The sequence below is a fragment of the Rhinoderma darwinii genome, chromosome 1, assembly GCF_050947455.1.
Source record: "Rhinoderma darwinii isolate aRhiDar2 chromosome 1, aRhiDar2.hap1, whole genome shotgun sequence".
NCBI classification, from domain to species: domain Eukaryota; kingdom Metazoa; phylum Chordata; class Amphibia; order Anura; family Rhinodermatidae; genus Rhinoderma; species Rhinoderma darwinii.
Window position 1 is genome coordinate 118,911,664 of NC_134687.1, and position 144,179 is coordinate 119,055,842.

General features: G+C 42.1%; 1 protein-coding gene across 1 annotated transcript; it reads right to left on the minus strand.

Moving 5' to 3' along the window:
* Window positions 1-6,474: 6,474 nt before the first annotated feature.
* On the minus strand, window positions 6,475-65,259 carry GUCY1A1 (guanylate cyclase 1 soluble subunit alpha 1). The gene is made up of 8 exons (XM_075849678.1): window positions 64,790-65,259; window positions 55,048-55,115; window positions 52,076-52,179; window positions 42,674-43,380; window positions 17,811-18,302; window positions 15,203-15,346; window positions 8,380-8,534; window positions 6,475-6,886 (listed from the first exon to the last, which is right to left on the minus strand). The coding sequence occupies exons 1-8, from the start codon at window positions 65,048-65,050 to the stop codon at window positions 6,703-6,705; spliced, it is 2,115 nt and encodes a 704-aa protein (XP_075705793.1). The 5' UTR covers window positions 65,051-65,259; the 3' UTR covers window positions 6,475-6,702.
* Window positions 65,260-144,179: the final 78,920 nt, after the last annotated feature.

Sequence of the window (144,179 nt, forward strand, 5' to 3'; positions counted from 1 at the left end):
GGAGAAACATGGTGTAAAAGAAGAAGGAAAAAAAAATCAAGTCTCACAAAGTTCTGTTCTGACTTTTGAGGGAAAGATCATAATAAAAAAAAAAAAATAAAGTGCAAAAAAAATGAATAATAATAAATATACGTAAAATACCCACCTCAGAAAACGTTCCCCCCTGCCAATCATTGTAGTAATGCTAGCTCTGACCCAATTACCCTAAAATAGACTGTAATATATCAACGGTAGACAATGAAGATCACAAATAAAAGTCTATTTTAGGGTAAAACTATATCATTACTAGAAAAAAATAGCTAAAAATTAAAAAAAGCATATTTTTTACTAGAATTTTCAAACTTTATTCCTAGAAATTCTAAAATAGCAAACAGGATGTGTATAAACATGACTATCAAATAAACCTGCATTGTCTAAGAAAAAAAACACAAAAATCATGTTGCTAGCCCAACAAATAAAAAAGTTATAGCCATTTAACGAACGTGTGCTAAAAATGCCTAAACAGTGACTGGTCCTGAATGCACAAAATAGCCCGCCCCTGAACCGAAAAAAAAAAATGGACACTGACTTTTCAAAACACCTAATGCTAATCTAATAGTATACCTGATATAGATCAACTTTGTAATTTAATTACTGTAAAATTTTAGTTGCTTTTATCCATACAAATTCTGTGGGAATTTACTGCCACTAGGTGTCCCCTTCCTGTAATCTGCTGTCCATCTCCTGTTGTTAAGCAAATTCTATTTCTAGTTACAAAGCAGAACAGGCAGACTATATAAAGTTGGGGTGTTTCTCTTCACTGCCTGCCTTTAGAAGTCTATGGAGAGGGGGGCAGGTGGAGGATGCAAAGAGAGTAAGAGACACAGACACACTGCTTATACAAGTCTATGGACGTGGAGCAGGAGCAGAGTGAAAAAGACAATGGAGCTTCCTGGTAAGTGTTACTGTCTCACCCTAGTGCTAGATTCTCAGCTTCACTGCTCATTACTGCTGTATAATCTCATCCATGTTGCTGCTGCTTCTATATATGTAGTAGATAGAAGAGGAGAATCCTGTTCTCCTATTTCTATGTGCTGTGTATAGAAGACATGAAAACCGTTTTGCAGCGCTAGCTCAGAGACAAATGAAAACTAGAGATAGACCCTGCAGAGAGGAAAACTGCTAAATAATGCAGAATACAAGTCATATAGTGGCCAGAAATAATATTATTCCTCATGTACACACATATGACAGCTTATTCTGAAAAGGTCCCCTGAAAAGTTAGTGGCGATTTAAAGCGTACCAAACTTTTCAACAAACTTTGCATAAATCAATAGTACAACCAAATATAATAAACATTGTATTATATTGTAATGGATTTGCCTGACACAGCTTCTTTGTTGACGCCTGTGGTTAATCAGCCTGCATCTGTGCCTAGATCTGTTAGAGTGACTCGATCTGCTACCACTCAGGCTGGGAGGCTGAGGAGTGGGAGAACCTATCACAGCCTGGCCAGAGGGAGCTAGCTCCCGCCCTCTGTCTATTTATACCTTCATTTCTTGCTTGTCTTTGCCTGTGATTCTTCTGTTTCATGGCTCTGCTGCTCCTGCTTGTACTATTGTCCTCTGCTTCAAATTGAGCCTGGCTTTACTGACTACTCCCCTGCTCTGCGTTTGTTACCTCGTACACTCCTGGTTTGACTCGGTTCGTTCACTACTCCTGTTGCTCACGGTGTTGCCATGGGCAACTGCGCCATTTCCATTAGCTTCTGTGTACCCTTGTCTGTTGGTCTGTCGTGCACTTATTGAGCGTAGGGACCGTCGCCCAGTTGTACGCCGTCGCCTAGGACGGGCCATGTAAGTAGGCAGGGACTGAGTGGCGGGTAGATTAGGGCTCACCTGTCTGTCTCCCTACCCCGTCATTACATATATATATATTTTTATTTTTTTATTTTTCTCCACTTATGAGGCTCCCCATGATAAATGTTCACTCACTATGAATTTACTGCTTTTTACGAAGAACTAGAGAAAGCCTGCAGAGAGGAAAACTGCTGAAAAATACAAAATAGTCATATAATGGCCAGATACAGTTTATTCTGAAAAGTCACATAAAAGTTTTGGTACACTTTAACGGAAACCTGTCAGCAGGCCCATGCTGCCCTAACTAAGGGAAGAGTGAAATAACGACAGGTGCCCTTGATTTACAGCGTTACAGACAAAACATAGTTTTAAAAAATACAAGCCACCTTGATTGACAGTTCTTTCCTTATTTATGTATAGGGAGGGACCTGTCAAGCTGAACCAGGAGTCTGTCACCATTTCATAGTGCCCATGGTTGGGGCAACTTAAACCTGCTGACAGGTTTTCTTTAGGTAATATTTGTACAATAAGAGCGGAAAATAAGTTTTCACATGTACTTATATACATCTTATAAAAATAATAATAGAATTTGTTATTATTCTTTTAGGGTGATAATTGCATGACAACTGACTATTACTTTAAACAAATCAGGCAATGCTAATAAAACAAAACAAAATTTAGAAACAAATGAGTAGCATAAAAAAATCATGAATTGATAGGACATTTACAGTTTACAATATGAATTTCAAAATAGTTTCATAAACCTAGCAAAGCACATATTGCTTGATGTTCACATCCAGTAAGCCTATGCTTGTCTGGTAACAAGTACATTCCAGGGAACAAAAGTGAAAACACATTCTGGCGGTGACATTGTAGATGACATGTTCTTGGTGACATATGTGTTCTACAGCATTTTCTTTACTGCAGAGTTACATCATCGAATAAGAAATAGCAACATAATTACATAATCACTTGCTGTTTCTCAAAGACTTCCCAATTAAACACCTCTAAAAAAACTGTAGACACAATATCAACACAGTAACATAAATAAATATTAGTTTTGGAAGCTGCTTATTTTATTAGTATTTGGAAACATCAGCAGGAAGACTTTGTTAAATTTCTATATGCATAATCTTAGACACTAGTTATAGATAATATTAAACTAAACTGAACATTTATGAATTATGTTTCTTAAAAAAAATTTTTTTTATAAGAGACACATAAAATATACTTTCGTTATAGCTTGCGGGTAAATATTTATTTAGCCATACATGGACATAAAAGTCAAATATTATAAATATATATTAAGATCACAAAAAAATATTATACTAACAAATGAAGAACGTCTGGAATAGGTTTATTTTCAACATAGGCCCAAAAACTATCACCTTATCATTTGAACAACAGTGTATAATAAACTGGTTCAGTGTCTGCACAAAATATGTTCTAGTTTGCATTCTAAAAAGTGTTAACTTTACACCAATCACTATATAGTTATCTGATGTAGTAGAAATTAAATACCTCCCTTCATTATAGGAGTTCAGCTAAGCTTTATGGGGTGTTTCTGACAACAAGCTTGTTGACAGTTTCCAATCACCAACTGCAACATTTTCTAATGCGGCTCTGGACTATAAAAAAGGATGTAACTCAGGATAAGTAGGAAATAAATAATATAACACATTTACAAATGAATTCTATCTATGTAGAAACTGTAAAATGGTGTCCATGAAAATGATGTGTCAAGTTACTGCCACTAGGTGTCTCTCTTCGTGTAATCTGCTCTCCTCCCCTGTTGTCAAACGAAATCCGACAATAGTTACAGAGCAGAGGAGACAGACTGCAGGAAGTGGGGTGGTGTCTCATCACAGTCTGCCCATAGAAGTCTATGGAGCGGAGAGCAGGAGGACGGAGAAGAGTGAGAAACACAGATACACTGCCCATAGAAGTCTATGGAGAGAGGAGGGGGAAGCAGGAAGAGGGAGCAGGAGAAAAGAAAGTGACACAGACAAGCTGCCCATACGGGTCTAAGATAAGGTAGAGAGGAGCAGAGTGAGAAAGACACACACAGACATGCAGCCGCTTGAGGTAAGATTTACATGTCACCCTAGTGCTGGATTCTCAGCTAGATTGCTCATTCGCACTGTATAATGTCCTACATGCTTTATATATATATATATATATATATATATATATACATATGATAGATAATGGAGAGTATTTCTCTCTTCCCTATATGTGCAGTGTATAGAAGACATGACAGCTGTTAGGCTCCATCCACTATCTCAGAGAAAAGTGAGATTATAGATATTGTCTGCAGAGGGGTAAGCTGTTAAAAATGGCATATACACATCATACGATGGCCAGAAATAGTATTTATTCCTGATAGACAGCTGATTCTGAAAGGTCACTAGAGAAGTCAGGTACGCTTTACATGTTGAAGATAGTGGTAGAATCTAATAACACAGAAGGGTGCATTTCATGGGTCTAAAATGTACAGATGAGAGAAATAGGAGACACTTAGTGGCTGGCAGGGATGAATTTATTAAACACAATATCTAATATGCCTAGGCATAATGGTCCCAATTTCCTAACCACTAGTCATGGTATATAGTAATTAAAACATAACTTTTAATACTGCAGTTTAAATAAGGAACGTACAACAAAAAGAAAGTTAAAATGTATACAGAGACGGCCAGCACATCATAACGAATGGGATGTGTATGTATAGCGTATTGCTATAGTGCAGTGTGACTGACTCAGTCAGCAGCTGCAGACTGCCGTTTAACCATTAGGTCACACTGAGGTCGGATAGACTGCAAAGCCGCCAGTGAACATTATAATAGCGATGCCCCCCCCCCCCCAACATGTTTCACTGCAAAAGCAGCGTCTTCAGGGGATTGATCAGGGCTAGCGGTTAAACGGCAGTCTGCAGCTGCTGACCGAGTCAGTCACACTGCACTATAGCAATACGCTATACATACACATCCCATTCGTTATGATGTGCTGGCCGTCTCTGTATAAATGTTAACTTTCTTTTTGTTGTACGTTCCTTATTTAAACTGCATTATTAAAAGTTATGTTTTAATTACTATATATCATGACTAGTGGTTGGGAAATTGGGACCATTATGCCTAGGCATATTAGATATTGTGTTTAATAAAATGTACAGATAAAACAATGTAGTAAAAATCAATAACAAACCAAGCTTGCAGTAATAAAAAAAATAGGTTCACCAATACAAAAATCATAGTGTGATTTCTAAAACATAGGAAAATGTGGAAAAACAATGTATAAAACCTTGTAGGTATGCAGGGTTGCACTCGATTTTAAAATGAAATGAGAACTATAGTGGATGACAAAGATAAATGGGCAGTTTCAGCACTAGAAAACAAATTAGTGAGCCCAGAGTATAATTATTTGTTATAAGTACTTGTGTGTATTTTGCAATATAAAATATGTGTACTATATAAAATATACTATCTTAACTATAGACTAGATTGCCTGTGGACTCTACATATCCCATATAAAAATAAGAAATATGTTTTATTTATTTTTTATTCTTTAGACATGTTATACTCGTAAAAGAGTTGAGGTCAGCTTTTTTTCATATAGTGCATTATAAATACTATATATGTATTCTGCCTGTAGGATTGCTCTTACTTTTTGTATAAATTTATGTTCATGTTTTGATTTTCACAAAGGAAAACAAACATTTCATTGATATGATAACCATGAATATTCTTTATCATATAATCTTTTGCCTTTTCCGGATCAACACAGCAAGAAAATACAATATTAATAGTTTTTTTTTTTAGACCTACTAGCTTTCTAACACCATGAATTTAGAGGGAACCTGTCACCAGCATTTCACTTATTATACCAGCAATACCTGGCGGTACTGGGTGAAAAATCATTTCTATAGAACATGTAATTGTCTTCTTAGTCGGCTCTGTACCTTTCGTATTCAGCTTTTTAGTGTTCCCACACTGTATGCGAATGAGCATAAAAGAGTCATATCTTAGTTTGAAAAGAGTCAAATCTTCATTCCTCAAGTCTTTCCGAGTTTACCCCACCTCCTTACTTTTGATTGACAGCTCCTCGCCTTCCCCCAGCACACAAAATCCCGCGCTTGTGCATTGATGTCCTCTTCTGGTGTGTGCGCACAAAGGGACACTGGATTATTACGACAAAAAGCGCAAAATGTTTGAGACCGTTATTTACAGTCGGAGGAGTTTAGGTGAGGGGATAACGGCTATGAACGTTTGAGAGCAGCGGCCAGTGAGGGATAAATAAAGTTCAATAGGTGAAATGCTGGTGACAGGTTCCCTTTAAAGTAATAGAGAACTAATATCCCATCCCTTGGTTGAACTTGATGGACATGTGTCTTTTTTCAACCGTACTAACTATGTAACTATGTAATATAGTACATGGTTTGAAAAGCAGAAGGGTGTGGAGGCTTTATTTTCAATATTTAAATATTTATATTTGAACATGTAATTTGTTAAACTTTTTTGAAAATAAATTTTTTTGAAAATTAGAACATTAAATTTTACCTAAATAAAATAAAACCTTTTTTTTTAAAAAATTCAGAAAAATTCAGAAAACTTGTATTTTTGACATAATGCAAATATGCCACAACTACAATGACCAAAGCCTACCTGACATAGAAACCACATTGAACATTAATAAATAATTCTCATTTTAAAAATAATATCTAGCTTAGAAGAGGCAGTTACAGAAAGTATTGTGATTTGCAAGCATATTGTAAAAGAGATGTAACTTTTAAAAATGTAATTATAAAGGAAGACAATATGATGTAAAGAAATACTAAACAATTTGAAAAACAGAAATAGATAACATATGTCTATTTTGTTTTGCTGAAATGTGAATCCTCTACAGGTTTTTTTTGGCACCAAGTCTTGGTCAACATGTCTTGATCCGAAGCTTCTAGAAAATAGCATATTCCCGGAATTTCAGCTGGAAAGTTTGGTGGAAGATCTTCCCTCGATCGAGGTATAAACTTGAAACCTTTGAAATCTTTAAGCAAGCTGGAAGAATATTTCATAATAAGAATCACAAAACAAAATGTAAATTTTACAGTGTTCACATATAAATATTGTACAATTCACTAGTAACTAGGGCACATTGTAAGTATTTGCAAGACATGGTGCTTTCTACGCTACTGCATCGAAGTTCTAAATGTCCAACCTAATGATATTAGTAACCCCCAAGAATTTCTGATTAAACAGTATCATTCTGAGTATAAAGAAAGGACATAGTAAAGCAGAATGTAATGTAGAAGGAGCCCCACAAAGGTGAGAAAGAAGTACCTGATCTCTACATCTTACTACAGGCCTCTTCTGTGTGTAATTGTGTCCTTAAGACTTTCGAAAAACTACACAAGTGGCTTAACAGACAGGTCTATGTTTTTGTTTTTTTTTTGCTGCTCTTATGGCAGGGGCTTGGCGGAGGACTGCTCTTTCACTTAAAAGTAGTGCATTTCCAGATTCTGTTGTGATTCTATTGATATATTGTCCAGTTTATGTGTGAGCCCCAACTGGACGGACCCAATCCCAACTTATGATTATCTAAAACAATCCACAAACTTATCATGGACAGTTCAGTTATCAAAAAAGAAAAAGATTGACACCGCTCTTTCCTTTATGTATCTTTTTTTTAATAAAGCTTCAAGCCTGTGATTTTTTCCTTCCTTTTCAACCCTTCCATCCCACATCACTGCCTTGATTGTTGTTTTCTTTACTTCTGTATTATATGGTATGCAACAATGTTAGTGTAACATGATTTGTGTTGTACATTGTAGCAACATCTGTGCTGTACTGCATGTTATACGGTCACACTATGAATCATGAGTGCTTCATTTATGGTCTATTGCTTTTGCTTTATTATAGTACACTGTATGTTTTGTTTTTAAGTAATTATTTTTAAATGAGTATTTTAACCCCAAAATTACTGCGAGAAGCAAAGTGACCACTGCTCTGAGAAAATCTGAGGTTCTGTAAATGGTTCTCACTTCTTTAAAACATAGAACAATTATCCAAATAAAGGAATTGCGATCAATTATTTCACTGGTAAATACGGACTTTAACACAACTAATGAAAATGAATGGTGTTTGTATTGATGTGACATAGTATATAGTAATTATATTTTGGGATAATAGTCATATGGCCGACACATTTTTTTTAATCCTACCAAATATGCAATAAAACTACTTTAACTCAGCAACCGGTTATCTAGAAAATTTGGTTCCTCTACAGAACTGCCGTATAATTTGAAGCAGAAGACTGAGCATAAGAACCAATGGGGAATGAATCTGATTAAAAAAACAAAGTTATAGAAGCAAATTTCGTGTTATCATTTTATTTTGGTCTTTCTTCCTAAAGGTGCTCTAATAATACAAGTGAGTTTTATATTTTTCTTTTAACTTCTAACCAGCCAAAATATCTGATAATATAGCTACTATCAGGTCCTTTGAAATTTACTGTATATTGTGAAATATATATATTAAAAAAAAATGCATACCTATATGTTGTAGGGCTGATATTTATCTTCCTTGGTATACTGCAAGATTCAAACTTATTGGCAAGTGTAACATTATTTCCAAAAAGGCAGTAGCGTGGCATTTTCACACCTACAACACCAGCAAAAACCGAACCAGAGTGTAGACCTATACGCATCTATAAAGGAAGAAGAAATACTATAAAACAACATATCCATCACAGCTGTGCAATATTTTGTATAAGCAAGCAGTAAAATTCATTCACAAAGTTCCACATGTACCAATCAAGAAATTTTCTTACTTAGTTTTTTTGTGTGTCCGTTAGTGTATATTTTGCAACAAATGTATCTAATGTTGCATGACATTTTTTTCATTTTAAATTGGAGGAGGTGTGGCGATTTTGGTTTAACAGTGTGGCTTACATTTTAAGCTAGGCTGCTAGCGGGGTTCAGATGCGACTTTTTTGTGACTTTTTGAAAATGTTGAAGCTGTTAGGGTATGTTCACACGGCGGGGGTCCGTAACGGCTGAAATTACGGGGATGTTTCAGCCTGAAAACATCCCCGTAATTTCAGCCGTACCGGCATGTGCAGGCGCTTGAACGCCGCGTCAATTACGGCCGTAATTAGCGCTGCTATTTATTGGAGTCAATGAATAGCGGCTCCAATTACGGCCAAAGAAGTGACAGGTCACTTCTTCTACGCGGGCATCTATTTACGCGCCGTCATTTGACAGCGGCGCGTAAATATACGCCTCGTGTGAACAGACAAACGTCTGCCCATTGCTTTCAATGGGCAGATGTTTGTCAGCGCTATTGAGGCGCTATTTTCAGACGTAATTCGGGGCAAAAACGCCCGAATTACGTCCGTAAATAGGCCGTGTGAACATACCCTTAAAGGGAACCTGTCATCAGCATTTCACCTATTAAACCAGCAATACCAGGTGGTAGTGGGTGAAAAATAATTTCTATATAACCTATAATTGTCTTCTTAGTCGGCTCTGTAGCTTTAGTATTCAGTTTTTTAGTGTCCCCACACCGTATGCTAATGAGCAGAAAAGAGTCATATCTTCATTCCTCAAGTCTTTCCGAGTTTACCCCGCCACCTTACTTTTGATTGACAGCTCCTCGCATTCCCCAGCACACAAAATCCGACTTTTTAAAAATGTTGCAGTTCATAAACCTGTCTAAAAAGGAGGCCTGCCCATAACCACTTTTTTTTGCAAAATGTTTAGTTTTTTTCTAGGAAATGGTTAATACACAAGGCGCAACTAAACCACACAACTTTTCACCTTAAAAATGCATAAAAATATGGTGAATGGTCGTTAATACATGTGGGTGATTGTTTTCTAAGAAATGTTGTTTTCTAGAAATTGCATTAAAGGGAATGTGTCGCTAGAATTTTTTTTTTAGTTAAACAGTATATAAATGATTACACATTGTTCCAATTTTTTTAAAAGTCAGGAAATATTATAAATTAGATTCTAATTTATAACATTTCCATGTGCTGGTCACTAGAGGGAGCAATTCCCAAATTGCATCATTGGCATGTGGTAAAGCAACCTCATTGCTTTATGCTGCAAAATTGGAGAAGACACACTCGCTCTAGTGTCCTCACACAATCCCCCCTCCTTTCTCCTGGCTAGTGCCAGGAGAAAGGAGGGGGTTGAATGTTCAAACCTCCTACACTGTGTTCCGCCATTTTTTGAGCGAATGCACAGTGTAGGAGGATTAGATACAGTGGTAATCACACAGTATAACACGAACATACACACACATCACATACACAAACATAACTTACCTGCTCCTGCCGCCGCCGCTGTCGCTGCCTCCGCTCCTAGTCCTTGCTTCTGAACATATGGACAGAAACCACGACTGGAAGTAGTCGTCTTACTCTCCGTCCGCTGCTTCTGGTTCACATGAAAATGGTGCCGGATGTCGCTCTGCCAAAGACCTTCCATTTGGTCTGTGTGGGAGCGGCGCATGCGCCGTTCCTACACAGACGGCGTACGCTATAGTGAATGGAACGGCTCCCGTTCGCATTCTCTATGGGGATGTATGTGCCGTATTCCATCTCTGTACGTATCGTTAATCGACACATACAGAGATGAAAAAAAAAATGTCAGCCCCCATAGAGAAGTAAAAGAAAGAAAAAAGAAAAAAGTTCAACACAAAAACACAAATAAATAAAATTTATTTTAATGACATACTAAAAGCAATAACATATAAAAAACATTTTTTTCTTGACACCTTCCCTTTAAGGGCTTATAGATTTAGAATATGGTACTTATAGAAACCTATGGGCCAAACAGTGTTTTTATGTGCCACTGATCTTACACTGAACCATGCAGAGGTTTTTTTCTTAGGCAATAGAAAAGAATTTAGGGTATGGTCACACGGCCTATTTACGGATGTAATTCGGGCGTTTTTGCCCCGAATTACGTCCGAAAATAGCGCCTCAATAGTGCTGACAAACATCTGCCCATTGAAAGCAATGGGCAGAAGTTTGTCTGTTCACACGCGGCGTAATTTACGCGCCGCTGTCAAATGACGGCGCGTAAATAGACGCCCGCGTCAAAGAAGTGACCTGTCACTTCTTTGGCCGTAATTGGAGCCGTTATTCATTGACTCCAATGAATAGCAGCGCCAATTACGTCCGTAATTGATGCGGCGTTCAAGCGCCTGCACATGCCGGTACGGCTGAAATTACGGGGATGTTTTCAGGCTGAAACATCCCCGTAATTTCAGACGTTACGGACGCCCTCGTGTGAACATACCCTTACACAGCATGCAGTTTTACAGTGTACAATGCATTCAGACAGTCTTCAGATCCTTTCACTTTTTTCACATTTTGTTATGTTGAGGCCTTGTGCTAAAATAAAAATCAAAATCTAGTTTTTCCCCATCATACTGCACTCAACACCCCATAATGACAATGTGAAAACAGAATTTTAGACATTTTTGCAAATTTATTAAAAATGAAAAACTCAAATCCAATTTCACATGGACATAAGTATTTGGACCCTTTGCTATGACACTTGAAATTTAGCTCTGGGGGCCTCCCATTTCTATAGATCATCTTTGAAATGTTCCTACACCTTGATTGGAGTCCACCTGTGATAAATTCATTTGATTGGACATGATTTAGAAAGACACACCCCTGTCTATATAAGGTCTCACAGCTGACAATGCATATCAGAGCAAAAACCAAGCCATGCGGAAGAAATAACTGCCTGTAGAGCTCAGAGACAGGATTGTGTGCAGGCACAGATCTGGAGAAGGGTATAAAAAAATTCTACTGCACTGAAAATTCCCAAGAGCACAGTGGCCTCCATAATTCTTAAATGGAAGTAGTTTGGAAAAGTCAGGACTCTTCCTAGAGCTGGTCGCCCCACTAAACTAATTAATCGGGGGAGAAGGGCCTTGGTAAGAGAGTGACCAACAGCTCAATGGTCACTATGGCTGAGTTCCAAAGATCCTGTATGCCGATGTGAGAAACTTCCATTAGGTCAACCATCACTGAAAGACTCCACCAATCTGGCCTTTATTACAGAGTGACCAAAAAGAAGACTCTCCTAAGTAAAACATACATGAAAGTCCAGCTGTAGTTTTAAAAAAAACAGAACTCTTAGACTGTGAGAAACAAGATTCTGTGGTCTGATGAAACCAAGATTGATCTGTTTGGTCTCAATTCTACACGTCACGTCTGGAGGAAACAGGCACTGCTCATCACCTGTCCAATACCACCTCTACAGTGAAGCATGGTGGTGGCAACATCATGCTGTGGAGGTGTTTTCAGCAGATGGGACAGGGAAACTGGTCAGGGTTGAGGGAAAGATGAATTGAACATTGTAAAGTGATATTCTTAATGAAAACCTGATTCAGAGTGCTCTGGACATCAGACTGGGCTAAAGGTTCACTTTCCAAAAAGACAGTGGCCCTCAGCACACAGTCAAGACAACACATGAGTGGCTTAAGGACAACTCTGTCAATGTCCTTGAGTGGCCCAGCCAGAGCCCTGACTTGAACCCAATCGAACATCTCTGGAGAGACCTGAAAATGTCTGTCCATCGACGGTCCCCATCCAACCTGACAGACCTTGAGAAGATCTGCAGAGAAGAATGGCAGAAAATCCCCAAATCCAGGTGTGCAAACCTTGTGGCATCCTACCCAAGAAGACTAGAGGCTGTTATCACTGCCAAAGGTGCTTAACCACTTCCTGACCCAGAGCTTTAACCCCCTTCCTGACCAGGCCCACTTTTAGCCATGTGCCAATTTAAAAGCAAATTGTTGTTTTATTATTTTTCCAAATTACATGTATTTGGTCTTGTTTTTTTCCAGAACATATTGGGCTTCCATATTGTGGAAAAAATAATAGATATATTTTACTTTTTTTTAAAATATGGAAGGAAAAATGGAAAATAAAGTTGAAAAAAATGTGAATGTGTGATTTTAGGTGTTTTTTTTTTTACATCTGGTGCATGCCACTGTTACACACCAGAATACATATTTGGCAACTTCTACCGACTTCAACGTTACCAAATATGTGTGCATTTCTTACACGCTGGGCGAAAGGTGGTGCTTACAATGGTGCGCAAACTGTCTTTTAGAGAAAAAATTTCCAAAGCTGGTTCGCTGACACTATACGACCATTACAGATGTTGAGGCGATTCCAGTCCACAAAAACTGATGGCCTAATCTCAGGATAGGCAACCAATATCTGATCGGTCAAGGATTGACACCTGGCACCCCCGTTGATCGGCTGTTTTGAGGGGGCTACAGTGCTTATACGAGCGCTGCTTCCACTTAATTTCCTTTACTGCTCACGCTGTCAATCGCGGACACACTTGTAGCGGCGATTCACAGTATTACAGCCTTTTCCCATTCAAGTGTATACTGTAATACTGTGAACCGCTGCTACAAGTGTGTCCGGGATTCACAGTGTGAGCAGTAAAGGAAATAAAGCGGAAGCGACGATGGTACGAGCATCGCGGCCCCTTCAAAACAGCTGATCGGCGGGGCTGCGTGGAGTCGGGCCACCACCAATCAGATATTGCAAAAAAGAAATTGAGACAGCACTACCAAATTTTCAAAGTGAAGATCCTTTTATTCCACGGTGCAACGTTTCAGCTCAATACGAGCCTTTCTCAAGCATTGAGCTTGAGAAAGGCTCGTATTGAGCTGAAACGTTGCACCGTGGAATAAAAGGATCTTCACTTTGAAAATTTGGTAGTGCTGTCTCAATTTCTTTTTTGCCTTGACTGAGGGGTCACTTTTGGACTGTGACCCAGGAAACGTGCACCCTTTTGAAAAATCTGTCCTGTGCTGCTGATCTATATCTATTTGTTACCAATCAGATATTGATGGCTAAGGCTCTAATCACCGGACAGGGTCCGAGTGTAAGCCGATAAAAACGCCAGTTTTTCCCAGCCGTTTTGCATCCGTTTCGGGCCGTATTTCCGTTTTCAACGGCCGATTTTGACCTGTTTTGCATCCGTTTTTTTCCCTGTCCGTTTTAAAATCGGATGAATTTCATTTGTAAATTTATTGCCACACACTTCCCTCTGTAGATAATGCCACGCACTGCCCTCTATAGATACTGCCACAGCCCCGCTCTAGGTAGTGCCACACAGCCCCCCTTGTAGGTAGTGCCACACAGCCCCCCCTGTAGGTAGTGCCACACAGCCCCCCCTGTAGGTAATGCCACACAGCTCCCCCTGTAGGTAATGCCATACAGCCCACTGTAGGTAATGCCACACTGCCCCCCTGTAAGCAATGCCACACTGCCCCCTGGAGGTAATGCCACACAGCCCCCCTGTAGGCAATGCCACACAGCCCCCCTGTGGGTAGTGCTACACAGCCCCCTTGTACATAGTCACACCCCATAGATGGCAGCCCCCCTACCTTCTTGTAGGGGATGGCTGCAGCAGAAGTCCCTCACTTCACTGTCCATATATGGACAGTGAAGTGAGGGACTTCTGGAGCGTAATCCCCAGCCACAGCTCTGGGGATTCCGCTTCAGAAGTCCTTAACGTCACTGTGTCCATATATGGACAGTGAAGTCAGGGAGTTCTCCTTTAGCGGAATCCCCAATCCCCGGCCACAGTGTTGCCGAAGCTGTGGCCGGGGATTGGGGATTCCGCTCCTACTTGGAGCAACACAATACCCTCCTCCTTACATGCACTTCGCACTGTGAGGAGGAGAGAGAGCGAGCGATGGAAAACACGGCCGTCACTCGGAACTCATTCAAGTAATGGCCGTGTATTACCCGACCCCATAGATTTCTATGGGGGCCGGGAGAACTGCTGAAAATAGGGCATGTTCCATTTTTTGACGGGCAATAAAAAAATCGGTCGTGTGAATAGCCCCATTCGGGGTCTATTGTTCCCACCGCGGCCATGTGACGGACGTTTTTTGAACACCCATCACACGGCCGGGAAACCCTGTCGTGTGAATAGGGCCTTATCCTGAGGATAGGCCATACATTTTTTTAAAACGCTGCGTAAAAAAAAAGCCCGCGAAAAAGAAGTGCATGTCACTTCTTGAGATGTGTTTGGAGCCGTTTGTCATTGACTCTATAGAACAGCAGCTCCAAAAACGGCCGTAAAAAACGCGAGTTTGCTTAAAAAACGACTGAAAATCAGGAACTGTTTTCCCTTGAAAACAGCTCTGTATTTTCAGATGTTTTTTGCTATGTGTGTGCACATACCCTCAGGGGAGTGGGAGGATATGAGGAAATAACTCAATATAAGAAAGGTAAAAAAGAGTGGGCAAACTACCACAGCAGGTAAATAGGGAATCTTTGAATGTCAAAGAGGTATGGACCCTAATGACTTTATGGTAACTGACCTTTATGGGTTCACCATGAGGAGACATGACTCTATCTGAGAGCTCCATCATTTTTAAAGCCATCAGAGCAACCTGAAAGGCATGTGTCACACTTTCCTTATGTAATCCTCCAGCGACACAATATGCATCACCAATAGTTTCCACCTATAAAAAAAAATTATTCAATGTCAATATTTGTTTTAATGCATTAAATTCATTATTTTGCAAAATTATAACTCACTAAGGTGTACCTGCAGTTCTGGAAAACCAAGTATTATGGAACATCATGTCAAATATTTAATTATGATACATTTCTTGTGAATGCTATAGAAGGTATGTTTGTCTGTAAGCAATTCCCTAAAATATTTGTGCAGGTTAAAGAAAGGCTCTGATCAAACTGTGATGGCTTCCATTTTTACAGGATCCATGACTGTATGGCCTCTTGACCTATTAAGATCTAGTCTGTACGACCACCAAAAAGTATGGGAAACTTGACTGAAAATAGCTAAAGCAAGTGTATACAAAGCTAAATTTGCACATAATCTTTAGGCAAATAAAATCAAAATTAGTTTCAATAGGCTCCACTTCTAAAAGAAAAATAAGGCCCAAAACCTGCTAAATAACCTGACAATCTGGCTATCATACTTTAGATGTGCATCATTTTATGTGAAATCCTAGGTTTCGTGTTTCTTATTTCTATTGCATACATTTTTTTGGATGCTAACCTCTAGGAAATTACGACCAAAAAATTGACAAGGGGTTTAAGTTCTCTCTTGGAACCTTATCTAATCCATGGCAGTTTCAGTAGTGGCTGGTTAACATATTCAGGAAACAATAGCAAGGCTTATTTGATGATTGACACAGACCTCCAAAAATGATATAAAACACAGAGCTCCAATGCTTCTTCTGTGCTGAACTTCCTCAGGAGAAATACTACTGTATATTGTACAGGATTAGAAAAACAAGGCTGCTTTCTTCAAGAAACAGTACTCCATCTGTCCATGGTTCGTACCTGGTATTGCAGCCAGGCTTCATTGACATAAAGCGGGCTGTGCTGCAATATCACACCTGTGGACAGGTATGGTGCTGGTGTAGATTGCTGTTTGTGGTGTACGGACAGCCGAAGATACAACAAATTTATTAAGAGACGTGCGCCTCTTAATAAATTTTTTCCATCTTACTCCTGTGGGCTTTAAGCTAAGACTGGCATATGAAATGCCAGTCTTAGTAAATCTGCAATTTTGAGAAGACTGAAGAAGCAAACAAAGGAGAGTCTTCTAGTGAAATACTAAAATATGATCACCAAAAGTCAAAATAACAATAACTATACCCAACAACCCCTTTAAAATCTGATCCCATTCAAAGCTCCTCAAAAGCTGTAATTCATACAAAAAGGCAAGGCATAACTTTTAGGCTGTTTTTACACGACAGTATAAAGCTTCAGTATTCTGCTTCAGTATTTTAATGCCAAAACCAGTATTGGGTCCATAACCCGGAAAAGGTATAAATATGACCATAAGGCACTGTTCAGACGACATGTATTTGACGTGTATTTCGACACATTTTACGAGCAGACACGCATCAAAAAACGCTGTTTCCCATTCAAATTGATGGGAAAGTGCGGCGGTAGTACATACAGATGTAGCCATCTTTGTCTTGACTGATAACTTTCTACAGCATGGTATCACACAACAAAAGCAATTGAAAAAGTCAAGATAAAGGATCTTGCCACTGTGTATTTAATGCGTTAAAGGTCAAGATAAAGACCGCTACATCTGTACAACCCTTTTTTTTATCGAGCGTATTTACAAAACCCGTCGCGTAAAAAAGAAAAGTGTCAGGTCAATACTTTGGCGCATAGAGCACACTGAAAACACACCAAAAGTTCCCATAGTCGATGGGAGTACTAATTACGCGCACACAATGCGTCAAAAAACATGCAGACAACACAAAAAATGCTTGTCATTTAAAAATTGCTTCACAAGAAACGTTAGCGTACTTGACACGCTTACATGTTGTTTGAACATGCTCTTATACTTTTGCTCTGTGTAGGTTCCACTCTTAGATTTGGCCAAGAAATACTGAAGCAAAATATTTACCAAAATACTGTCATAAGAAAAAGGCCTTATGCCTAGAAGGCTAAGCAAGGGTAAAAAGAACCCTTACATAACAGTATCCAAGAGTGGAATGGAAAACTCTTTCTTTAAAAATAACCACACTGGTGATCAATTGATCACTACGGTCTGGCAATGAGCAAATATTATCTGGCCACATATTTCAACTGCAGGAGTAATAAAGTATTACATGGTACCGATTCAAATGAATGGACAACTATGTAATACAATACCAGGTGGGGTCTGCCAGAGTGGGAGCGGTTCTTATTTGGTGAACATCAGTTCTTGTTAATAGAGTTTCTTAGATTATTTTTGTATACCCAGTTATACAGAAGACAACATAATTGTATTACTTATTTGATAAATAAAGATAACTGGACATAAGACCACAAAAATAAAATAAGTTCCAATAATTAAAACTAAAATTAGCCTACTATAATTCAAACTGGCTGTGGCTTCATAAAATTATTCTGCTACAGTAAAAAAAAAAAAAAAAAAAAAAAGGAAAAATTTACCTTATAGACGTCTAGTTCTCCACATTGAAAATCAAAAAGTGTGTAAAGTTCATTCAACATGGTGATAACTTGCATGGGTGAACAATGAGAACATATTGCTGTAAAACCCACAATATCAGAGAAAAGCATGGTCACATTGTTAAACTTCTTGGCGTTCACAGTCTGTCCTTGCCATAGATGCTGAGCCACCTCACCAGGGAAGATTGAGAACAAAAGGTCAACAGTTTTCTTTTTCTCCTCTTCTAAAGCTTGGTGGGCACATTCCAGGGTAGCCTTCAGCTTTCCTAACCTCTTTTTAAGTCCATCTTGTGCTCTGGCCTGTTCTCCTATTAGTACTACATCTCTCAGAGCGTTGTGGATTGGAATATCTGACAGGTAAAGTCCTTGTCCCGTGAAGTCTTCTAATCTATCAACACAAGGGGATCCCAGGAAGAGAATAGCACTTGATTCAAAAACATAAATCATCTGGCCTTTAAGATTCATTGCCTGTGACTGCAGGAGAGAAAAACAATCAATGTTTAACACGGCTTTCACAGTTTTTTCCACTAAGTATAGGTTACCATATACAACATTTTAGCTTTCATCTACATACATGTAATTCAGATATAATATTAAGTAATTTTTGCTAATTTATCTAGTACAGTGCCCGAGTTGCAACATGTCCTAAAGCCCATTTTTATCCAAAGTGCTTAAAAAAATATGCATATTTCTAAACTCGCATCTCCCAGTAACAATGGATGGTCCGGTGACTGTAAAGAGCATAATTAACTCTTTTGTATTCTAGGAGGCTGAAGTCTTCATAAAATGCAGAGGACATTCTTCTGAGAAACAAAATGTAGGGGTGAAATAACACGTGGCATACTTACTTTGTATTTCCACAGCGTAAACATACGCTGTGGAAAACTTTACAATGTAAGCCCATGGAAAAAAAAATCCACAACGCAAGAACTACAGAAATCTGTATGCGTTGAAGAATATTTTTTCCATAGGCATACATTGTAGATTTCCGCAGCTTATTTTTATGCTGTGGAAATACAGTCTGGGCCAAAAGTTTTGGGACTGATACAAATTTTGGTTTACACAATGTATGCGCCTTAAATTTTTATTGTGTCAATTTGCATTAACTCTAGATTATTATGAAGGGTGATCAGATGAAATGCAAAGTCATTCCTTGCCATCAAAATTAACTTAATCACAAAACCCCATTTCCACTGCATTTCAGCCCTGCCACAAAATGACCTGCTATCATCAGTTCAGATATCGTCTCATTAGCTCAGAAAAAAAGTGTTAATGAGGACAAGGCAGCTGATATCACTCTGTGATGCTGATTGAATTATAAGAGCACACTGGTTGCTTTAAAAGAGGGATGGTGCTTAAAATCCTTGTCTTCTTCTATTATCCATGGTTACCTCCAAGAAAAAATGTACAGTCATCATTGCTTTGCATCAAAAGGGCTTTACAGGCAAGGACATTGCTGCTTGTAAGATTGCCCCTAAATCAACCATTTATAGGATCATCAAGAACTTCAAGGAAAGAGGTTAAATTTCTGTGAAGAAGGCCTCGGGGCGCCCAAGAAAGTCTGGCAAGTGCCAGGACCGTCTTCTAAGCAGATACAGCTACAGGATCGGTTCAACACCAGTGCAGAACTTGCTCAGGAATGGCAGCAGGCAGGTGTCAGTGCATCGGCACGCACAGTGAGGCAAAGGTGTTTGGTGGCTGGCCTTGTGTCAAGAAGGGCAGGAAAGAAGCCACTTCTCTCCAACAAAAACATAAAGGACAGACTGACTTTCTGCAGGAAGTACAGGGATTGGACTGCAGTGGACTGGGGTAAAGTTATTTTCTCTGATGAAGCCCCCTTCAGACTGTTTGGGACATCTAGAAGAATGATTGTCCGGAGAAGAAAAGGTGAGCCCTACCATGAGTGCTGTGCCATGCCAAAAGTAAAGTATCCTGAGACCATTCATCCAAGGGAGTGGGCTCACTCATAATTTTGTCTAAGAACACTTCCATGAATAAAGAATAGTATCTAAACATACTCCAAGAGCAACTTCTCCCAACGATCCAGGAGCAATTTGGTGATCAACAATGCTTTTTCCAGCATGATGGAGCACCATGTCACAAGGCAAAAGTGATAACTAAGTGGCTTAGTGAACAAAAAATTTGGGTCCATGGCAAGGAAACTCCCCAGATTTCAATCCCATTAAGAACCTGTGGTCAATCCTCCAAAAGCAGGTGGACAAACAAAAACACAGAAATTGCGATAAACTTCAAGCACTGATTAGGCAAGAGTGGGTTGCCATCAGTCAGGATTTAGCCCAAAAGCTGATATCCAGCATGCCAGGGCGAATTGCAGTAGTCTTGAAAAATAGGGTCAAAACTGTAAATATTCTTTGCATAAACTTGATGTATTTGTCAATAAAAGTTTAAAAACGTATGAAATGCTTATAATTGTACTTCAGTATACCATAGAAATATCTGACTAAAATATCTAAAAGCACTGAAGCAGAAAACTTTGTGAAAACCCAAATCTGTGTCAGTCTCAAAACTTTTGGCCAGGACTGTACAAAGTATGCCACGTGAGACTTTACCTAAAAGGCCATTTTCACCAGCCGGTTCAGCGAGCGCCAATCAATGAGACATCGATCGGCGCTCGTTTGTTCCTGTCATTCGGAGATATGGATGGGGACGAGCGGTTGTTACTCTGATCGTTCGTCCCCATACATTATTATCATGTTGGCAGCGCGACTCCCTGTTTAAACATTTTTTACTTTTTTAAAACGATATGATCAGCAGATGATTGAGCATTAGCTTGTTCATCTGATGAAAGCTGCCCTCTTTACACAGGGCAATTATCGGCAACGAGCGTTCTATCTGCCCGATAATCGCCCAGTGTAAAACCCTGTTTACTCTCCCATCAAACATTGTAGCAGATTATATTGTATTATAGGGTATAAAATAAGCTAGGGGCAACTTTGTCAACAATTTCAACTAATTCCACTAGAATTCTGTAAACAGTAAATCCTGATCGACCAGAGTCTAAGTCAAAGTTTCACTTGATGCAGCATATATAGAGTTTTCCTACATTGGACACTTCTCTATCAGCACTGCATTCCTGAACGGACTAACGAAAGGAGAAAGTTTGGGGCAGACAACCCCTTCAAATGTTGTGTGGCTGTCAGAATAAAAGTTGAGAATCTAATAACTATTTAACTATAAATAATGTCAGTCCTAAATCATGACAGTCCGTAAAGAATATTTAAAGATTTGTAGCTAAGGAAAACGGAGGGTTTTTTTCAACACAGGTTTTGGTGTAGTTTTCGATGTCGTTTTTTAAGCTGAGCACAGGGATGTGTTATGGAAATGCAAGTTTGAGCGATTTTCCAAAGGCTGCTGGATTCTTCCAGGAGAGAACATGCATGTAAAACCACAACCTCAAATCCGTAACCACTCTGATCTAAAGAGTCTAAGGCTACTCTAAGGTTTTCGCCAGAGCCAACCGCAAGGTGGGATAATCTTTGCTTCTTAGAACCCAGGTTGTCTTAGCAGTGTACTGTGTTGGATTAAAGGTGGAATTTCAGGCAAACCTGAGCTGGAAACCAGACAGCCAGAGGTTTAACTGAAAGTCCAAAACTAGAGAAAGGGATAATTAGGGAAAGCAAAGGTCAGAACCAGCCGGGAGCAGATAATCAGAATCGGTAAGCAAAGGGTAAATGAGAGAAAAGCCGAGGTCAGTATTCACGAGGTCCAGAAGTCAGAAGTGCAGGAAATGTTAGGAGCATGATCAGAACAACAGAAGATAGGAGAATCACAAGTAAGGGAGAGGTGGAAGAAGGTGGGATTAAATACTAATCCACACCTGAAAGGCAAAAAGGACAGACAAAAGAGATAGGCTCAAGGTAAAACAGACATGCCCAGAAGCCGGAACCATAGTAATCTTAAGGGAACAGACGTTTCCTAACAGGATGGATGCAAAAAAGAAGTAAAGATTTTTCCTTTATATTTTTCCTTCCTTTTGAAATCAACCCTGGTCTTGGTTAAAAAACGGCACCACAATCTGCATGTGTGATTCCAGCTAAAGTAAGATAACAATGGGATTTAACCCCTTGGCGACATGTCACGTACGATTACGTTGCTGTCGCCAAGGTCTTAAGGCAAAGCAGTAATAGTACGCGATGATGATGGTGCGGGTTCAGATGCTGAGCCCGCAACATCGCCAGCGGTTGTCGGCTGTATATTGCAGCTGACAACCTGCTCCATGGCCAGGACCGGAGCTAGTCTCCTATCCTCCCGATTAACACCTAAAATTCAGCGCTCAAAAGCTTTTGAGCGCTGTATCTATGGGGTTTTACCAGCGGATCGGAACCCAGCGATGTAATCGAGAGGTTCCGATGACTGATCCGGCAGACTGGAGGCCTAACAATGGCCTCCTGTCTGCCAAGTACAGAAGCCTGTTAGGTCCCGCTCGGAGGCGGGGTATGGAAGGCTTCCATCCCCTGAAACAAGATGGCACTCCCTGCCATTAACCCCTTAGATGCCACGATAAAAAGAAATCACGGTATTTTAGTGTTTAGCCGATCGTCATCGCTGCGATGCGCAGCTTTGCCGATCTTTGCTATGGCACCCGGAGGCCTAACAATGGCCTCCTGGTCTGCCAGATATGATAGCCAATTAGGCAGATAAGCTTGATGTCAGTGAATAACTGACAGCTCTAATGCATTGCACTACGTGGGTAGTGCAATGTATTAGAGTAAAGATCAGAAGTGCAGGCCTTCAATTCCCCTAGTGGGACAAACAAAAAGTTTATAAAAATGTTCAGTAAAAGTGTAAAAATAAAAGTTTCAAGTTAAAAAAAAAAACAACACTGGCTTTTTTCCTATAAGTGTTTTATTATAGGAAAAAAATTAAAACGTTAAAAAAAGGACGCATATTTGGTATCAACGATTAGGGTCATTACGGACTCGGTGATACCAAATATGTGTACTTCTTTTTAATGCTTTCATTTTTTTTCCTATAATTGTAACTGTAAAACTATAATGTTATTTTTCCCGCACGGTGAACACCGCAAATTTTTTTTTAATGAATAAACAATGCCAGAATCTCTATTTTTTGGTCACTACCCCACACAATACATAGAATAAAAAGTGATCAAAAAGTTGCATTTACCCCAAAACAGTACCAATAAAAACTACAACCCATCCCGCAAAAACAAGTGCTTACACAGCTTTTTTGATGAAAAAATAAAAAAGTTATAGCTCTCAGAATATGGTGACACAAAAAATTTATTATTTAAAAAAAAAAAAAGTGATTTTATTGTGCAAACGCTGTAAAACATAAAAAACAACTATATTCATAGGGTATCGCTGTAATCGTATCGACCCACAGAATAAAGTAAAATGTAACTTATAGCCCACTGTGAACACTGTAAGTTGCTAGTTTTTGGTCACATTGCTTGCCAAAAAATGGAATAAACAGTGATTAAAAAAACAAACAAATCGCATGTACCCCAAAATGGCACCATTGAAAACTACAGATTGTCCCACAACAAATAAGCCCCCACACAGCTCCGGTGGAGAAAAAATAAAAAATTCTGGCTCTCAGAATATAGTGATGCAAAATGTACAGTGTTCCAAAAGCAGATAAGATTGGGCACCATTTATCAGTGCGACACTGGCCACAGATCTATGAATTATTATTTATTTACCGTATTATTATACCCTCTTATTATGCCCTGATGTACTCCGCATAGCTTACATACGCCCCCACATTATAAACTGAAATACCAGCAATACCCCAAACAGAAAAACTACCAAGCAAAATCTGCGCTCCAAAAGCCAAATGGCGCTCCCTCCGTTCTGAGCCCTAGAGGGTGCCAAAACAGCAGTTTACGTCCACATATACTTGGGAGAACCCGCTTAACATTCTATGAGGTATTTGTCTTTAGTGGCACAAACTGGGCACAACATATTGTTCACTAAAATGGCATATCACTGGAAAATGTTAATTTTTACTTTGCACCATCCGCTATGCATTAATTTCTAATGAAAAAACACGTCGGGTCAAAATGCTAACTACACCCCTTAATATGCCCTACTTTAGTGGTTTCCAAGATAGGGGGCATTACTTGGGGATTTGTTTTACTATTTGACCTCGGAGCGCTGCAATTGTGGGCCAATGCTGTAAAAATCATCAAAATAGGCCTCAAATGCATATGGTGCTCTTCACTTCTGAGCCCTGTCATATGTCTAGGCAAATGATAAATGTCTTGAGGGGTGTAGTTTCGAAAATGGGATCACTTCTTGGGGGCTTCCACTGTACTCTGGTACCTCAGGGTTTTGCATGCCAAATAGCGCTCCTGAATTTCTGAGCCCTGCAGTGTATCCAAACAACAGTTTATGACCACATGTGTGGTATTGCCGCACTCGGGAGAAATTGCTTTACAAATGTTGCAGTGCTTTTTCTCCTTTATCCCTTGTGGAAATTAATGTGGAAATGAATGTGTAAGAAATATATGTGGAAATGAATGTGTAAAAAATTTTAATATTAATTTTCACAGCCTAATTCAACTATGTTCAGCAAAAAACTTGTGGGGTCTAAATGCTCACTATACCCCTCGATAAATTCCTTGAGGGATTTAGTTTCCAAAATGGGGTCACTTTTGGGGGGGGGGGGGGTTTCCACTGTTTTAGTCCCTCAGGGGCTTTGTAAATGGAACAGCACACCCAAAAACGATTCCATCAAAACTTGAGCTTCAAAACCCAAATGGTGCTCCTTCCATTCTGAGCCCTTCTGTGGGTCCAAAAAGCAGTTTATTACCACATATGGGATATTGCTGTAATCGGGAGAACTTGGTTTTCAAATGTTGGCTGCATCTTCTCCTTTATTCCTTGTAAAAATGTTAATATTTCCACATTTTATCCGAAAAAAAATAATTTCTAATTTCACAGCATAATTACACTAAATTCTGCAAAAAAACAGTGGGGTCAAAATGCTCACTATACCCCTCAATAAATTCCTTCATGGGTTTAGTTTCCCAAATGGGGTCAGTTTTGGGGGTTTCCACTTATTTGGTCCCGCAGGGGCTTTGCAAATGTGACATGGCGCCGCAAACCATTCCAGCAAAATTTGAGCTCCAAAAGCCAAATAATGCTCCTTCTCTTCTAAGCCATGTCGTTGGTACAAACAGCAATTTATGTCCATATATGGCATATTGCCGTGCTCAGTTGACATTGCTTTACAAATACTGGGGTGCTTTTTCTCCTTTAGCCCCTTTGAAAATGAAAAAAATCTAAGCTAAAACTACATTTTTGGGGAAAAAAAAATCATTTTCACAGACTATTTCCAATTAATTCGGCAAAAAATCTGTGGGGTCAGAATGTACACTATACCCCTAGATAAAATCCATAAGGGGTTTAGTTTCTAAAATGGAGTGACATCTGGGGGGTTTCCACTGTTTTTGTCCCTCGGGGGCTTTGCAAATAGGACATGGCACCGAAAACCATTATAGCAAAATTTGAGCTCCAAAAGTCAAATGGCGCTCCTTCCGTTCTGAGGGCTGCTGTGTGTGTTCAAACATAAGTTTATGACCACATATGGGGTATTTCCGTAATCGGGAGAAATTGCTTTACAAAATGTTGGGGTGCTTTTTCTCTTTTATTCCTTGTAAAAATGAAAAAAATGTATGTTTTTTTGGAAAAATGTAGATTTTTATTTTTATGGCTTAATTCAAAGAACTTTAGCAAAAAAACTGTGGGATCAAAATGCTTACTATACCTCTAGATTAATTCCTTGGGGGGGGGTGAATTTTCCAAAATGGTGCCTTTTTGAGGGGTTTCCCTGTGTTTTGGCACCACAAGACCTTTTCAAACCTGACATGGTGCCTAAAATATTTTCTAATAGAAAGGGGGCCTGAAAATTCACTAGGTGTTCCTTTGCTTCTGAGGCCTGTGTTTTAGTCTATTAGCACACTAGGGCCACATGTGGGATATTTCTAAAAACGGAAGAATCTGGGCAATAACTATTGAGTTGTGTTTCTCTGGTAAAACCTTCTGTGTTACAAGAAAAAATGTATTACAAATGAATTTCGACAAAAAAAGATTACATTAGTAAATTTCTCCTCCACTTTGCTTTAATTCCTGTGAAACGCCTAAAGGGTTAAGACACTTTCTTAATGTTGTTTTGAATACTTTGAGGGGTGCAGTTTTTTTTAAAATGGGTTGATTTATGGGGACTTTCCAATATATAAGGTCCTCAAAGCCACTTTAGAACTGAACTGGTCCCTGAAAAATAGCCTTTTGAAATTTTCTTGAAGATGTGAGAAATTGCTGCTAAAGTTCTAAGCCTTGTAATTTCCTAGAAAAATTAAAGAACGTTCAAAAAATTATGCAAACATAAGGTAGACATATGAGAAATTTGAACTCGTAACTATTTTGTGTGGTATTACTAGCTTTCTTACAAGCAGATACATTTAAATTTAGAAAAATGAAAATTTTTCCAAATTTTCCCTAAATTTTGGTGTTTTCCACAAATAAATATTGAATTTATCGATCAAATTTTTACACTAACATAAAGTACAATATGTCAGGAGAAAATCTCAGAATCGCTTGGATAAGTAAAAGTATTCCCAAGTTATTGCCACATAAACTGACACAGATTTGAAAAAATAGGCTGTGTCCACAAGGACAAAACTGTCTGTGTCTCCAAGGGGTTAACAGCATTTTTGAATCATTGATCATCATTGTGTGTGTGCTTACATAAAATCTCAGACTTGAAAGCATTTGTAGTAAGTTATTTACTTGTTTAATTATTTTTTAAAAGATATTTTTTTAACCCTTTAGTGACCAGCCAATTTTGGGTCTTATTAACCAAGCAATTTTTTTTCTGTTCTTTCATCATCGCATTCTGCAATGTTAAATACTTTTATGTCAAAATCCCCAGAATCCCCGGCAGAAGCTGTGGTCGGGGATTCGGCTCCAGGAGAAGTTCCTGACTTCACTGTCCATATATGGACAGTAATGTCGGGGACTTCTCCTGGAGCGGTCCCCTACTCCTGAAGCAGAATCCCCAGCGCTGTGGCCGGTGATTCCTCTCCAAAAGAAGTCCTTGAATTAATTGTCCATATATGGACAGTGACGTCAGGGACTTCTGAAGCGGAATCCCCGGCATTGTGGCTGGTGATTCTGATCCAGGAAAAGTCCCTGACTTCACTGTCCATATATGGACAGTGAAGTCAGGAAAATCTCCTGGAGCGGTCCCCTACAGGAAGGTGGGGGGTGCCATCTATGGGGGGTGGCTATGTACAAGGGTGCTGTGAAGCACTACCTACAGGGGAGCTGTGTGGCATTACCTACAGGGAGTCTGTGTGGCACTACCTACAGGGGGGTTGTGTGGCACCACCTACAAGGGAGTCTGTGTGGCACTACCTACAAGGACTTACATATGACTGCAGGTAACATCTACATTATCTGTACTCAGAGAGTTATCGTTGTGTGTTATCTGTGGTGTTACATAGGACTGCAGGTAACATCTACTACATTATACCTTTACCCTGGGTGAATAATCTATTATTCAGCAAACGCTTCCGCATTTTTCTTAGGTTTAAAATTTTGGTAATTAGGTTTTAAAATACACTTATATTTTTTTATAATACCTTTTACAAATACTTATCATTCCTTTTGCTAGCAAACCCGTGTAATGGGTTTTCTATACTAGTATATATATATATATATATATATATATATATATATATACACATACATACATATATATACACTATATTATGAAAAACCCCTGAGTTATGCACGTTTAGTCTTCAAATTAGACCCCTAATTAAAGGCTCGTAAAGGCTGCTACATGTATTCAGTCAGTTTTGAGTGATGTCTGGGAAATGGCCAAAAATGTAATCGTAAAGCTATAAATATAACAAATGCTTTGCATGCCTATTCATTACAAATGCGCAAAACTTGGGCTCTGTTTACATAAATGTTTTACTCTACGTTATTCTGTTGCGTTATTTTTACAGAAAATTAAATATTCCATCAGTGTGCTTCTGTTTTACCATTTTTTTTGAGCTAAGAATAGCACAGCCTGCTACACTATTCTACACCATAGAAAAAAATTAAAACCTGACATTGCATCATTTTAACGAATGTTCTGTATTATTATCCATTATACTTTATATTTTGTTAAAAAAAAATGCATTCAAAGAAGACGTCAACTGTCAAATACAGCCTAATACTAAAATGATGGTAATCAGTTAAAAAAATAAAATAAAAAATGCACATGAATATGTTATTTTACAGTAATGAAAATTTGGTGAGTAAAAAGTTATTAGGAATCCTCCACCAGCTTTTAGTTGCTGTTTGTTATCCTCAAGATCTGCCTCAGTGCTAACAGTATGACCATTGACACACACATACATGCCTCAATCCTGTCCTAAAATAAAAACAATACAAGGTCCACAAGTCCTGTAGACATTGCAGGACCAATTTGAGTTGATATATTTTTAACAAAGTCTAAGGGCACCTTCACACGTGGCGGAATTGCTGTTGAATTCCGCTGCAGACAGTCCGCAGTGGAATTCTGCAGCAGCTGTTTTTTACATTTGTTTCTATACATTTTTAGGAAAGTTAGTTCAGACATTGCAGAAAATAATTGTGCAAAAATAAAGCTGCGGTGCAGAATTTTCCCTCCGCAGCATGCTCATGAATTTTTAATTGTGCGTGCGTGCGTTCTTTACACGCCATTTTTTAAAACAGCGGCGTTAAAAAACGCCCCATCTGAGCGAAATAGCATTTTTCCCATTGAATTCAATGGGCACATGTTTGTAGGCGTTCAGCTACTGCTTTTTCGGGCGTATTTGGGGCCGTTTACGGCCCAAAATACGCCTTAAAACACAGAGTGTGAACATACCCTAAGAATTCACTAAATCCTCTCTCAGCCACTGGTCCAGAGGTCCGCAGATGGAGGATGGATGGCAAAATATTGGCACAAAATAATTAGATAGCATGAATAAAGCTTTTAGGATAAAGTTAGAACTTATTTAAGAGCCAGAATAGGTAAACGTAAAGCTTATTAATTCTTATTAATTCTAGGAACCAAAAGACTAGCATTCATTAACAGAGTAAGGCTAAGGCCATGTTTACATGTGGCAAATCTAGCAATGGAAAGTACAATGCAAGTAAATGTTGTTACAAACACTGATGACATCCATATAGAATATGTAAAAAAAATTAGGTCACATTATGCAAAATGTACAGTACTATGCAAAAGTTTTAGGCAGTTGTGGAAAAATGAGGCAAAGTAAGAATACTTTCAAAATAAGAAGTGTTAATAGTTTTTTTCTCCTTAATTAACAAAATACAAAATTAATGAAAAGAAGAGAAATCTAAATCAAAATAAAATATTCGGTGTAACCAACCTTTGCCTTCAAAACAGCATCAATTCCTCTAGATACACTTGCACAGAGTGATGGATTTTGTAGGATTATAGTCAGGTGTATGATCATCACCATGGCAAGACTGAGTATAGCAACAATACACAAGGTAGTAATACTGCATCAACAAGGTCCCTGCCATGCAAAGATTTCAAAGCAGACTGGGGTTTTAGATGTGCTGTTCAAGCTCTTTTAGAGAATCACAAATAAATGGGCAATGGTTGAGGACAGTAGACGTAGTGGTCGACCAATGAATCTTAGTGTAGTAGATCAAAGACACATCATCCTTACTTCCCTTCGAAATTGGAAGATGTGAAATAGTGCAATCACCTCATTACTGTCAGAAACCAGTGGGACCCAGGTACACCCAACTACTGTTTGAAAAAGTCTGGCCAGAAGTGGAATAATTGCGGCCAAAAGCCATAGTTTTGATGTGGAAATAAGGCCAAGCGACTCAACCATACATGAAAACATAGAAAATGGGCTGCAGAAAATTTGTAAATATTTGGCTGTAACAGAAGGCAATTTGTTCACTTAGGGGCAGGATTAATGTCCTCAAAGTTGAGAAATACTGGTAGATAATTCTACATGATGCAATACCATCAGGGAGGTGTCTGATTGGCTCTAAATTTATTCTGCGCAGGACAACGACCCCAAACATACATTAAAAACTATCTTCAACGTAAAGAAGAACAAGGAGCCCTGGAAGTGATGATATGGCCCCCACAGAGCCCTGCTCTCATTATCATCGAGTCTGTCTGGGATTACATGAAGAGACAGAAGAATTTGAGGAAGCCTACACCCATAGAAGATCTGTGGTTAGTTCTGCCAAGTTCCTTCAAAAACTGTGTCCAAGCGTATCTAGAAGAATTGATGCTGCTTTGAAGTCAAAGGGTGGTCACACCAAATATTACCATATGTTTCGGACTATAAGACACACCTGACCATAAGAAGCACCCAGGTTTTAGACAACAGAAAATAGGAAAAAAATTATTTGTTAAAAAATAATTTATTCTGTTTCACCACATTTTGAGAGCCAGCCATACATTTTTTTATATTTTTTTCATCGATTGAGCGGTATGAGGGCTTATTTTTTGCGGGACAAGCTGTAGTTTTATTGGCACCATTTTTTGGTACATACGATTTTGTTGATCACTTTTTTTTTTATTTCATTTTTTAAGCGCTAAGGTGACCAAAAAACTATTTTGATGTATTACATTTTTAAACTCACCGTGCATGTTAAATAATGGTATATTGTAATAGATAGGACTTTTATGGACGCAGCGATACCAAATAATTTTATTTTTTACATTGTGCTTGGAGAAAAATTTCAAAAAGGTTTTTTTTATTGAACTTTTAATTTATTTTTTTTACACTTCTGAAAGTTTATCCAACGTTTTTTTTTTTTTATTAGTTCCCCTAGGGGACTTGAACCAGCGACCAATTGGTTGCATGTGGAGTTGCTGAAACAGCGTAACTCGCTGAGCTACGGTTTCCCTAACTCCCATAGTAGTGAATGGCAGTTACGGAAGCAGCATAGCTACGCGAGTTACTCTGTTTCCGTAACTACTATTCAGTTCTATAGGAGTTACGGAAACAGCGTAGCTCCGCGAGTTACGCTGTTTCAGTAACTCCACATGTAATCAAGTGGCCGGGAGAGCATAGAAAGCTAGAACAGGGTTTAGAGGGCCCCGTTTTAAAGATAGGTGCGGGTCCTAGAGGTGTAACCCGCATCTATCTGACATTTATGACATATCCTGTGGATATTCAAAGAAAAGTAGTAGGACAACAGCACACGTCTCCAGATCTTCAAAGTGGTTTTATTGTCAAAACATCAATGGCAAACAGGCAACGTTTCGACCCATAGTGAGTGTAGGGTCTTTTTCAAGCCTCTTGTAATTTGTATTATGCCGGAATGGGTTTGCCTGGCTTGACAGCGTGCACCGCACCAGACTCGGGACTTGAGCTGCTTCAAAATTTTCTATTTTGGCTTAATATCCTGTGGATATGTCATAAATGGCCTTCATAGAAAACCCCTATAAATGCCGCAGTCGCTATTGACTAGTATATGATAGGTGAGGGTCCGACACGGGAACACACACCAATCAGCTGATCTGGCTGCCTGCGGGCACCGGATGGTTTGAACGGTATGCAGTAGGTAGAGCCGGAAGCAGATGGCTCCAACCACTGCATAGCGGCCCTTCAGCAGAACTGCGGCTCTGATCCTATTCACTTGAATAGGAAGAGAGCTGCAATACTGCAGCTGGGCCGCTATTCTTTGACCGGAGCCATCTGCATCCGGATATCATCCGATGCCTGGAAGCAGACGCAACAGTTGATCGGTGCGGGGTCCGGTTGACGGACCCGCACCAATCATATACTGATGACCTATCCGGTGGAGAAGTTATCAGTTGTTAGAACGTGGAAAACCCCTTTAATTGTGGGCTTAAGAAAATATGTGTCATTGAGAGCTACCTGACGAAGGGTGCAAAACGGGCGTCGAAGTGTTTTTCCTGAGACCACTGACAGCCATCATGCCAGCTACAGGTAATTGAGATTATCCCACGTCCCTTACCAATGTTTGTATAATATTGAAAGCAGTGTATCACTGTATAGACTGTGGATTGTGTTAGTGGAAATTGGGATAGAGGCACACCACATGCTTTCACTGTTTACCTGTTTCACATCATGCATGTAAAATACCTTTATGGTCATGCTGGTGACTCGCTGGTGGTCTTAGAGCTATCATTTTAAGTATGTTTTAATTATATATGTATATTTGTGTGGGTTCTGGGGGATATCCATATTTATGGAACAATAAAATATATATTTTTTTGGACAAATACAGGTCTATTTTTGTGTGTTTGAGACATATATAGGGTTACTATTGTTTGGATTATGTCTTACGCTTAAACGCATGCCCAAAAGGTATTATAGGTGTTAAAAGTCATTGAGATGTAAGACACCAGCTGCTATAATGTATGAACCATACTGTAACAGCAAATACAGGGGGCATAAAATCTTTGCAATGTGCAGACAAGGAATATATACACAGCCTATGCGACTTTTTATTTCTGACAAACTTACCTTTAACCATAAAAAGTAAAAGATAGTATGCTAGCAGAGTTAATAATGTGAGATACATTTTCATCAGGTGCTGTACTATATCCTATCTTAACATGTCAAACGAAATGCCATCAGCTTTTCAGCAGTGATTTCTGCCGGGAGACAAATAATCACTTGTCTGGAGAATAAACTGTTGCGTCAAAAACTGTAATGCAGTCTAAAAAGTTTATTTTCAAGTAAGAAATCTATTTACATATTCTGAATGCCAGCCATATAAAATGTAATTTTTATAAATCTGTTGAATAACTAATATCCCCAAAAAAATCTGCATACATTTTAATAAAACTCAATAAACAGGAAAACTCTTTTCTGCTTTAACAAAAAAATAAAAAAAAATATGTCACATTTCATTACAGTTTTTGTGTATCAAATCTAATGAGGTGCTGAATTATGGTTTTAATGATAAGTACTGCAATGAACCGTGAAACTCTGCAGAGCCGTATTACTTTTGCTTGGAATTAGGAAATAAATTTGCCACTTAATTTTCATACATGCAGTATAATGCCTTCGTTTCGCGCCTACGCTACACAAGTATTTTAGCTGAAAACAACTGGCTATAATAATTTTTAATTGAAAAGTTATAATTAATGAACAAAGGAAGAAGCATCCGGAGAGGCAGTACGGCTTATATATAAGTTATTCAGAAAAAAAGCTTGATAAATTGAGAGGGTCTAAACGTAGCATGGGCTGAATAATAACCTGGATTATTTGTTCATAATTGCTAGAGAGCTGAACATTTTTGATTTCTTATGCAGTATGAGTCCAAAAGGAATGGCAACTACTATAATCTAAATCACACAGTGCTGTTCTCTTCCGTATAAATACATACTGCTTCTTTTGCTATAAATATCAGTTATAAGGTGGTGAAAACACAGACCCCCATTTACGCAAAAGGGATGTGCGGCACATTTGACGTAAAATTTTGGCATTTTCTCTTCACTCGTCAAATTTGAAAAGTGATGGGAAAAGTTGGCGTGTTCTCCATGGAGATGTAAGCAAATTTATCACTGAATAATGTAAAGAGGCCTACATTTCTGATGCTGTGCCTGCTATGAGGCGAAGATTTGATTTTCTTCTATTTGACAGGTGAAAATACACCAAATTTATTTTAGAGACATACATCATATAACACCTTCCCTCCCCATAATAATAATGCACGACAAATGGTTGTTACCGTGAACCGAGGTATCATTACACGGTGATGGTGTGGGCACTATCTAACAGCCAATATTCTGCTGTAATGCCAGCATCACACACACAGTGTTGATGCAGTTTTTGCTCAGTTTTTGCATCCAAATGCAAAGAAAGGTATAAAGAAAAGACAAGTATCTACTTCCTTCGGTGTCCACTTCTGAGTTTGGCTAAAAAACGGAACCACAAACTGCCACAAACACTGGATCAATACTGTGTGTATGTGTGATCCTGGCCTAAAGGCTGACCATTTAACCCCTAAGCTGTAGCGGTCAATAGCTACCATGGCGTCTTAGTGTTAGACAGTGGTAGGGGGCACCCTCTGTCACCCCATCGGAGCCACCACAACAGGAGATGATTATAAGTTGTCATGGTAGTCTAATAATGGCCCTCAGTTCTGACATGTGTATGTGTTTATTGGGCAGTGTGTTATTGAAGTGATTAGGAGATCACAAAATCAAATCCCTTAGTTTGAGAATAAAAAAAATAAAAAAAGTTTACAAAAATAAAAAAAAACAGGTTTAAACTAAAAACAACAATAACATTTATTTTTCCTATTAAAAAAACACTTATAGTACAGAAATAGTAAAAGTAAAAAAAAAAGATATATACATATTTGGTATTTGTAACTGTACAATTGGTGTATAAATCCAACAGAACCATGGTGGAATTGCTGCTTTTTTCTCCCATTAATCCCCGTAATCAATAAAAGTCCATCAATGAGTTATATGTACCCCGAAATAGTACCATTAAAATATAAAAATTCCTGAAAAAAACAAGCCCCCATATAAAATATAAAACAAGCTATGTCTCTCGGAATGTGGCGCTGCAAAATAAAAAAAAATTCTATGAAAAAAGACTATTGTGCAAAAGTAGTAAAATATTTTTTTAAAAAAACCTTTACATATCTGGTATTGCAATGCAGTTTTTTTTCTTCTCATCTTCTTCCAAAGAAAAATAATAAAAGTTAATTGCGGATATATAGGTACCCTAAAATGTTACCATTAAAAAATATAACTTGTCCCGCAAAAAACAAGCTATCATACAACTATGTAGATGGAAAAAAATAAAAAAGTTGTGGCTCTTGGAATACGACAATGAAAAAAAAGATTTCGGTATGTAAAGCGCTTGTTTAGCAGCCAAAATACACTTGAAATACTCCTTCAAAACACTTGATTTTAAAGTGAAATAAGCAGAGCGGTCTATACGAGTCGTACTTTTACATCGCTAAATTTAAAAATGCAGCGTTTTACAAGTTTATTTTTCCCACTAACGATACAAAAAACTCTTCGGAAAAAAATGCCTCAAAATACGCTTGCAAAATTAAAAATCAGTTAGGCATCATTTACACGAGCGTAATATACGCGCGTGCGACGCGCGTGCTTTTCACGAGTGTCGTACGCATCTATATTAGGCTATGGGGCAGTGCAGACAGTGCGTGAGTTTTGCGCAGCGCGAGTGCGTTGCGTAAAACTCACGGCATCTCCTTTCTTTGTGCGCTGTTCGCGCATCACGCATCGATTGAAGTCAATGGGTGCGTGAAAACCACGCAGGTCGCACGGAAGCACTTCCGTGGGACGAGCGTGATTCGCGTAACAGCTGTCAAACTCTGAATGTAAACAGAAAAGCACCACGTGCTTTTCTGTTTACAAACATCCAAACGGAGTGTCATAATGATGGCGGCTGCGCGAAAATCACGCAGCCGCGCATCATACACTGATGACACGCAGCTGTTAAGTGCCTTTTGCGCACGCAAAACGCTGCGTTTTTTGCACGCGCAAAATGCACACGCTCGTGTAAATCAGGCCTTAGTAAAACGTCTGGATTTCTGAAGCAGTTTTTTCTTCAAATCAGCCTCACATTTTTCTGCCTGAACACATACTGTACCTTGTTAAAATAGCCTAAGAAAGGGGGAGCTTGAAGGACGGCTTTGATTGTCATACAGCAGTTATTTCAATGTTGCTGTATAAATCAGAAGCCATTTTTACAAAGACTTATCTGATCTATGGCCTACAAAAAATCTTAATGTGTTTGGCTAGCTTAAAGGGTTTTTCCTGTTTTATGTGAATCACTGTATAAATGTAAAATATACAACTTTCTAATATACTTTATGTTTTAATTCCTCACCATTTTCAAGACATTTGTCAATGAATGAGAAAACATGTTTGTTTGAACGGACAATAATATTAATTTTATAAATCGTGTTGTAAGTTTATACCCTCAAGTAACAAAATATCTATAAATAAAAGGAGACCACTATGGCTGAATAGGGTACTTCTAAATATAAGGCAAAAACAAAGGGCATTTAAAACATTAACCCTTTCAGGACCAGACTAATTTTTGTTTTTATGCTTTGTCTTTTCCTTCCCGCCTTCAAAAGATCATAACTCTTATTTTTTTAGTTGACACAGCCATATGAGGGCTTAATTTTTATGAGACAAGTTGTACTTTCTAATGGTACTATTTAATAGTATGTGTGATGTACTGGGAAGCTGGAAGTAAATTCAGAATGGGGTGAAATTGGAACAGCAGTTCCTCCATTTTCTTATGGGTTTTGTTCATACAGTGTTCACTGTACGGTGAAAATGACACGTTATCTTTATTCTGCGTGTCAGTACGATCACGGTGATACCAAATTTATATAGTTTTTGTTATGGTTTAGTACCTTTAAAAAAATTAAACCATTTGAAAGAAACAAAACATTTTTTGCATCGCCATATTGTGACCCCCGTAACTTTTTTATATTTCTGTCTACAGATCTGTGTAAGGTGTCTTTTTGTACGTGGAAAAACGATAATATTTTGGGGAATGTCGGGCATTTCGATCACTTTTTATTATTTTTTTTTTGGGGGGGGGTTGAAGTGGCAAAAAAACAGATTCGGACATTTTGACCTTTATTTTCCCGGCTACGACGTTCACCGTATTGGATAAATATTTTTATAGTTCAGGCATTTTCGGACGTGGGGATATCTAATGTGTTTAGGTTTATTATTGTTTATTTATTTTTATATGTGATCCAGGGAAATAGAGGTGATTTGAATTTTTATATATTTTTTACATTTTGTTTTTACTTTTATTTAGCACCCCTAGGGGGCTTGAATCAGCGATCACTAGATTGCAATATTGCAGTCTATGGCAAAATCACTCCATTGCTATTGAGACCTCAATAGCAATCTTCCTATAGCAGGAATGAGAGCGTTCAGAAGGCTCCCAGCTGCTAGAGGAATACACCGGCTCGCCCTCACATCTGACACCAGAATTTGAGGGGTTAAATGCTTGCAATCAGAATTATTTCTGATCGCAAGCATTGCCGCTGGGTCTCCGAAGCGTAACACAGCACAGACCCGGCAGCTATGGCGCGCACACTGTTTCTGCCATTACTTTTTTATTTTTCCGTTGATTGAGCGGTGTAAGGGATTATTTTTTGTGGGGTGAGGGGTACTATTTTGGGGTAAATGCAACTTTTTGATCACCTTGACCAAAAGACAGCATTTTGTGGGTTTTACATTTTTTGCTTTTTACAGCGTTCACCAAGTGGGTTAAATAACATTATATTGTAATATTTAGGCCTTTTACGGTTGCGGCGATACCAGTTATGTTAACTTTTATTTTTTCTAACAATTACTTTAGGGAAAAAAATTGGAAATTTTTGAACTTCCAACATTCTATTTTATTTTTTCACTACTGAAAACTTAATTGAATTATTAAAGTCTTTTTCTAAAGGCTTAAATGCCACAGTCAGTATTGACTGCAGAATTTAAGTGGTTAAACAGCCAGGAACAGCGCAACACCCATAGCGTATGGAGCGGGCTCAGTGCATGAGCCCGTTCTATACATCAACCCCCCCCTGCACTATGACCTACCTGGCACGTCATTTTATGGGAAGCAGTTAATGACCTACTGGATAGGATTAAAAGTAAAGTACCGTTTTTTATGATAATTTAAAAACATTGTAGGGGTTATCAGGGTTCCTACATTTTTTACTAATGGCTGCAGATGACATGAATTAATAAAAAAAGCAGTTCTCACCAATCTTTCCCCCAGCGATAATGCAAAAAATATAATACATGACCGCTACACCCTCTCATTGGCTTCAGCGGTAACTTGCTGCCTACATGTGAACAATCACCGGTAGTGCTGCCGGAGCATAAGCGCAAGACCGCCGGGGAAAAGGATAGGTGAGTACTGCTTGTCACGATCTGTGAGTATGTGGACCCACTAGGCCATACCACCGTAGTGGGGTAGCAGCTGGCCAAACAACAGTGTACCAAGTCAATATAAAGTCCGAGCACAAGGGTAACAGTATTAGTCCAAATGTGACCCTAGCGGCAGGTGATGCAAAACGTGGCAGATGATACCAGACGTGGTGTAAGTCAGCAGGCGTAGTAGACGGCACAACACGACTCCAACTCTAGAGATGGCACAGGAACACAGGGAACAGGATACGACTAAGGGACCATTTGCAAGACTAACAGAGGAATACAAACAAAGCTCAGGCAAGGAGTAAAAGGGCAGAACCTTTCTTATGTCCAGGGTGATCATGGGCTAATTAATGATGTCTTACATGTGCTCGCACTGGCCCTAGCGTGCAGCCTAGAGGACACAGCAGAGTGGAGTGGGAAGTGAGATCAGACAATGGCTGCGGCCGTCGAGGGGTGAGTAATCCCGACGGTGTGCGGCCATGGATGTTACAGTATCACTCCTCTTATGCCCATCTTCTTGGGACTAGAGCGAGAGAGGAACTTCTTAATGAGGGTAGGGGCATTGAGGTTCTCTTCTGGCTCCCAGGACCTCTCCTCTGGACCAAACCCCTTTCCAATCCACCAAATAAAAAGTCATTCTTCCTACTCTCTATAAGTCCAGGATCACCCTTACCCTTTACCTAGCACACATCGGAAGAACAGATGGGGGCCACTGCAGGACTAGGAGTTTTAGTGTAGCAGTTCAGGACCACAGTCTTCAGGAGGGATACATGAAAGGAGTTGTGGATTTTTAGGGTAGGAGGCAGCTGAAGCTTATAGGAGACAGGATTAATCTGTTGCAGGATCTCAAAAGGTCAGAGGAACCTGGGAGCAAATTTGTATGAAGGCACCTTCAGATAGATATTCCTTGAGGACAGCCAGACTTTGGTACCTGGAAGACACTGAGGCGGCTCCCTTCTTTTTGTATCTGCCTTTTGCTTCATGCAATCGACTGCCAGCCGAATAGAGGAACGGGTCTGTTGCCAGATTTGCAGAAAGTTCCGAAATGAAGAGTGAGCTGCGGGTACCTGAGATGTAGCCGACACAGGAAGAGGGATTTGTGGATGTTGGCCGTAGACAATGAAGAACAGTGTGGAAGCAGTGGACTCACTTGTGTGGTTGTTGTATGAAAACTCGGCCCATGGAAGAAACTGTACCCAGACATCCTGCTGCATGAAGATGAAGTGGCGAAGATAATTCTCCATGATTTGGTTAATCCTCTCGACGGCCATTGGACTGGGGATGGTAGGTTGAGGAAATGTCCAATTTCACATCTAGGAGTTTACAGAGGACTCTCCAAAATTTTGAGGTAAGGTTCTTTGGCGAAGAGTCAGCAGGGATGCAGCAGGTCTGAGACTAGCCCGGTTTCCTCAAATACAGTGCTGAAAGTCCGCAGGAAACACCGTAGGTCACGGGTTTCCGGTCCCTGTCGTTCCCAGATGGGGTTCGACCATGCCAGGGCCTTGTCAGTAAGGAAAGAGACTATAAATGAAATCCTTGCACCATCGGAAGGAAATGCCCCGACATGTAGACTGAAGTGCATCTGACACTGGTTCAGAAATCCCCTGCAGGTGCACGTGTCTCCGTTGTAACGGGGAAGGAGTGGCAGAGAGAATAGAGAATCTGTACTGCCAGGAGGTGTAGTAGGAAAAACAGCAGGAGCAATAGGAGCAGGTACCGGGAGGGCTGCAGCTTGCATATCCAGCCGATGCGCAATAATGTTCACTGCCTGGAGGAGTTGCTCCTGCCGTGACCGGAGGTCTAGCATATCCGTCCGCATGGCATGATAAGTCGTCGTGGTCTTGGTTTGACCAGCGGGGTCTATGGCCTGAGCTTACTGTCACGATCTCTGGGTATGTGGACCCACTAGGCCATACCGCCGTAGCGGGGTAGCAGCTGGCCAAACAACAGTGTACCAAGTCAATATAAAGTCCGAGCACAACGGTACCTGTAATAGTCCAGACAGTAGCAACGGCTTAGGCACAGATGGGACCACCAAACGTGGGGTAAGTCAGCAGGTACAGTAGACGGCACAACACAACTCCTACACTAGGGATGGCACAGGAACAAATACAGCACGGGATGCAGGATACAGGTAGCAGGGCACGGGAACACAGGGAACGGGATACGACTAAGGGACCATTTGCAAGACTAACAGAGGAATGCAAACAACACTCAGGCAAAGAGTAAAAGGGCAGAGCCCTTCTTATGTCCAGGGTGATCATGGCGAATTAATAATGTTTTACACTTGCGCACACTGGCCCTTTAAGGCCTGGCGCGAGCGTGCATGCTAGCCCAACGGGACACCGCAGAATGGGGCGGAAGTGAGTGCTGGTGTCTCCTGGGGTGGAGATGCGGGCCAGCGCTCACCAGACAATGGCTGCGGCCGTCGAGGGATGAGTAATCCCGACGGTCTGCGGCCATGGATGTTACACGGCTTGTTTTGTTAATTTAGGTCATTTTCAGTTATTAGTAAAACCATTTAGGAACCCAGATAACCCCTTTTAAAAGCAACTTGGTTGTAAAATATTAAAGAATGAACTTGATAAGCCGCCAGCCTGGGTAAGAACTCAAATACTTAATGTCAAGCAGCAGCTGCAAATTAGACTTTAGGGTGCATAAAAAGAGAGATAGAAACCCCTGATCCCAACATAATACTGCCCATCTATAAATACCTTGTAAGACCACATATCAAATATGGCATTCAGTTTTGGGCTCCACATTGTAAAAGGAATATAGGAGAGCTGAGCATTCAAAGGTGGACTAGATGGGAGGTCTTTCTTACAATGAGAGGCTAAAAAAATTTGGTTTGTTCAGTTTCGGAAAAAAGAGGCGACCTTATTGACATGTATATATACTAGTCCTTCTCAATGAATTAGAATATCATCAAAAAGTTAATTTAATTCAGTAATTCAATTCAAAAAGTGAAATTCATATTTTATAGATTCATTACACAGAGTGTGATCTATTTCCAGCATTTTTTTCTTTTAATGTTAATGATTATAGCTAACATTTAATGAAAACCCAAAATTGTGTGTCTCAGAAAATTAGAATATTATATATGCCAAATTTCAAAAATGTATTTTAATACCGAAATGTTGGCCTACTGAAAAGTATGTACAGTATATGCACTCAATTCGTGGTCGGGGCTCCTTTTGCATGAATTACTGATTCAATGCAGCGTGGCATGTATGTGTGAGGTCATTACATAGAACTGGCACATGATTTATTCTTTCAGAGAACTGTACAGAGGACCACAGGACATTCTTTACGTTTGTAGGAAAGGCGATTCAGACATTAATATAGGAAAGGGTTCTTTACAGTTAAAGTAGCTAGACTATGGAATATGTTCTATAACAGCATTAAAAAAAAGGCTAGATGCTTATTTTATGACAAATGGCATTAGAAGTTATAAACAGTTTAGTATGGAACGATGTAAAAGTGATCTGAGAAAGGTTGAACTTGATGAGCATGTGTCTTTTTTCAACCTAAGTAACTCTGTAACAATAAAAAAATAAAAATATTTCTCACTTGGGGCATAACAAATGTTTAGCAATTTGGTAAAATGTACCAAAACTTGCAGACCAATATAGACCACCTCCCTAAATGGATAGTAATGGGCCTTATTACGGTGCTCCCCAATGGCAATCTTCAAGTAACCCCAGTTATGTCATGTGTTGAATGGTGTTCACACATTACAGTTCTATAGTGTTTGTATAGTTTTTTTCCACAACTCCGCAGCACACAGTCTTAGGGATCACACGAGCAGGTTTTGTGTTTTGTTTTTTTACCGTGATTATTATAACATCACCACAAAAGTGGCACTGTTCTGGTAAAAACGCAGCCTGTTTGTGTGAATACAACCTTAGAATTTCCCACAGGGGGAACATTTGCTGCCAGCCCTTTCTAGATCTGTTTCATATATCTGAAAGGGGTTTGTAAAAATCCATCCATATGCTGCAAAAATAACCCCATTAAGATGGAATGGATTTTTAGTTGCAGAAATTTCTGCAACAAATCTGCCACATAGGCCATACACTATTTACAGTTGTTTTACAGAAGTCTTGAAGTAAAGCTTTCTACAATACATTGAACAACAAGCAAGATCTGCTTTTAATTTTCTGGTTCAATTTAGAGAAATTCTCAACTCTGATTGGTTACTATAAGGAACAAACACATTTAGACCATCCGAGTATTAAAGAAAAACCGGGGGGCCCACAGTCCCTAAGTAAGTTACAATACGCTTTTAAGCAACAGAGCCTGCAAAAAAAAAAAAAAATTCAATTTCTTAACCTAAACCAAGTTTGGTAAAGGGGCCTAAGAGCTTTAGTACCCAAACATTTAGATAGCTCTAAGTCCACCACTCCCTCAAGCTAAGATCCTACAGTTTACACCTGTAAGGACAGCGTATATTTTTTGCACATGCATGTCCATATAGTCTCCTTGTATGCAGCAGCATGCCCAGAAGCACGTGTATGGATATGTTGATGCAAACAAACTTATGCTGTCCATGCAGCCATGAAAGCCAAGATTACAGTTCAATGACTGAATGTTGAAGAGAACTATATTACAAAAGTACTAACTGAAAGCTATATCTATTTAGTATACAACCCCATTAAAGCCAATATGAACAGAGAGATCATGTAATGAAGGATTAAAGAAACTGTAAATTAGCTACTTTTTGATCACAGCAATGGTTAATAAATTCAGAGCACATTCACGAGCTAAACCTCATTATAATAATTAGGTTATAATATATTTGCTATACCCTTATCAAATAAAGTAAAAAAAAAAAAAAGGAAAATTGTTGGTCCAAAGCCAACAACTGTGATTAGTATAAACATGATATGGTAGGTTATTACTATGTGTCTCACCTTTGATGTATTCTGAATCGTGTTGTCCCATCTTTTAACTCTTATAGTGAACTGCATATTCAACATTGTCATTATCCCACTGAATGAACTGCTTATCTTTGGAGAGAGTATTTCAAAGTATTCCTCAAAGTTAGATTTTCCAGGAATTTCTTTTCTGTTTAGTAGTTTTTTAACTCCATTACCAACCTGTAAAATATTCATGTCTGTGTCAAACATAAAATGGAAAGGAAATGTTTTGCAAAAGATGGAGGCTGAAATAACAACATAGGACTGTGGTTTGCAAGGCGATAAAGAAGGTTGTGTATTTTTGACCAGCACAGAATACAATATATAAGGTTCCTTAATAAATTCATTCCCATCATTGACACGTTGTGGTACCAACTTCACTTCCACTTCCGTTTCATACAAAGTATATGCTGCTGCCTTAATTATTCCAGGTAGAATTAATGTAGTTATGTTGTTAGGAAAAAAATAGTATACATTTAGGAAATCTGAATCTTTTTCGAGGCACAAAATTGACCCTTCTTGGAGACCACCACCATCTTCATGTGGTCGGGACTGTCCACATTGCTTCAAGTGAGTGCTAAAACTGTTCAAAAAGTCTTTTAATGTCCCTCCAACAACTTCCAAAACATGTTCATCTTCTTCGTAACATATTTTGAAGAGCTCTTCACCTAAAGATGCTTTAATATCTTCTACAGGAATACCTAAAGTGAGAATATTTCATAATTAATAAGACTAAGCTTAATATGCAGTAGTAATTGCTAAAAAGAGGGGAAAGTTTTTAGTAATAATAAAAATAGACAAATTTAACATAAATGCACCTTGTTGAAAAGTTGGCCTGGCCACTGAAACCCTAGGTGATCGGATATTGAGTCACGTCTTATATTTTTCTGACAGTAGTATTACATGAAGATCATCCAAATCCCAATAATTTTGTCCTTATTAGTTTTCAGAATATACAATAGAAAAAGTGAATATAAAATTGTACATAATATACATACAAATATAGTACATTGAAATACACAACAAGAAAAGAAACCCCATACCACACTCCCACTCTTTACACAAACCCTCTCTTCACTCAATAGGGTATCCAGCCAACACCTATTTTTAATTTGTCTATGAACATATAGCTATAAAGATTTGCATAGGCTTATTAATGCTACCCTGCTGCTATCACATTCTATATTGTCATACCAGAAATTATAGCATACGATCTACCCACAGTAGTTACCAATTTTACCCTTCCCATCCCCCCAAAAAAAAAAGAAAAAGGGGGCCCACTCTGCTCCCTCACGGCCAGAGAACATGATCTCCCTCTCCTCCACCAACCCAATTCTGCTGCTCGACCTTTTAGCCATATTCTCCAGACTCATTTAAAAAATGGCTGATCTATACTAACAGAATACAAATAAAATTAAATCTGTTCAGGTTTTGGGACATTATTTTAAATATTATTTTATCTTTAATCTAATGTTTACTGCAGAAAAGCAGGATGTTATTGTTAACTTGATCTAAATATTATTAGCAACAGCAACTATAGAGTTGTTATTATGAAAATTGATAAGGTAAGTATTTGACAAAGTTGATTGATTTGTTTATTACCCATAGAGACCTAAATTACTGACCCCTCAGTGTATTAATTTTACTTGGAGTGTTCATTTAATGAACAATTGCCCCGTGATTGACTCTTTTTATGTTCTTCTTAAAAAAAATAACCCCTTCACACCTGCCATATGGCTATATATGTTCCAACTGCCGATGCCTCGTGCAGTGGTCACATATATAAATGTTGGCAGTCTAGAACGGAGTTTAATGAGTGCACTGCTGCTTCATTGTAAGCAGCGCTTCACTCTCATGTCTGGCAGAATTTTAAGACTCCCGGAATACACCCCCTTGTAGATAGCGCCACACACAACCCCCCTGTAGATTAGATGGCGACACCTAAGCTCCCTCTAGGAGCGGAATCCCCGACCAGAGCGCTCTGGCCTGGGATTTCCCTCCTAGAGGGAGCCCCCAATGTCTCTCCATCCCCCTGTAGATAGCACCATCCCCCCTGTAGATAGTGCCACCCCTGTGCATATAGCCTCACTCCTCCTGCAGATAGCGCCACCTCCTGTGTAGATAGCACCTCCCCCTGTAGATAGCACCCCCCTGTAGATAGCAACACCAGCCCTGTAGAAAGCGCCACCTAAGCTCCCTCTAGGAGCGAATCCCCAGGTCAGATCACTCTGGATGGCGATTCGGCTCCTAGACGAAGCCCCTGACGGACGTCTCTGTCCATATATGGACAGTAAGGTTAGGGGCTCCGACTAGGAGCGGAATCCCCGGCCAAAGCACCCTGACCGGGGATTCTGCTCCTAGAGGGAGCTTAGTTGGCACTATCTACAGGGATGGGGGGTCTGATACTATTTACAGGGGGGATGGTGCGATATGCAGAGGTTGTGGCACTATCTGCAGGGGGTGGCGCTAACTACAGGGGGTGGCGCTAACTACAGAGGGGATGGTGCTGCCTAGAGAGGGGGTGGCGATATCTGCAGGGGGATGGTGCTATCTACAGAGGGATGGTGCTATCTACAGGGGATGGTGCTATCTACAGGGGATGGCACTATCTACAGGGGGTATGGTGCTATGTACAGGGGGTGTGGTGCTATCTACGGGGGGGGGGGGGGCGGGTGCTATATACAGGGGTTGTGGCACTATCTACATGGGCACTTTGGCACTATATGGGCACAACTTACAGGGGGCACAGTGGCACTATCTACATGGGCACTGTGTGTGGCACTATGTGGGCACTATCTACAGTGGGAACTATGGCACTATTTACAATCAGAACTGTGGCACTATGTGAGCACTGTGGCACTATCTATAGTGGGAACTATGTGGGCACTGGCACTATCTACAGTGGGCAATGTGGCACTATCTACAGGGGTACTGCGGCACTATCAACATGGGCACTGTGGTGGTTTCAGGTGGCTGGGATAAAAAAAACCTTAACAAATAAAATTCATGCATTTTTTTAACTACCATGAAAATCGGATGGCAAATGGCAGTTAAAAACGGTCAGACGACCGGGATATGGATTCAAATTTTGAGACACACTAATGCAAAATTTTGAGACACACTAATGCAAAACAGTCATTAAAATCTGACAGTTGATCCTTTGTTAACTGCCCTTCTTTTCACATCATGTGGATAATGAGTGGGAACCGGCTTGCTTAGCCCCTTAGATGCCGTGTTGAAACGCGGCATCTAAGCCATTGGAAACAGGGTGTGGTCCCCTCTGACGTTCTATCACCCCCCGCGATCAAGGGGTGCATATGGTTGTTGTGGAAGCCTGGGTGCCTAATGAAGGCCACCGGGTCGGCCATCTCTGTACTCCTCTTAAGCGGGGGCAGGACTTAATAGGAGAATGTCAGAATCACAATATACTACAATATATTAGAATCTGAGTTTATCGTGCAAGAAATCCAACAATCGTTGGTTCAAGTCCCCAAAAGGGATATAAAAAAAAGGGAAGATACAGTTAACCTCTTCCCGCGCTGCGCCGCAATAGTAAGTCCTGCCGCGGGGTTAGTTCCCGCATCCCGACGTACTATTGCGGAGTAGTTCCCGGCGCACACTGTCCTAACGGACAGTGTCCGGGAACCGAGAGGTCAGCTGTCCCTGACAGCTGACACTCCAGCCTTGCCGGTCAGCGGACCATCGCCGCTTATTTCGGCAATTAACCCCATAAATGCGGCGACGGATTGCCGTCGCCGCATTTAAGGGGTTTGAAGCACATCGGCAGTCCCCACTAAGTGATCGTGGGGGCTACCGATGCTTGTCACGGCAATCGGAGGTCAGACAATGACCTCCGGGTTGCCATGTACGGAAGCCTCGGAGGAGCAGCCTCCACCGGTCCTCCGAGGCTTCTTGTCCTACGTGTGTAGTGTAATGTACTCCAGCAGCGATCAAAGCTGCAAGTCTAAGTGTCCCCTAGTGGGACAAGTGAAAAAAGTAAAAAAAAGAATAAAAATGTTTTCAAAAAAGTGTAAAAATAAAAGTTATAAGTTATATAAACAAGCACTGCATTTTTTTCCTATAATAAGTCTTTCATTATAGGAAAAAAATGAACACGTTAAAAAAAGTACACATATTTGGTATCCCCGCGTTCGTAACGACCCCAACTATGAAACTATAATGTTATTTTTCCCGCACGATGAACACCCCAAAAAAAATCAATAAAAAACGACACTAGAATCGCTATTTTTTGGTCACCACCCCTCCCAAAATAGAGAATAAAAAGTGATCAAAAAGTCGCATGTACCCGAAAATAATACCGATAAAAACTACAACCCGTCCCGCAAAAAACAAGCTCTTACACAGCTTTTTTGACTGAAAAATAAAAAAGTTACGGCTCTCAGAATATGGTGACACAGAAAATAAATTATTTTATAAAAAAGTGATTTTATTGCGCAAACGCTGCAAAACTTAAAAAAACGCTATATACATATGGTATCGCCGTAATCGTACCGACCCGCAGAATAAAATATAATGGTCATTTATAGTGCACGGTGAACGCCGCAAAAAATAAACTAAAAAACATTGTCAGAATTGCTTGTTTTTGGTCACCTGGCTTGCAAAAAAATTTAATAAAAAGTGATCAAAAAAATCGCATGTATCCCAAAATGGTAGCAATGAAAAGTACAAATTGTCTCGCAACAAATAAGCCCTCACCCAGCTCCAGTGGTGAAAAAATAAAGACGTTCTGGTTCCCAGGAATATGGCGATGCAAAATGTGCAGTGTTTTCTAAAAGCGGGTAACATCCGACACCATTTTCAGTGTGACACCGGCCACAAATCTATGAATTATTATTTATTTACCGCATTTTTATACCCTCTTATTATGCCCTGATGTTCTCCGGACAGATTACATATGTTCCCACATTATAAACTGAAATACCAGCAAAACCCCAAACAGAACAACTACCAAGCTAAATCTGCGCTCCAAAAGCAAAATGGCGTCCCTCCCTTCTAAGCCCTGCAGCGTGCCCAAACAGCTGTTTGCATCCACATATATGGCATCGCCATACCCGGGAGAACCCGCTTAAAGCTTTATGAGGTATTTGTCTTCAGGGGCACAAACTGGGCACGACATATGCACTAAAATGGCATATCAGTGAAAAAATTGCAATATTCACACCATCCGCTGTGCATTAACCCCTTTCAGCACTATGACTTAATAGCACGTCATGGTGCGGGGGTTGATGTATGGAGCGGGCTCACGTGCTGAGCCCGCTCCATACGCTGCGGGTGTCGGCTGTGTATTACAGCTGACACCCGGGACTAACGGACAGGAACAGCGATCGCGCTGTTACAGGAATCTGTAAAAATAACAATATACTGCAATACATTAGTATTGCAGCATATTGTACCCGCGGATCCAATGATCGCTGGTACAAGTCCCCTAAGGGGACTAATAAAATGTGTAGAAGAATTAAAGTTATTAGTAGTGAGAAAGAAAAAAAGTTTAGTTAAAAAAAAACACCTTTTCCCATTTTTCTTCAAAAGTAATGTAAAAAAATAAACAGAATTGTTATCGCTACGTCCGTAAAAGGCCGAACTATTACAATATACCATTATTTAACTCGCACGGTGAACACCGTAAAAAACTTAAATAGTTTAAACCACTAAAATCGCTGTCGTTTTCGTTTTTACCGCACGGCGAAAGCTTTAAAAACGAAAACCCCAAAAAATGGAATCAGATTTTCTTCCTATATTCCTATATTTTCCTATTTTTTTTCAGTTTCCCAGTACTTTTTATGGCACTTTAAGGGTATGTGCACACACACTAATTACGTCCGTAATTGACGGACGTATTTCGGCCGCAAGTCCCGGACCGAACACAGTGCAAGGAGCCGGGCTCCTAGCATCATACTTATGTACGATGCTAGAAGTCCCTGCCTCGCTGCAGGACAACTGTCCCGTACTGTAATCATGATTACACTACGGGACAGTTGTCCTGCAGCGAGGCAAGGACTCCTAGCATCGTACATAAGTATGATGCTAGGAGCCCGGCTCCTTGCACTGTGTTCGGTCCGGGACTTGCGGCCGAAATACGTCCGTCAATTACGGACGTAATTAGTGTGTGTGCACATACCCTAAATGGTACCAATAAAAATTACAATTCCTCCCGCAAGAAATAAGCCCTCACATCACTCTACTGACGAAAAAAGAAAAAAGTTATGGCTCTTGGAAGGCGGGCAGTGAAAAACGAAAATAAGAAAGAAAAAATGGATCAGTCCTGAAAGGGTTAATTCATTTCTAATGAAAAAAATGTATAACCCCATGTGGGGTATTTCCGTACCCGGGAGAAATAGCTTTACAAAAATTGGTTGTTTATTTCTCCTTTATCCCTTGTGAAAATGAGAAAATTCAACATTTTAGTGGAAAAAAATTGTGATATTAATTCTCTCCGCCTAATTCTAATAAATTCTGCAAAAGACCCGTGGAGTCTAAATGCTCACTATACCCCTAGAAAAATTCCTTGAGGGGTGTTTCCAAAATGGGGAAACTTGGGGGGCTTCCACTGTTTTGGTCCCTCCAGGGCGTTGCAAAGGCGGAATGGCACCGAAAAACAATCCAGCAAAATCCGTGCTCCAAAATCCAAATGGCGCTACTTCCCTTCTGAGCGCTGTCGTGGGTCCAATCAGCAGTTTATTACCACATATGGGGTATTGTCGTAATCAGGAGAAAATGCTTTACAAATGTCGTGGTTCTTTTTTCCTTTATTCCTTGTAAAAATTTAACATTTCTATGCTTTTTCAGAAAAAAAGTTGATTTTCATTTTCACTGCCTAATTCCACTAAATTCTGCAAAAAACCTCTGTGGTCAAAATGCTAACTATACCCCTAGATAAATTCCTTGAGAGGTGTAGTTTCCAAAATGGGGTCACTTTTGAGGGGTTTCCCCTGTTTTGGTCTCTCCAGGGCGTTGCAAACGCGACATGGCACCGAAAACCAACCCAGCAAAATCCGTGCTCCAAAATCCAAATGGCACTCCTTCCCTTCTGAGCTCTGCTGTGGGTCCAATCAGCAGTTTATTTCCACATATGGGATATTGCTGTAATCAGGAGACATTGCTTTACAAATGTTGGAGTGATTTTCTTCATTATTCCTCGTAAATATTACAAATTTCTATGTTTTTTCAGAAAAAAAGTAGATTTTCATTTTTACAGACTAATTCCAATATATTTAGCGAAAAACCTGTGTGGTCAAAATGCTAACTATACCCCTAGATAAATTCCTTGATAGGTGTAGTTTCCAAAATGGGGTCACTTTTGGAGCGTTTCCCCTGTTTTGGTCCCTCCAGGGGGTTGCAAACACGACATGGAACCGAAAACCAATCCAGCAAAATCCGTGCCCCAAAATCCAAATGGCGCTCCTTCCCTTCTGAGCCTTGCTGTGGGTCCAATCAGCAGTTTATTACCACATATGGGATATTGCCGTAATCGGGAGACATTGCTTTACATATGTTGGGGTGCATTTTCTATATTATCTCTTGTAAATATTAACAATTTCTATGTTTTTTCAGAAAAAAGTAGATTTTCATTTTTACAGACTAATTCTGATAAATTTAGCGAAAAACCTGTGCGGTCAAAATGCTAACTATACACCTAGATAAATTCCTTGAGGGGTGTAGTTTCCAAAATGGGGTAACTTTTGGGGTGTTTCCACTGTTTTGGCACCACAAGACCTCTTAAAACCTGACAAATATATTCTAAAAAAAAAGGAGGCCCAAAAGCTCCTTTGCTTCTGAGGCTGGTGCTTCAGTCCATTATCACACTAAGGCCACATGTGGGATATTTCTAAAATCTGCAAAATCTGGGCAATAAAATATTGAGTTGCATTTCTCTGGTAAAACCTTCTGTGTTACAAAAAAAAATGTATTAGAAATGAATTTCGGCAAAAAAAATGTAATTTGTACATTTCACCTCTACTTTGCTTTAATTCCTGTGAAACGCCTAAAGAGTTAAAACACTTTGTGAATGCTGATTCGAATACCTTGAGGGGTGCAGTTTTTAAAATGGGGTGACTTCTGGCGATTTTCTAATATATAAGGCCCTCAAAGCCACCTCAGAACTGAACTGGTCCCTGAAAAAATAGCCTTTTGAAATTTTCTTGAAAATAGGAGAAATTGCTGCTAAAGTTCTAAGCCTTGTAACATCCTAGAAAAATAAAAGGATGTTCAAAAAACGATGCAAACATAAAGTAGACATATGGGAAATGTTAACTAGTAACTATTTTGTGTGGTATTACTATCTGTTTTACAAGCAGATACGTTTACATTTAGAAAAATGCTAATTTTTGCAATTTTTTTCTAAATTGTGGTGTTTTTCAGAAATAAATACCAAAATTATCGACAAAATTTTTTCACTAACATAAAGTACAATATGTCACGAGAAAACTATCTCAGAATCGCTTGGATAGGTAAAAGCATTCCAACGTTATTACCACATAAATTAACACGTCAGATTTGAAAAAATTGGCTGGGTCCTGAAGGCCAAAACAGGCTGGGTCTTGAAGGGGTTAAATAAAGTTTTTTTTAAATATAATAAAAAAATATTAAAAAGTTTTCCCATTTTCTCCTAAAGCATTGGAAACAAAAATTAATTAACATGATTTTTATCGCTGCGTCCGTAAAAGTCAGATCTATTTCATTCTAACATTATTTAAACACGCACGGGGAATGCAGGAAAAAAATTAATTGAAAACACCAGAATAGCTGGTTTTTGGTCACCTCACCTCCCAAAAAAATAGAATAAGAAGTGGTCAAAAAGTCTGATGTACCAATATAAACTACAGCTTGCCCTGCAAAAAATAAGCCCTAATACCGCTTATTCGACTGAAAAATAAAAAAGTTATGGCTTTCAGAATATGGCGACAAAATATATTTTATTTTTAACAAATAGTTTTTTCCTTTTAAAAGTAGTAAAAGATAAAAGAAACTATATAAATTTGGTATCGCCACAAAAACGAAACCTCAAAACAATGGAGGAATCGCTGTTTTTTCCTATTTTACCTCATTGTATGAAACAAAAAATAGTGTCATGAAAAACAACTCGTCTCGCAGAAAACAAGCCCTCATACGGCTATAGACAGAAAAATAAAAAAGTTATGACTTTTGGAAGGTGGGGAGGAAAAAGCAAAAATTAAAATCCAAAAATGGTTGCTGAGGGAAGGGGTTAAAATTGGTAATAATAACAAGCCATTCCAACTAGTGCCATCTAGAAAATGAAGGTAGCCATCTAACTAGTTACTATGGACAATACTTTCATGTTTTTTGGTAAATATTCCACAATACGATCTACAATTATACAGTACATTGTGTAATGTTAAATTAATTGTACAATGTTACCTTCGGCTTTTGATTGGTCTATTACAATCTTCTTAAAATCATCTCTCTCACCAGTTTTTCCACAAACTGGCAAAACAGGCAGCTTGAAAGTAACGCAAGCAGATCTGCAGATAGAACAATGCGATAAATTACATTCAGTACAATGAACACACGACAAATATAAACATGGATGTGTCAAACTGTTCTATTGTATTATTTCACAAGTAACATTAATTGATATTTAGTTAGGAATTGTTCATTTGTATTCTGTGTTCCACTCTTGGCTGATAACGGTTTATGTAAAGAAATACAAGTCTGTAGCACAAACAGTAATGTTTCACATTTCTTTCAACAAAGTAGCAATCCTTAGAAGCTGTTGACACTGAGTTTTTTGGTGCTGATTTTGACGTGTCGGAATCAGCACCAAAAAACACCCGAAATTGCCTCCCATTGATTTCAATGGGAGGCGGAGGCATTTTTATCCGCTCGCAGGAAAAAAAGCGACATGCTCTTTTTTCTTGCGGTTCCGTCTCTGATCTCCCATTGAAATCAATGGGGGGCAGAGAAAGCGTTTTTCGCTAAGTTTTTTGTCCGCAGTGATCAATGGCCGCGACCGAAAAATGCAGCGAAAACTACGGCAAGAAAGCGCAGGCAGGTCAAAATCTGCCTCAAAATTCCAATTTTTTTTCTGCCTGCAAAATACTCCGTGTGAACAGGGCCTTAGTGTTTTGTTTTTTTTGTCATATCTCTGATGTATAAAATGTTTTACCCTTGTGCCATGTTAGTAAAGTTGGAGCGCTCCCCTCATAAAAACAGCAAACTCATAACTGCTCTATTAGATAAACGGCATAATCTTTTTTTTTTGCAGTTTATGTTAATAGTGCAGCGGACCAGTTCCCATAATATGCTGCCCTTAAAAACGGCAGAATAGTATGAGGATTGATTTGATTTAGGGTAGGAACACACTAGGCGTAAAAACTGCGGATTTTCCGCAACGGATTAATTTCGGAACATCTGCAGCGTATTACAGTAACAGCAGTGTAGTGAGATTTCAACACATTTCATCCCCACACAGCGGAAACATGCCTCAGAAAAACACGCACATAAATTGACCTGCAGTGCGGTTTCTTTAACCGCAGCATGTCAATTAATGCTGCGGATTCGCTGCTCTTCTGTTGCGGGTTTTTCCAATTCAATGGGCAGAATATTATGGGAACTGGTCCGCTGCACTATTAACATAAACCGCAAAAAATATATTATGCCGTTTGTCTAATAGAGCAGTTATGAGTTTTCCGGCAAGTGAAACCAAATCTCGCGAGATCACGGAGCTAAACGAGATTTGGTTTCACTTGCCGGAATCTCACAAAAAAAGAGTCAGAAGTGTCAGGATTCTGAGTACACATTACGTCCAGGCTGGATGGTCATGTGTATTCATTATCAGGACACTGTAGTAATGTTAGGGTTTGTGTATGAGGCTGCACATAGCGATATATCTATATCGCTAGTGCAGTGTAAATGAATGGAGAGGAGTGCATGATGCCGATTGGTCAGCGTCATGCACTCCTCTGTACAACGCCCACTTGGTCGAAAGTAAAAGTACGCCCACTTGGGCATTAAGAAAGCTCATTAGCATAAACCAAAATCGCTCCTAACGTTGTGAAAATAGATCGTTTTTTTAAATAAAAAGCATTACTGTCACCTACATTACAGCGCCGATGTCCTTATATAGGAGATAGGGCACTTATAATGTGGTGACAGAGCCTCTTTAAAGGAACTTAAATTTAAAGATCTTGGTTGCTGAAGTGGAAAATTAGATTTTATAAAAATGGTTAATTATTCTCTCTCGCCAATAAAGTGCAACATTGTATTATATCTGCCACCTCCATAAATGCTGTACATGCACTACTACAGAATATAGTATGATTATTTCAAGTAGGCTCCTGATAACATAGCATCAATAAAAGAAATAGCCCCAAAGCAGACGTTAAGCTCGGTTTACATATTGTTTTTGCCTTCCATCGGTGGTATACATCGAGAGTATACATATGCTTCTGACGGAAGTCTTTGACATACAGGGGTATAGGGTCTCATTGTGAGAAAATATATACCATTTAGTATGTTTATTTTTGACTGTATGCCTCTGAACAGGAAAGCGTAGAAGACTATGATTTCCCAGACAGTAAAAACAAAAAGGTATGCCAATGCATACTGGCAAATGTCAAAAGTACACTCTTTTGGCATCTGTTGGATAAATAGGGCGGAGATTAAATTACGCTATTTTTCTGGCGTAATTTACAATACTTTTCATCCATTTTTCACAAAAGTGCTGAGGGCGACGTAAAAAAAGCAAAAAGTTGCAATTTGAAACAAAAACTTGTAACTTTTGGGCTCTCACAACTTTTCTATGCCAGAAAACTAGCGTAAAGTTCCCCATTGACATCTGCAGGCAAAATTGCTGTGTAAGTCAGAACTGCTGAGCATTAGATACCACATTCAATAAAAGGGGAGACTTCAACAGCAAATGTATAAAACAACTCAAACATTAGACATACACTATAGACAGAGGTCAAGTGAAGGAAAGATTCTTTACTGCATACCACAAGATAACAACAAACTCTTTGAAACTATTCCAACACGTAGAGTCATGCATATAAAGCAATCTCTCGTACATTATTATTCATTTCAGTAGATCTACAATAATGCTTAGAGTACAGCGAGCGGCTGAAGCAGCTGCAAAACATTGCGAGCACTCAACATGCTGGCCGCTTTTTAATATGATTAGTTTGAGCTCAGATGGTTTTGAAAGACAGGTCATCGTTCGGAGAATTAAGAGGACTTACGCAGGACTATTTTTATCCTGGCTCTCTACAACAAAAACACTAGAGAACAGCAGGCGTACGGTGAAGGTCTGAACAATGACTGTGTTGCCTAAAATTCCTTTATTGCTAAAATTAAATAGAACACAACCATACAAATGTATCATTTTAGCTTACCTGTTGGGGCTATATTTTGCTTTGTATCTTGCAATTGTTCTTTGAAGAGCAAGATTCAACCTTTCAAACTGCAAAACAAGCCAAATAGCGCAAATAAGCTTCACAATAGAGATGGTAATGACAATCAACCAACAATAACTTATTGGAAAGGAGTATGTTGAAAGTGTTATCATTTTTGCACAAATTGTTGTAACAGTGATATAGCGATTTCCCTTTACTTATAACAATGTACTTCTTACTGTACAGTATACAGTACAAATAGTTTAAGTTACCAAGGTTCTTTACAGCCTTAGACAATAAAATATACAACGCATAAGCCGCACATAAGTATACTGGCAACTAATTTCAATATACAGTACTGGTTCTCTTATGGTGAGTGGGTCTATTATGCTTTGCATTAAATATGTTTCTATTTTAAAGAAGCCTGTTGCTTATCTTAAGGCGACCCTTCATTTAAAATTAAAAATGTAACTATACATTGCAACTGCATAGTCAACATACCTGGTGCCCTCCTCCTGAACGATCCTGTCGCCGTTCCAATGTCCCAGTTTCCCGTTGTTATTATTCCAAAATAGCCACCGCAGTCTCAGTCTTCCCTATGCAGAGTTTTCTTAGGAAGTCTGAAACAAGGGGGGGGGGGGGGCCCTTGCCCAGCGCCCTCCGATAAACCAGGGCCAATGACTGAAAGCTGGCCCATCATAGGGCAGTGGATGCGGAGGGCATGTCTCAGACTTCCTAAGAAAACTCTGCATAGGAAGGCCTGAGACAGAGGTGGCCACTTTGAAAAGATGACAACAGGAAACCAGAATGGCTGAAACTGCAGCTAAATAGTTCCGTAGGAGGGCACCAGGTATGTTGACAATAAATTTGCAATGTATAGTCTTTTTTTTTTCTTTTTACTTTTGACTAGCGGGTCGCTTTAAGGTGATCAAAAAGTCTATGTTTTCTGTATTCTGACTTTCTTCACTAGCACGAAGAACTAGAAAAGCTAACATTCTGTCACATTTCCTAGAACGGTTATTATTTGACCTTGTAACACTCATTAAAATGTATATCATGGGCAGGAATAAGTGGAACTGTAAGGAATTTCCACTGTCAACAATTTGTATGCCAAGATCAAAGCCGATGAGCATACAATTGCAGAGGCAAAAGAGGCCCCACTTTGATTGCATCACCAGGCATCCCTGTGACCCAATTAGTGTTTATACCTTATAAAGGCAGAAAGCCCAGGGTCAATTGGAGTACCCCAGAGCTGTCTGCCTATACTGTCTGCTTTTAGGAAATAGGTATCCCCTAACAACTGCATGTGTACTTACTAGTACACAGATTAATGTGCTGGTATATAAATACTGTATATGCTAGTATATTATAGTTAAAAAAATAAAGATCATAGGTTGAAATCATAGGATAAAAAAAGTGAATTTGTTTTTATCCTATCTTCAGTTAGAGAAGTTTAATACATACACATCCAAATACAACAACATGTGCAATGCATTTTTAACATTGTTTCTGATAATTGGTGTACAGCTCCAAAAAAAATAATAAAAAAAAATATTGCGAAAATACAAAAAAATGCCTCATACAGCAATGTCGACAAAAAGAAAATAAATGCCACAGTGGAAATCTGCAGCAGACTTTTTTTTCTTTGGTTTCTATAGCTTTTTAGTTAAAGAGGATCTCCCACTAGTTTAGTAATGCCCAATCGCTGTCACACTGATAATTCCAGTGAAAATTGTGTCCCAAAAAGTTTATTATTATTTTAAGTTATGAACTTTTTTCTAAATATGCAAATGAGCCTATTCTAGCCAAATGGGCGGTAACGCTACTCTTTCTCTGTGGGTGCTGTTTGTGTTGTCTGTATGACGCTGTCCAATCAGCGTCATACAGCTTCTCTCTTTCCCTGCACAGCGTGAACTCAGCTTTAGGCCGGATTCACATGAGCGTGTGCGATTTGCGTGCGCAAAAAACGCAGCGTTTAGCGTTGATTCTGGGAATACCCCTTTAAGACCAAAATAAGGTGTTACCCTATGCATGGCTTGCGGTAAAATATTTAAAAAACTGTTGCGTAATGCACATGGTGAGGCTCGTATGCAAGCATGCTTTGTGATTATTTCAAATTGCTGCAGCCACAGATCTGGATGCAGACGAGTGTGAACTGGTTTCAAGAGCTAAATACATAATCTAAAATGCTGGCTGAACCTTTTTAGTGACATCAGTGAAAGAGACAAATATTGTATTGCAAGAAAAATAGGGGATGGGATTTTTAATAAAAGTCGTAATAGTACCATACAGCCAGAGACAGATACTGTCTGACCAGTCGTTGTTTATTTTCAAATCTGCAGGATTCTCTATATGTATTTCTTCCAGGATTTGTGCAATGGATTTTCTTGGCAAATCCGCTAAAAATTCTGCAAGCAAATTCCACTTGTAAAATATTTACTGACTAGATCAGCGCCAGAAATATACCTCAAAAAGGATCTGTCACTAGGTTAGTAATGCCCAATCTCCAAGCTAAACTAATAGGCGCTGTCACACTGATAATGCTAGTGAAAATTGTATCCCAAAAAGTTTATTATTTAACAAGTTATGAGCTTTTTTCTAAATATGCAAATAAGGCTATACTAGGCAAGTGGGTGTCAACACCATCCATTCTCCTGAGGTGGAGCCACGTCACAGCCTCTGACACTGTCCTATCAGCATGAAGCTGCTCCACGCAGTGTGGGAGACTGAGGCTGGAGGGAAGGGGATCACTTCAAATAGCCATATCTCCGGCTGTGGACAACTTAGAAAGTGGTTCTGGAGGCATATGAAAGATGATATTCTAATCTTTCATATGGCACTGCAGTGCTATTGCAGTTCTAGCTGAAAACAACCGGAGATATCACCAGTTGAAAACACAGTCAGGGATGGAAGTTGTATACTATATGATCAGGCTGTGTTACTGGGCTGGGAAGAGAACTGTATAATGCTGATTGGACAGCGTTATACAGAAAATATTACACCGCCCAAAAGAAAAAGAAAAGAATTACCTCCCATTTAGCAAGTATAGCCAAATTAGCATATTTAGAAAAATGAACATAACTTTGCAAATAATAAATGTTTTGGAAAAAAAATTATACCGTAGTTATCAACATCATAGCGCCTATGTGACAGATGACAGATCCTCTTTAGGGAAATGGTCACCAAAAGGACGCAATTCTACAATAATTTTTACAGGTTGTTAAAAAGTGAACAACTCACTACTGCTGAAGGTGGAGAACTGTGCAATTAAAAGTGTATTTCTACCTAGATTAAACCTAAAACTCAACTTCTATTTTGCACAGTTGGACGTTTGCATATCATTCAAATGTAGTGTGGATTCTGTCCTTGAAAATTTATCTGAAGCCACTCAGCTGGCTAGGACCCAAGGAACAATATCTGCTCACACAGTAAGGCCTTATTCACACAAGCATATAAGATTCACGCGTGCGGATCTGGTCCGTGTGTGCTGCGTTATGCATCAGTGTGCCTTGCGATTGGCTTGCTTTATTCACGCACTCGCAAAGCGCATTTTATTTTTGAATCGAATTGATGCGCAAATTACGCACCGCACATGAATGTGCATCCATGTGCAGTGCTTGGTTTTCACGCACCCATAGACTTCAATGGGTGCGTAGATGCGTGAAAACGCACCAATATAGGACATGCAGTGAGTTTCACGCAGCGGACTCTCATGCATGTGTAAATAGCCCCATTGAAATCAATGGGTCCTTGTACTGCGCGTGATTTCCATGTGCAGTACCCGGACATGATTCACGCTCGTGTGAATGAGGCCTAATTGATCTTATTATTTTTTTTTAAAGGAACAATCCCATCATTACAACCACTTCTCAAATCAGATAACACACGGACCTATGTTAGTCAATGGGGCCGTTCAGACTGTTAGTGAATTTCAAGTAGCGTATGAGCATGGCGTAAAACTCACGACATGTCCTTTATTTACCCGTTTTTCACGCATCACGCACCCATTGAAGTCGATGGATGCGTGATGCGTGCTACAGTAGTAAAATCTATGAATGAAAACATAAAAACAGAGTGTCATAATGATGGCGGCTGTGCGAAAATCACGCAGCCACGCATCATATGCTGATGACACACGGAGCTTTTGAGGACCTGTTGCGCGTGCAAAACGCCACGTTTTTTGCGCGCGCAAAACGCACATGCTCGTGTGAATCCGGCCTTACGAAGATCGTTTATGTGTGGATGGTTGTAAAACAATAATAAACTGCCGCACCAGATGAGTTAGGCCACGTTCACACGTGGCAGAATTTTTCTGCTGCAAATGTTTGTGCAATATTTGACAGGTAATTCAGACGTTGCAGATATCACAGCGGACTTGCCACAGATTTCAGTTTTAGCATTGCAAAGGCTGAAATCCGCAGTGAAATTCCGCTGCTTCTCCGCAACATAATGTGCATGCTGCGGAGGGGAAATTCTGCACCGCAGCCTAATTTCTGCACAGTTATTTTTCGCAACGTCTGAACGAAGTTTCCTAAAAATGTATAGAAACAGATGTAAAATTGGCTGCTGCAGAATTCCAATGCGGACTGTCCGCAGCTGAATTTAACAGCAATTCCGCATGTCTGAATGTGGCCTTATAGGGCTTGCTGGAAAATTTGTATGGTACTTTACTGTTGTGTTGTATCATGTCATTTATAATAATTTCCTGATTATGATTTCCTATGTGAATAATATAATTCATCCATAGCAATCATAAAAAGTTTAAGAGTGGGCAAAGCATTTGTTTGAAAACGTATCTATAAAAATAAGAAATACTGGGCATTGGATGACATCTATTTAGGCATCCAGATTCCTCAAAGGTGTACCTATACCTTAGATAACGTCCATTAGTACCTGAATCTGCAACGTAGTATGATCATGTTTACTGTGATTTTTTTTTTTGGTAGTGGTCAAACTAAATGTTATGAACACGTCTATTGACTGTGAGGTCTCTGGTAAGGTCTAAAATCTCATGCCATGTGGCATGCTGTCTCTACTGTTCATGAGTCCAGGTTATGAATCATCTCACCAACACATTTGTGGTCTCATTACACAAAAAACAAGACTAAAGTGTTATTTTTTTGGGGAAATATTATGCAAAGTCCAAAGTCATTGCAAATTATAATTATGCCAGAAAGAGTTAAATGGAAAAGAGGAATAATAATAAAAAAAAGCAGCAAGATGGATACTATCACATAAAACTCAAACATGTAATAGAGAAGATTGCAGATACAAAGAGAACACAGGCTATTCTGACCATGATTTGGCTTATGTGGAGTCTGTCATAAGTCTTCATAAGTTGCCTAAAGTTCCCGTTTGGGGGGAAGGTACCTTTCAGCCTGTTGATCAAGTGGCACTGTATATAGTTAGGGTCGCAAGTCGTTTCGGCACTAAAGTGCTCTTTCCATGACATGGGGTGCCTCTTGGCCAATTAACGCATGTGATTAAGAAAGTGCATCCAATAGGTCCTTTATCTAAAAAATAGTTAGATACAAAGCCATAAGAGTGTTCTTTTGACTCTCCCTCGGGCAGTTTACGTTGTGTATACAGTTTTTTTGCTTGAGATAACATAGGGTAGTAGTCTACTCTATTCTATTCAGAGGCATCCAGCAACAAATCGAATACGTTAAACGTGTACGTCTTTGTAACATGGTAGCCAATGGGTGATGGATCCCACTTGATGGCATCTATGACAGGCATCGGTTAACGGCATTCATTTAATGCAAACGTCGATATTTTTTCCTGGCGTATACGTCAAATGAAGACCACTAAGCATAAATATAAAATTAGCCACTATTTTTCAGACTGCAAGACTTCCTACAGGCTGTTGAAATCAACTGTCTTCCAGATATCTAACAGTGAAAACAGAAGACCATCTACTTCTAGCCCCCTCTGGCTGGAGAATGACAGAGCAGTCTTATTAAAACAGGGTTTTAGATTGTCCGGTCTCCATTGCAGACAGGGTAGTAGGAGAAGGATTGTGCTGCAGCAGGTCACCTCCAAACGTGGCACTAGCAATAATGGAGAGAGAACAAGGTTGAAACAAAATGCTTTCTGAGACACATACAGACTTTTTTTTTTGTCCATTTGGATTGTAGCACACAATCAATAACCACCTAGTACCGCAGCCATTTTCGGTTCTTTTTTTTTTTTTACAGACACGGCTATACGAATTATGTTAATTTTTTTATTTTACATTACTTTAGGGAAAATTGGAAAAAGTTTTTTTTGTACCTTTAGTATATTTAAAAAATATTGAACTCTGTTTCTTTTTTTTTTAGTCCTCTTAGGTGATTTAAGCAAGCAATCGCTTGATCGCTGGTACCATACACTGCAATACTACGGTTTAATAGGAGAATAAACATGGCAGACCTTCATTAGGCCCCCAGGCTGCCATGACAACCATTGGCACCCGAGGTCGCATCGTGGGGCCATCTGCTGACAGAGAGGGTTGCTCCCTCTTTATAATGGCCTAGATACCGCAGCCGCTATTGACCGTGGCATCTAAGTGCTTAAACGTCAGTAACATACAGCTGACACCCACTGAGTATGGAGTGGGCTCAGTGTGTGAGCCCGCTCCCCTTTGGTAACCATGACGTCCAGTAACGTCGCATGTCACCAAAGGGTTAAAGGCGGATAATCTATGTAAACCTCATAGGGGGGAGTTCCCCTTCTGGAGAACTTTTATTACCTGGCCGTCCATTTATTTGAATGAACGTTGTGTAATATTACATTTCCATGCAAGTATCGACAACTTCTCCATGCGAGAACAGAAGACTGCCATGAGTTCCAGTTCCCATTAGCGTATCTGTCTAGCAAAAGAGTGTTGTGAAGAAAGGACAGCCCCTTTAAGAAATCAGACAATGTCATGATAAATGTAGATAACATTTTTTCTAGTGTACGGATTAAAGGAAACCTGTCACATTTAACATGCAGTCTGATTGGCGGGCAGGAGGAACTGAGCAGATTGTTATAACGTTTTGTGGGAAAAGATTATGACCTGTATTTTATACTTTTAAATCCTTGCTAACTCTGGGCATATGAGTCCAGTTGGCAGTACTAGCTTTGTATGTACACTCATGCATGGAAAACTGTCAATAATTGAAGTCACTTCGCCCACTGGACACAATCCCAGAATGAGCAGGGATGTCAATGAATGAATTACTAGTTATACTGCACCTTTTACCACCAAACTATATATCAATCTGCTGTGCTCCTTCTGCTCTATAACACGATGCCTGCAGATTAGACTGAATGTTCAATGTGACAGGTTCCCTTTAATAAAAATACAATTGAACTGTCATAAGTAACAATTTATAAAAGAAGAGGGTATTCTAGGTTGATTAAAGCAAGATAGCAGAGGTAAAGGATGGCGTTGTGTGCCAATGTTCAACAGGGATGACTGGTACCTAAAGGTCTTTCTTCAGCTGTCAAACAGATCAGATATGTAGCGAGGAAGAGAACTGTGACTGTGGCAGTGTAGCTTCATGAAAGTGACAGGACCCTGTGTTTTATACAGTATATTCCCAATGTTCTGTCAAATACCATGACATTCGCACAGATACTGGAATGTGGAAGTTTGGAATTCACAGGTAACATCTGTTAGGTTGGGAACTGAAATTGGACTTCACTATAATAAAGTGCATTTCCTGAGTCTCTGAGTTATCCTCGGTTAAGTTGTAAAGAAATATATATTCCTCAGTTTATTTATCCATCTACTATTGGTTGTCAAGCAATACAGCTGTCATTACAGCTTCTTACAGAGGTTGACATCCATCTTTTCCAAATTCCTGAATGGCAAACCAGCTATGCAGCGATATAGGATTGGGGTGTATCACTGCTTAACAAGGTAGATTGGACATTATGGAATATGAGGACTATGAGGCTCACCCCGGTAGTAACTATAATGTCAGCCATATTGTTTATATCCAGCTTTCTGAGAACTAGATTTAACAAAAGAACAACAATGAACCTAAAAGGCCGATATTTACTGATGATTTTTTTTTTTTTTACATTATTGAAAAATGTTCTTCAATTTTCAGCTTCAATGAATAGATAGGCTTAAACATGTAGTATAGTGTCAATCTGTAATATAAAGCACTGAGTCGTCTCATAAGTAGTTGCGTAAAATGCCATTTATTATTGATCTCATTAACATTTTTTAATAGAAGCTGCCAGACCTGCACGCCTCCCTTTCCTCTAGGATTAGAACCTCTGCAAATAGGTGAACGACTGCATGGCAACATATACAGTATGTAACAGCGAATAGAAGCAACGATAACAGGAAAACACATGTATAAAAACTATCATATAAAATGCGTATATCATAAAAACACAACATGCCACGCACATCAAGGTGACACGAACAAGTAGGTAAAGAAAGTCGTCTAACTGAGCAGGCAAATAACCAAGAAGCTCCTCTCACGCTTATATATACGTATGGTCAACGACCTGCATAAGATACCAACTATATACCCTGTACATACCGTATCTGTAATGGATAACAGAAATAAAGACCCTACGTTTCTGTGCCGCATACACACATAGGCTCTTATCACACCATAAAAATGCTAATAACAATACTGCAGGACTGCAAAATCCAAGTATGCCAACAGCAGTGCGTCACTTGTTGCGTCAGTCCTGGCATTCTTGTCTATGTTGATCTCATTTAACTTAGTATGTTTACAATAAAAAGATGAAAGATAAACATAAAATATAAATAAATAAAATATAACCAAAACAGAAGATCGTTTCCATGACCTATATTCAATGTGACGATAAAAGATCAATAGTCACACACACTATCTACAATACACACCTACACTAAAGGTTCCTTTATTTATACGACATGACGAAAAGAATGTGGCCGAGAAAAATGGTAGCAGAAATAGAAATCTATTTACATCAGGCAGTTCTCTAGATGAAGATGATATGTGTAGCGAGGAGATATTGTATGGGTTCCGTTCTTATAAATAATATGAATACTATAAAGAGATCCTGCTCGCAGTGGGGGAGGGGTAATATATCAATACTCTAATTGAACATTGATAGAAACCGTTGCTTTTTTTGGCATTCTTTAAAATGTCGCACTATTCTTAAGAATACAATACTTGTTACGATAAATGCGATTATTAATAGGACTATTAAGAAATGGCGTCTAATTTTGACAAGTTTGGTGCGACCTTAAACCGCGCCGCTTTCTAACAAGAGTTATAAATGAAGACGATGATACGCAAGGTGGTGCTGAATATGGCGGGATTCGTTTCTGAATATGGTAGACATTACCAGCACCAATTTGTTTCATCATTATACAGGATATATCTATTTCTATATTCCATACTGCTATATTAGAAGTTCACTAGGATACCACAGTGCCCTGCAGGTGCCAGGTTTCTTTACCCTTATTAATGCCACTTTTACATTTGTCATAGGTATAAAGTACTTTCAGGCATTTGTTATGCTGTTCTGACACCTGACAAAGTGTCAATCACTTTTATACATCTTCAAGTACACAAAAGTGAACAAATGATACCTGTTGTATGTGCGACATTTTAGTCATACACCGTGAGATGTTTTAAAGCATTCAACCCAAGACTAAATGGTTGCATGTGCGACATATCTGTCATAGAGCGGGCACCCAGGTGGCACATTTATCCTGGAGCCCTTCTTTTTACTTGCCCCCCCACATTGCATGTGACTTTACCTCAGGAAAGATTAACTTGCGGATGCTCTCGGCTAGAGTGTGCAGGTAGACCCTGGTGCGGCTGCTCTTCCTCTGTGGCGGCTCTTCTTGCAGTCTCCTCTGCCGGACAGTCGTGTCAGTACAGATAGGTGGTGGTGCAGCAGCAGCCGCGGTACTGGCGGGCACCTCATCGTCGCCCTCCTCTGAGCCGTGGCTCTGTGTCAGCATGGAGAAGGGGCATTCTCCAGTCAGCTTTAACTCTTTGAGCTTAGTGCAGAACATGTTGTCGGCTCCTGCGCAGCTGTTTCCCGGGCTTCAGGTGCTCTTCTGTGGAGAAACAACAGGACTAGCGGGAGCCGGACCCCATGACAGGCTCTGGGAAGGTTTCACATGAACGGCTGCTGGAGTCTGGCGGGGCGGAGAGGAGCTGGGAGAGGGGGAGTCACCGAGAGGATGCAGCAGCCACACAATACCCTCTGCACTTTCAATGGGGGGACTGACTGGTGTCACACAAATTCCTATTTGTGTGATGTGTGGCTATAAGACCCATTATACAGGCGAGAAGTGTTGTATCTCCCATAGGACGGCTCCCACAGGTTGCATGCCTAAGATTTTCCTTATAACTCTTGAGTTAAAAGTGGTAAAAAAAAAAATGAAAAAATTCTATTTATCCATCTCTTAGTTCTACCTGGTTTCTAAATGCCATCAGTTGACCACAGACATAGACTATGAGTAACCAAAAATGACTGTGTTGTTCATTGCCAATCCAAAGGTGGCAATAATTATGATGGATATCATTACATCTCCCAAATGGCAAATCTAATGGTGAGGTGGTTCTCTATTCAGCACTCTAGGTTGGCAAGATATGTTGGTTGTTATGCAGTGTGCCTAGACAATTATAAGTAAAGGTAGCTATAGCCATCGCAATGTCCCTTGTGACAGCGCCAACATGCCAGGCCGCACGCTCCCTGTGTAATATGCACAGTCTGTGCTCTGTAGAATAGCTGAGGACATTCTTCATTACTCAGTGTCGCTATGCAGAAGGCTTACAGTATACCTCCAAAGTCTGTGCGAGAGGAAAGGAGACGGGAAAGAGTGGAACGCTTAAGGCTCCTGAACACGACCGTGAGTCCAGTCCGTGATCTGTAGAAAGATAGGACATATTCTAACTTTCCACGGATCGGAGAGTAAGATCCGTTTTCATGGACCAGTTCACCCACTGAAGTTCCATGTAAACTTTCGGGTACCACTTGGATGCTGTGAAAAACGGGCCGAGTGGCACACGGTCATGTGCAAGAGCCCTTAGCGCTTCACAGCAAAAGGGTCATATGGTCATTGCCACGAGCCACCCCCTCCTGCACTATAGGACACATATACAATTACATGCATAAGCGCTGAATGGCGGGGCACATTACATTGCCCACCATACAGCGCCTTTCAATGACGTAAGCGGCGCTGAACATGCATCGTTGAATGTAAGGGCAAGGCACCCTGCCAATCAGCGCCTTTCAGCGGTGCAAGCGGCATGATGACGCCGTTCAGCCCAAGCAGAACTGCTCAGAAGAGAGCAGGCTTGCACTGCAAGAGGACGGCGTGGGAACGGGATCAGGTGAATATGTAAAAAAAAATTCTGTTAAAAGTGTGAGGGGCTATATGTGGAGCACTATCTACAGGGTGTATTATATGTGGGGCACTATCTACAGGGGGGTTATATGTGGGGCACTATCTACAGGAGGGCTATACGTGGGGCACTATCTACAGTGGGGGCTATATGTGGGGCACTATCTACAGGCGAGCTTTATGTGGGCACTATCTACAGGGTGTATTATATGTGGGGCACTATATACAGGGGGGCTTATATGTGGGGCACTATCTACAGTGGGGGCTATATGTGGGGCACTATCTACAGTGGGGGCTATATGTGGGGCACTATCTACAGGCGAGCTTTATGTGGGCACTATCTACAGGGGGGCTATATGTGGGGCACTATCTACAGGGGGGGCTATATGTGGTGCACTATCTACAGGGGGCTATATGTGGGACACTACAGGGGGGCTATCTGTGGGGCACTATCTACAGGGGGGCTATCTGTGGGACACTATCTACAGGGGCTATATTTGGGACACTATCTACAGGGGGGCTATATGTGGGACACTATCTACAGGGGGGCTATATGTGGGACACTATCTACAGGGGGGCTATATGTGGGGCATTATCTGCAGGGGACTCTATGGAGGGCACTATCTACAGGACGCTCTTTAGGGTGCACTAGGTTGTGGGGCACTATCTACAGGGGGCTCTATGTGGGGCACTGTCTACAGGGGGCTCCATGTGGGGTAATGTCTACAGGGTGTTCAAAAGCGCAGTGTCTACAGGGGGCTCTATGTAGGGAACTGTCTACAGTGGGCACTATCTACAGGGTTTCTATGGGGGCACTATGTACAAGGGGCACTGTGTGTGTGGGGGGGCAGTTTATGGTGCTATTATAATCAGGGAAACAGTGTATGGTGCTATTATAATTAGAGGTGCAGTATATGGCACTAGTATATTTAGGGGCGTAGTGTGTGGCACCATGAGAATTTTATCTTCGTTTATAGGTGCAGAAATGTTTGAAAATTGAGAAGCTAAAGACATCTGAGCGAAAAACTGTAGAAATGGGCTGTGGCCGGGAGAAGTCATCATAGAGGTCTGGACCAGATGAAGAAGAAAAGAGAAAAATAGCAACCAGAATCTGAGAAGACGTCACCTATGAGTCACTTAATGTAAATGTTTATTCTGCCTCTAATCAGTACTGTAGTCACTGTATGATATGCAGCGAGGTTTTGGGTGGTATGATTTTTTTTTAGTGAAACAGCAACTCCCAGCATATCCTTACCATTGTTCAGCCTATGCTGAGAGCTGTAGTTTTAAGCTGTACAAACCTATACGGCAGGGGTTGCACTGAATGGGGCTGTATTTGTGCTGGGGCTGTATTTATGTACTGAGCTTGGTTTTGGTGCTGTATTTATGTACTGAGCTTGGTTCTAGTACTGTATTTATGTACTGAGCTTGGTTCTGATGTTGTATTTATGTACTGAGCTTGGTTCTGGTGTTGTTTTTATGTACTGAGCTTTGTTCTGGTACTGTATTTATGTACTGAGCTTGGTTCTGGTGTTGTATTTATGTACTGAGCTTGGTTCTGGTGTTGTTTTTATGTACTGAGTTTGGTGCAGGTATTGTATTTATGTACTGAGCTTTGTTCTGGTGTTGTATTTATGTGTTGAGCTTGGTTCTGGTACTGTATTTATGTGCTGAGCTTGGTTCTAGTGCTGTGTGTATATATATATAGTGAGCTTTGTTCTGGGGCTGTATATATGTACTGAGTTTTTTATGGTACTGTATATATGTACTGAGCTTGGTTCTGGTGTTGTATTTATGAACTGAGCAATTTTTCTGGTGTTGTATTTATGTACTGAGCTTTGTTCTAGTGCTGTATATATGTAGTAAGCTTTGTTCTGGTGCTGTATATATGTATTGAGCTTTGTTCTGGTACTGTATATATGTATGAGCTTTGTTCTGGTACTGTATTTATGTGTTGAGCTTGGTTCTAGTGCTGTATATATGTAGTGAGCTTGGTTCTGGTGCTGTATATATGTACTGAGTTTTTTTCTGGTACTGTATATATGTACGGAGCTTAGTTCTGGTACTGTATTTATGTGCTGAGCTTGGTTCTGGTGCTGTATATATGTACTAAGCTTGTTCTGGTGCTGTTGATATGTATTGAGCTTTGTTCTGGTATATGTATGAGCTTGGTTCTGGAGCTGTAACTATATGGGATATATTTATAATAACAAAATTGCAGGGCAGATGGAATTGTTTGCAATCCATTGTATATTTAATGGGAACCTGTCTGGTAGTTTTAACCCCTTGAACCACCACCATGCGGTAATACATGACCTGACAATATCTCCAAACATTTTCTTGTATGTTTTTTTCAGATGCAGTAAAATATATAAAATCAACTTTTAAACCGGCCCACACTATATGCTATCTACCTTAGTGACCACTAATACGCCTTTTTACGTCGGTCACTAATGGGCTTTAGGCTAGGCTGACGCCTTTTCACGTCAGCCTAGTCTAAGTCCTGCACGGGTCTCCCGTGCAGGCTGATGCCGGGGCTCTGCTGTCTGATGACAGCTGAGCTCCTACTCCAACGCCCGCGATCGAAGTTTACTTCGATCGTGGCCGTTTAACCCATTAAATGCCGCCGTCAATAGCGAACGCGGCATTTAACTTTGTTTACAGAGGGAGTGAGCTCCCTCTGTCACCCATCGGCGGCCCGCGAATGTAATCGCGGGTCTCCGATGGGGTGTCATGGCAGCTGGGGGCCTGATAAAAGCCCCCAGGTCTGCCCTGGACATATGCCTGTTAGGACGCGCCGGAGGCACGTCCTAACAGATTGCCTGTCAGATTTACACTGACAGGCAATAATGCTCTGGTATACGAAGTATACCAGAGCATTATAGCAGCGATCGGAATATCGCACAGTAAAGTCCCCTAGTGGGACTAATAAAATAAGTCATCAAAGTGAAATAAAGATTATTTATAAAAAGTACAGTAAAAAAATAAATAAAACCATTTATTTCCATAAAAAGTGGTTTTATTTAGTAAAAGTGTAAAAAAAAAAAAAAGTACACATATGTGGTATCGCCGCGACCGTAATGACTCCATTAATAAAGTTAATATGTAATTTAAACCGCAAAGTGAACACCGTAAAAAAAAAACGCAAAAAACCATGGCGAAATTGCAATTTTTTTCCATTGCCCCCCAAAAAAGTCATAATAAAAATGAATCAATAAGTCCCATGCACCCCAAAACAGTACCAATCAAAACTACATCTCGTCCTGCAGAAAACAAGCCCAAAAAATTGATGGAAAAATAAAAAAATGACGGCTCTTGGAAAGCGACGATGCAAAATCAAATAATTTTAGTTCAAAAGTGTTTTTAATGTGCAAAAGTCGTAAAAATTAAAAAAACCTCTACATATGTGGTATCGCCGTAATCGTACCGACCCATAGAATAAAGGTAACATGTTATTTACGTCGCATAGTGAACGGCGTCAATTTAAAAACGCATAGAACAATGGCGAAATTTCAGGTTTTTTTTATAATCCCCCCCAAAAAGGTTAATAAAAGTTAATATAAAAATTATATGTACCCAAAAATGGTGCTATTAATCCCGCAAAAAACAAGTCCTCATACAGCTATGTAGACGAAAAAATAAAAAAGTTATAGCTCTTTGAATGCGACTATAGAAAAATGAATAAAATAGCTTGGTCATTAGGGCCTAAAATGGGCTGGTCACTAAGGGGTTAAAGGGTCATGGGGTGGTGCCGCTAAATCCTGAAGAGTCAAATAGTCCTCCCTCCAAAACCACCTTTCCATGCTTGATTGACATCCCCTGGCTGTTATACATCACTACCAATCTCCTCCAAGTTTCTCGGATGCGCCATTGCCTTGTACTACTTGTACATATACCGTGCAGCGAGGTGTACTCTGCCCGGCTTCATCGCTGCACCGAGCATGACAGGGAGTACAAGGCAACAGCGCATCCGCAAGAGTTAGAGGAGGCTGCTAGTAATGTAGAGCAGCCAGGGAGATGTCAATCAAAGTCTGGGGGGGGGGGGGCACCATTTCAATTTTCGCCCCAGGTAGCAGAAAAGCTAGAATCGGCCCTGGCTTTCCCTTCTTGTCCGATTCCACAGAAGAGCTATCGTAGCACAAATTGATGGAAAGATCAACACTGGCTATGATAGAAAGGTGTCAGACCACACAGTGCCTCACAACTAGCCGCGTTTGGGGCTGCACAGCTGCAGAAAAGTCAAAGAGCCCGGGCCACCATCAAAAGCACTTACAATCGACACATCAGCATCAGAACTGAACCGTGGAGCAGTGAAAGAAGGTGACCTGTTCTAATGAATCATGTTATCTTTTAAATCATGTGGAAGGGCGAATTTGTGTGTGACGATTACCTGAGGAAGAGATGGCTCCGGGATGCACTATGGGAAGAAGGCAAGCTGGTGGAGGGAGTATGATGCTCTGAGCAATGTTCTGCTGGGAAAACGTGGGTCCTGGCATTCATGTGGATGTTACTTTGACACGTACCACCTACGTAAACATTACTGCAGACAAGTACTTCACTTCATGACAGCAGTATTCTCCAATAACGCACCCTGCCACACTGCAAAAATAGTTCAGGAATGGTATGAGGCACATGACAAAAAGTTCAAGGTGATGACTTGGCCTTCAAATTCCCCAGATCGCAAGCATCTGTGAGATGTGCTGGAAAAAGAAAGTGTGTATAATTATACTACCACATTGCCATACAGTCCCTGGATAAATGTTGCTCTACATTACCCAGATACTTAGTACTCAGTTTGCTTAGGTAGTTCTATGCAGTGCCCAGACAACACCCATATACTGTAGCGATAATACAAACAATTCTCAGTTCCGGCTGCACATACAGTGCCATACTATCCTCCAGTCAGTGTCATATTTTTGCCCAGTCAGAGTGCCCACATAAAACCAACTATTAGAGACGTGTGGATTTCCAGATATTCATTTTGGATCTTTTTTTTAGCAACCGCGTCATCTAAGTCGTTAGAAAGAGGGGGGGGGGGGTGCTATAATATGCTACTGGTCAATTACCCTGTAACGTTACATTCAGGGGGAGTTGATTAGAGCGCAGCAGACATCACATGACCTGTGACATCATGCAGTAAAAATGACATGTTAACTTTATTCTAATCGATACGATTACGGAGATACCAAATCTATATAGTTTTTTTTATGTTTTACGACTTTTATAAAAAAAAATGACTTTTTAAAAAAATAAAAATAGTTTATGTCGCCTTATTCTGAGAGCCAAAACTTTTGTCTTTTTCTGTTGATTCAGCAGTTTGATGGCTTATTTTTTGCGGTGCGGGCTGTAGATTTTATAGGGGTAGATGCGACTTTTGATCAGTTTTTATTCCATTTTTTTGGGGAGATAATGTGACCAAAAAACAATAATTTTGAAGTTTTAAATTTTTTTTTCTTTACGCCATTCATTGAGCAGGTTAAATAAAGTTATATTGTAATAGTTCTGACTTTTACGGATGCAGCAATACCAGTTATGTTAATTTAAATTTTTTAACATTATTTTAGGAAAAAAATGGGAAAAGGTTTTCTTTTTAACTTTTGATATAATTTTTTTTTCATTATTTAATTCTCCCCCTAGGGGACTTGAACCATCTTGCACTATATGTGGCATTACTAATGTGTTGCAATATATCATGATTTTGACAGAGGAGGCAGGGCTTCATGGGAGTACAAAGATGGCAGACCTAGGGGCATTCATTAGGCCCCCAGGCTGCCATAACAACCATCGGCACCCCGCGATCGCATTGCGGTTGGGCCGATGGGCAGTCGGAGGGGGTCGCTCCCTTATTTTAATGGTTTGGATGCTGTTGTCACTATTGACTGCAGCATTTAAGTGGTTAAATGGGCGGAATCTAAGTGATCTTCAATTCCGTCCGTTGCAGGGGGGTGTCGGCTCTAACATGTAGCTGACAACCGCTCAGCCTGTGAGCGCACTCCATACTTCCCCTTGGCGGCTGTCACGAATAGTTACGTGACATGTCGCCAAGGGGTTAAAGGCTATGTACATTTTTAAACTCATTTTTTGAAAAAATAAATAAATAAAACAGTGTCTTAGGTAATTTTAACCAACTTTGAAATAGTTTTTTATTAAAAAATCTTTTTACTTTTTGAGATAAAGCTTATATGTGTCCTGAAGTGGCGTAACTACTGCCGTAGCAGCCGTAGCGGCTGCTACGGGGCCCGCGGCATGAGGGGGCCCATGTCGCCCACCGGCACGGGCCCCCACCATGGCCGGAGGCTCCACTAGCAGACGCTATGGCTGCTACAGCGCGACACCACTGAACACTACGGCAGAGCAGGGAGGTATCTCCCTGCTCTGCCATTAAACAAAAGACATGTATCCCCTATCCACAGAATAGGGGATACATGTGTGATCGCTGGAAGCGATAGGGAGAACGGGGGACAGAAAGTCCCCTGAAGTTCTCCATCACAAACCTCGGACTTCCAGGGTCTGTGTCGGCAGCTCCATAGAAATGAATGGAGCGCCGGTCGCGCTTGTGCGCATGCGTTACCAGCGCTCCTTTCATTTTTATTGAGCTGCGCAGACGCCGGAAGTCAGAGGTTAGTCATGGAGAACTTCAGGGGACTTTCGGTCCCCCGTTCTCCCTATCAATGCCAGCGATCACACATGTATCCCCTATCCTGTGGATAGGGGATGCATGTTATTTGTAGGACACACTATAGGTCGCATTTTTTTTTGGGGGGGCCTGTATGGCGTTCCCTACAGGGGGTGGGCGCTGTATGGCATTCCCTGCAGGGGGGGCTGTATGGCGTTCCCTGCAGGGGGGGCTGTATGGCGTTCCCTGCAGGGGGGGCTGTATGGCGTTCCCTGCAGGGGGGGGCGCTGTATGGCGTTCCCTGCAGGGGGGGCGCTGTATGGCGTTCCCTATAGGGGGGGGCTGTATGGCGTTCCTTACAGGGGGGGCTGTATGGCGTTCCCTACAGGGGGGGTTGTATGGCGTTCCCTACAGGGGGCTGTATGGCGTTCTCTACGGTGGGGGCTGTATGGCGTTAGCGCCATACAGCCCCCTCTGTAGAGAACACCATACAGTCCCCCTGTAGATAACGCCATACAGTCCCCCTGTAGATAACGCCACACAGTCCCCCCTGTAGATAACGCCACACAGCCCCCCCTGTAGATAATGCCACACATTCCCCCCTGTAGATAACGCCACACAGTCCCCCCTATAGATAACGCCACACAGTCCCCCCTGTAGATAACGCCACACAGTCCCCCTTGTAGATAACGCCACACAGACCCCCCTGTAGATAACGCCACACAGACGCCCCTGTAGATAACGCCACACAGACCCCCCTGTAGATGACGCCACACAGACCCCCCTGTAGATAACGCCACACAGTCCCCCCTGTAGATAACGCCACACAGTCCCCCTCTGTAGATAACGCCATACAGTCCCCCCTGTAGATAACGCCACACAGCCCCCCTGTAGATAACGCCAAACAGTACCCCCTGTAGATAACGCCACACAGTCCCCCCTGTAGATAACGCCACACAGTCCCCCCTGTAGATAACGTCACACAGCCCCCCTGTAGATAACAACATACAGTCCCCCCTGTAGATAACGCCATACAGCCCCCCTGTAGATAACGCCATACAGACCCCCCTGTAGATAACGCCACACAGTCCCCCCTGTAGATAACGGCATACAGTCCCCCCTGTAGATAACGCCATACAGTCTACAGGGGGCGCTGTATGGCGTTATCTAGAGGGGGTGCTGTATGGCGTTATCTACAGGGGGGTGCTGTATGGCGTTATCTACAGGGGGGGGCTGTAAAAAAAGCACTATCTACAAGGGGGGGTTGTGTGACACCCAGGGGAGGGGGGGCCCCAGTCAAAAGTTTGCTATGGGGCCCAGTCTTTCCTAGTTACGCCCCTGGTGTCCTGTATACATAGAAGCTGTATATTGTCGTCAAAGCCGATTCCGTCAAGTCAGCAGGACTCAGTTCATGAACTTAGATCTGATCGTTATTAACTGAATGCTGCGTGTCAGACATTCAGGACCAGCTTTCAGCCTGACCTGATGTAATCGACTAGAACAGAAATACAGCTTCTTTATATTCAGGATACATAGAAGCTTTGTCTCAAAAAGTTTTGTTTTTTTTTATAAAAAAAAACAATTTAAAAGTTGCTTAAAATTACCTAAAACATTGTTTTATTCATTATAAAAAATAGTTCAAAGGTGTACTTAGTTTTTCATTTGGTGTTGATGGTCATGACTGTAAACAACTGGGTAAGATTGAAAAAAGTTTTACTAAAAGTTTAGCTCACCTCATAACCACCACGCTATGGTTGCGTTTTCCAATGCATTTTTCATAATGCTTTGACTGATGCAGAGAGTATGTAGTTAATCCAAAAGCTGTGGGTGCTTGTAGATACTCCTGAACTGATCCTGTGTCGACTGCAGGCAATTGAAGCAAAAAATGGTATGTAGAAAGCTATGATTAAGGATCCTAGCAGTCTGAAACGCGTAAGCGTGGTCCCGGGATTTTTGTTTTATCCCTGTTTTAAAAAATGACCTAAATAAAAATTGGAATTTTAAATATTCGAGTGCTGGATCTGCCTTTTCTACACACCATTTTTAACTGGGTAAGACTATTGCAATCACTGTGTTATCTGCTATCAGGACATATATATATATATATATATGTTTAAAAGATCCATTAATTTTAAGGGGTGTTTAATCCCTCTTATATTGATTTTTATCCTAGACTCAAACTTAGTATCTCTATTATGTTTTTTGAAGACATGTGCAAGTAGACATGTGGTACAGTATGTGCGAAAATTGTACACCTGTAACTTCAACAACTTCCCGCCCTGCAACATAATAGAAGAGGTAGCACACACTCACAAGTTTTTCACATAAAAAGTAGTTTTATTGTGGAAAAGCAGTGAAAAAAAAACAATCTACATATATTTGGTATTGCCATAATAGTAACCATATGTATAATTAGGTTAACTGCTAATTATACCACATGTAAAAGGAAAATCCAAAGACAATGGCAGAAATTATGTTTTTTGTCCATCCCTACAAAACAAATGAATAAAAGTTAATCATTAAGATATATGTATTCCAAATTGGGGCTATTTGAAAATACAACTCGTTCTGCAAAAAACATGAGAATACAGTTATGAGAATGCAGTAAGGCGCAGTTCACACTGAGCTTTTTGGCGCTGATTTTGACGCGGAAGCCGCATCGGAATCAGCGCCAAAAAATTTCCGAAATCGCCCCCATCGATTTCATGTCCTTTTTTGCCACAGTTCCGCCTCTGACCTTCTATTAATTCCTGAAGGAAGTTTGAGGCAGATTTTTTCTGCCTGCAAAATACTCCGTGTGAACAGGGCCAAATGATGACCAACATCAATATCAGAAAACAGTGGTAGTAAGGAAAAATAGCATAAAATTATCCAATCAGAACCCCAAAGTCCCAGTAGTAATTGAAAAAAAATAAAAAATTCTTAGGACATATCCAGCACACAATGGGGTTGAAAAAAATCGTATACAAATTTATTTAATGAAAAAATCAGTAACATTTCCCAAAAAGGCTAGTGCCTAATAAGGTAAATCCACTTAAAAGCGCTCCAAACCTCCTGACCCGGTAGAAAAATGCAGAAAAAGTTATTCCACATTTGAATGCATATGCCTGAAACTGGCAGAAATTGGGCATAAAAATAAGTCCCTTGGTTAGATCACAAATTGAACATCGCTGGGATTTGGTAAAACAGAGTGTTAGATAGTAGATATAATCACTATGGATATTACACAAATATCTCAAACATAAAAAAGATAATTAGCACAAGCCATCCATTGATTCTATATGTAAATGTAATCTTCCCCTAAGTCAAGTAGAAATTCTATTAGGAGATGCCAAAGTAGACAGCCTATACACAACTAAAGAAAGAGCACAAAAGCCCAAGAGTACCAAAACTATTAAATATTTATTATACAGAAATCAAACATATATATATATATATATATATATATATATATATACAAAAATATATATGACATTTTTAAAAAGTAGGACCATGGAAGGATAGGGATACAGTAAAGGCAAGATGGAAACATGCTAAGTGGTATACAGTACAACCAGCCACAAGTACCGCTAAACTATTGCATCTATGTAAAGCCCACATATAAATATTTATTTTACATGTTCATATTTATATGTGGGCTTTACATAGATGCAGTAGTTTAGCGGTACCTGTGGGTGGTTGTATTTTTATATTTTCATGTGGGAGTCCAATAGCAATAGGAACAATAGCCAAACATTTGAAGTACCTTGATCCGCAGGCGAGGAATGAAGGCAAGAGTCCCCTTTAAAAAGGCTGCTAGGACTGATGTCATTCAGGAGTGCTGATTGCCCCGGCAGCCCAATGCTGCCAGCTGTGCTCAAGTGGAGGGCCGTGGCCAGATCCAGCAGTGCCGCGGATGAAGACAGGAGCAGAAAAGGAGGCGTTTGGTTGCTTTGCATCCGTACATCACCATCAGCTGAAGCAGTCGCCGTAACAAAAGTGCGGGGTGAAATTTTGATAATATGCCAATTGTCTACTCTTTGAAAACATGTCTAAATATCGGGTTTTATTTGTACACGTCACAGGTGTGAAAATTGATACCAGAGGTGCAAAATATCCAGGTACATCTTTTCTGAATTATTTTTACTTAGATCCCGACACTAACTGTTTGTGAATGAATAAAGGTCACCCAATGTTGAGTCATGGTTATCATTGCTACGCTTCTGGGAATTTACAATACAAATTAATTTTGAGACAGAATTGAACAGAAAATCAAAACGCGAAATTTCTGCATTAATCAGTTAAATGGAGTTTGAATCAATGCCAAATTACTGTCATTGTCATTAATGCAGGCTGTTCGCTCATGAAAGCCATTTTCTTTCTTGCTGTTCCTCTGCACAGGCCCAAATCAGCCACCTGCTTATTTAGTAAGTATACATTAGGATGATTCATAATAGCCATTTTGCTTTAGTTAAGGCATACTAATAGGCTTGCAATGTTGAACAAAACATTGAATTAAAGATATGACTGCTCAAATAATCTGAATTTTATTTTGTTTTAGAATTTATGAAAATTTTGTAAGGCATTTTGAAAGGAAGGCAAAGTATGTGTAGCCATTTAAGTGACTAAAATATATCATTATAATGTTTTTTTTCGACGACTTCATACCTACAGTATCTCAGTAGGTAATATAATTTACAGTATGATTCTAAAAAGTCAGAAATATGGAGTAATCTAATAGTTTTTTTTACCTTTATTTTTGTTTAGTTGGGGATTTCTTATTCTATATTGACATTTTATGAACAGATGATGAAGTTTAGTAAAATACAGTAAAGTATATGAAAGAATATGTATTTATATGACATCACTATATGGAACTCATGTGGATTCTGTAAAGTATTTTGGCCAAAATATCAACTAATACCTCATGTTTATCATGGATATTTTTGCAGAATGCAGTCTGGCCTTATAAAGTTGGGGGAGAATAGGGTGTCAGTACTTAGTGTGGTACACATAGAAGGTGCTAGGAAGGCCGCGTCATCTAATAGTATGGGTGTAACTAATAGGCTGTTGGCTAGCGTGGTGCACTACATGGTGCCGTGTGACTGGCACGCTTGCAGACGCCTCATCTGTGTGCCACCCCCTTATGAATAGTAGGTGTGAGAGTGGCTGTTCTTCAGTATTTTGCACCTGTGTACCTCCTGGCATGTAGCATTGCCTGCATCCTGCAAGGAACTGGGGTTTAACCTGCCCTTGTACAGTAGCGTTCAAAAAAATAGCAGTGCATTTAAAAAAGCAAATAAAGCGCAAAATCATTATAATAACTTTTCTTTGCCTAAATTCAAATGCACTGGAAATAATAGACATTCAATCCCAAAACAATAATATTTATCCAGTTTGTGTTAATCCTTTACCCCCTTAATGACCGGGCCTGAAAAGACCTTAATGACCAGCTAAATTTTTCTGTTTTTGCCTCTCTGCGTTTCAGCAGCCATAACTTTTTTTATTTTTTCATTGACGTGGCTGTATGAGGCCTTGTTTTATGCGAGAGAAATAGTATTTTTACGGCGTGAATATAGGAAAAAGCGATTCTCGGAATAGTTTTTTTGGTTTATTTTTTATCCCGTTCACGTTTCACGCTAAATAACCCATTAGATTAATTCTTCAGGTTATTACGGTCGTGTAGATACCTAATATGCGTAGGTTTTTTGTTTTTATTTAGTGTAGGGGCAATAAAATGTATTTTATGCAAAATAAAGACTCTTTTTGGCACTTTTTTTATTTATTTATTTGTTTTGTTACTTTTTTTTTTTTTAATCCCATCAAGGGATAACTTTATTTGTAACTTTATTTTTTACTTGTAATGTATTAGCATACTCCTGTACGCTAATACATTACACTGTGTCACTATGACACAGGCTGCTGATCGGGCAGCACATAGTGTGCCCGAACAGCAGGCACACGGAACAGACAGCCCTGGGGTCCTTTGTAGGTCCCCAGGGCTGACTGCAGAGGGATTCCCCATTGTTTGATCGCATTTGGGATTTTTGCGGCAGAACCGCAGCATTTCCGCAACAGAGGAGGAGCGATTCCACAGAATAAATTGACATGCTGCGGCTTAAAAAGCCACACTGCAGGTCCATTATTTTTGCAACATGTGGATGAGATTTGTTTAACCCCTTCCCGCTCCTTGACGTACTATTACGTCATGGCAGCTGTATCGTTCGCGCTCCATGCCGTAATAGTACGTCACGGGAGTAACGGCCGTTTCGGCCGTCCTCCCGACACATACAGGAGCTGTGACGCTGCTGTCTTGTTCAGCAGCTGTCACAGCTCCTACAGCGGGGACCGATCGCTGTGTCCCCGCTGATTAACCCCTTAAAAGCCGCGTTCTATAGAGATCGCGGCTTTTTAGGGGTTAAGCTGCCATCGCCGGCCTGCTACGCGATAGCGGCCGGCGATGGTGACTATGGCAACCGGACCCCAAACAATGGCGTCCGGCTATGCCATAGACGGAAGCCTAGTGGGTCCTGACGAAGTCAGGACCCACTATGCTTGCTGTCAGTGAGTAGCTGACAGTTCTAATACACTGCACTACGCATGTAGTGCAGTGTATTAGAATAGCGATCAGGGCCTCCTGCCCTCATGTCCCCTAGTGGGACAAAGTAATAAAGTTAAAAAAAAGTTAAAAAAAGATGTGTAAAAATAAGAAAATAAAAGATTTAAAAGTATTAAAAGTAAAAATCCCCCCTTTTCCCTTATCAGTCATTTATTATTAATAAAAATATATAAACAAACAAATAAACTATACATAATTGGTATCGCCGCGTCCGTAACGGCCTGAACTACAAAATTATTTCATTATTTATCCCGCACGGTGAACGCCGTAAAATAAAATAATAATAAACCGTACCAGAATCACAATTCTTTGGTCACTTCACCTCCCAAAAAATGGAATAAAAAGAGATCAAAAAGTCGCATGTACCTAAAAATGGTACTGATCGAAACTACAGTTCGTTACGCAAAAAATAAGTCCTCGCACGGCTTTATTGATTGAAAAATAAAACAGTTATGGCTCTTAGAATAAGGCAACACAAAAAGTGAATGATTGTTTACAAAACGTATTATATTGTGCAAACGCCATAAGACATAAAAAAAAACTATAAACATCTGGTATCGCCGTAATCGTATCGCCCCGCAGAATAAAGTGAATATGTCATTTATAGCGCACGGTGAACGCTGTAGAAAAAAAAGAATAAAAAAACAATAGTAGAATGACTGTTTTTTAGTCACCACGCCACCTAAAAATAGAATAAAAACTGATCAAAAAGTCGCATGCACCCCAAGAAAACTACAATGCATTCCTTAAGGGGTCTAGTTTCCAAATTGGGGTCACTTTTGGGGGGTTCCCAATGTTTTGGCACCACCAGACCTCTTCAAACCGGACATGGTGCCTAATAAAAAAGAGGCCTCAAAATCCACTAGGTGCTCCTTTGCTTCGGAGGCCGGTGCTTCAGCCCATTACCGCCCGAGGGCCACATGTGGGATATTTCTCTAAACGGCAGAATCTGGGCAATACGTATTAAGTTGCGTTTCTCTGAGAAATCCTTTTGTGTTATAAAAAAAAATGGTATAAAGAGGATTTTCTGACAAAAAAAAATATGTAAACTTCACCTCTACTTTGCTCTAAATTTCTGTGAAACACCTAAAGGGTTCATAAACTTTCTAAATGCTGTTATGAATACTTTGAGGGGTCTAGTTTCTAAAATGGGGTGTTTGATAGGGGTTTCTAATATATGGGCCCCTCAAAGCAACTTCAGAACTGAACTGGAACCTAAAAAAATAAATAAATGAGGCAATACTTCGCTTCTTACATTATACTGATAATGAGCCGTGCCCACCCCGAGATGACCCCAGTTTTGACCGTCTGTATAAACGGAGACCCCTATTAGACCGTTCCAGTGCCCGGTTTTCCCAAGCATACACCCCCGAGAAGTGTATTTCTATTGATGAGTCCCTGGTACATTTTAAAGGGAGGGTTCAATTCCGCGAGTACCTGCCGGGTAAGAGGGCAAGGTATGGCGTGAAGATGTCTAAGCTGTGAGAGTGCATCAGGGTATACCTACAGGTTTAGGATATATGAAGGAAAGGCCACCCCCAAAACAAACTGCATCCTGGACTACAATAGGTACATGGGAGGGATGGACTTGTCAGATCAAATCCTGAAGCCCTACAGCGCCATGCGGTGTGGTATAAGAAGCTGGCCGTGCACATCATACAGATGGCTTTGTACAATGCGTACGTGCTGCATCGATGTGCAGGCCAGACGGGAACTTTCCTTGAATTTCAAGAGGTGATTATCAAGAACCTAATCTTTAGGGACCAAGAAGGGGGGGCACCCAGTACTTCTGGAAGCGGGGACACACGCATCGTACCAGGGCAACACTTTCCAGGAGAAGTTCCCCAAACTGGCAAGAAGGGAAATAGTCAATAGAGGTGCAAAGTCTGCTATAAGAGGGCGATAAGGGGTGACACAATATATCAATGTGACTCGTGTCCCGAATAACCAGAGCTCTGTATGAAAGAGTGTATTAAAATGTATCATACATCCCTTGGTTTATAATTTACCCCAATTTTACTTACCCTGATGCACTCCGCACAGCTTATCCCCCCTCGTCTTTCCCCTCTGAGCCCTGCTGTGTGCCCAGGCAGCTGATAACAGCCACATGTAGGGTATTGCCATACCCGGGAGAACCCACATTACAGTTTATGGGGTGTAGGTCTCCGGTCAAAATGCTCACTACACCTCTAGATGAATGCCTTAAGGGTGTAGTTATTAAAACGGGGTCACTTCTTGCGAGTTTCAACTGTACTGGTACCTCAGGTGCTTCTGCATACATGACTTCGCACTAGAAAATCCCCAGTAGGCCAAATGGTGGTCCTTTCCTTCTGAGCCCTCCCATTGGGCCCAAACGGCAGTTTATCACCACAAATGGGGTATTGCCGCACTCAGGACAAATTGGGCAACAAAATGGAGTATTTTATTTCTTGTGAAAATAAGAATTTTTGAGCTAAAATGACATATTATTGGAAAAAATATATATATTTTTAATTCCCAGCCCAATTCAAATAAGTTCTGTGAAGAAACTATGTGGTCTAAATGGTCACATTACCCATAAATGATTTCCTTGAGGGGTGTAGTTTCCAAAATGGGGTCACTTCTGGTGGGTTTCCATTGCTTTGATACCTCTGGGGCTCTGCAAATGCGACATGGCACCCGAAAACCAAACCAGCAAAATCTGTACTCCAAAGAACACACAGCGCTCCTTCCCTTCTGAGGCCTCCCATGGGCCCAAACGGCAGTTTATTGCCACAAATGGGGTATTGCTGCACTCAGGAGAAATTGGGCAACAAAATTGAGCATTTTGTTCCCTGTGAAAATAAGAAATTTTGATGACATTTTTTCCAATAAGATGTAATTTTTTATTTTTTTAATGTCACAGCCCAATTGAAATAGGTGCTGTGAAAAAACTGTGTGCTCAAAATGCTAACAACAACCATAAATGAATTAATTGAGGGGTGTAGTTTCCAAAATGGGGTCACTTTTGGTGGGTTTCCATTGCTTTGATACCCCTGAGGCTCTGCAAATGCGACATGGCACCCGAAAACCAATCCAGCAAAATCTGGACTCCAACAAACATATAGCGCTCCTTTCCTTCTGAGCCCTCCCATGGGCCCAAACGGCAGTTTATCACCACAAATGGGGTATTGCCACACTAAGGACAAATTGGGCAACCAAATGGGGTATTTTGTTCCCTGTGAAAATAAGAAATTTTGATCACAAATGACATTTTATTGGAAAAAATGACATTTTTTTCATTTCACAGCCCAATTCAAATATGTGCTGTGAAAAAACTGTGCGGTCAAAATGGTAACAACAACCATAAATGAATTCCTCGAGGGGTGTAGTTTCCAAAATGGGGTCACTATTGGGGGATTCCTACTGTTTTGGCACCTCAACACCTCTCCAAACCCGGCATGCTGCCTAAAATATATTGTAATAAAAAAGTGGACTCAAAATGCACTAGGTGCTTCTTTGCTTCTAGGGCTAGTGTTTTAGTCCACGAGCGCAGTAGGGCCACATGTGGGACATTTCTAAAAACTGCAGAATCTGGACAATACATATTTAGTAGTGTTTCTCTGGTAAAACCTTCTGTGTTACAGAAAAAAAAATGAATAAAATTGAAATTCAGCAAGAAAAATGAAATTTGCAAATTTCACCTCCACTTTGCTTTAATTCCTGTGAAATGCCTGAAGGGTTAAAAAACTTTCTAAATGCTGTTTTGAATACTTTGAGGGGTCTAGTTTTTAAAATGGGGTGTTTTATCAGGGTTTCTAATACATAGGCCCCACAAAGCCACTTCAGAACTCAAGAGGTACCTTAAAAAAAAGGCATTTGAAATTTTCTTAAAAATATGAGAAATTGCTGTTTATGTTCTAAGCCTTGTAACGTCCAAGAAAAATAAAAGAATGTTCAAAAAACGATGCCAATCCAAAGTAGACATATGGGAAATGTGAACTAGTAACTATTTTGGGTGGTACAACCGTCTGTTTTACAAGCAGATGCATTTAAATTCAGAAAAATGCAATTTTTTCAACATTTTCTCTAAATTTTGCAATTTTTCACCAATAAACACTGAATATATCGACCAAATTTTACCACGAACATGAAGCCCAATGTGTCACGAGAAAACAATCTCAGAATCGCTTGGGTAGGTTTCAGCATTCCGACGTTATTACCACATAAAGTGAAATATGTCAGATTTGAAAAATGGGCTCTGAGCCTTAAGGCCCAAACTAGGCTGCGTCCTTAAGGGGTTAAATCTCATCCACTCTGCTGCGACTGTAATACGCTGCGGATTTTCCACAATAAAATGTGTTGCATAAAATCTGCAGTGTTCATGCCTAGTGTGTTCCTACCCTAAGGCCGGATTTACACAAGCGTGTGCTTTTTGCGTGCGCAAAAACGTGGCGTTTTGCGCATGCAAAAAGTCCATAACAGCTCCGTGTGTCAGCAGCGTATGATGCGCGGCTGCGTGATTTTCGCGCAGCCGCCATCATTATGACACTCTCTTCTGAACGTAGCCCCGCCTCCTGGGATGACGCTGTAGACCATGTGACCGCTGCAGCAGTCACATGGGATGAAACGTCATGACAGGAGGCCGGGCTGCGCTAAGAATAGAGGATCACGTCGCCAGGACTGCGGCCGGGGTAAGTCTAAACTTTTTTATAAATGTAAAAAAGTACCTTTTTTTTTTCTCATTTGTGATTTTTGTGGCAGAACCGCAGCATTTCCGCAACAGAGGAGCAGCGATCCCACAGAATACATTGACATGCTGCGACTTAAAAAGCCACACTGCAGGTCCATTTTTTTTTTGCAGCTTGTGGGTGAGATTTGTTCAAATCTCATCCACTCTGCTGCGACTGTAATACGCTGCGGATTTTCCACAATAAAATGTGTTGCATAAAATCCGCAGTGTTCATGCCTAGTGTGTTCCTACCCTAAGGCCGGATTTACACAAGCGTGTGCTTTTTGCGTGCGCAAAAACGTGGCGTTTTGCGCATGCAAAAGGTTCATAACAGCTCCGTGTGGCAGCAGCGTATGATGCGTGGCTGCGTGATTTTCGCGCAGCCGCCATCATTATGACACTCTGTTTGTATGTTTGTAGCACGTGGTGCTTTTCTGTTTTCATTCATAGTTTATACTGCTGCGGAAGTGCTGGGCGTGATTTTCACCCACCCATTGACTTCAATGGGTGCGTGATGCGCCAACAACGCACAAATATAGGACATGTTGTGAGTTTTACGCAGCGGACACACGGACACACGCTGCATGAAACTCACGGATAGTCTGCATGGCCCCATAGAGTAACATAGGTCCGTGCGAGGCGCGTGAAAATCACGCACGTTGCACGTACGTATTACACGTTCGTCTGAATAAGCCCTAACAATAAGGCCCAGTTCACAGAGTTTTTGGGCCTTGATATTGACTCGGACACTGCGTCAGAATCAGCACCAAAAAACTTCCAAAACCGCCTCCCATTGATTTAATCTGAAATCAATGGGAGTCAGTCGCGGAAAAAAGAAAAAGCAGCACGTTCTTTCTTGCCGCGGTTCCGCCTCTGACCTCCCATCGAAATCAATGGGAGGCAGAAAATGCATTTTTCGCTGCGTTTTTTGTCTGCTGTCCTCAATCGCAGCGGGCAAAAAACGCAGCAAAAAACGCGGCAAGATAGTGTGGGCAGGTCAAAATCTGCCTCAAAATTCTTTAAGGAATTTTGAGTCAGATTTTTTCGGCCTGCAAAATACTCTGTGTGAACAGGGCCATACATAAACAGCACTTTGAGACACTTTACTCACCGTGTCAGAAGAGATGCTCCCACTCCAGTCCTCTTCAGGCGATGTCTTCGGTCCAGACGTCCAGTCCTTCACCTCCAGGCTCCAGAAAATGGCGGGGATCGTAGAACTCCTGCCGCCGCGCAACAACTAGACTCCTCCCCCTCTCCTTACGCAGCTACGCTCTGGAGAAGGAGGCGGAGTCGGACGAGGAGGCGGACGAGGAGGACGAGGAGGCGGAGTCGGAGGACGAAGAGGCGGAGTCGGAGGCGGGCCAGCAGGTAAGTAAACTGTGCGCCGCTGTCCCTGTGTGGCTGTCCTTCCCCGTAGATCGGACTTGTGTTGCGGGCGCACCGCCTCCCTCTCGGCGGCGCGCCTGGTCGTTCGCGCGTTGGCGCGCGCTTGCGGTCATGCGCGCGCGGGTGCGCGCTGGCGGTCGTTCGCGCGCGCAAGCGGTGTTTCACGGCGGTGTTTGACGAGAGGGGGGCCCGCAGCTCACGACATTGTTTTTGTGAAAAGAACAGGCCCCATTGCAGGGGCCTGTTTTTTTCTACCAAAGGCAAGTCGCGGCAGTTGCCGGGCCCCCTACAGTAGTACCCCTAATACCCCCCTGATGGCGGCCCTGTGTGGACCCACTAGGCCGCACCGCCGTAGCAGGGAGGCAGCTGGCCAAACAACAGGGAACCCCAGCAATACAAAGTCTCGCACAAGGGTACCTGGATAGTCCAGACAGTGGCCACAGCTCTGGCATGGATGGAGATGGGTGCAGCAGGTAACGCCAGATGTGGCGGATGACAGCAGGTGCCGCAGGTTGCGCCAGACGTGGCGAATCCCTCTGGACGTGGCAGATGACACAGGACGTGGTGGATGACACAGGTGCAGTAGACGCGACTCCAACTACTAGGCACAGAAATAAGAACACAGCACGGGATGCAGGAAAAGGTAACAGGGCACGGGTAACAACTGGAACGGGAAACACTAAGGGACCATTTGCAAGACAGACTTGGGAATTACTAACAACGCTCAGGCAAAGATCAGAAGGGCTGGGGCCTTCTTATAGTCTAGGAAATCATGTGTGTTGATGATGATTTTCTTCATGTGCGCACGCTGGTCCTTTAAGAGCGGGCACGAGCGTGCGTGCACACCCTACGGGACACAGCGGACCGGAGCGGGAGTGCTGGCGTCTCCTGGGAAGGAGATGGGGACCAGCGCTCACAGATCCATGGCTGCGGGCGTCAGGAGGTGAGTAGACCCGACGGCCCGCGGCCATGGACGCTACAATGTTGTTCGCTTACTGGTGTGTTTTGGGTCATTGTCGTGTTGAAACACCCATTTCAAGGGCATTTCTTCTTCGGCATAGGGCAACAACGATTTTCTCAAGTATTATGATATATTCAAACTCATCTATGATCCCTTGTAGAGATGAGCGAACCGGGACAACCGAACCCGGTTTCGGTCCGAAGATCAGGAAAAGTTCGGTTCGCAGCGAATCCGAACTTCACCGGGTTCGGCCGAACCCGGTCAAAATTATTATACAAATCGGCAGCCACTTGTCTCTATCAATCACTGATAGAGAAAAGAGGCTGCTGATTAAAAATAAAATAAAAAGCATTTCATACGTACCCGGTCGTTGTCTTGGTGACGAGTCCCTCTTTTTCCTCCAGTCCGACCTTCTTTTCTGACGCGGCAGCCTGTGATTGGCTGCAGAGGCCTCTGCAGCCTGTGATTGGCTGCAGAGGCCACGGTAGCCTGTGATTGGCTGCAGCGGTCACATGGGCTGTAACGTCATCGAGGAATGTCGGGCCGGATGTCGAGAGGGACGCGTCACCAAGGCAACGGCCAGGAGACCGGACTGGAGGAAGCAGAAAGTTCTCGGTAAGTATGAACGTCTTTTTTTTTTTTACAGGTTACTCTATATTCTGATCGGAATTCACTGTCCAGGGTGCTGAAACAGTTACTGCCGATCAGTTAACTCTTTCAGCACCCTGGACAGTGACTATTTACTGACGTCGCCTTGCAACGCTGCCGTAATGACAGGTGCACACATGTAGCCACCCGTCATTACGGGGCCTCATGCACACAACCGTAAAAACACCCGTTATTACGGGTCGTAATTACGACCCGAAATAGCGGGCCCATAGACTTCTGTTAGCCACGGGTACCTTCATGTTCTATTTTTTTATTTTACGGGCCGTGCTCCTATACTTTATAATGGGAGCACGGCTCGGAAAAACAACCGGCTGCCCGTGCTCATGTGAAGGTGTTATAGAGGACAGGAGTGGAGGAGAGGTAACAGACTGAGAGCTACGTAATGGTAAGAGCAGAGTTCACAGCAGCACTGCATCTGCACGCTCATCTCCTGAAATACTCTGTGCTGCCTTAAACTCTGTGGACAGGTCAGGATCCTGTTTCTTTTAAATGCTACACTGTAGCGCAGCCTTATATAGTGGATCGAGCGGGTTCCCTAGCAGCATTTAAAAGAAACAGGATCCTTACCTGTCCACAGAGTATAAGGCAGCACAGAGTATTTCAGGAGATGAGCGTGCAGATTCAGTGCTGCTGTGAACTCTGCTCTTACCATTACGTAGCTCTCAGTCTGTTACCTCTCCTCCACTCCTGTCCTCTATAACACCTTCACATGATTGGCAAGTCACCACCCCGTACAAGATCCGCACTCTCATCTCCTGAAATACTCTGTGCTGCTGTGAACTCTGCTCTTACCATTACGTGGTGACTTGCCAATCATGAAGGTGTTATTGTGGACAGTAGTGGAGGAGAGGTAACAGACTGAGAGCTAGGTAATGGTAAGAGCAGAGTTCACAGCAGCACTGAATCTGCACGCTCCTCTCCTGAAATACTCTGTGCTGCTGTGAACTCTGCTCTTACCATTACGTAGCTCAGTCTGTTACCTCTCCTCCACTCCTGTCCTCAATAACACCTTCACATGATTGGCAAGTCACCACCCCGCACAAGATCCGCACGCTCATCTCCTGAAATACTCTGTGCTGCTGTGAACTCTGCTCTTACCATTACGTGGTGACTTGCCAATCATGTAAAGGTGTTATTGAGGACAGGAGTGGAGGAGAGGTAACAGACTGAGAGCTACGTAATGGTAAGAGCAGAGTTCACAGCAGCACAGAATCTGCACGCTCCTCTCCTGAAATACTCTGTGCTGCTGTGAACTCTGCTCTTACCATTACGTAGCTCAGTCTGTTACCTCTCCTCCACTCCTGTCCTCAATAACACCTTCACATGATTGGCAAGTCACCACCCTGCACAAGATCCGCACGCTCATCTCCTGTAATACTCTGTGCTGCTGTGAACTCTGCTCTTACCATTACGTGGTGACTTGCCAATCATGAAGGTGTTATTGAGGACAGTAGTGGAGGAGAGGTAACAGACTGAGAGCTAGGTAATGGTAAGAGCAGAGTTCACAGCAGCACTGAATCTGCACGCTCCTCTCCTGAAATACTCTGTGCTGCTGTGAACTCTGCTCTTACCATTACGTAGCTCAGTCTGTTACCTCTCCTCCACTCCTGTCCTCAATAACACCTTCACATGATTGGCAAGTCACCACCCTGCACACAATCCGCACGCTCATCTCCTGAAATACTCTGTGCTGCTGTGAACTCTGCTCTTACCATTACGTGGTGACTTGCCAATCATGTGAAGGTGTTATTGAGGACAGGAGTGGAGGAGAGGTAACAGACTGAGAGCTACGTAATGGTAAGAGCAGAGTTCACAGCAGCACTGAATCTGCACGCTCATCTCCTGAAATACTCTGTGCTGCCTTAAACTCTGTGGACAGGTCAGGATCCTGTTTCTTTTAAATGCTGCACTGTAGCGCAGCCTTATATATTGGATCGAGCGGGTTCCCCAGCAGCATTTAAAAGAAACAGGATCCTGACCTGTCCACAGAGTTTAAGGCAGCGCAGCACAGAGTATTTCAGGAGAGGAGCGTGTGATTGGCTGCAGAGGCCGCTGCAGCCTGTGATTGGCTGCAGAGGCCGCTGCAGCCTGTGATTTGCTGCAGAGGCGGTCACGTGGGATGAAGCGTCATCCCTGGAGGAGGGCCTTCTGACGTCATGCTGACATGCGTGACCGCCACTACAGCCTGTGATTGGCTGCAGCGGCGACATGGATGAAACGTCATCGCTGGAGGCCGGACAGGAGGAATGTAAGTATGAACGTATTTTTTTTTTCTTTTTATTACATTAAAATTGTTTCTCATACCATGGTGTTGGACCTATTTATTGCATACAAGGGATTAGAGATGAGCGAAGTTATGAAAAGTTCGGTTCGGCTAGTTCGCCGAATTTCACGAAAAAGTTCGATTCGGACCGAACTAGTTCTGACCGAACCTGTAATTTCCGTGCGCCGAGCATGTACTGTCAAGGTTGCTGAAAGAGTTAGTGCAGCCCATTAACTCTTTCAGCACCCTGGACAGTACCATGCTCTGCGCACGGAAATTACAGGTTCGGTCCGAATCGAACTTTTTCGTGAAATTCGGTGAACTAGCCGAACCAAACTTTTCATAAGTTCGCTCATCTCTAATCCCTTGTATGCAATAAATAGTTTCAACACCATGGTATGAGAAACACCCCATATCATGATTTTTGTACCACCATGCTTTACTGTCTTCACAGTGTACTGTGGCTTGAATTCAGTGCTCGGGGGTCGTCTTTCATACTGTCCACGGCCACTAGACCCAAAAAGAACAATTTTGCTTTCATCAGTTCACAAAATGTTGCGCCATTGCTCTTTGGGCCAGTCAATGTGTTCCTTAGCAAGTTTTAACCTATTCAGGTCATGTCTTTTTTCAACAATGGGAATTTGCGGGGAGTTTTTGCTGGTAACTTGGCTTCACTTAATCGTCTTCTGATTGTAGCAGTACCCACCGGTAACTTCAGATATTCTTTGATCTTTCTGGAGATGATCATTGGCTGAGCCTTCGTCATTTTGGCTATTCTTCGATCAATTCGAACAGTAGTTCCCCGCTTCCTCCTGCGTCTTTCAGGTTTTGGTTGCCACTTCAAGACATTTTAGATCATTTTAACTGAGCAGCCTTTAATTTGCTGCACTTCTCTATATGTTTTTCCCTCTCCAATCAACTTTTTAATCAAAGTACCGTATTTTTTCCCGCAAAAAAATAAGCCCTCACACCGCTCAATCGATGAAAAAAATATAAAAAAAGTTTTGGCTCTCAGAATGTGGTCAAACAGAATAAATTAGTCTTTAACAAATAATTTTTTCCCTATTCTCTGAGTGCTTCTTATGGTCAGGTGCGTCTTATAGTCCGAAAAATACGGTACTTTTTTCATCAGAACAATGTCTGGAACTACCCATTTTCCTCAGTATTTCAGAAGGAAATGCACTATAAACAGCATGTGCAACCTTTGCCATCCTCTTACCTTAAATAAGGGCCAAAATTTACACCTGTTATTCCACAGAATGAATGACTTCACCGATTTAACTCGTCACTGCTATTATTTTGAACAAGCACCTTTCAATTAATGCAAGTAGAGAGAAAAAAGCCTCACCCACCTAGTCTGACGTAGAAAATTATTTAATGCTTGTAAAAAAAAGTGTGTGGGGGGGGGGGGGGAGTCAAATACAGTGTCAGGCAACAGCCGTTTCACATACACGTCTTGTGAAAGCGTTGTACGTGAAACCAGGGGCGTAACTAGGAAAGACCGGGCCCCCCATAGCAAACTTTGGACTGGGGCCCCCCCTCCCCTGGGTGTCACACAACCCCTCCCCCTTGTAGATAGTGCCTTTTTTACAGCCCCCTCTGTAGATAACGCCATACATCCCCCTCTGTATATATCTACAAAGGGGGCTGTATGGCGCTATCTACAGAGGGCGCTGTATGGCTCTATCTACAGGGGGCTGTATGGCGTTATCTACAGGGGGCTGTATGGCGTTATCAACAGGGGGGCTGTATGGCGCTATCTACAGAGGGGGCTGTATGGCGCTATCTACAGAGGGGGCTGTATGGCGCTATCTACAGGGGGGCTGTATGGCGTTATCTACAGGGGGGCTGTATGGCGTTAACTACAGGGGGCTGTATGGCGTTATCTACAGAGGAGGCTGTATGGCGTTATCTACAGGGGGGACTGTATGGCATTATCTACAGGAGGGCTGTATGGCGTTATCTACAGGGGGTCTGCATGGCGTTCCCTACAGAGGGGGTCTGTAGGGAACGCCATACAGCCCCCCCCTGTAGGGAACGCCATACAGCCCCCCCATGTAGGGAACGCCATACAGCCCCCCCATGTAGGGAACGCCATACAGCCCCCCCATGTAGGGAACGCCATACAGCCCCCCCCTGTAGGGAACGCTTTACAGCCCCCCCCCTGTACGGAACGCCATACAGCCCCCCTGTAGATAGCGCCATACAGCCCCCCCTGTAGGGAACGCTATACAGCCCCCCCTGTAGGGAACGCCATACAGCCCCCCCTGTAGGGAACGCTATACAGCCCCCCCTGTAGGGAACGCCATACAGCATCCCCAACCCCCCCAAAAAATGCGACCTACAGTGTGAAAACACAAAAGACATGTATCCCCTATCCACAGGATAGGGGATATATGTGTGATCGCTGGCAGTGATAAGGAGAACGGGGGACTGAAAGTCCCCCAAGTTCTCCATGACTAACCTCTGACTTCCGGCGTCTGCGCAGCTCAATAAAAATGAAAGGAGCGCTGGTCACAGATGCGCACATTCGCGACCGGCACTCCATTCATTTCTACGGAGCTGCCGACACAGATCCCGGAATCCGAGGTTTGTGATGGAGAACATTGGGGGACTTTCAGTCCCCCGTTCTCCCTATCAATGCCAGCGATCACACATGTATCCCCTATCCTGTGGATAGGGGATACATGTCTTTTGTTTAATGGCAGAGCGGGGAGATACCTCCCTGCTCTGCCGTAGTGTTCAGTGGCGTCGCGCTGTAGCAGCCATAGCGGCTGCTAGCGGAGGCTACGGCTGCTATAGCGGTAGTTACGCCACTGCGCGAAACGGCTGTTGCCTGACACTGTCTTCGTCATACCCCCCCCCCCACATATTTTTTACAAGCATTAAAGGATTTTCTACGTCAGACTGGGTGGGTGAGGCTTTTTTCTCTCTACTTGCATTGTGTTACATATGGTCTTACCTACGAAGCCCAGCACCTCCCCAGACTTATACCGCAGCCCTTGTTGCACCTCCGTGTGCAGTGTACTGCCGAATGTCCAGAAAGATTACTGGTCCTAGCAGTGCCAACTGGTTCTCATGTACAATTTCAATTAATGATTCAATTACTCAGAATGAGTGGCATGCATGTCCTAATTGTTGGCTCTGTTTTTTTCTACTACTCTACTACACTTCCAAGTACCGTATTTTTCTGACCATAAGGCCTTATTCACACGAATGTGTCCGTTTTGCGCGCGCAAAATTTCACTGTGGCATCAGTATGTGGTACGTGCCTGGTTGAGTTCCACGCATATGGCAGCGTGATGACACTCTGTTTTTATGTTTACAAACATAAAAGCAGGCGGTGCTTTTCTTGTTTCTTTTACTATTGTAGCTCGAATCACGCACGGCAGACGGAAGTGCTTCCGTGTGCCGTGCGGGATTTTCACGCACCCATTGACTTCAATGGGTGCGTGATGTGCGATAAACGGACAAATATAGGACATGTCGTGAGTTTTACGCAGCGGACATACGCTGCGTGAAAATCACGGACTGTCTGAACGGCCCCATTCACTAACATGGGTCCGTGCGACGCGTGTGATTTTCACGCGCGTAGCACGGACGTAATAAATGTTCGTGTGAATAAGCCTAAGACGCAGTTTTTAAACCCATAAAATGGGGTTTGAATTTGACTGCGTCTTATGGAGTGAAGGTGTCAGGTCCGTATTTCAGGGTGGCTTCCGTCCCCTGTTATTTCACACCGAATAACCACCTCTGTAAATTGAAAGCTGAAGGCATGCCTGGAAAGTAGTACACCACACAGACAAATGTTGGTAGACATCTCTCCCTCAGTCAAGCAGGAAGCGAACTGACTTTATTCAGAACAAAGAAACACAGGAAAAGAAACATGCCTCCTCCCTAGGGATGTGGGAGTGCCCAAGCCCCCACCGGCTTCTCAGCTGCAAGTTCTCAGACTCACTCTTCTTGCATTCCAGGGGGCGGTGTCTTCCATAGGTGTGTCCGACATGAACAAAGAACTTATTATATATCAGTATATTACACAAAGAACTGAAATGTATATACATATGTGTGAGGATAATATTTTTCAAACAATATACATGGTAATGATCCCTGACAGTGGTACCTTTTTTATGGTATTATTACAAAGCAGGGGAGTGCAGGAGGGATTTAGTGCAGCTTGGAATGTCTTCCGACGGGCTGTGTCATTTCTGTGACTCATTGGCTGCCGTGCTTCTGCTGTCTGTAGTGTCGGCAGCATGGAGGGGAGTGGGGGGGGGGGGGGGTTAGAAGGGGGCGCTCTGCAGTAGCTGCTGAGGTGTGTTAACTTATCTTCTGTCAGCAACTTCCCTGCCCCCCCCCCATCAGGAGCTCGGAGTGTACCACACAGAGGCAGAGATGGGCTTTGCTCTGTCTATAAAAATATTATAGAAACAAACACATTTCTCTGTAGTACCCTACAACTTTCTCTAATTGGCCTGACTGTCTGCATAACAATAGGGAGCAGCCATTACAGGACAACATGTTGCTACTCCCTATTATTAACAGACAGCAAGCTACAAAAAAGGAGAACAAGTGTAATAAGGCACAAATACCCTCTGCCCCATAAGGGTGTCATTTGTAGATGTCCCCCATAATAGTGTCATTTGTAGCTGTTCCTCATAACAGTGTCATTTGTAGATGTCCCCAATAACAGTGTCATAGGCAGAGTTCCGCATAACAGTGTATCATCCACAGATGTCCTCATAACAGTGTATCAACCACAGATGTCCCCATAACTGTGCGTCATCCACAGATGTCCTCATAACAGTGCGTCATATACAGATGACCCCATAATGGTGTATCATCCACAGATTTGCACAGAATATGTTAGCCATTTAGAAACATTGTTTGCTTACTCTATTAAAAATGTTCGCATACTATTTGGTCTGAATTTTATTTTTCTTCTCATTTTCTTTTAACCCCTTCCCGACATTTGACGTATCCAGACGCCAAAGTCGGGTAGGAGAAGCATGGAGCGGGCTCATGGAGTGAACTCGCTCCATGCGATGCTGGTGTCGGCTGTATGATACAGCCGACACTTCAGAGTAATGAGCGGCATCGCGCTCGAGCGGGATCCCGCCTGTTTAACTCCTAATAGCGACCGCAGCATTTAAATCGTTAGAAAGCTCATTGCGCCCCTCGCAATGAAATCGCGGGGGGTGGGTGGGTGAGGGGGGTTGCTATGGATGCCTGAGGGCCTAATGAAGACCCCCAGGTCCGCCATCTTTGTAGACCTATTAAGCCCTGCCTGTCAGAATCACGATATACTGCAATACATTAGTATTGCAGTATATCGTGCAAGCGATCTAATGATCGCTGGTTGAAGTCCCCTAGGAGGACTAATAAAAAAAGTAAAAATTAGTTAAATAAAGTTTTTTTTTGTGTAATAAAAAAAAATATATTACAAGTTAAAAAAAAAAAACTTTTCCCATTTTCCCCCTAGAGCATAGTAAAAAATTCAATAAATAAACATAATTGGTATCACCGCGTCCGTAAAAGTCTGAACTATTACAATGTATCATTATTTAACCCACACGGTAAATGCCGTAAAAAAGAAAAATTGTAAACGCCAGAATCTATATTTTTTGGTCACCTAAACTCCCACAAAATATTAAATAAAAAGTGATCAAACCGTCGCATGTACACAAAAATGGTATTATTAAAAACTACAGCTTATCCCACAAAAAAATAAGCCCTCATACCACTTCATCTACGGAAAAATAAAAAAGTTATGGCTCTCGGAATTTGGCGACACAAAATACATTTTATTTTTTACACTTAGGTTTTTACTTGTAAAAGTAGTAAAATATAGAAAAAACTATATATATTTGGTATCACCGTAATCGTATTGACCCACAGAATAAAGTTGACATGTTGTTTTAATTGCACAGTGAATTCCGTAAAAATGGCGCGCAAAAACAGATGGAGGAATCGCTGTTTTTTTCATTGTCTAACCCACAAATATTTATTTTCCTGTTTCCTAGTACATTATATGGCAAAATAAATGGTACTACGAAAAACTACAACTCATCCCGCAAAAATCAAACCCTCATAATACTAAATCGACGGAAAAATAAAGACGTTATGGCTTTTGGAAGGTGGGGAGGAAAAAACTAAAATTAAAATCTGAAAGTAGTTTACGACGGGAAGGGGTTAACTAAAATTAGGGTGCGTCTTATAGTCCAAAAAATACGGTAAATTATTTGCTATGTAGAAATATCACTTCTATCTAAAACATTGATTTATCAGGTTAATGATGTTGGACTGCTATTTTTTTTAACACTACTGTATAAGAAAGTATGGCCTTTTTCAGTGATTTTAAGTGAATATAATTAGTTTTTTAGGGATTTACTTGGATTCTGTAAAGTACTTGCTACCACATAAAGAGGAAAGGTTAAAATAAGGGAAAAGTTAAAAACGAAATAAATGCTAGTTCAGTAATCTACTTCCATTAGATGGAATAATAACGTCTTTACAAACTCAGATATCCCATTCTCTTAGAGTACTTTTACACAGTCTGACGTGGGCCGTGTAAACGAGCGCCTATCAACGAGACAGCTGGTTGATTGGCGCTCGTTTGCTCCTTTCACATGGAGCTAGTATGGGGACGAGCGTTCATCACTACGATTGTGTAATGACGGGGGGTGGGGAGACAGACAAGTAAGCCCTAATTTACCCGCCACTCAGTCCCTGCCTACTTGCAACGACCCGCCCTAGGCGACGGGGTACAACTGGGCGACAGTCCCTACGCTCAATAAGTGCACGACAGACAAACAGACAAGGGTACACAGAGCTAGGGGGAGAAAGGGGCAGTTGCCCACGGCAACACCGTTAGCAACAAGAGAAGTAAACAAGCTGAGTAAAACCAGGCGTGTACGAGGAACCAAACGCAGAGCAGGAGAGTAGTCAGCAAGCCAGGGTCAATATGAAGCAAGGACAATAGTACAAGACGCTGCAGCAGGGCCAGGAAACCAAACGAAAAGAATCACAAGCGAAGGAGGAACAGGAAAGGCAGGTATAAATAGACAGAGGGCGGGAGCTAGCTCCGTCTGGCCAGGCTGTGATAGGTTCTCCCACACCTAAGCCTGCCACCCTGAGTGGTGGAAGATGGAGTCAGTCTCACAGACATAGAAGCAGGTGCAGACTGATTATCTATGGGCGTTAACCCCGAAGCTGTGCCTGGCAGATCCTTTACAGTACCCCCCCCCTTTTATGAGGGGCCACCGGACCCTTTCTAAGTGGACCTGGTTTACTGGGGAAACGAAGGTGAAACTTCCTGACCAATATCCCAGCGTGAACATCCCGAGCGGGTACCCAAGTCCTCTCCTGAGGCCCGTATCCTCTCCAATGGACGAGGTACTGGAGGGAGCCTTGGACCATCCTGCTGTCCACAATCTTGGCCACCTCGAATTCTGCCCCCTCAGGGGTAAGAACAGGGACCGGAGGTTTCCTCGAGGGAGCCAAGGACGGGGAGCAGCGTTTAAGGAGGGAGGCATGGAACACGTCGTGTACTCGAAAAGATGGGGGCAACTCCAGTCGGAAGGAGACAGGATTGAGGACTTCAATGACCTTGTACGGCCCTATAAACCGGGGAGCAAACTTTTTTGACGGGACCTTAAGGCGCAAATTTTTAGACGATAGCCACACCAGATCCCCGACCATAAACAAGGGGTTAGCAGAACGTTTTCTATCTGCCTGAGTTTTTTGTATGCTCTGGGACGCCTCTAGGTTCTTCTGAACCTGAGCCCAGACTGTGTACAGTTCTCGATGAACGACCTCTACCTCGGGATTGTTGGAACTACCAGGTGAAACGGAAGAGAACCGTGGATTAAACCCAAAATTACAGAAAAAGGGGGAGACCCCTGACGAGTTACTGACCCGGTTATTAAGGGAAAATTCGGCGAGGGGAATGAATGAGACCCAATCATATTGACAGTCAGAGATAAAACACCTTAAATATTGTTCTAGAGACTGATTAGTCCTCTCAGTTTGGCCATTAGTTTCAGGATGGAAGGCAGAGGAGAAGGACAGATCAATCTCCAACTTTTTACAGAAGGCTCTCCAAAACAATGAAACAAATTGTACCCCTCTATCAGAAACAATATTGACAGGGACCCCATGGAGACGCAGGATGTGTTTGACAAACAAGGTAGCTAACGTCTTAGCATTGGGTAGTTTCTTGAGGGGCACAAAGTGGCACATCTTACTGAAGCGGTCTACTACAACCCACACCACCGACTTGCCTTGAGATGGAGGCAAATCGGTGATAAAATCCATGGAGATATGGGTCCAAGGTCTCTGGGGAATGGGCAAAGAACATAGTAAGCCCGCTGGTCGGGACCTGGGAGTCTTGGACCTAGCACAAACTTCACAAGCGGCGACGTAGGCCTTAACGTCTTTGGGCAACCCAGGCCACCAATAGTTTCTGCCAATGAGGTGCTTGGTACCCAGGATGCCTGGATGGCCAGATAGTGCAGAGTCATGATTTTCCCTAAGTACCCTTAGCCGGAATTGCAGGGGAACAAACAGCTTGTTCTCAGGAAGGTTCCCGGGAGCTGAACCTTGATCAGCCGCAATTTCAGAGACTAAATCAGAATCAATAGAGGAAATGATTATACCTGGAGGCAAAACACATGCAGGATATTCCTCCAAAGGAGGGCTGGCCATGAAGCTACGCGACAGTGCATCAGCCTTAATATTTTTAGACCCAGCCCTAACCTTAGGGAGCTTAGCTCCTGGTACAAAATCAATAGCGCAATCGTATTCTCTATGAGGAGGTAACACTTCGGAGGCCTCTTTAGAGAAAACATCAGCGAAGTCCTGAACAAACTCAGGTAGAGTGTTCACCTCCTCAGGGGGAGAAATAGAATTAACAGAAAAACATGACGTCATGCATTCATTACCCCATTTGGTAAGATCCCCAGTATTCCAGTCAAACGTGAGATTATGCAACTGCAACCAGGGAAGGCCTAAAACCAAATCGGACGATAATCCCTGCCTCACCAGTACAGAGCACTGGGTGGGGAGACAGACAAGTGAGCCTGAATCTACCCGCCACTCAGTCCCTGCCTACTTGCAACGACCCGCCCTAGGCGACGGGGTACAACTGGGCGACAGTTCCTACGCTCAATAAGTGCACGACAGACAAACAGACAAGGGTACACAGAGCTAGGGGGAGAAAGGGGCAGTTGCCCACGGCAACTCCGTGAGCAAAAAGAGAAGTAAACAAGCCGAGTCAAACCAGGAGTGTACGAGGTACCAAACGCAGAGCAGGAGAGTAGTCAGCAAGCCGGGGTCAATATGAAGCAAGGACAATAGTACAAGACGCTGCAGCAGGGCCAGGAAAACAAACGAAAAGAATCACAAGCAAAGGAGGAACAGGAAAGGCAGGTATAAATAGACAGAGGGCGGGAGCTAGCTCCGTCTGGCCAGGCTGTGATAGGTTCTCCCACTCCTAAGCCTGCCACCCTGAGTAGTGGAAGATGGAGTCAGTCTCACAGACATAGAAGCAGGTGCAGACTGATTATCTATGGGCATTAACCCCGAAGCTGTGCCTGGCAGATCCTTTACAGTTTGCTTGTCCTTATACATTTCTATCATGTCGGCAGCACATTTCCCTGTTTACAAGGAAATGATAGTCGACTGTGCTATTGATTCCGTCAAAACAATGGAACCCTGTCACAACGGTGACCAACGGAAACCATTAACAACGTTTCCGTCACCATAGATCAATGGTGAGGGAAACGGAAGCTTAAGTTTCTGTTTGCCTTACCGTTGAGGGGTTAACCCGACGGAAACCTCAGACGGAACCCCTCAACGGAAGGGCAACGATCTCACCCTAGACACCAAAGAATCTGATCCGCTTCCCACTGGATATCTGCAATCATTACTCACAGAATTCTTGTGGATGAGGCAATCAATATGCGATAGATAGATAGATAGATAGATAGATAGATAGATAGATAGATAGATAGATAGATAGATAGATAGATAGATAGATAGATAAGCGATAGATAGATAGATAGATAGATAGATAGATAGATAGATAGATAGATAGATAGATAGATAGATAGATAGATAGATAGATTGATAGATAGATAGATAGATAGATAGATAGATACAGAGATACAGAGATACAGAGATATAGATAGATGATTAGGCCCTCAGGCATCCATAGCAATATTACATCTAATGATATATGCTGGGCTGTCCATTACTTGCACGAGTGATACGGTAGTGTACTGGATTGTACGTATTTGTTTGCTTGCTGGATCCCTTTCTGGCATACATGGCGCTTATTCCAGCATTGGTATCGGCGATGTATGTCTTGGCCGCCTTTAGCTCCCCCCTGTTACCACTGATGCTTTATGCATCTCTTCTATTGGCTGCGTGGTTACTAAGGTGCCGCCCTCTGTTGGGGCGTGTGTTTGTACACGCCTTAGGCCTCATTCACACGGCAGGGTTTCCCGGCCGGGTGCCGGCCGTACATAAATCGGCCGGCACCCGGCTGCATTAGGAATAATAGACCCCTAATGGGGCTATTCACACGACCGATTTTTTGACGGCCGGGAAATCCGGCCGTCAAAAAATAGGACATGCTCTGTCTTTGCCCGGGTACCCGGCCGCCCGGCTCCCATAGAAGTCTATGGGGCCGGGTATTACACGGCCATCACCGGAATGTGTTCCGAGTGATGGCCGGGTTTCCCGGCGCTTTCGCTCTATCTCCTCCTCCTCACAGCGCAGAGTGCATGTGAGGAGGAGGAGGAGTTGATGCCATTCTGACGAATGGCATCGCTGTACACGGTGTGGCAGGGCCGGGGTGTACAGCAGGTGGAAGGGAGCGCTGCGCTGGCTCCCTTCCCCTGCTTGAAAAGCACCCTGGCCAGGCGACACCTTCGATGGCGCCGCTAGCAGCTGCAGCTGCTGCGGCTGCTGCGGCTGCTGCTACTGTAGCGACGCCACTATAGCAGAGCAGGGAGGTATCTCCCCGCTCTGCTATGTGCTAGCCGCACTTTAGCTCCTTGAAGGAGCGGAATCCCCGTGTTTTCGGGGATTCCGCTCCTGGACAGAGCGCTTGATGTCTCTGTCCATATCTGGGCAGTGACATCAGGGGAAACTCCTGAAGCGTAATCCCCGAACACATGGGGATTCCCCTTCAGGAGTTGCTGCTGATGTCACTGTCCGGATCTGCCCGGCCCGGCACGGATGCAAAACTTTATGCAAACCGGCCGGGCAGAATGGCCGATTTTACCGGCCGGCACTCGGGCTCGGGAACGACCCGTTCGTGTGAATCCCGCCTAACTCCTTCATTGGACGGCCCGGCATTACGCAACGCCTGGTGGGTGGGGCTTGGGTTGTTAAAACTTCCGAGTTTCCCCGGCGCGCGCCAGACCGCTATCAGTGTCTCGTATGCGCCGTCACATCAAATGAACAGCTGAATATCAGCTGACAGGCACTTTCTGAACTCTATGATAATAATTCAGGCAACTCGTACCCCTGAGGACGCTCCCCTATCTGGTGCAGAAACGCGTTGGGAAGTGTGCCTGTTACCTAATCTGTGGCAATCAGATTTTATCAATATTTGCTAGCACTCTGAGCTAGTTTATGTGACAATTCACACTAGACATCTCAGGCACTTATGAATGAGTGCGTGCTGACTGTCTCTTTTTCTCACATACAATTCAGAGTGCGTTCTTGATCTCGTTGCCAACACCTGTACCTGGATCTTTTGGCACTCCGTGCCCTACCAATTTTAATAATTTCAATAATAAACAATTATTTTAAACGTTTATACAGGCAGAATATTTTATCTATCTACTAAGTCCAAACTTTTTTTCACTTATTTTTGGAGTGCTGACTATTATCTTATTTTATGTATATATATTGTATGACTGTAATAATTTGTACATAGTGTGACAGTGCATAAACAAAAACACTGAGTAATGAATGGTCGTTTTTGAATTCCTGTGATTTTTTTTTTAAGTTTTCATTTTTGTAATCTGAACTTGAAAGCAAATCAATATTGAGGCATCGTACAGTCCAAGATACACTGTATATTAACATGTTGGTTTAGAAGTGGTATACAGTTTGTGATCTAAAAATACACAGAAAACAGATGCAACATTTGCTCTGCCTATGAATCAGATTATAATGTGGACATTGACAAATGGTTTGTTAGGACATACAGATGTAAGGTTCACTGAAATGACAACTGAGTAAAAAGATATCTTTAATAGTAACTAGTTTAAAAACAGGGGTAACACACCACTGTGACATAAGCCCCACCGTGAAAATTAAAAAATGTATTAAACAAAAAAACACTGAGTTATTATGATACCTATATCTCTGTGTTTAAACGATATTTGTAGGAATCAGCATATACCCAGGGCACAACAGTAGTACAAGCCCTAATTGAAGCATAGGTGTCCGACAAAATCGGATCTCCTAACGCTGGGTGTAACACAATATAATTGTCCCCAATGCACACATTCCATAGACATTAAACGACCCTACGCGTTTCAGATACTCATCCTCAGGGGTCCGTATCTTGGTAGCTCTGGCCTCATCACCAGCGATATTAATATTCAACAGCGGATATTCCGCTGTGCGTCACGGGAAGATGCACGTATCGATGTCAACGGCATACTTCATTGCAGGCGCTAGGTTACTATAAACGCTAAACTCCACCCATCGTATTCGGCGGCAACACATGAATTGACCAATCACAACACCCACTCGATTCGTGACACCTGCCCATGTGACCCCCCGCCGTCAGCTGACAGCCAGGGGTCATCATCGGCCGCATCATGCCGAACGCGCAGGCGCAGTGGAAGCCAAGGACGTATCGCCCGGACTGCCAAACACGAGGAGGTAAGCGCTAAAAGATGATGTGTTATAAGTATATCTTGCGGGACAGTATAACACCGCAAGTGGGCAACCTCACAAAGCAACTCAAGAGTAAATAAACACATATGAGGTGGACAAAGTTGCTGAAGTCCCTATTCCTTAGAAAAACTGACAAAACGATCTCTTTATGTGTTGGCTGATCAGTGTAGCCATCTCAAATAAGTAATGCAAAATGCAGATAAACACTCACCCACCCCAAGGTAAACCACCTATAGGGGGATGGTATCACACATTTAGATAAAACATGTATAATTAGTCTGCTCATTTAAACCTGCTGGTTGTATACATTCCAGTCTATGGATCCATTGCGCTTCCTTCCGTAAAATCAGGTTGTCCCAGTCCCCTCCTCTTTTGGGGGGTCTGACGAGTTCAATTGCTTGAAACTTTAACACTGCTGCCTGGCCTTGGTGTTTAGCATGCACGTGCTTGGATATTGGGGTGTCCCTACCATGGATAATATCTCCAACATGCTCCCTAATACGACGACGAAATTGTCGTGCTGTTTTACCCACATAATTTAGGGGGCATGGGCATGTAATTAGGTAAACTACTCCTGCTGTCTTGCAATTGACATAATCCCAAATATTGTATTTTTTCTGTGTGACAACACTGGTAAAACTATTCCCTTTAAAAATGAAATCACAGGCTTTACAGCTACCACATCTGAAAGTGCCTGGTATTTGTCTATCCAGCCATGTACCCCTAGGTGAAATGGGGTCGAAACAGCTGTGCATGACTCTGTCCCTTATATTTTTCCCTCTCCGATACGTGACAGATGGCCTCTGTGTGATCTGGTCTACTAAATCTATATCAGAACTGAGAATACGCCAATACCTATTCAGTATCTGCATAATGTCATTTTGTTTTGAGTCATAGGTGCCTATGAGTCTGGTAACTTGTTCTTCTTTCCGTTTTTTAGGGACCAGGAGACATTGCCTATCTGCATCCCTTGCTCCCTCATAGGCCTTCCTAATGACACTCTCGGGGAAGCCTCTATCCTTCAATCTTGTTTTGAGTTCCTGGGCCTGGCACTCAAAATCACCCATAGAGCTACAATTCCTGCGTACTCTCATGAATTGGCCTTTCGGAATGCCACGTTTGAGGGAATAAGGATGACAGCTATTCCATTGCAAAAAACTATTAGTTGCTGTTTCTTTCCGATGTACCTTTGTGCGGATTGTACCTCCTTCCGTTTTTGTGATTTTCAAGTCTAAAAAAGACAGTTCGTTCTCACTGATCTCACATGTAAACCTAAGTCCTACATCATTTTTGTTGAGGGCTGCTACGAACCTATGGAACTCATCTGCTGTAGAGTTCCAGAGAATCAGCACGTCATCAATATATCTAATCCATAATCCAACGGATGAAGTCCAATTGACAAATTTGTCCCCAAAAACAATTGTCTCCTCCCACCAGCCAAGAAATAAATTTGCATAGGTGGGAGCAGCAGGACTCCCCATTGCAGTACCACATTGCTGATGAAAGATCTTGTCTTCAAAAATAAATATATTTTTTTCAAGAACAAACTGTAATAACTGCAAAACAAATTGGTTATGGGCAGCAAACTGTGTACCTCTTGATCCCAAATAATACTCGATCGCTTTATAACCACATTTGTGAGGTATGGATGAATACAACGCCTCAACATCCAGACTAGCCAGGATTGTATCTTTCTCCAGAGAAATACCATCAATCTGTTTCAAGACATCCATGGTGTCACGTACATATGATGTAAGACTTAAGACAAAAGGGCGCAACACCTGATCAACATAAGTACTCACATTTTGAGTTAAATTATTAATGCCTGAAACAAATGGGTCTGCCACGTAAGGGAGGATACCCTTTGTGGATTTTGGGCAGGCTATAAAAACACGCCATAACAGGAAATTGTGGGTACAGGAACCCAAACTCTCCTGCACTAATCAAGGATCTGCTCTTTGCATCACTCAGAATGCTCAGCAACTCCTTCTTGAATAGTGCTGTGGGGTTATCCTTTAAAATGGTGTAACAGTTATGGTTAAACAATATGTCCTCACACATTTTTTTATAATCATCCCTACTCATGACCACAATATTCCCACCTTTATCAGATGCTTTTAGAACGATGTTCTGTTTTTTCTCTAGAGTGGTCAGAGCTAGTCGTTCGGACCAAGACAAGTTGTTATCCATGCCCCTACTGTCCTGACTAAGATTTTTGATCTCATCTCCCACCATATCCACAAATAAATCCACATTGGTAAAATCTCCTATAGGTGGCAGCTTTCTACTCTTAATTTTTAGGTTGGTAAAGGGACCTAGACCTGGAGCTCTTCCAGATTCCTCTAATAACCCCTCCAAGGCTGCAAGGCCTTCCATATCAGACTCTTCCAACCCTAGTTCCATACATTTTTTTCTATTGTGGTGTTTGAAAAATTTGATCCATTTGAGTTTACGAGCAAATAAATTAAGATCTTTTATCCACGAGAAAGAGTCAAATTTAACTGTGGGGACAAAGGAAAGTCCTTTTTCTAATAATGTGTTCTCTGATGCACTCAAATTGTATTCAGATAGGTTAATAATTTGTAGCCTATCCATATTTTTTCCCTTCACTAATCCTTTTGTCCCCTCAGCATATAGCGGGAAATGGGGGGATTGTTGGCTAAAAAATTGTTGCCACTATTAGAAGAGGCTCTACCACGGCCTCTATTTCTACCTCTAGCTCCTCCCCTAAATTTTTGTTTCCCACCGCTACCACCGAAAAATGGGCCCACTCTTTCAGAGTCTGTGGTTTCACTCTCTGTTGTGGAAGGGTCAGATTCCCTCGGCCCCCTATTGGTCTGTTGATATTGTTGTTGTTGTGTATGGACAAAATCATACGCTTTTTTCTCCCTAAATTCCTGTAGATCTCTCTGGAATTGGAAGTGTTTACGTTCCTTAAGATGATTGGTGAACCTCTCTAAAGTTTGTTGGAGGATTTTATCCCGTTTATCAAAACCAGGGGTATCTACCAAGGACTTGGCTGCCTCAATCTCTTTTTTAAGCTCAGCACTAATAGAGTCGAACTGAATTTTTTCTTCCTCTACCAAAATCTGCATCAGCCTAAGTGAACTCCCTGTAATCTCCTGTTCCCACCTTTCTTTTATATTAGCAGTTTTTAATCTTAATGCTGGGACAATGGGGACCCTGAGGCCTCTGGGAACTATCTTGTTCTTTAAATAGTTTTCCAGACTCTGGATCTCCCACCAACTTCTAGTATAATCTTTATGCAATCTATTAAGGTTTTTAAAGGTAGATTTAAGAGACGCACCCTGAACTGTATACACCAGTTCACATTCAGAGAAAACGCTTTTAGCCTCACTCATCCACCCTTCTGTGTTTAAATCTGAGAGTGCAAAGGCTGCCATACCCAGATAAAACGAAATTATTAACTGTATAAATTGAATATAATTTCACTGTATAGTTAGATAGAAATCTAATTGTGCTCCCACAATATAAAGAAATTAAATTATAAGGTTCACTGAAATGACAACTGAGTAAAAAGATATCTTTAATAGTAACTAGTTTAAAAACAGGGGTAACACACCACTGTGACATAAGCCCCACCGTGAAAATTAAAAAATGTATTAAACAAAAAAACACTGAGTTATTATGATACCTATATCTCTGTGTTTAAACGATATTTGTAGGAATCAGCATATACCCAGGGCACAACAGTAGTACAAGCCCTAATTGAAGCATAGGTGTCCGACAAAATCGGATCTCCTAACGCTGGGTGTAACACAATATAATTGTCCCCAATGCACACATTCCATAGACATTAAACGACCCTACGCGTTTCAGATACTCATCCTCAGGGGTCCGTATCTTGGTAGCTCTGGCCTCATCACCAGCGATATTAATATTCAACAGCGGATATTCCGCTGTGCGTCACGGGAAGATGCACGTATCGATGTCAACGGCATACTTCATTGCAGGCGCTAGGTTACTATAAACGCTAAACTCCACCCATCGTATTCGGCGGCAACACATGAATTGACCAATCACAACACCCACTCGATTCGTGACACCTGCCCATGTGACCCCCCGCCGTCAGCTGACAGCCAGGGGTCATCATCGGCCGCATCATGCCGAACGCGCAGGCGCAGTGGAAGCCAAGGACGTATCGCCCGGACTGCCAAACACGAGGAGGTAAGCGCTAAAAGATGATGTGTTATAAGTATATCTTGCGGGACAGTATAACACCGCAAGTGGGCAACCTCACAAAGCAACTCAAGAGTAAATAAACACATATGAGGTGGACAAAGTTGCTGAAGTCCCTATTCCTTAGAAAAACTGACAAAACGATCTCTTTATGTGTTGGCTGATCAGTGTAGCCATCTCAAATAAGTAATGCAAAATGCAGATAAACACTCACCCACCCCAAGGTAAACCACCTATAGGGGGATGGTATCACACATTTAGATAAAACATGTATAATTAGTCTGCTCATTTAAACCTGCTGGTTGTATACATTCCAGTCTATGGATCCATTGCGCTTCCTTCCGTAAAATCAGGTTGTCCCAGTCCCCTCCTCTTTTGGGGGGTCTGACGAGTTCAATTGCTTGAAACTTTAACACTGCTGCCTGGCCTTGGTGTTTAGCATGCACGTGCTTGGATATTGGGGTGTCCCTACCATGGATAATATCTCCAACATGCTCCCTAATACGACGACGAAATTGTCGTGCTGTTTTACCCACATAATTTAGGGGGCATGGGCATGTAATTAGGTAAACTACTCCTGCTGTCTTGCAATTGACATAATCCCAAATATTGTATTTTTTCTGTGTGACAACACTGGTAAAACTATTCCCTTTAAAAATGAAATCACAGGCTTTACAGCTACCACATCTGAAAGTGCCTGGTATTTGTCTATCCAGCCATGTACCCCTAGGTGAAATGGGGTCGAAACAGCTGTGCATGACTCTGTCCCTTATATTTTTCCCTCTCCGATACGTGACAGATGGCCTCTGTGTGATCTGGTCTACTAAATCTATATCAGAACTGAGAATACGCCAATACCTATTCAGTATCTGCATAATGTCATTTTGTTTTGAGTCATAGGTGCCTATGAGTCTGGTAACTTGTTCTTCTTTCCGTTTTTTAGGGACCAGGAGACATTGCCTATCTGCATCCCTTGCTCCCTCATAGGCCTTCCTAATGACACTCTCGGGGAAGCCTCTATCCTTCAATCTTGTTTTGAGTTCCTGGGCCTGGCATTCAAAATCACCCATAGAGCTACAATTCCTGCGTACTCTCATGAATTGGCCTTTCGGAATGCCACGTTTGAGGGAATAAGGATGACAGCTATTCCATTGCAAAAAACTATTAGTTGCTGTTTCTTTCCGATGTACCTTTGTGCGGATTGTACCTCCTTCCGTTTTTGTGATTTTCAAGTCTAAAAAAGACAGTTCGTTCTCACTGATCTCACATGTAAACCTAAGTCCTACATCATTTTTGTTGAGGGCTGCTACGAACCTATGGAACTCATCTGCTGTAGAGTTCCAGAGAATCAGCACGTCATCAATATATCTAATCCATAATCCAACGGATGAAGTCCAATTGACAAATTTGTCCCCAAAAACAATTGTCTCCTCCCACCAGCCAAGAAATAAATTTGCATAGGTGGGAGCAGCAGGACTCCCCATTGCAGTACCACATTGCTGATGAAAGATCTTGTCTTCAAAAATAAATATATTTTTTTCAAGAACAAACTGTAATAACTGCAAAACAAATTGGTTATGGGCAGCAAACTGTGTACCTCTTGATCCCAAATAATACTCGATCGCTTTATAACCACATTTGTGAGGTATGGATGAAGTTACCAGACTCATAGGCACCTATGACTCAAAACAAAATGACATTATGCAGATACTGAATAGGTATTGGCGTATTCTCAGTTCTGATATAGATTTAGTAGACCAGATCACACAGAGGCCATCTGTCACGTATCGGAGAGGGAAAAATATAAGGGACAGAGTCATGCACAGCTGTTTCGACCCCATTTCACCTAGGGGTACATGGCTGGATAGACAAATACCAGGCACTTTCAGATGTGGTAGCTGTAAAGCCTGTGATTTCATTTTTAAAGGGAATAGTTTTACCAGTGTTGTCACACAGAAAAAATACAATATTTGGGATTATGTCAATTGCAAGACAGCAGGAGTAGTTTACCTAATTACATGCCCATGCCCCCTAAATTATGTGGGTAAAACAGCACGACAATTTCGTCGTCGTATTAGGGAGCATGTTGGAGATATTATCCATGGTAGGGACACCCCAATATCCAAGCACGTGCATGCTAAACACCAAGGCCAGGCAGCAGTGTTAAAGTTTCAAGCAATTGAACTCGTCAGACCCCCCAAAAGAGGAGGGGACTGGGACAACCTGATTTTACGGAAGGAAGCGCAATGGATCCATAGACTGGAATGTATACAACCAGCAGGTTTAAATGAGCAGACTAATTATACATGTTTTATCTAAATGTGTGATACCATCCCCCTATAGGTGGTTTACCTTGGGGTGGGTGAGTGTTTATCTGCATTTTGCATTACTTATTTGAGATGGCTACACTGATCAGCCAACACATAAAGAGATCGTTTTGTCAGTTTTTCTAAGGAATAGGGACTTCAGCAACTTTGTCCACCTCATATGTGTTTATTTACTCTTGAGTTGCTTTGTGAGGTTGCCCACTTGCGGTGTTATACTGTCCCGCAAGATATACTTATAACACATCATCTTTTAGCGCTTACCTCCTCGTGTTTGGCAGTCCGGGCGATACGTCCTTGGCTTCCACTGCGCCTGCGCGTTCGGCATGATGCGGCCGATGATGACCCCTGGCTGTCAGCTGACGGCGGGGGGTCACATGGGCAGGTGTCACGAATCGAGTGGGTGTTGTGATTGGTCAATTCATGTGTTGCCGCCGAATACGATGGGTGGAGTTTAGCGTTTATAGTAACCTAGCGCCTGCAATGAAGTATGCCGTTGACATCGATACGTGCATCTTCCCGTGACGCACAGCGGAATATCCGCTGTTGAATATTAATATCGCTGGTGATGAGGCCAGAGCTACCAAGATACGGACCCCTGAGGATGAGTATCTGAAACGCGTAGGGTCGTTTAATGTCTATGGAATGTGTGCATTGGGGACAATTATATTGTGTTACACCCAGCGTTAGGAGATCCGATTTTGTCGGACACCTATGCTTCAATTAGGGCTTGTACTACTGTTGTGCCCTGGGTATATGCTGATTCCTACAAATATCGTTTAAACACAGAGATATAGGTATCATAATAACTCAGTGTTTTTTTGTTTAATACATTTTTTAATTTTCACGGTGGGGCTTATGTCACAGTGGTGTGTTACCCCTGTTTTTAAACTAGTTACTATTAAAGATATCTTTTTACTCAGTTGTCATTTCAGTGAACCTTATAATTTAATTTCTTTATATTGTGGGAGCACAATTAGATTTCTATCTAACTATACAGTGAAATGACATACAGATGTAACAGCCGCTGAAAAGCATGGATGTGCATTGATTTCAACTGAAGCTGTAAAGTACTTTCTCTCAGCTTCAGAACAATTGAGCACTTACCAATACTTCCCTGCTCAATATATTTCTTTCCCAAAAACTAGCAACAATTCCATTTGAGGGAGGCCTTTATTTTGCAAAGTTTTGGCTTGTTTCTGGAGTGCAGTGGTTAGTACCTACCAAAAGTGGCCCAAAGACGGACAACCGGTGAAATGAGGTCAGGGTCATGGGTGCATGTGGGGAGCGAAGGCTAGCTGTCTGGTCCTTTCCGAAAGAAGAGCTACTGTAATGCAAATTTCTGAAAAAGTTAGTTCTGTCTATGGTAGAAAGGTGTCAGAACACACAATGCATCGCAGCTTGTAGCAATTGGGGCTGCATACTGTATCATTTAGAGTGCCCATGCTGACCCCTATCAAATGCCTACAGTGAATGCCTGTGTGTTGCTTACCTGGGGAAGATATTACTTTGACACGTACCACCTACCTCCATACGGGAAGTTGGCAGCAGGTTCTTAAACCACTCTGTGTTGTACAAGAATGTGGAAAAAAGTTAAAGGGGTTGGCCACTACCGGACAACTGATGACCTATCCACCAGATAGGTCATCAGTATATCATCGGTGCTGGTTCGACACCCGGACTCCGCACCGATCAGCTGCTCCAGCTACCTGTGGGCACCGGATGTCAGTGCACAGTATGCAATGTACAGAGCCGGAAGCAGTTGGCTCCGTACATTGCATAGGAGCCGTGCTGCTGAACTGGAGCTCTGCTCCTATTCACTTGAATAGGAGCAGAGCTGCAGTACTGCAGCTCGGCCGCTATTATGAGACCGGAGCCATCTGCTTCCGGCATGGACGTCCGGTGCGAAGAGGCTGCCGGACCAGCTGATCGGTGCGGGTTCTGGGTGTCGGACCCCCACCGATCATATACTGATGACCTATCCGGTGCTTAGGTCATCAGTTGTCCAGTAGTGGACAACCCCTTTAAGTACTGTACTCCAATGGTGAAGTATGTATACCATGATTGCCTGTATACTATACTTATTTTAATTGAGTTGTGAAAACGACCTTGATATAAAATGTTGTCGTAAAGGAATCCTTTTCACCAAAGAACTGTATATGTCAGTATCTATAGACTCCAATACTTTAGTCACAATTTTTTTAGTAAATCAACTTATTTATAGTAGTTAAAAAATAAATAAATAGATAAAACATATAAATGAGCTCACCATTTCGCAGGACTCTGTCTGCTTCGTCAGAAGATACAAATGGTAACTGATAAATAATTTTTATATACAGTATAATAGAGTTAAAAGGTGGGAAGGGGTTAATAATCTTTCAATGCCTGTCTAAAAGATAATTTTACACATAACTTCATATTGACAGTGCATACAAGCGTACAAATAGTGTTCATTGATGGTTAGATGCGAATGCTTTCGAGAAAGAAGCAGAGGATGCAGAATAACAATACACATTTTTACAATGTGATCTACTGAATATATCATGTGGGAATTTCTATGCAGAATTCTCATTCACTATTTATTTAAAACGTGCCTTTACTTTGAAGCTGAAAACATGACTGCCATTTGGATGCTGTTCATTATGACATTTACTTTGAATCTCCTGAACAGAGTTGTTTTATAATTTACTTTATCTGCCCAAATCCCTTTAAAGAAATACTTAACAAATACAGGACACCAGGTCAATAGGACTATAGTACATCAACCAAACATGATTTCCTGCATCTGGAATATTTCTTACTACCGTAAGACATTGTATTAGCTACCTGCTAATAAAAAGCTGAGGTTACATAATAAATTCAACGTTTCAACACAATAAATTACAGCATTCCAAAGCATTGTAGTCAAGTTTAAACACCATTTCTTTAGGCTGGATTCACACGGGACCGAAAGGCTGGAGCTTTTCCGTGCAAAATATCCTTGTGGAAAATCTCCAGCGTATTACAGTCCCAGTCAGTTGGATCAGATTTGAACCAATCTCATGCACATGCTATTAAACATTCCCTGGATGGAAAACAGAACATTTTCAAATCCGTCGCATGCTCATTCTGGTGTGGATGTTCACTGTGGATTTCACCATTTTCAATTATTCACTGACATTACTCCATCAGAAATAAGAATCTCCACAAGAGACACATCATCCAAAGTGTATACTATTGAAGAAACTAAACTTATGACAGACCCTTTTTTAGAATTTGAAGATTTTACCAAAGCTGAACTTATGCATAATTTAGATGCAACTTTCCTAAAAATGTATCTTGTTAAAAATCTTTTGCCTAGAGGCTTGAGAATGCTGTTTTTGTCTACCTTTCCTGATGATACATAATTTTCACTCGAATGGAGTGAATACATGACTACATGCTCCAGAGTTATGATGGAGCGTCTTTTCAAAAAAAGGTCATTACTAGCAGATCATTTTTCTCAATTTATCAATAGCACATGGATTAAATTCGAATTTTATAAAAAACACAAAGATTTTTTCAGATTAGAATCATCAATAAAAACCAGACTAATCAAACTAGAGAGAGACATCATAGAAAAGAAAGCAGCTACATTCAAACGAGATCGACAGGATTACTCCCACCAGAGTTCAGATACTCCAGTACAAGAACCGATCAATACCCAACAAAAAAAACCAGTTACCTCACCCCCATCAGTCTCGGACTCATGGCAACACGAGACCCCATACAGATATATGCACAAACAAAAAATGTTATGATAGAAACATCTACAGAAGTGCCCCCGTAATTCATGATAAAATAAACACTGAAAATATTAATAGAAAATATAACGACATCAAGACAAAAGCGACTATAAATCACAATACAGGTAAACAAATAGACCAAACTCCAGCCAGTAAAGAATTTTGGATTCCGCCCAATGAGAATTTACCCACTTTATTCCCCAAAGTTACATTAGAACAACCACACACAGACATGTCATATATTACTAGTTCGATAGACAATACTTTTTTTGACAACTCATGATTCACCGGATGGTACCAATACTACTCTTCGTTGGATAGGGACTCCCTTCCAAACAGAAAAACTATCAGAATCTACATTTTCCTCCCCTTTAGTTCTTTATTTAAATGAACAAGAAACATCCAATGTTAGTACATCCACACCCACAATAGAATCTCCAAATCCCTCTCCATGCAGCACTCTGACAAATATCTATTTTTTAGAATTTCCTCCAGTTCCAAACATTAGTCCTCAAATACATATCACAAACAAAATTCCATCCACAAAAAATCATGTCATAACAAAATATTTTCAAGCTCTTTCGATCCAAACACATCCACCCATATCTACAAAAGAAAAGAAAGATCAGAGGGTGCAGAGGAGGGAAACAAAGAACCACACAAAAAAAGCAGAGAGGATTAACAGAAATGCCTCAAGATACAACAATAAAAAATATGAATAAACAGAATAAAACTAACAATATTTTCAATCTGTCCAAATACACCCTCAAAGAGGAAGAGATAAATCTCTTATCCAAGGGGTTATCATTCTGCCCTACGCAACAAGCAGATGAGTTTCAATTGTTTCTAGCCCTTAATAATTTTATCAGAAAGTTGATGCTACAAAGTCATATTGCCATCAAAGCCAGAAAACCCAAACAGATGGAAACTACAGCTAATACTGAAGATCCATATACACACCTATCAGTAAAGGGTAAATCAAATTTTTACCCATTACAACACAGACGCAACTATTTAGAAACATTTTATACATTAGTTTTAGACGATATGAAAAAAACCAATAGAAAAACAAAACCTAGCCAATGCAATTTAGATAAATCAGAGAAAAAAATCACTTAAAGATCTACAAAATAATAAAAATATAGTTATAAGATCAGCTGATAAGGGAGGTGGAATCGTGATACAGGATAGAGAGGTCTATATTCAAGAAGCAGACAGAATATTATCTGATTCAAATTATTATGAAATACTGAGAGCTGACCGTACAGATCAATATGAGGAGGAATTTCTGAATCTAATAAAAACAAACTTTGAGGAAGGTATCATAAATAAAAAAGAAAAATCATTTATAATAACAACTAACTCCGAAACACCATTTTTCTACCATTTGCCTAAAATCCATAAAGACAAAATTAACCCACTAGGAAGACCAATAATCTCAGGTATAAATACACTAACCAGTCAATTGTCACATTTTATCGATTTACACCTGCAGAACTTAGTCCCAAAACTACCATTCTATCTTAAGGACTCTACGAGCTTAATCAGAGATCTACGGAAACATATGTGGAAAGAAAATTATATCCTTATGACTCTAGATGTGACTTCCCTCTATTCCAATATAGATCACACACTTGGAATAGAGGCAACACATTTTTTTTTTTTTAAATAATGGCACATTAGTAGAGAAACAAAATACTTTTCTATTGGAAGGGCTGCATTTTATCCTCACCCATAATATTTTCAAACATAACTCTAAACTGTATAAACAAATAAGGGGCACGGCAAGGGGGACACGAGTAACCCCTAGCTATGCCAAGCTATTCATGGGGCTTTTGAATCTCAAAACATAGAGAATGATCACATATACAGAAACAACATAGTCTACTATCGTAGATATATAGACGATCTATTCTTCATATGGTCCGGTACTTGTGAGGAAGCGAATTGCTTTATAAACATTTTAAACAATAATACATGGGGAATCCAATTCCCCCCAAATATTTCCAAAGAAAATATTGTATTTTTAGATCTGGAAATTGGCCACTGCAATAATAAATTCATCACAAAATCTCACTTCAAGGATGTGGATAAGAATAGCTTCCTTAATTTCAAAAGTGCCCATTATAAGAGATGGACAACAAATATTCCACATAGCCAATATAGAAGAATAAGGAAAAATTGTTCTTCGATAGAAATATATAAAGATCAATCAAAAATCCTTAAGGAAAGATTCAAAGAGAAAGGTTATACATCGAACTTCATCAAACACGCTTATCAGAACAATCTATCTACTACTCAAGAAATGTGTCTCATAGAAAAAGAGCAGTCAGAACATACTAAAGAAATTCACATGAAAGATTACTCCAGTAATTTTATAACAACTTACAATCATGATCATAAGACCATCCGAGGATCTCTACTTAAACATTGGAGTATCCTCCGAAGTGACCCTATTCTGAATAAAATCATTCCCGCTAAAACAGATATAACATTCAGTCGTGGGAGAACGATTAAAAATATATTGGCACCAAGCAGACTGAGGACAAAAACCTCCATCTCTATTTCTACTCTCCTCCCGAAACCCACAGGTATTGTCAGATGTGGGAAAAGAAACTGTTTATGCTGTTTAAGTATAAATGCAGGAAAAAAAGAAGTTATGTCCAATATAACAAACGAAAGAATTCAAAATGATACTTTTATGAATTGTGACACCGATCATGTAATATACATGATTGAATGTCAATGTGGATTACTGTATATAGGGAGAACCACACAGACATTAAGGAGTAGGCTTAATGGCCACCGTTTTAATGCTAAAAAGGATTTTTAAAACACAGCCTATCAAGGCATCTGTTACATAATCATAAATCTAATTTTAATAACATAAAAATTTCTCCTATTGAACAAATAGATTCAAAAACACAAAATAGAATTTCTATCTTAAACAGGCATGAATCCTTTTGGATTTTCAAATTCGAATCTCTGAGTCCTGAACGGACTGAACGAGAAAATAAATTTTGTTTAAATCCATATAGTAAAATAAAGAAGACTAATATCAAACCCTTTAAACAATAGAAAATTAGAATAGGGGCATCTGAAAAAGAATCTATGAATACTCCAAAGCAAAATAAAATATTGGTTTATATAAATAAACCTTCAGAGATATTAATCCAGCTCTCCAAATAACATCTACAAAAAAAAAACTATAGATAAGGATATACCCTATATAACTCATCTATAGAGATAAATGAGGAAATTAGAGATACAAATCATACCTGAATAAACCTGTCTCAGCATACCGCCAAGTGTTAGAGCAGTGTTTAGGGCAATGTACAATCTATGAAGAAGTACCAGCAAGACCAGTAAGAAATGTATTTTTGATAGCGACGTAGATCAAAAATCAAACAATAATTTATAATAATACAAAATACGGGTATTACATTATAAAAACCCATATAACATTACATTATAATGGAGAAAGTATTCACATATCCAGTTAGTACCGTATTCCTATACTGAAAAGAAACACATTATAATTCAAACAAACACTGCTAATAAAACATCAACAATGGTTTTAACATATCAAAATCAAATTAAATATAACACAATAAGTAGACACAAAGACCTCGTAATTTGAAAGGTAAAAAACATCACATACATACCCATAACGATACTCCACAACGAACTTCAACCTTGATAGTTTGACCGGGGTGTGAATCACACAACATGGTTATCTAAGAAGATGTTTTGTTAGAAATTTTAGATGTCTGACGAAGACCTCAGTACGAGGTTGAAATGCCCGATACAAGGAGCATTTTTTCTTTTTTCCTTCATTATGCATGACCACGAGAAAGAGGCTCCAGTGCTGGAGAATTCAACCGTGGGTCTGCTCCAGAGGCCAGCACAGTGTGAACGAGACCGAAGGTGTTCAAACACCTGACGAGCAACAAAGTTAAGTTGTGCTGACGATCCTGCACAACTAAATCAGGTGAGTTCATTCCTATTCACCTATCAATTCAACATCTTTATTATCCATACGATATCACCTTAGAGGAGCGCCGTCTCCCTTTTTTTCTGTTTCATAATAAGCATTTTCAGTGTAGAAGGGGTGAAATCCACAGCAAAATCTGCATGTAACATGTGCAGATTTTACTGCAGAATAATTGCTTAGTCCCCCTGCACACTAGGTTGGCTTTGCTCCAACCAAGATACCACAGGAAATTCTCTCCCAAAATCCACACCAAATCGTGTCCGAATTCTCGATGAGAACAGCAAATGAGGAAAAAAAAAAAAGTAAATACTTACTTCCTCCTGGCCTCCCATAGTGATGCATCAGGGCTGGTGTCAGTACTGTCAGCCTCCTGGGATGATGTTTTATCCCATGTGACCGTTTCAGCCTGTGATTTGCTGCAGCGGTCACATGGAATGAAACATCATCCCGGGAGGCCGGCAGGACTGAGAAGAGACGAGGAAGGAGTGACGCATCACTATGGGAATGCCAGGAGCAGTGAGTATAATTTTTTTTGTTTTTTTATTACTTGCGATTGTTGCTGCGAATTCGCAGCTTTTCTGCAGCAAAAATCGCGGGACTTGCTGCGGAATTTCACTTCCCCATTAAATTCAAAGGGGATAGTCCGCAACAAGTATGCAATCATTTTGCAGCAGAAGCTGCTACAGTACCAAAGATCTGCAATGCAGGTCAATTTCTGCACAGAAATTTGCATCAGCGTGTGGATGAGTTTTTTAAAATCGTATCCATTTTGCTGATACTGTAACACGCTGCAATATGTTCCGTCCTCAAATCCGCAGCAATTACATTACGTGTGCAGGGGGCACTACAAGATCCCTTTACCACGGATCTGAAGTCTTCAAATTATTATAATTTCAATGCCTGTCTGCTGTTAAAAGGAAATTAGAATTGGTTGTCAAAACCTTTTTCTTGTACACATGAAGTTTGATCTTTTATTTTCACCATGGCATGTACACAAAATGCATACATGCAAACCTTCTGACTATGATGTTAACTTCACCCCAGACACAACATCACATATACTCTATTTAATGCCTGCCATTTGAAAAGGGATATACACACAGTCGAGTCACATTATTTTGACCACCAGCTAATATCTAGTGCTAGACAGGCTGGGAGTGACTCAATAAGGTGCTGGTAGGTTATCTCAGGTATCTGGAGCCATGCTGACTGCAGTGCATCCCACATTTGCTGGTGGGTGCGTGGGGGAGGATCTATAGAGCGAACAAGATGATGGAGGTAGTCCCACAGATGCTCAATTGTGTTCAAGTCTGGTGAATTAGGAGGCCAGGGAAGTACTTGGAAGTCTTGGTCGTTCTCTTACAACCAATGTCGGACATTTCTAGCCGTGTGACATGTCGCATTGTATTGGTGGAAGATTCCATCTGCCCCAGTGAAGACAAACAGCATGTATGGATGGACGTGATCGGCAATGATGGATTCATACCCAAATTGCTTCAGAGTGCCTTCCACATGGATGAGTGCGCCCAGAGAATGCCATGAAATAATTCCCCTTTCCATAACACTGCCGCCATCAGCTTGTGGTCTTCCAGCAATGGTTGCAGGGTGTTTGTTCTCTAATGTTTCTCTCCTGACACACCAACGTCCATCCGTTCAATGAAGCAGAAAACGTGACTCATCGGAGAAGGCAACCCATTGCCAATCATCGGTGGCAAATTGAATCCTTTTTTTCCGATGCACCTTTGTTTCAAGCCAGCCCACGGCCCATCATTTCCTTCATGGGCTACGCGCTGCTGATGTTGAAAGTAGGAGGTGGTCATAATAATGTGACTCGACTGTGTATAATATTATATAATTAAAATGAAATTCCTTTTTCATGTTCCTTGATAATATAAAGCCATTGACCTATGATCTAGACTGGTGTCTTCACACGTTGTTAAATGAGTCTTTCAAAGTTATGCAAGTGTAAATTTGTTGGTTTAATTAACACAAAATATTGTCATAGGCTTGGAGCTTTCATTAAAACAATAATGTCCACAGGATTTACAGATTTAATGAAGACCAAAGAAGCAATACATTAGCAAGTAATATTGGAAACATCGCCATCTGGGAGCTGCAAAAGATGGAAGAGCATACAATAATATCACTTTATTATTTTTGTATAATATGTTAAAGATGTAAATGGAACCTGCTACTTTGTAATAAGAGAGAGATATTCTCTGGCATGGATATTCTATAATTAGAAAAGAAGCCAAATAGACCATTGTTGCTAATGCACCTTGGTAAAAAAAAAATATATAAACCAATAGTACATATTAATAGAAAACAATGGACGTAAGAAGTCGAAGGAGTAAGAAATCAGTATGCTCTACAATCAAAGCTGTCGTAAATGTCTAAAAATGCAATTGTTGAATAGTGAACTATGAAGAGTGCTGCAGGAACTTCATCTCAGAGACTAGTGCACACCAAATATCATAGTGTAACGCTGGCGGCCGCCGATCGTCATTATCCGGCTTCCTTTGGCGGCCGCCAGCATCTATTACCTCTGTGCTGGGAATCAGCTCCTTCTCCCCGGGGACGCCGGCATGTACTGCTCCCGCCGCTCGCTCCCGTAGGGTGCTTACACGCACCCTGGTGACCTCTTAAAGGGCCAGCGCACACACCACTATAACCTTTCTTAGAAAACCTACAACTGGAGAGTCAATAATTATACAAAAGTCAAAATACAATGAAAAAAGTATGAAACTGAGTATGAAACATTTTGACTTTTGTGTACTTATTGACCCTTTCCAGTTGTACGTTTTCTTCATCCTTTTGGGTCAAGTTATGCTTGGTATACCTTTCTTAAATGCCCCCGATCACGGATATTTTTGAACTATCGCATATCTATAACTGTTTTGTGCGGACTATATAAGTTTGTGGCATTTTTGTCTTCCTGAATCTACAGATAGGTTTTGCCTATAACCTTTCCTAGCCTATCCCGGTGCACCGTGTCCTAATTAAATCAATTCTGCCCTCCTTCCTGTGCCTAAGTGTTGTTGTGTCTACCCATGTTCATTTAACAAATGGTCCCTTAGTTCTAATCCTGTACCTAGTGTTCTCGTATCCTGTTTCCTGTAGCCGTATCCAGTAATTGTGCTTATTTGTGCCAAGTGTCATCACGCCAAGTTTCTGCCATGCCAAGTGTCTGCCTATCTTCTACCCAGGTACTCTTGTTCTAAAGACTTTCACTGTTGTTTGGCCAGCTGCTATTCCAGCTACGGCGGAGCGGCCTAGTGGGTCCACATACCCCACAGCTGTGACACATGGTCTGAAGGCCAAGAAGACAGACTATAGTACAGTACACTCATTTTCTATTTCCCATACTCCCTTGAGAAGTTATAAGACAAAACAAACAGGTGAACTGCATGGTAGAAGCTTTCCATGCAGAAAATAAAATAAAATATATATTTTTTTGAATACTCATTTTTATTAGAGTTTCTAAAATACAAACAATGATACAAGTCAAGAGAAGTAGAAAAATCCTCCAGAAAAAGAAAATGAAGAAATATACTATATATCATGTAATACCATTATACAGTGAAGGAAATAAGTATTTGATCCCTTGCTGATTTTGTAAGTTCGCCCACTGTCAAAGACATGAATAGTCTAGAATTTTTAGGCAAGGTTAATTTTACCAGTGAGAGATAGATTATATAAAAAAAAAAAAAGAAAATCACATAGTCAAAATTATATATATTTATTTGCATTGTGCACAGAGAAATAAGTATTTGATCCCCTACCAACCATTAAGAGTTCAGCCTCCTCCAGACCAGTTACACGCTCCAAATCAACTTGGTGCCTGCATTAAAGACAGCTGTCTTAAATGGTCACCTGTATAAAAGACTCCTGTCCACAGACTCAATTAATCAGTCTGACTCTAACCTCTACAACATGGGCAAGACCAAAGAGCTTTCTAAGGATGTCAGGGACAAGATCATAGACCTGCACAAGGCTGGAATGGGCTACAAAACCATAAGTAAGACGCTGGGTGAGAAGGAGACAACTGTTGATGCAATAGTAAGAAAATGGAAGACATACAAAATGACTGTCAATCGACATCGATGTGGGGCTCCATGCAAAATCTCACCTCGTGGGGTATCCTTGATCCTGAGGAAGGTGAGAGCTCAGCCAAAAACTACACGGAGGAACTTGTTAATGATCTCAAGGCAGCTGGGACCACAGTCACCATGAAAACCATTGGTAACACATTACGCCGTAATGGATTAAAATCCTGCAGTGCCCGCAAGGTCCCCCTGCTCAAGAAGGCACATGTACAGGCCCGTCTGAAGTTTGCAAATGAACATCTGGATGATTCTGAGAGTGATTGGGAGAAGGTGCTGTGGTCAGATGAGACTAAAATTGAGCTCTTTGGCATTAACTCAACTCGCCGTGTTTGGAGGAAGAGAAATGCTGCCTATGACCCAAAGAACACCGTCCCCAGTGTCAAGCATGGAGGTGGAAACATTATGTTTTGGGGGTGTTTCTCTGCTAAGGGCACAGGACTACTTCACTGCATCAATGGGAGAATGGATGGAGCCATGTACCGTCAAATCCTGAGTGACAACCTCCTTCCCTCCACCAGGACATTACAAATGGCTCGTGGCTGGGTCTTCCAGCATGACAATGACCCGAAACATACAGCCAAGGCAACAAAGGAGTGGCTCAAAAAGAAGCACATTAAGGTCATGGAGTGGCCTAGCCAGTCTCCAGACCTTAATCCCATCGAAAACTTATGGAGGGAGCTAAAGATCCAGTTGCCAAGCGACAGCCTCGAAATCTTAATGATTTACAGATGATCTGCAAAGAGGAGTGGGCCAAAATTCCATCTAACATGTGTGCAAACCTCATCATCAACTACTAAAAATGTCTGACTGCTGTGCTTGCCAACAAGGATTTTGCCACCAAGTATTAAGTCTTGTTTGCCAAAGGGATCAAATACTTATTTCCTTCACTGTATGAACAGTAATAACATTTTTCAACCCCCAGGCAATACAATTAATTTGAATATGTTTTGTTGTTGTTTTAGGTTGTAATAAGGAGCACCACTAGTGAAACAATCATTCTTTAAGGATGGAAAGAAACACAATATATAATTATTATTGATGGTGTAGATCTTGTTCTAAATAAAATGGCTTGGAATAAAATTGTATTGAATTCTTATAGCAATACACGCTCAGTACTGTGTTTATAGCTAAGGGTTAACAGAATATAGTTTTAGGTGGCACTACAATGTTTTATGGTGGCAAAAAATAAATAAATACAAGTAACATACAAAGAGCGTGGAAAATCAGCTCAATTCTCTAAAGTATACAACAAAAATCCAGCAGTTATCTCGGTACAAGGACAGAGGCCTGAGCCGGTTGTCAGGTAGGTATGAGAAACAAGAAGATTCCTATTGGTTCTCCAGCATTTGAGTGATTTAAAATCATTACATTTATTTTAACATGAGTTTAAATACACTTTGTGCACAAAAATACTAACTTCGTTTATGCGTTTCAAACCAAGTAGTGGTTCTTACTCATGAGTGAGAATAACTACTTGGTTCTAAATGCGTAAGCAAAGTTATTTATTTTGTATGTGTACACAGTGTATTTTTATTTGATGTTGAAATAAATTTAATAATTTTAAATACCATACTCAGCATAAGTCTGTTTCTTTCTTAATGCCCTATTACATAGGCCAATGATGGGGCAAACGAGCATTCATATGAACGCTCGCTCCCGATCATTGCCCTGTGTAATCAGGGCAACGATCAGCCGATGAATGAGCAAACTGTCGTTCATCGACTGATCTGCTGTTTTATGCAGAATTAAAAATCATCATTGTCGGGAGCACATCTCCCCGTGTAATCAGGGAGATGCGCTGCCAAGATGATGGAAATGTATAAGGACGAGCGATCAAAAAAACAGTGCTTGTCCCTGTACATATCCAATCATTGCTCCGTGTGATAGGAGCAAACAATCATTTACACGGCCTCTGTTGGGCCGTGTAATAGTACTCTAAGTTTCTATGTGTGCACAGATTTGCCACATACATTTCTGCCGATCAAGACGACCACTAGAAGGAGCAAAATGACAACTTTATACAGGAAAACTTAGTACAATGCAAGTCATACAACTGTATCTTCAGGTTGCTCCTCCTAATGACAGCTTTTTGCTGCAGTAATGTATTTATTTAATAATTTACTAAAACTGTGTGGGTGCGACAGGGGACCAAGGGGTATGTTTTATTGTTGTTCGTGACGAATGACCACATTTTATATATATATATATATATATATATATATATATATATATATATATACACATATACTAGTCCTTCTCAATGAATTAGAATATCATCAAAAAGTTTATTTATTTCAGTAATTCAATTCAAATTACACACAAAGTAATCTATTTCCAGCATTTTTTTTTATTTTAATGTTGATGATTATGGCTATGGGTATGTTCACACACCCTATTTACGGACGTAATTCGGGCGTTTTAACCTCGAATTACGTCCGAAAATACGGCTCCAATGCGCCGGCAAACATCTGCTCATTCATTTGAATGGGCTTTACGATGTTCTGTGCCGACGGTCATTTATTTAACGCGCCGCTGTCAAAAGACGGCGCGTAAAAAAGACGCCCGCGTCAAAGAAGTGCCTGTCACTTCTTGAGACGTAATTGGAGCCGTTTTCCATTGACACCATGGAAAAACAGCTCCAATTACGTCCGTAATGGACGCAGCCAAAAGCGCCTGCACTTGCCATTACGTCTGAAATTCCGGAGCTGTTTTCTCCTGAAAACAGCTCCGTAATTTCAGCCGCAACGGAGGCTGCCGTGTGAGCATACCCTAACAGTTAATGAAAACCACAAATTTAGTGTTTTAGAAAATTAGAATATTATATATATATATAAGCCCAATTAAAAAAATTATTTTTAATACCGAGATGTTGGCCTACTGAAAAGTATGTACAGTATATGCCCTCAATACTTGGTCGAGCTCCTTTTGCATGAATTACTGTATCAATGCGGCGTGGCATGGAGGCGATCAGCCTGTGGCACTGCTGAGGTGTTATGGAAGCCCAGGTTGCTTTGATAGCGCCCTTCAGCTCGCCTGCATTGTTGGGTTCTGGTGTCCCTCATCTTCCTCCTGACAATACCCCATAGATTTTCTATGGGGTTTAGGTCAGGCGACTTCGCTGGTCAATCAAGCAGTGATACTTCATGCTTCCCTCTGCTGACAAGCTTTATGGAGATGCTGATTTAATTTTCCAGTAGGACTTGGCACCTGCCCACACTGCCAAAAGTACCAGTACCTGGTTTAATAACCACAGTATAACTCGCCTGACCTAAACCCCTAAACTCTATATAAGACAATGATAACACTGAAAGTTTATGATGTAGGGTGTCCCGCTTTGCTCGTGATACATAATATAAAGAAAAAGAAAAATCATCTTACCGGATTGCTCGGGAACGTAACGAAACAATGCAGGCTTTATGAGAGCGATTTACCGCGGATACGTTCCCGAGCAATCTGGTAAAATGTTTTTTCTTTCGTTCTGTTTTGTATAGATTTTTCTGATGAAGGCCTAATTTGTCTGAAAACGTTCATATAAGTGTATTGCATAATAGAGATTACGAATTACTTCACCAAATACTTGAGTGCCGAGTTCTTATAGTCACAGGTGTTCTTGCACCTGTATACACGTTTTGTATCATTTTGTTGGAATGTGCTGTTCAAATTTTTGTTGTGTTTATGTGATCCATATATGTGGGGTTAGTGACTGACTCCTTTTTTATTCTTGCACTCCTCCCATTCAGCCCTGGCTGATTTTAATTAGTTTAGTGCTGTTTTCTACCATCCCCAGATATATATGTAGGCTTAGTCCCAGTTCTGGGTGTATGTGCAGCGTAGTTTCCCACCTTACAGAGGTCGCCTTGTCGTGGCAGGTGAGCAAACACTTTTTGATCAAAATGTGCACTAAGAACCTCCCTATTTGTAAGTAGATTTAGCAGTAATGCATATTTTTTATATTTAGTGGCTTAGGTGGCATTAGTGTTCGCAGTGTGCTGTCGCCATTTCTTTTTCTGCTATATATATATTTAGATAGATAGATATATACAAAGTCCAGCAGCACCAGCAGCGTGTGGGTGCAAGCTCAAAGGGACAGACCGAGTCCCAGATACACAGAAATCCAAAAAATTAGCAGCTACTCCAATATAAAGGGTGAAAAAGTGGGTACTTTAATGCCCGTGCAACGTTTCAGCTCCGTTCACTGGAGCCTTTCTCAAGCTTGAGAAAGGCTCCAGTGAACGGAGCTGAAACGTTGCACGGGCATTAAAGTACTCACTTTTTCACCCTTTATATTGGAGTTGCTGCTCATTTTTTGTATTTCTAGATAGATAGATAGATAGATAGATAGATAGATAGATAGATAGATAGATAGATAGATAGATAGATAGATAGATAGATATGTATTGTTTATCTATCTATATAAAAGTATATATCTCATGTTCATGTATATAAAACTGTTGCACTGTGTGAATTGTGCTTTTGGCCTTTTATAGGTTATTGTAACGTGGTGGCGTTTGTCTTCGATAAAGAATCAGGCTGGGCGACTGACGGGGCAACCTCTTGTGATTATCGCTGAAAAAGCAGCGGCCGTGGTGGCTCGCTCGCCATTTTACATGAGGGTCTGTCACTTTAACAGGGAATGTTGCTGGGGAAAGCCTGACTGACACTGAAAATGTGGCTGCATAGACGTTGCACCGCAGCGTGTTGGTGGAGGTACTGCAGACAATAAATAAGGGCCTAGTTGGCACCAAAAATTTGGTAGGACATGTGCTCAAGTAAGTGTGCGCTATGTCCAGCGAGAAGCCTCCCGGGTGAAGCAGGGTCTAGAGAGTCTGACAGAGAAGAGTCAGGACTATGCAGAGCCAAGGAGCAACGGGTAGGCAGGGCTGGGTGCTTCTGATTAATGGCCTGAGGAGAGACGCTGTGGTAGCCTTAGGGCAGGGGTCGGGAACCTATGGCTCGCGAGCCAGATATGGCTCTTTTGATGGCCGTATCTGGCTCGCAGACAGGGCTCCTACCTGTCTATGGGAGGGATGCACGTTGCAGCCGCACAGCTCAGTATAGTACACATGACTATGAGAGCGGGGCTGCGGCTGTGTAATTCAGCCACAGCCCCGCTCCTGAGTCCTGACATATGCGCGCGGGGTCAGCATCATGTGATGCGGCCGGCGCTGCACTAATGATCTGCGGCATTGAAGACAGAACATGGCGGGCGCGCTACAAAGCACCCCCATGTTGTCTTCAGTGCCTGAACTGCCGCTCATTAGTGCAGCGCCGGCCGCATCTCCTCATGCTGACCGCGCGCGCACTTCCTGTCAGGAGCGGGGCAATGGCTGTATTACACAGCCGCAGCCCCGCTCTATAACGCCGGAGATCAGAGAACCTCTCATCTCCGCCGTTATTCCCGTGAATGCTGCGATCACAGCTGACTGCAGCATTCAGGGGAAAGTGAGAAGGGGGGATGCCCCTGGATCGCATCACAGGGAATTCCTGTGACGCGATCGAGGGCCATACCATATATGGGCAGACAGCCCAGGGTCTATTGACGGACCCCAGGGCTGTCTGACCATATCTCTTGTTGTTAGGATATACCCAAGTATGTCCTAACAACAGCCTGTGTGCTATCTGTCCACAGGCTAATGTACTGGCACATATCTGATATATGTCAGTACATTAAAGTTTAAAAATAAAGTAAAAACAAAGTATGGTTACATTTTTAAAAAATATACACCTTCACCTTTTTTACAATAAACATTAAAATAAGTCTCAATACATAAAATACACACATTCAGTAATGGCGCGGACAACAATGTTTTTGCATCATTTATGATGTGTACGCTGTAAAAAAATGAAATAAACACGGCTTTCATTCACTTATTAATGTGAGGCGCGAGGTGCGATGAATTTACCCTCCATGTTCCTCACATTAATAGTAATTAACCCCATCATGTACCTCGCCTATCTGCGCATGCGCGAGTTCAAAGAGACAGAGAGTCCTGGGTCCTGCCGCCGATGGCCATAGTGAAGCGCTCCTGCACGAAATGGTGAGTATATCTTAAATTCTATATTTTAAGGGTAAAAGTTGGGGGGTCGTCTTATACGCCCAGTCGTCTTATACGCCGACATATACGGTAGTTCTTTGATGGCCTGATAAGCATTGGCGGCAGTGGTGAGCGGCAGGGAGCATGGACTACATTTCCCATAACTCCCTGCATAGCCGCGCCGTCTGCAAGCACGCACCTGCGTCCCCTAGTGAAGCGGCATCTGCCTCCTCCCTTGTGTCTCCCTTGGACGTTCCAGAAACCCCTGGCTGTGCTGCTGCTTTGAAGGTGAACATTATAACATGGAAATTGTTACACAGCCTCATGGTCAGCAGCAGTGAGCTGCATCAATAAAGGGGCTGTGTAATACTGGCTTTAAATTAATCTCTTGTGGGCATAAGAAACTGATTTAAAGGACCACTATCAGGGCAAAAATCTGTTCTGAGCGCTTTATTACAGCTCTGGAGGTCTCCCAGATGGGTCTGAGCCTCTCTTTTTTGTTCATTTTCTGTAAGACCAACACTTCTAAAAGGGCCACTGACAGATACAATTGCTCCAGCGGTCACTTAGTACACAAAGGAGTGTTCCTCTCTGCTGCACTAAGCCACCGCTGGACCTAAACAATAATTCGCTGTAAAATAATAAAATAGATAATTGACATAACTGACAATGCGTTGTGTGACATGTCCAACATTCCAGCTTCTTTCTTCTGCGAATGCCTCAAAGCTGGCATTCTCTCAACATCAGGTGGGAAGAATGCCAGCTTCCAGTCATGCGCAGGAAAAAGAAGAAGCCAGACTGCTGGACTGATGTCATGCATCGCAAGCTCACAATGTAAGTTATTTATTTAATTTTTTTACTGCTAATTACCATTGTTTCAGTCCAGTTGTGGCTTTATACAGCAGGGAGGAGCATTCCTTGCTGTACTAAGTGAACATTGGAGCGATTGATCTGTCAATGGCCCTTTAAACATATTGTACGGCTCTCGCGGAATTATATTTCAAAATATGTGGCGTTTACGGCTCTCTTAGCCAAAAAGGTTCCTGACCCCTGCCTTAGGGAATGCTGAGGGAAGGACACAGGGACCATACTAGGCAAACAGGTGTGACAGGAGATTACCTGATACTGACAGAGACAGTGTAGAGTAGCGACGTGCTACAGCGTGCAGGTGGACTCAACCATCCCCCGCGTGAGTGACCCCAGGCCTAAAAGGCAGATGCCACTACTGGATTCCAGCCAGCGGGCGAGAACCAATGTGTTTAGAGGCGGTGATATTTGCTCCAGAGACTTTCCTTATTACACTGCCATTGCAGCAGTCAGAGACTGTGTTCCCACCATTGTAACCACCAAGTGTTGTTCCTCGTGATCAAGTACAAACCTCTAAGAGTTGTACCTTATCTGAGAATAAAGACTTCTTTTTGTTCAGCTGCGCTCTGTGTATTGATATTCCTGACTGGGACTGTGCAGCAACCCCTGTGCCCACTTGGGACATCTTACACAGGCAGTAAGAAACCGAGCTGAAAACCCTATTACAACTGTAAAGAAGGGGGTAGGGAAACAGACAAGTGAGCCCTAATCTACCCACCACTCAATCCCTGCCTACTTGCAACGACCCGCCCTAGGCGGCGGGGTACAACTGGGCGACGGTCCCTACGCTCAGTAAGTGCACGACAGACAAACAGACAAGGGTACACAGAAGTTAAGGGAAATGGGGCAGTTGCCCACGGCAACACCGTGAGCAACGAGAGTGGTGAACGAGCCGAGTCAAACCAGGAGTGTACGAGGTACCGAACGCAGAACAGGAGAGTAGTGAACAAGCCAAGTCAAACCAGGAGTGTACGAGGTACCAAACACAGAGCAGGAGAGTAGTCAGTAAGCCAGGGTCAATATGAAGCAGGGACAAATAGTTCAGAAGTTGCAGCAGGGCCAGGAAACCAAACAAGAAGAATCACAAGCAAGGAGGAACAGGAAAGGCAGGTATAAATAGACAGAGGGCGGGAGCTAGCTCCGTCTGGCCAGGCTGTGATAGGCTCTCCCACTCCTAAGCCTGCCATCCTGAGTGGTGGAAGATGGAGTCAGTCTCACAGACATAGAAGCAGGTGCAGACTGATTACCTATGGGCGTTGACACAGAAGCTGTGCCTGGCAGATCCTTTACAACAACATTGTAATAAATGAATGCAGACTGGGTCATCCAATTTTGTAATAGGAACAAAATGATAGCAACACTTAAATGATCGAAGATGGAATGGTTCCCTCCTTCCTTATAAGCCATATAGCATCTGCATGAGCTATTTAACTATAGTTATTTTTCTTCCTTAAATACAGCCTTTTAAGTGAACAGTGTTGTATAATAAAACCAATGTTCCTGCCAATTTTGTGCAAGGAATATAATTACTGTTATGTGTCAAATAGTCTGTTGAAATGTTTATGACTGTAAGGCTTGTAAGTTTTATATTTCAAGTATTGAATTAATACGCCTTTTTTGGTTAAAACTGAGAGACTGACAAAATGTACATATGCGTTTAACATAAACACATGATGACCATTACTTCATCATGTACATGTTATGTCCTTATTAGACAGCTGTATTTAACATAGTTCAGGAGCAAGGGCATAACTATAGGGGGTGCAAGGGTTGCGGTCGCATCTCGGACCTGCTGCCTCAGGGGCCCAATTGCCATTTAATAAGAAATGAGCTAATTTCCCAAAATTCATTCCGGGTCTGATTTGGTTGAATCGACTGTCCGATTAGATTCTGCCCGGATATATTTGTCGTGAATTGATCCTGCAGTCTTCTAGGACAGTATGCCAGTAAAATGCAACCTATTTGAAGCTTTTTAACACCAAGCCAGCATGTAATGTGAAAGCGATAGCAAAATATATGGATAGAAGGAGAAATAGCTGCAATGCATTATAGGACGGCAGCCTGGAAGGCATGTCACTATCTTTTTGTTCTTATTACAAAAATGGATGACCTAGTCTATAATCATTTATTACAATATTGTAACGGGGTTTTTATACCTATTTCTTTGATACCGCCTGTGTAGAAAGCCAGAGTGGGGTCAAGGGAGTGCTGCAGGGGCGTAACTAGGAAAGACTGGGCCCCATAGCAAACTTTTGACTGGGGCCCCCCTCCCCTGGGTGTCACACAACCCCCCCCCCCTTGTAGATAGTGCCTTTTTTACAAACCCCCCCTTTTGATAACGCCATACAGCCCCCCTGTAGATAACGCCATACAGCCCCCTTTGTAGATATCTACAGAGGGGGCTGTATGACACTATCTACAGAGGGGGCTGTATGGCACTATCTACAGAGGGGGCTGTATGGCGTTATCTACAGAGGGGGCTGTATGGCGTTATCTACGGGGGGCTGTATGGCGTTAACGCCATACAGCCCCCTTTGTAGATATCTACAGAGGGGGCTGTATGGCGCTATCGACAGAGGGGGCTGTATGGCACTATCTACAGAGGGGGCTGTATGGTGTTATCTACTGAGGGGGCTGTATGGCGTTATCTACGGGGGGCTGTATGGCGTTCCCTACAGGGGGGACTGTATAGCGTTCCCTACAGGGGGGACTGTATGGCGTTCCCTACAGGGGGGCTGTATGACACTATCTACAGGGGGGGGGGCTGTATGGCGCTATCTACAGGGGGCTGTATGGCGCTATCTACAGGTGGCTGTATGGCGCTATCTACAGGGGGGCTGTATGGCGCTATCTATAGGGGGGCTGTATGGCGTTCCCTACAGAGGGGGCTGTCTGGCGTTATCTACAGGGGGCACTGTATGGCGTTACCTACAGGGAGTCTATATGGCGTTCCCTACAGGGGGGGTCTGTAGGGAATGCCATACAGCCCCCCCTGTAGGGAACGCCATACAGCCCCCCCCTGTAGGGAACGCCATACAGCCCCCCCTGTAGGGAATGCCATACAGCGTCGTCCCCCTGTAGGGAACGCCATACAGCGTCCCCCCCTGTAGGGAACGCCATACAGCGTCCCCCCCCCTGTAGGGAACGCCATACAGCATCCCCCCCTGTAGGGAACGCCATACAGCATCGTCCCCCCTTGAGGGAACGCCATACAGCGTCGTCGTCCCTGTAGGGAACGCCATACAGCGTCGCCCCCCCCTGTAGGGAACGCCATACAGCGTCGTCCCCCCTGTAGGGAACGCCATACAGCGTCGTCGTCCCCGTAGGGAATGCCATACAGCGTCGTCGTCCCCGTAGGGAACGCCATACAGCGTCGTCGTCCCCGTAGGGAACGCCATACAGCGTCGTCGTCCCCGTAGGGAACGCCATACAGCGTCGTCGTCCCCGTAGGGAACGCCATACAGTGTCCGTCGTCCCCTGTAGGGAATGCCATACAGCGTCGTCGTCCCCCCTGTAGGGAACGGCATACAGCATTGTAACCCCTGTAGGGAACGCCATACAGCGTCCCCCCCTCCCAAAAAAATTCGACCTACAGTGTGTCCTAATAAAAGACATGCATCCCCTATCCACAGGATAGGGGATACATGTGTGATCGCTTGCAGCGATAGGGAGAATGGGGGACTGAAAGTCCCCCAAGTTCTCCATGACTAACCTCTGACTTCCGGCGTCTGTGTCGGCAGCTCTGTAGAAATGAATGGAGCGCTGGTCACGCATGCGCACAAGCGGGACCGGCGCTCCATTCATTTCTCCGGAGCTGCCGACACAGACCCCGGAAGTCCGAGGTTTGTGATGGAGAACTTGAGGGGACTTTCAGTCCCCCGTTCTCCCTATCGCTGCAGGCGATCACACATGTATCCCCTATCCTGTGCATAGGGGATTCATGTCTTTTGTTTAATGGCAGAGCGGGGAGATACCTCCCTGCTCTGCCGTACTGTTCAGTGGTGTCCCGCTGTAGGAGCCATAGCGGCTGCTAGCGGAGACTCCGGCCATGGTGGGGGCCCGTGCCGGCGGGCGACACAGGCCCCCTCATGCCGCGGGCCCTGTAGCAGCCGCTACTGCTGCTACGGCGGTAGTTACGCCACTGGAGTGCTGTATGATCCACGTCTTTATTTTAAGGTGTGGTACAATTCTTAGTGGTTTTTACTCAGTCACCAAGCATAAACACTGAGGTCATATAAGTCTTTTTCTAATCTGTAAAATGGCGGCCGGCACTTGCTGACGGCGGGCATTTTGCAAAGACTCGTGGACCCCAAAAGTTGCCAAATTCAATGAATTCCCACCACTGTAGGATTCAAAGTATTCAGACGAGCTGCCAGCGTTTATAGACACTAAATAAGCTGTTCCAGATTAGCTTCTTGTTTTTTACTCCGATGAGATGCTGCAACAAGCTTATTGGTGTTGCGTCTCCAGCGAAATCCGTAATATACTGTCTGAATCTGGCAGGACCTATATAATTCCCTTTTATCAGTTTAGGGTTAGTACTGGCAGTTTCGGGGAGTCTTCCCTAGGGACCACTGTAAGGCCGTATCAACTTAGCAGTCAGGAACCTGCAGGGCTTTGCCCTCTAATTTTGACGTTGTTGCACTCGCTGACCCCTGGAGGGAGTTCTGGCATGTAGTACTGCATTTTGACCACTAGAGTGTGTAGTAGTGCACTTTGACTACTAGAGGGTGCTCCAGCATGTAGTACCGCACACTCGCCACTGAAAAGAGCTCCAGCACTGGAAATGGCTGAAAGAAGAGGACAGAGAGAAGATCCTACGCAGGAGTTGAGAGCATCGGACAAATTAGACGGTAGGTAGGCGCTTAGCGCCGTTTTGTTACAGAAACTATTAAACTAACTAGGGACGGATTGGACTATCTGACCAGGCAGGTCAGAACATGGAAAGTACATACATTCAGTTCCAGGGGCGTAACTAGGAAAGACTGGGTGTAATGGATGTAATGGGTGTAATGGATTTGCCTGACACAGCTTCTTTGTCGACGCCCGTGGTTAATCAGCCTGCATCTGTGCCTAGGTCTGTTAGAGTGACTCGATCTGCTACCAATCAGGCTGGGAGGCTAAGGAGTGGGAGAACCTATCACAGCCTGGCCAGACGGAGCTAGCGCCCGCCTTCTGTCTATTTATACCTTTCCTGCTCCTCCTTTGCCTGTGATTATTTCCTGTTTCCTGGCCATAGAGCCCCCTATAGACAGTGCTATACAGCCCCTTGCATCTGCAACCAGGGAAGGCCTAAAACCAAATCGGACGATAATCCCTGCATCACCAGTACAGAACACTGCTCCAAATGAATGGAGCCAACAATGAGTTCAAAAACAGGGGTATGCTGCGTAAAATAACCATTAGCAAGTGGATTGGTGTCGATACCCACTACCGGGACAGGTTTAGGCAAATCAATCAATGGCATAGCTAGAGACATAGCAAATTCCACAGACATAATATTAGCAGAAGACCCTGAATCCACGAAGGCACTGCCGGTGGCAGACCTACCCTCAAAAGAGACCTGAAAGGGAAGCAAGATCTTATTAGGTTTCATATTTACGGGAAATACCTGTGCGCCCAAGCGACCTCCCCGATGGTCACTTAGGCGCGGAAGTTTTCCGGCTGCTTATTCTTATGCCTAGGACAGTTGTTCACTTGATGCTTGTCATCCCCACAGTAGAAGCAGAGACCATTCTTTATGCGGAGCTCTCTACATTGTTGGGGAGACACGGAGGCCCCGAGTTGCATTGGTTCATCCGAACTTTCCATGGTAGAACGAAGCAACGGAACCTCTGGAGCTATCATTGGGGAGCCAGAGGAGAAGGCACAAAAACTTTCAAGTCGTCTTTCCCTGAGACGTCGGTCAAGACGTACCACTAAAGCCATAACATGATCTAGAGAGTCAGAAGAGGGATAGCAGCTAACTAACAGGTCTTTCAGGGCGTTCGACAGACCCAATCTAAACTGGCACCTCAAGGCAGGGTCATTCCAGCGAGAAGCTACACACATTTCCTAAAGTCAGAACAGTACTCTTCAACGGGTCTCTTACCCTGACGTAAGGTCACCAGCTGACTCTCGGCAAAGGCAGTCTTGTCAGTCTCGTCATAGATGAGCCCGAGAGAAGAAAAAAAAAGGTCAACTTATACTCAAGAATCTCCTTGACTTCGAAGATGCCAGAAGCACCACTGGGAGAAATTACAGGGCCAGGGTATTGGCTGTAGCGATTCAGGGCCACGGGCTTTAGGAGGGACACATGGAAGCAGTTGGGAATATTGAGAGTCGGAGGCAGCTGTAGTTTATATGACACAAGATTAATCTGTTGGAGAGCTTCAAAAGGACCAAGAAATCTGGCGCAAATTTGTGAGAGGGGATTTTCAAACAAATTTTCTTTGATGATAAATAGACCTTGGCTCCGGGAAGAAACTGAGGAGAGCGTTTTCTTTTTCTCTCAGCATTTCTCTTCATGCGGTCTACTGGCTGCAGGATAGAGGACTTGGTTTGCTGCCAGATATGAAGAAAGTCTCCAAATGGAACGTTAGCTGCAGGTACTGGAAGAGGAACACGTTGACTGTATACAATGAAGAATGGGGAAGAAGCAGTAGATTCACTCATGTGGTTGCTGTTGGAGAACTCGGCCCAAGGAAGGAGCTGCATCCAATTGTCGTGTTGAACGGAAATAAAATGATGAAGATTTGCCAGTATTTGATTAATCCTTTCAACTTGGCCATTAGATTGTGGGTGAAACGCAGAAGAAAAGTCCAATTCCACATCAAGAAGTTTACACAGGGCTCCCCAGAATTTAGAAGTAAATTGCACACCCCAATCAGACACGATATGGATGGGCAGTCCGTGCAGACGAAGGATATGCTGTATAAATAAATTTGCCAGACGAGGAGCAGAGGGAAGACCAGTTAGTGGGAGGAAATGTGCCATCTTAAAGAAGTGATCCACCACGACCCAGATGGTAGTGAAACCTGCAGAAGGAGGAAGATCGGTGATAAAAATCCATGGCAATGTGTTGCCAAGATCCATCAGGAATGGGCAGAGGTTGGAGCAGACCAGCAGACTTGGAATGACAGGACTTGTCTTGGCCGCAATTGGTACAAGAAGCGACATAGTCCACAACATCTCTAGGCAGTGTGGGCCAACAGTAGGGATGAGAGATAAAGACCCGTGTCTTACGGACACCAGAGTGCCCAGCCAGTTTGGAATTGTGTCCCCAGAGGAGAATCCTCTTCCTGTCTGCAGGACGAACAAAAGTCTTTCCAGGGGGAATGTCTCTAATTTGCAGAGGGTTCACGGCGATAATCCTGGAAGGATCTATGATATATTGGAAAGCTTCCTCAGAGTCATTCATCTCAAATGACCGAGATAGGGCATCGGTCCTCACATTTTTATCTGCAGGGCAAAAGTGCAGCAGGATCTGGAATCGGCCAAAAAACAACGACCATCTGGCTTGGCGATGATTTAATCATTGTGCAGACTGTACGTACATGAGATTCTTGTGGTCCGTATAGATGATAATGTGGTGAATAGCGCCCTCCAGCAGATGTCTCCATTCCTTCAAGGCTAAGTTGATGGCCAATAACTCTTGATTTCCAATGGAGTAGTTGCGCTCTGCAGGAAAGAACAGTTTGAAGAAGAAGACACAAACCATTGCCTTACCCTTGGAGTTTCTTTGAAACTGAAGTGCTCCAGCACCAACGGAAGAAGCATCAACCTCCAGTGAGAACTGTCGAGACATGTCAGGATGGTGAAGAACTGAGGCTGAAGCGAGGGCATTCTTGAGGCTGGTAAATGCTGACTGCCTCCAGGGTCCAAACCCTGGCGTTCACCCCCTTCTTAGTGAGAGCAGACATTGGGGCAGTCAGAAGCGAGAAGTTTGCTATAAACTGCCGGTAAAAATTAGCGAATCACGGAAATCGCTCTATAGCCCGAAGACCCTGTGGACGTGGCCACTCTAAGACGGACTTCACCTTGTCTGGATCCCTCTTGTATCCATGATCGGAGACAATGTAGCCCAGGAAGGCCAAAGCGTTTCTCTCGAACATGCACTTCTCGTGTTTTGCATATAGGCGATTCCCCCTTAACCGTGACAGAACTTGGCGGACATGCTTCCGATGCGTCGTCAGATCTGGTGAGAAGATCAGGATGTCGTCCAAATATACCTCCACACAGACATACAGTAGATTCCGGAATATGTCATTCACAAATTCTTGAAACACAGCTAGAGCGTTACACAGACCAAAGGGCATCATGAGATACTCATAGTGACCATCTCGGGTGTTGAATGCGGTTTCCATTCGCCACCTTGACGGATCCGGATTAGGTTATAAGCCCAGCGTAGATCCAGCTTTGTGAAAATCTTGGCCCTACGAATTCGATCGAAGAGCTCTGAGATTAGCAGCAAGAGGTACTTGTTTTTTACTGTGATTTTCTGCTTTAAACCTCGGTAATCGATACATGGTCGAAGTGATCCATCTTTATTCTTGAAGAATAATCCGGCTCCTGCTGGAGAAGTAGACTTCCTAATGAACCGTCTCTCGAGGTTCTCCTTGACGTAAGCCGACATGGCCTGGGTTTCTGGTAAGGAGAGAGGATAGACCCATCCACGGGAGGGTGAGGATTAAGGGAGCAGTTCAGTAGGACAATCGTAGGAACAATGAGGCAGAAGAACCTTTGCCTCCTTTTTACTAAAGACTTTTGCAAAACTGGCATAATGTGGGGGTAGTCTAGAGAGTGACTGAGGCAGTGGAGGCAGAATAGGTTGATCCTGTGGCAGACAGTGGTGAAGATACTTGGGTCCCCATTGGAGGACCTCTCCAGAACTCGTCGAGAGCCGGAGCATGTAGACCAGGGGGTCTAAAACTCAGCCGGGTAAATGGGATAGGCACATAGAAAAAAACATTGAAGTTTACTGTCAAATTTGATATATACAAAATTATTGTTAATGATTTAGCTATTTGAACTACTATAACAAGACAAGACAGTACCCCCCCCCCCCGTAGATAATGCCACAGTGCCCTCTGTAGATAATGACACAGTGCCCTCTATAGAGATTGCCACACTGCCCTCTGTAGAGATTGCCACACTGTCCTCTGTAGATAGTGCCACAGTGCCCTCTGTAGATATTGCCACACTGCCCCCTGCAGGTAATTCCACAGTGCCCCCATAGATAATACCCACATATATAATGCCACAGTGCCCTCTGTAGAAATTGCCACACTGTCCTCTGTAGAGATTGCCACCCTGTCCTCTGTAGATAGTGCCACATTCCCCTCTGTAGATAGTACCACAGTGCCCTCTGTAGATAATTCCACACTGCCCTCTGTAGAGATTGCTACACTGCCCTCTGTAGATGGTGCCACAGTGCCCTCTGTAGATAATGCCACAGTACCCTATGTAGATAATGCCACACTGCCCTCTGTAGTGATTGACACACTGCCCTCTGTAGCTAATGCCACAGTGCCCTGTGTAGATAATGCCACACTGCTTTGTAGAGATTGCCAAACTGCCCTCTGCAGAGAGTGCCACAGTGCCCTCTGTAAATAGTGCCACACTGTCCTCTGTAGAGATTGACACACTTCCTGATGTAGATAATGCCACAGTGGCCTCTGTAGATAATTCCACACTGCCCTCTGTAGAGATTGCCAAAATGCCCTCTGTAGAGTGCCACGCTGCCCTCTGTAGATAGTGCCACACTGCCCTCTTTAGATAATGCCACACTGCCCTCTGTAGATGCCACAGTGCCTTCTGTAGATAGTGCCACACCCCCTTGCAGATAGCGCTACCGCTGTAGATAGCGCTACCTCTCCCCCGTAGATAGCGTCATTGGGACTCCCTCTAGGACTGGAATCCCCAGCCAGAGCATAGGCCGGGGATTCCGCTCCTAGAGGAAACCCCTGATGTCACAGTCCATATATGAAATGTGACGTCAGGAGCTACTCCTGGTTTCGGAATCCCCTGTCAGAGCGTCGGCAACGGGGATTCTGCTCCAGGAGTAGCCACTGACGTCACTGTCCATATATGGACTGTGACGTTAAGGGCTTCCCCGGGCACAGCGCTTAAGGTAGCACTGGGCCCGGGGTGTCCTCGAAGAGCAGAGGAGCTCCCCCTGTCCCTCCGCTCTGAAGTTATGCTGAAGCAGGGACCTGACGGTCCCCTGATGTAGACGAAGCCAAGGCAGGCCCAGTAGAATAGGGTTGATAGCTTTTGGCAAGACGTAGAAGGTAATCTGTTCCGAGTGGAGAATTCCGACTCTTAGTCTCAGAGGTTTAGTGATGAATAAAATAGGATCGGTCAGTGGTTGCCCATTCACAGAGACGACTGCCAGAGGTCACTCCAGAGGAACCGTGGTGTGGTCAGATGGAGACAATCTACTAGGTCCTGCTGAATAAAATTTGCAGACGCTCCGGAGTCCAGATAAGCAGAGATGGAGTGTGATTCCTCGCCAGAGACACTAGTTACAGGAATGAATAATTTGGGAGAGGATTTGGCATCATTCCACATAGGATTGTCTCTACCATCAACCCTAGGTGCTGAAGTTTCCCGGCTTCTGTGGAAATTGACGCACAAAATGACCTTTGTGGCCACAATACAGACACAGTCCTGCTTAGCGTCTGAGCTGTTTCTCCTTGTCGGACAATTTGAGTCTGTCCTCCTGCATGGCTCTTTAGATGGAACAACTGAAGAAGGCAGTAGGGTTCTCTGGAACTTGGGGGCCAGTTTACAGGCCCTTCTCTCCCGGCAGACTTCCTGGACACATTTCTGGATCCTTATGTTGATCTGAGTTGCCAAAAGAGTAAGGGCATCCAGGTTGGATGGGAGGTCACGAGCTGCCAAATCATCCATGATTTGGGGAGACAGTCCTTGCCAGAAAGTAGCTACCAAGGCCTCATTATTCCAGGCAAGTTCCGCTGCCAGGGTACGGAACTGGATAGAATATTCTTCAACCATCGATTCCCCTTGACGGAGGGTCAGAAGAGAGGCAGCTGTGGAAGATGTCTGACCTGGTTCCTCATAAACAGTGCGGAAAGTCTCTAGGAACAACTGTAAATTAGAGAAATCCAGACCGTCACGTTCGCAGATGGGGTTAGCCAATGCCAGGGCTTTGCCTTAAAGGAGGGAGACGATGAAAGTGACCTTGGTAACATCAGAGGGGAACAGATGAGTGTGCAATCTAAAGTAAATCTGGCATTGGTTGATAAAGCCTCTACAGGTCTTAGCATCTCCATTGTAGTGAGGTGGTAGATGCAGAGAGATTCCGGGCCCAATACTAAGGAGTAGCAGCAGGGGGTAGTGTACTGTAAGCAGCTGCTGAAGGAAGATCCAAGGAATTGATTAAGGAGTGTACCGCCTGTAGTAGTTGATCCTAGCGTACCTGGAGGTCACGTATGTCTGTTTGCATCATTTAGACGGCGGTCTGGAGTTGACCAGCGGGATCCATGGCCTGAGCGTCTGTCACGGCTGTGGGGTATGTGGACCCACTAGACCGCTCCACCGTAGCGGAGTAACATCTGGCCAAACTACAGTCAATGAAAGTCTGTAGAACTACAGTACTTGTTTAGAAGTTCTAACAGACATGGGGCATAGCAGACACTTTGCCATAGCAGACACTTTAAGAGGTCACCAGGGTGCGAGGCACAGATGGGAGCAGTACATGCCAGCGTCCCCGGGAAGGAAGAGCAGGACGCCGGCACAAAGGTAATAGATGCTGGTGGCTGCTAAGGAAAGACGGATGTCCACCAGCGCTAAAGATAGATTCAGGGATAGATATAGGGTGAGCTAAAGTTAGGGTCACAGCTTGTTACCATTACCAATCATCCATTTGTTACCATAATTCAACTGTTATCATTACCCTGCATCAGTTTATTTCCACCATCTACTTGACCTCATAATATTGTTACCATCCCTGTCTTCAATCGTTGAGTTCGTCTTTCTTGTATTCCTTTAGCCTGCTAATATTTCCTTTTCCTTCAAAAGTCCAGATTGCTCACAATTCAGCTCTACTGTAAGTACTGACGCTAACAGTGTACCGAGAGACCAGGGTGCAACTAGGAAAGATTGGTCCCCATAGCAAACTCTTGACTGGGGCCCCCCAGGGCCCCCTTATAGATAGTGCTCCCTGTAGATTGTGCCATACAGCCCCCTGTAGACAGTGCTATACAGCCCCGCCTGTAGACAGTGTCACGCCCCACTTGAAGATAGCGCCCCCAACCTCCCACTTGTAGATAGTAGCATACAGTCCCCCTGTAGATATCGCCATGAAACCTCCCTGTATATACAGCTCCCCATGTATATATTGCCACACAGCCCCCCTACCTTGTATATTGTGCCACACAGCCCCCCTTAGTAGATAGTGCCACACAGACCCTTGTAAATTGCGCCACATACAGCACCCTGTAGAGCCACAGCCCTCCCCCTTGTAAATAGTGCCATACAGTCCCCCTAGTAGATAGTGCCACACAGCCCCCCCTTAAGTAGTGACACACAGCCCCTTGTATATAATGCCACACAGCTCCCCAATGTGTATAGTGCCACACAGCTCCCCAATTAGAACAAGGCAATGGAGCATCCGAGAAAGTTGTATCAGCCAGGGGAATGTCAATCAAACATGGAAAGGTGGGTTTGGAGGCAGGACTATTTGACTCTTCAGGATAGCGGCACCGACCCATGACCCTTGCAGCTCTGGAGTCCATCAGAGGCCTGTATGTGGGGCACTGTCTACAGGGGATTCTATGTAGGGCACTATCTACAGAGGCTCTATGGGGGTCACTATCTACAGGGGGGCTATGGGGCACGGAGTGTGTGTGTGTGTGTGTGTGTGTGTGTGTGTCTGTGTACATATCAATACATATATACAGCACCAGAACAAATCTCAATACATAAATACAGCACTCGAACCAAGCTCAGTACATATATACAATACCAGAACCATAATCAGTACATATATACAGCCCCAGAACCAAGCTCAGTACATAAATACAGCACCAGAACCAAGCTGAGTACATATATACTTCCCCAAAACCAAGCTCAGTACATATATACAGCACCAGAACAAAGCTCAGTACATAAAAAAGCCCCAAAACCAAGCTCAGTACATACAGTGAAGGAAATAAGTATTTGATCCTTTGCTGATTTTGTAAGTTTGCCCACTGTCAAAGACATGAACAGTCTAGAATTTTTAGGCTAGGTTAATTTTACCAGTGAGAGATAGATTATATTTAAAAAAAACCTGAAAATCACATAGTCAAAATTATATATATGTATTTGCATTGTGCACAGAGAAATAAGTATTTGATCCCTTTGGCAAACAAGACTTAATACTTGGTGGCAAAACCCTTGTTGGCAAGCACAGCAGTCAGACTTTTTTGTAGTTGATGATGAGGTTTGCACACATGTTAGATGGAATTTTGGCCCACTCCTCTTTGCAGATCATCTGTAAATCATTAAGATTTCGAGGCTGTCGCTTGGCAACTCGGATCTTCAGCTCCCTCCATAAGTTTTCGATGGGATTAAGGTCTGTAGACTGGCTAGGCCACTCCATGACCTTAATGTGCTTCTTTTTGAGCCACTCCTTTGTTGCCTTGGCTGTATGTTTCGGGTCATTGTCGTGCTGGAAGACCCAGCCACAAGCCATTTTTAATGTCCTGGTGGAGGGAAGGAGGTTGTCACTCAGGATTTGACGGTACATGGCTCCATCCATTCTCCCATTGATGCGGTGAAGTAGTCCTGTGCCCTTAGCAGAGAAACACCCCCAAAAACATAATGTTTCCACCTCCATGCTTGACACTGGGGACGGTGTTCTTTGGGTCATAGGCAGCATTTCTCTTCCTCCAAACACGGCGAGTTGAGTTAATGCCAAAGAGCTCAATTTTAGTCTCATCTGACCACAGCACCTTCTCTCAATCACTCTCAGAATCATCCAGATGTTCATTTGCAAACTTCAGACGGGCCTGTACATGTGCCTTTTTGAGCAGGGGAACCTTGCGGGCACTGCAGGATTTTAATCCATTACGGGATAATGTGTTACCAATGGTTTTCTTGGTGACTGTAGTCCCAGCTGCCTTGAGATAATTAACAAGTTCCCCCCGTGTAGTTTTCGGCTGAGCTCTCACCTTCCTCAGGATCAAGGATACCCACCAGAGGTGAGATTTTGCATGGAGCCCCAGATCGATGTCGATTGACAGTCATTTTGTATGTCTTCCATTTTCTTACTATTGCACCAACAGTTGTCTCCTTCTCACCCAGCGTCTTACTTATGGTTTTGTAGCCCATTCCAGCCTTGTGCAGGTCTATGATCTTGTCCCTGACATCCTTAGAAAGCTCTTTGATCTTGCTCATGTTGTAGAGGTTAGAGTCAGACTGATTAACCCCTTAACGACCGCTCACCGTCTTTTGACATCAGGCGGTGCAGGTACTCAGTCTACAGCGACGCCTTTTGGCGTCGCTGTAGTAGAGTGGGTTTAACGGCACCCTGGTGACATCTGCACTAAAAACCGGCTGTAAGTAACAGGTCCGGTTCTTAGTGCAGCCATCAGGACCTGCCGATTTCGTCGTTACTGCGTACAGAGCCGCCGGGAGTGTCTAAATGACAGCTCCTGCTCTAAGAACGAGCTGTTGCTAGCAGCTCTGTTCTTAGAGCAGTGATCAGGAGCCAAGTATTGGTTCATGATCTTTTGTGATCACTATGAGATCCAATCATAGTGATCACTACAGTAAAATAAAAGTAAAAACATGTATCTGTTTCTCCTCACTGTTCTAGCTGTGGAGAGAAACAGATACAAGTGTGTCAGCGTCCCCACACAAAATCACTTGTTCCTCACACACAGTTTATTAAAAAAAAACAACATTTTTTTCAGTATTTTATAGTATATAGTATATACACATATATATATATATATAAATATATTTACTGTATATACTAAGAATCGTACTATAAACTACTTTCTTTTTAGGGTACGCTGTTATACGGCGTGTACGCTGTTAGGCCTCATGCACACGACCGTAGCCGTGTGCACGGCCATGATTTTCGGGTCGGCCGGCTGCGGACTGTCAGCCGCAGGCCGCCAGCAAATCGCGGGACATGCACATGGCCGCCACCATTGTTTTCAATGAGCCCGGACCGCAGAACAGGGCCGTAATAAGACATGCCCGTTCTTTCTGCGGTCCGGGCTCCCCGGGCCGTGCAAGGACCGCAAAAACTACGGTCGTGTGCATGGTTTCATAGAAAAGAATGGGGCCGCAATTCTCCCGTGGACTTTCGGGGGAATTGCGGCCGCAAAAACACGTTCGTGTGCATGGGGCCTTAGACGGCGTAGGGTGCTGTTCTGGGCTTGGGTTTACGGTTTGTGTTAGGCGTAGGGTTTAGGTTTGAAAAAAAAAAACGTAAAAAAAACTATTAAAAAAAAAAAGTTTCATTCTTTTAGTGTTCTTAGTTGATTAGGCTTCATGCACACGACCATGTTCGTAATTACGACTCGTAATTACGAGCACGGCCGGGCACGGCCGGCCGCGGGCATTATAATGTATAGCAGCACGGCCCGTAAAATAGAAAAATAGAACATGTTCTATTTTTTTAACGGCACGGGCACCTTCCCGTGAGAAAACGGGAAGGTACCCGTGGGTAACAGAAGTCTATGAGCCTGTTATTGCGGGTCGTAATTACGACCCGCAATAACGGGTGTTTTTACGGTCGTGTGCATGAGGCCTTAGTTGATAAAAAAAAATTTGAAACCGCTAGTTCCATTTATTATTTGCGGTTTAAACTGTATTATCATTATGGCTGCCAGAAGATACAGCGTTGAGGAAGCCTATCAGATGCTATGCTCAGATACGGATTCTGCATCTGAAGTTGAGCTTTTAGGGTATGTGCACACGTAGTGACCAAAAACTTCTGAAAATACGGAGCTGTTTTCAAGGGAAAACAGACCCTGATTTTCAGACGTTTTTTGAGCAACTCACGGTTTTCGCTGCGTTTTCGCTGCGTTTTTTACGTCCGTTTTTGGAGCTGTATTAATTGGAGTCTATGAGAAAACGGCTCCAAAAACGTCCAAAGAAGTGTCCTGCACTTCTTTTGACGAGGCTGTATTTTTACGTGTCGTCGATTGACAGCTGTCAAACGACAACGCGTAAATGACAGGTTGTCTGCACAGTGCGTCGGCAAACCCATTCAAATGAATGGGCAGATGTTTGCCGACGTATTGTAGCCCTATTTTCAGACGTAAAACGAGGCATAATACGCCTCGTTTACGTCTGAAAATAGGTCGTGTGAACCCAGCCTTACTTGAAAGCGACAGCGAAAGTGTCGCTTCAAGGGATTCTATGGATATGAGACCCAGCACCAGTGATAT

What these genes read in the sequence shown, in the direction of transcription:
- GUCY1A1 (XM_075849678.1), bottom strand. Translation starts at nt 65,050, where the DNA reads ATGTTCTGCACTAAGCTCAAAGAGTTAAAGCTGACTGGAGAATGCCCC. An exon ending in CGATTCAGAATACATCAAAG is followed by an intron (nt 18,303 to 42,673) that starts GTGAGACACATA and finishes TCTCTCCTGCAG; the next exon opens with TCACAGGCAATGAATCTTAA. An exon ending in GAGAACTAGACGTCTATAAG is followed by an intron (nt 15,347 to 17,810) that starts GTAAATTTTTCC and finishes TTTTTTTTATAG; the next exon opens with GTGGAAACTATTGGTGATGC.